The following is a 114069-nucleotide window of genomic DNA, read 5'->3' as shown; positions in this document are numbered from 1 at the left end:
GGGGGAGGAAGATAAAAGGAGATTGTGAGCCGCTCTGAGACTCTGAGTGGAGGGCGGAATATAAATCCAGTGTCGTCTTCTTCCCACACCAAGACTTGGAACAAATCCACCCCTACACAATAATGTCACTTTGTTCATAACAAACAATGAAGTGCAAACCAAATAGTAGGATATTTGAACAGCTTGTTCCATGTTGCCAAGGGTGGAATTCTAGCAGGAGCCCCTTTGCATATTAGGCCACATCCCCTGATGTAGCCAATCCTCCAAGAGCTTACAAGGCTCTTTTTTTGTAAGCTCTTGGAGGATTGGCTTCATCAGGGGTGTGGCCTAATATGCAAAGGAGCTCTTGCTAGAATTCCACCCCTGCATGTTGCTCTTGGGAAAAAGACAAGGAAGTATCTATCATTTGTGTGGTTCTGGTGTAACCTTCACGCTTTTCAAACTGGCAGTGATTCTCCATCACACCTAACCACTCCTGTTCCTGCAGGGGTGATGCCACAGGAAGAAGATTGTGGTCATCACACATAATGCCGTTTCAATCCACTTCAGCGACCGTTTGCAAGTGAATTGTGCCATTGCACACAGTAAATTCCAGTGGCAAAGTGCACCCTTCCTTTCCCCTCAACAGGCACCATGAGAGGTAAGCAGGGCTGAGAGTGCTCTTTCAAGAACTGTTCTTTCCAGAACAGCTCTAAGAGAATAGTGACTGACCCAGCAGCTGCATGTGCCAGAGTGGGGAATCAAACCCAGTTCTCCAGAGAAGAAGAAGAGAAGAAGAAGAAGAGAAGAAGAAGAAGAAGAAGAAGAAGAAGAAGAAGAAGAAGAAGAAGAAGAAGAAGAAGAAGAAGAAGAAGAAGAAGAAGAAGAAGAAGAAGAAGAAGAAGAAGAAGAAGAAGAAGAAGAAGAAGATGATGATATTGGATTTATATCCCGCCCTCCACTCCGAAGAATCTCAGAGCGGCTCACAATCTCCTTTCCCTTCCTCCCCCACAACAGACACCCTGTGAGGTAGATGAAGATATTGGATTTATATCCTGCCCTCCACTCCGAGAGTCTCAGAGCGGCTCACAATCTTTTCCTTCTTCCCCCACAACAGACACCCTGTGAGGTAGATGAAGATATTGGATTTATATCCCGCCCTCCACTCCGAAGAGTCTCAGAGCGGCTCACAATCTCCTTTCCTTCCTCCCCCACAACAGACACCCTGTGAGGTAGATGAAGATATTGGATTTATATACCCTCCACTCCGAAGAGTCTCAGCGGCTCACAATCTCTTCCTCCCCCACAACAGACGCCTCCCTCCTTCCTTCCCTCCCTCCCCCGGATATTTTCTGAATTAGACTTGGCAACCCTAATTAGGGTTCCTGAATATGTGCGAACACTCAGTAACTCTAAGCCCTTTGAATCTCTTGTGCGTAAAATGTACTCAAAATTAGTGTTGACAAATGTGCTAGAGTTCTTTAACATTCAGTGTATCTGTCAAAAGCCCTTGAAACTCTTGAACACACATGTACTCAGATTCTTCAGTGTGACCAGGCCTCATTTTGGTCAGGAGCTCACAGGAGCAGAGCTCTGGAACCTCTAAATCAGGGGCGTCAAACTCATTTGTTACGAGGGCTGGATCTGACATAAATGAGACCTTGTTGGCCCGGGCCATGTTGGGTTGGGCCAGGCCATGTTGGGCTAGGCCAAGTGTGTACCTATTTAAGGTTAGGTAGTAAAGATATAACCTTTATAAGGACACAAATGCAATTAAATATTTTTTTAAAAAAACTTAAAACATGCTTAAAATGTTAGCATTTGGACTTAAAAGTGCTTTCTTTGTATCTCTCTGATGGGATCCAGGGAACAGGGCAAAGGAAGTTCTGGCTCTTTCCTTCCTTTCCCAGGAAAATGGTAAGGGAGGAGCCTCAGTCAATAGAAGAAAGAGACGCTTGGCTCAGTAGCTGTGCTGTGTGATTGAGAGAGCCTGGAAAAACAAGCTCTGCCTTCCCCCCCTACCCTGTCCTCCCTAAGGGAGGACCCTCAGCCAATGGAGAAAATAGTGGTTTTGCTCTGTAGCTCCTGTGTGATTGAGCAAGCCTTGCAAAGCAAGCTGTGAAGCAGAAGGAAGGAAGAGAGAGGGAGAAGGAAGCAGACGACAGCCAGTTGCTTGGGGGCCTGATTCGGCCCCTGGGCCGCATGTTTGACACCCCTGTGCTAAATGTGATTGTGTGCTTTCTTTCTTAACCCCCTCCCGAAAAAAATATACTTGCTTCTGGGCTCCATTGTTCAAACCCCCTGTGAGAATTTTGCTGAACTCTAAGATTTGACAAACTTTCTAATATTCCGCCCGCCCCCCCCCCCCAAAAATAGGAAAATAACCAAAACACATAAAGGACTGGTGGAAATCTCACTCACGCCTCTGTGGCCGCATAGGAGAAAGTAATTTAAAAGTATGAAGGGAGTAAGGTTTTATGATGACAATTATAATTCAAGAAGAAGAAGATATTGGATTTATATCCCGCCCTCCACTCCGAAGAGTCTCAGAGCGGCTCACAATCTCCTTTACCTTCCTCCCCCCACAACAGACACCCTGTGAGGTAGATGAAGATATTGGATTTAAATCCTGCCCTCCACTCCGAAGAGTCTCAGAGCGGCTGAGAGGGCTCTCACAGCAGCTGCCCTTTCAAGGACAGAGAGCAGCCTACAATCTCCTTTCCCTTCCTCCCCCACAACAGACACCCTGTGAGGTGGGTGGGGCTGAGAGGGCTCTCACAGCAGCTGCCCTTTCAAGGACAGAGAGCGGCCTACAATCTCCTTTCCCTTCCTCCCCCACAACAGACACCCTGTGAGGTGGGTGGGGCTGAGAGGGCTCTCCCAGCAGCTGCCCTTTCAAGGACAGAGAGCGGCCTACAATCTCCTTTCCCTTCCTCCCCCACAACAGACACCCTGTGAGGTGGGTGGGGCTGAGAGGGCTCTCCCAGCAGCTGCCCTTTCAAGGACAGAGAGCGGCCTACAATCTCCTTTCCCCTCCCCCCCCCACAACAGACACCCTGTGAGGTGGGTGGGGCTGGAGGGGGCTCTCCCAGCAGCTGCCCTTTCAAGGACAACCTCTGCCAGAGCTATGGCTGACCCAAGGCCATTCCAGCAGGTGCGAGTGGAAGAGTGGGGAATCAAACCGGTTCTCCCAGTTAAGAGTCCGCACACTTCACCACTACACCAAACTGGCTCTCAGAAGCATTTGAAGGTAGATGCTGAGCTGATATAATTTAGTCTGCCTTCAGTGATGTCAGGGGTGTGTGGCATATGCAAATGAGTGATGCAAATGAACTCCGCCACCTCTTTTTCTACAAAACGACCCCTGAGTGCGACCCTAGCTTTAACGAGAGCAGCTTTCCATATGGCCAGCAAGACTCAAGTGCTGAGTGAGAGACTGCATGAGTGTCTTCAGGGTGAAGTTTCTTATTCAGGCGGGCAGAATTCTGGAAAGCATATTCGACCTCCATCTCCTCTACCCCAATAGCAGCATCTACAGACTGTCAATGACCACAAGCAGGGCCCTTTTTTTTTTTTGTAGTAGGAACTCCTTTGCCTATTAGGCCACACCAGGGGTGGAAATCTAGCAGGAGCTCTTTTGCATATTAGGCCACACACCCCTGATGTAGCCAATCCTCCAAGAGCTTTCAAGGCTCTTTTTTGTAAGCTCTTGGAGGATTGGCTACATCGGGGGAGGAGATGTGGCATAAGATGCAAAGGAGCTCCTGCTAGAATTCTACCCCTGGGCCACACACCCCTGATGTAGCCAATCCTACTGGAGCTTGCAGTAGGCCCTGTACGAAGAGCCCTGGAAGCTCAAGGAGGATTGGCTACATCAGGGGTGTGTGGCCTAATATGCAAAGGAGCTCCTGCTAGAATTCTACCCCTGGACCACACACCCTGATGTAGCTAATCCTCCTGGAGCTTGCAGTAGGCCCTGTACGAAGAGCCCTGGAAGCTCAAGGAGGATTGGCTACATCAGGGGTGTGTGGCCTAATATGCAAAGGAGCTCCTGCTAGAATTCTACCCCTGGACCACACACCCCTGATGTAGCCAATCCTCCTGGAGCTTGCAGTAGGCCCTGTACGAAGAGCCCTGGAAGCTCAAGGAGGATTGGCTACATCAGGGGTGTGTGGCCTAATATGCAAAGGAATTCCAGCTACAAAAAAGCCCTGATCCACAAGGAAGCTTTCTTTTCCTTCTCTCTCTCTCACTTTTTAAAGCGTGGAATTATGAGCAACACAGCTAGGAAAGTTAGATGGAAAAGATGACTGCTGGAGCAGGGATCCCCAACTTCTGGTCCATGGATAGGTATCGGTCCGTGGCCTGTTAGCAACTGGGCTGTGAGTTATATAATTATTTCATTATATATTACAATGTAGTAGTGGCAAATAATAATAATAATAATACATTGGATTTACATTCTGCCCTCCACTCCGAATGTCAGAGTCTCAGAGCGGCTCACAATCTCCTTTTCCTTCCTCCTCCACAACAGACACCCTGCGAGGTGGGTGGGGCTGAGAGAGCTCTCCCAGAAGCTGCCCTTTCAACGACAACTCTGCAACAGCTATGGCTGACCCAAGGCCATTCCAGCAGCTGCAAGTGGAGGAGTTGGAAATCAAACCTAGTTCTCCCAGATAAGAGTCTGCACACGTCACCATGCCAAATAGAAATAAAGTGCACAGTTGTATCATCCCAAAACCATCACAACTTGCCCCCCCCCCCCCCCGGTCCCTGGAAAAATTGTCTTCCACAAAACTGATCCCTGGTGCCAAAAAGGTTGGGGACCACTGTTTTAAAGCATGGAATTATGAGCTCTACAGCTAGGAAAGTTAGATGGAAAAGGTGCCTTCCCAGAGAACTGCTGCAGAGAACAGAGAAGGAGATAGGGATTTTCAATGAATCACATGGCAATGTTGCCTGATAGCTGGAGGCAGGTCAACTTTGCCCATGATCACAGCCAAGCTGGGGTAGCCGACACTTCCGCTGCAGCTCTCTGTCCTTTCTCTCAGTCCCAGCTGACAAATCGCCACCCACTGTTCCTTGGTCACAACTGTACATCAGGGGTCAAAGGAGAGAAGAAGAAGAATTGCAGATTTATACCCCGCCCTTCTCTCTGAATCAGAGATTCAAAGCAGCTTACAATCTCCTATATCTTCCTCCCCCACAACAAACACCCTGTGAGGTGGGTGGGGCTGAGAGAGCTCTTGCAGCACCTGCCCTTTCAAGGACAGCTCTGTTAGAGTTATGGCGGACCCAAGGCCATTCCAGCAGCTGCAAGTGGTGGAGTGGGGAATCAAACCCGGTTCTCCCAGATAAGAGTCCACGCACTTCACCACTACGCCAGACTGGCTCTCTACCAGAGGATAAAAGCCCTTTTGTTTGCAGATGTTTACAATGTTTGAATGACAGAGGAAGAGGCCTCAAATCCCCAGAGTCGACAGCATCCAAACTAGGGCCATATTAAAACAACGCAGGATGGATTGTAGCACCACAGTTTATTTTTAAAAATAAAAAGCACCTCAAAATAGCGAGAGCACCATAAGTCAAATTCAAGCACCGGATCTTGTCTTTTCTAATCAGAGCTTCAGAGCGGGTGCAATAAATACAGACGACAGATACGCTGCATCGCTTGGCACTTCAAATACAAGCCTGTGGAATGACCTCAGGTAGGGGTGGAATTCTAGCAGGGGCTCCTTTGCATATTAGGCCACACACCCCTGATTTAGCCAATCCTCCAAGAGCTTACAAGGCTCTTTTTTGTAAGCTCTTGGAGGATTGGCTACATCAGGGTTGTGTGGCCTAATATGCAAAGGAGATCCTGCTAAAATTCCACCCCTGATCTTGGGGCTCACTAGGGTAATGCACGTCCGACCTTTTAAACGACATCTGTACTACAGACACAACACAAAACAAGTTTAATGAACATGGCTTCATGTCCATTACGGCAAAACTCCAAAGTTTCCAGGGCATAAGCGCTGACTCTCGAACGCTTAGATCCTGGAAATTTTATCTGAGATCAGATCCTCAGAAGTGATTTTCTTACACAGTGCTTCACAGAGGTCTGAGCTGTGCGCTTTCTGTGCGTCGTGTTATTAAGAATGTCGTGTTATTAAGAATGACGTTGATACGGCTGGACATTTCTTTGGAGGAAGGAGCAGAAGAAACTGGAGGGACCCGAGCAGAGGAGAAGCATGCTCATTATTTAGGGTCAGATAGCAAAATATAATACTGTCCGAGCAGGTGTGTTTATTTTGGGAGTTGCCAGAATCTTCTGAATGACTGACGAAGGGTAGCAGCCTAAGGGGAAATTCAGTCAACCTTCATTTTGGGGCGTCCCCCTCCCCTGCAACATAGGTGATTGCACATCGTGAACAGGAGACGTATTTTCCAAAAGACGGGTCCTTTCTTGTTCCTTGCCTTAGTCGTAGGCCTTGAGCTGCTGATTTTTTCCCAGGCCTGTTGAGGAGTCCCTGGTTTCAATTTCTCAACTGTCTGAAACTTTCTTAAAACACAGAGAACTCGGGGTTAGTCCTTCATCGGCTTCTGGAGAGATCACGTTTCAGCAGTGTCTTTGGAAGGCTGATCAGTCTAGATGTCCAGGAGATGTCCAGGCGGAAGAAGAAGTACTCATTTATGATTTATTCCAAAGCAATGTCCACATTCTTAATCTTGACGTTGTGGATGAAAAGGATCGTTCCAAAAGCAGATCGGGAAGGCCACAGTTGTCGTTTCCCAAAACCAGATGGTATAAAAGTTCATTCTAAGATTTCTGGATAGGGCATGGAGAACTAGGATCGAGGGTGCAGGGATGGGAGGAGTTGGTGGTCTATCAGTGTAATAGGCGAGGGATTCCGAGACGGACAGTTGACCTGAGGGCACGCCCAAGATTCAGTGGAGCCCAAGCAATGCGACTCTAGCTGTGGGCTCTCTTGGAGGAAAACAGGCTTTTCTGACAAAACAGCAAGCTGGCCATTGCTTGAAATAACCTAAGGAGGATGACACAAACAGAGAGACTGAAGTTAGGAAGGAGGATCGGTTATAGGGTTGCCAATCCCCAGGTGGGGGCAGGGGATCCCCCGGTTTGGAGGCCCTCCCCCCCGCTTCAGGGTCATCAGAAAGCGGGGGGAGGGGAGGGAAATGGCTGCTGGGCACCCCATTATTCCCTATGGAGATTTATTCCCGTAGAGAATAATGGAGAATTGATCCGCGGGTATCTGGGGCTCTGGGGGAGCTGTTTTTTGAGATAGAGGCATCAGATTTTCAGTTTAGCATCTAGTGCCTCTCCTCAATGTACCCGCCAAGTTTCAAAAAGGTTGGACCAGGGGGTCCAATTCTATGAGCCCCCAAAGAAGGTGCCCCTATCCTTCATGATTTCCTATGGAAGGAAGGCATTTCAAAGGTGCGCGGTCCCTTTCAATGTGATGGCCAGAACTCCCTTTGGAGTTCAATTGCGTTTGTCGCAACCTTGCTCCTGGCTCCACCCCCAAAGTCTCCTGGCTCCGCCCCCAAAGTCCCCAGATATTTCTTGAATTGGACTTGGCAACCCTAATCGGTTAATGGCATTTTGCTCTTCCACGCAGGTTGCAGCAAGTCAGGATGGCGAAAGGTGTCCATTTGTTATTATTATTAAATTATATTTTTTAAACCATGGCCTTCCCGACTCGCACTGGAATTCTAGCAGGAGCTCCTCTGCATATTAGGCCACAAACCCTGATGTAGCCAATCCTCCAAGAGCTTACAAGGTTCTTTTTTGTAAGCTCTTGGAGGATTGGCTACATCAGGGGTGTGTGGCCTAATATGCAAAGGAGCTTCTGCTAGAATTCCACCTCTGCCTACAACAGAAAGAGATGTAAGCCTAGCATTGCGGGAGCTCTTCTTTTTCCAAGGAGGTGGAGGTGTGGAGCAGAAAAATGGCAGGTAATTGTCTCCCTGACGAAAGAGCCCCGTGGCGCAGAGTGTTAAAGCTGCAGTACTGCAGTCCTAAGCTCTGCTCACGACCTGAGTTCGATCCCCGGTGGTAGCTGGGTTTTCAGATAGCCAGCTCTTGACTCAGCCTTCCATCCTTCCGAGGTCAGTAAAATGAGTACCCAGCTTGCTGGGGGGAAAGTGTAGATGACTGGGGAAGGCAATGGCAAACCACCCCGTAAAAAGTCTGCCGGGAAAACGTCGTGAAAGCAACGTCACCCCAGAGTCGGAAATGACTGGTGCTTGCCCAGGGGACCTTTCCTTTCTTGTCTTCCTGACCCATGTCACTAGCAGCTGGGAGTCAGGAGGAAGAAGAAGAAGAAATTGGATTTATATCCTGGCCTCCACTCTGAATCTCAGAGTCTCAGAGCAGCTCACAATCTCCTATATCTTCTCCCCCTACAACGGACACCCTGTGAGGTGGGTGGGGTTGAGAGAGCTCTCGCAGCAGCTGCCCTTTCAAGGACAACCTCTGCCAGAGCTAATGGCTGACCCAAGGCCATTCCAGCAGCTGCAAGTGGAGGAGTGGGGAATCAAACCTGGTTCTCCCAGTTAAGAGTCCGCGCACTTAACCACTACACCAAACTGGCTCTCAGGAAGGCAGGCCCCATAAACCCTGCCAGTGCTGATGGGCCTCACCTTCTTCCTGGGAGGAGTATTAATGGGGCACATCTGGGATGGGACATAGGGCACAAGATATACTTGTCGCCTTCTACCGTGCAATTGCTTGCCTCAGATTCTGGTGCCCTAAGTCAGTGGTGTCGAAGTCATTTGCTATGAGGGCCGGATCTTCACCTTGTCGGGCCGGGCCATGTGCGTCATAAAATACAATGCCAGGTAGGGGAGATATAGACTTTATAAAGGACACAGACAAACACACACACTCAGCCTAATCCACCTCACCGGCTTGTTGAGCCTCAGCCAACGGAAGGAAGAGAGGCTTGGCTCAGTAGCTCTGCTGTGCAATTGAGAGAGCCTGGCAAAACTAGCTCTCCTTCCCCCATTTCCTCCCCAAGGAAAGAGCTTTGCTCTGTAGCTCCTGTGCTATTGAGCAAGCCTGTGATGCAGAAGGAAGCAAGAGAGAGGGAGAAGGAAGCAGTCAACAGTGAGTTGCTTGTGGGCCTGATAGGAGCCCTCCGGGGGCCTGATTCGGCCCTTGGGCCGCATGTGGTTGTTAGGGTGGGTTGTATTACTCACTGGCTCCATCAGGAGGATGTCTGGGGACAAATCTTTGCAAAATTTCTACAAAGGCTAATGATTGCAGTATAAACTTAGAGGGGCAATAGCATTAGGCATTGCACAAATTGAAGCAGTGCTCAGTTTAGGGCGCCCAACACAGCCTAGGTAAAAGCTGGGAGGCTTGTGGTTTAGTGACTAAGGGAAGGTGGAGTTGGGGAGGATGTGCTGACATTTCTGGGTGACGCTCTAGGAATTTCCCCTAATCGATAGTAAAGACCACAGAGAATGGGGAAATTCCTAGAGTGTCATTATGGAGGCCATTTTATTTCCTGATCCTCAGTTTCTTGAGGGCAGGAGACTGGGGCTTGGGGTGGGGAATTCCCCACTGGATCTAGGCAACGGGGAACCCCAGCTCAGTCCTGCAATTTTGTTGCAGAAAGCACCAAGGGCAATGGAGTCGCAGTGGAGATTGCAAGTCCCATTAAGCAGCAAGTCTCCGTAAAGATAATCTCCAACCCTTTTGAGCCTGCAGGCACCTTTGGAATTCTGAAACAGTTTGGTGGGTGGAGCTACAAAATGGCTGCCACAGGAGTTGGAGCTAGCCACTGCACTGGTTGAGAGCCATTGTGGTGTAGTGGTTAAGAGCAGCAGACTCTAATCTGGAGAACTGAGTTTGATTCCCCACTCCTCCACATGAAGCCTGCTGGATGACCTTGGGCCAATCACCGTTCTCTCTGAACTCTCTCAGCCCCACCTGCCTCAGAAGGTGGCTATTGTGGGGAGAGGAAGGTGACTGTAAGCTGCTCTGAGGCTCCTTAGGGTAGAAAAAAGTGGGGTATAATACTTCACTCTTCTACTTTTCTTCCAGTGGTTGCCACCTTCACTCACACAGTGAAAATCCTCGAGTTGTGGCGGCAGATCCTGCTAAACCAATATTTTTAAAATCAGCACAGTCAATCAAAAGTCCAATGGCCAATCTGAAGCCATAGTAGCCAAAGGCCCCACCTGACCCCTGCCATTTCCTGAAAATACTTGGTGGGCCCTAGGGAAGTTGTCCGTGAGCATCATGGTACTCAAAAGCACCATGTTGGGGACCCCTGATCTAGAGTGGTCAGCCGTGCAAAGCTCTGTAGAGTCCCGGTAGGATCTGGGAAACTTATCAAGAGAATTTCTAGTTCTCATGAGGTGATTGGATAAACATATGGAGCAGAGGTCCGTCAGTGGCTGTTAGCCACAAGGTATAGATGGAACTTGGTGGGGGGGACAGTGGGAGGGCTTCTAGTGACTTGGCCCCACTGATGAGCCTTCTGATGGCACCTGGGTTTTATCTGGCCACTGTGACACAGCGTGTTGGATTGGATGGGCCATAGACCTGATCCAGAATGGCTTCTCTTATGTCTGAGGCAGTGGTGCTCTGTCTTCTTGGTGCTTGGGGGAGGGCTTCTGGAGTTCTAGGCCCACTGGTGGACCTCCTGATGGCACCTGGGTTTTGGCCACTGTGTGACACAGAGTGTTGGACTGGGTGGGCCACTGGCCTGATCCAGCACGGCTTCTCTTATGTTTTTATGTTTGAGGCAGTGATGCTCTGTCTCCTTGGTGCTTGGGAGGGCAAGAATGGGAGGGCTTTTAGTGTCCTGGCCCCACTGGTGGACCTCCTGATGGCACCTGGGTTTTGGCCACTGTGTGACACAGAGTGTTGGACTGGGTGGGCCACTGGCCTGATCCAGCACGGCTTCTCTTATGTTTTTATGTTTGAGGCAGCGATGCTCTGTCTCCTTGGTGCTTGGGAGGGCAAGAATGGGAGGGCTTTTAGTGTCCTGGCCCCACTGATGGGACCTCCTGATGGCACCTGGTTTTTGGCCCCTGTGTGTCACAGAGTGCTGGATTAGCTGGGCCATTGGCCTGATTCAACATGGCTTCTCTTATGTTCTTATGAAAGCACCAGGAGTATATAGACATAATCAGTACAAGACACCAGAAAGAGCCTCTCATTTTTGTCTGCATTTCCCCCCCCCCTTGTAGATTTCCAGACTCCTAATCCCGTCTCTTTATTTCAAAGGGCAGACGGGTGATGCGGGGCAGGACACGTTTGCGTGACAGAGGTGCCTACCACAGTCAGAGAAGTTATGCTAACAATGCGCAGACATCTCAGCAAACGAGCTAATTCCCGATTCATTTCCAAGCGGCTGTCAGGAGCCTAGACAGTGCCAGCGCTTGGGTGGCCTCACAGCTCTGCCCAGGTAATAGGGCGAAGACAGATTATTCATGGAGTTGGCAGGTCTTAGGTCCTGTCAATCCCTTGTTCTCAGGATGTCAAGCTGGAAGCTTCGGGACCCCACGCTCCTGAGACTTTCACACCTGTCTGGCTCGCTGTCACGGCCACGCAAGCGAATGGGTAGATGAGAGGCAATCATCTGACACTAGTCTGCTAGCACTTCTAATTCGGGTGGATCACGAGCCTCCTTTTTGAAAAACGGTTGTGCGTTGTGAATCTGTTCAAACCCACAGGCGGAAGGCGGTTGCGTAAGCCGGCGGTGGACTGTGAAACCGTCTGCCGCATCGTGGCTGGAATACAACGAAGCAAACGAGACAAGCATCTCCGTAGGAGAAGGCGCTGGGATCCACACCTACGGACTTGGCCACAACCAAGTCTTCGAGCTTGGGGGTAGGGTTTGGATGCAGAACGACATGGGAAGAAACACAGTGACGGAAAGCCTAGAGCAGGGGTGGCAAATGGTAGCTCTCCAGATGTTTTTTTTTTTGCCTACAACTCTCATCAGCCCCAGCCAGCATGGCCAATGGCTGGGGCTGATGGGAGTTGTAGGCAAAAAAACATCTGGAGAGCTACTGTTGGCCACCTCTGGCCTAGAGGAACTCACAGCCACCCTCCCCCTGATTTCCAGCTGGATTTGGGGAAATCCATCTACTGCCCTGTTCCCGGCACTAAAGAGGGGGGGGGGGGCAAAATGGGAGGGGGTCATGCTGTAAATGTGGCAAGGACCCTGCCATGCACTACTATGGATGCCAACTTTGGCTGGGGAACTTCCTGGAGATTTGAGAGGGGTGGCGTCTGTGGAGGGCAGAGTTTAGAGAGGGGAGGGGGTCCAGCGGGGATGTGATATCACTAGGGTTGCCAAGCTCCCCCGTGGCCTCCATAGAGTTCTCCTCCCAAACTGCTACAGCGTCCGGGAAAACCATAGAGTTTTCCTGGAAGCTCCTAAGACAGCCGGCACATGATGTCACGATTATGTCACTTGTGAGTGACATCACCGCGCTGGCAACATTGGCTGGGGATTCTCAGTGGGTTGACGGGTTGCGGACCTCCAGGGCGCTTTTCTCAGCCAGGCGTGCTTGGCCATTGGAAATCTGATTGGCTGCTCAGATTGTTTAAAACAGGGATGTTAAACACACAGCCTGGGGGCCGAACGAGGCCCCCGGACGGCTCCTATCACGCCCCCGAGCAACTGGCTGTCATCTGCTTCCTCCTCCCTCTCTCTAGCTGCCTTCTGCATCACAGCTTGCTTTGCCAGGCTTGCTCAATCGCACAGGAGCTACAGAGCAAAACCTCTGTTTTCTGCATTGGCTGAGGCTCCTCCCTTGGGGAGGAAGGGGGGGAAGGTGGAGCTCAGTAATCAGCAGATTACTGAGCCAAGCCTCTCTCCCTTCTATTGGCTGAGGCTCCTCTCCCTCTTGGTTCCCTGGGGAAGGAGATAAAGAGCCAGAGCTTCCTTTGCCAGTTCCCTGGATCCCATGGGAGAAAACAAGACAGGAAAAATTTCTGTAGATCATTTGTAATTCCACAAGAAATCCTAGCTGATAATCTGATAAACTGATAAAATGATAATCCTATGCAGTATTAGAGACGCCAGATCTGCACCTGGGAATTCTGGGAGCTTCTGGGGGTGGGGGATAGGCAAGGGCAACGCAGTGAGGACACTTCTGGGTGAAAGTTCAGAAATGATGACACCATGTCGAGCAGTGTTCTAGGAATTCCTCACATCTCTATGGGGCAGGGGATCCCCCAGTTTGGAGGCCCTCCCCCCGCTTCAGGGTCGTCAGAAAGCGGGGGAGGGGAGGGAAATGTCTGCTGGGAACTCTGTTATTCCCTATGGAGATTTATTCCCATAGAAAATCATGGAGAATTGATCCGCGGTGTCTGGGGCTCTGGGGGGCCTGCTTTTTGGGGTAGAGGCACCGAATTTTCAGTATAGCATCTAGTGCCTCTCCCCAAAATACCTCCCAAGTTTCAAAAAGATTGGACCACGGGGTTCAATTCTATGAGCCCCAAGAGAAGGTGCCCCTATCCTTCATTATTTCCTATGGAAGGAAGGCATAAGGAAAAGGTGTGCTGAGGTGTCCTAAGGAAAAGGTGTGCTGTCCCTTTTAATGTGATGGCCAGGACTCCCTTTGGAGTTCCATGATGCTTGTCACAGCCTTGATCTTGGCTCCACCCCTAATATCTCTCCTGACTCCACCCCAAAGCCCCCAGATATTTCTGAATTGGACTTGGCAACCCTACTATGGTCTCTACCATATGGGGGAATTCTTAGTCACTTGACACGGTGATGTCACTGGATTGTGTGATGTGATTTCCCTCCAATTTCTCCCACCATTCCAGTAAGCAAACATGGGGGAATGGAGAGAGGGGGTGGGAGTTTTTCCCATGTAGGCCACGCAAATGGTAAGGTTATGCACAACCGATGCCTACGTGCAAAGCTATGTGGCTGTGATTACACATATTCACAGGTGCCACGTGGTACAATTCCTAGTAGAGCACAGAAGCAGCGCCATTAGTATTGCCGTTCAGTGCTATGTTGTTGGGCTCTGTGCACGAGTGTAAGGCTTTGGGATACTGGAGACCAGCAATGCTAGGACAAAAAGCTTCTTCGGAGCCTTGTCCCTGAACGGACAAGCATATGCACCAGCAAACTGAGTACAGTTTTTGCCCCTCCTGCCTGCCTTTGAGGGGCTAGATCAGGGGTGGCCAAACTGTGGCTTGGGAGCCACATGTGGTGTGGCTCTTGAAGCCCCCACCACCCCATTGGTTGGCTTAGAGAAGGCATTTGTCTCTTTATATCACTTCTCCAAACCAAGCCAGCTGGCAGCTTGGAGAATGCTTTTAAAGTTAAAGTTGCTTTCTTTCCACCTCTCCTTCTCCCATCCCTCCCTCATGTATTTTCCTTCCTTCCTTCCTTCCTTCCTTCCTTCCTTCCTTCCTTCTTGCGGCTCTCAAACATCTAACATTCATGTCTTGTGCTTTCAAACATCTGATGTCTATTCTATGTGGCTCTGATGTTAGGCAAGTCTGGCCACCCCCTGGCTAGATTGTCCTGGACGTGCTCATTTGGCTGCTACTGGGGCTATCTTGTTCTCCAGCTGCAGACAAAAAAAAAGAGGGGATAACCCCCCACCCCCAAAATAGAGCACACCAGGGTAGTTTTGATGAGCCTCCCCTTTGCACTCAGTCCAATAGTACGCATATTTATTTACTGCATTTTTACCACACCTTATTTTATTTACTGCATTTATACCCACACCTCTTCAGGACACCAAACAGCTGACATTATTCACCTCACCCTCCATTTTAGCCTCACAACCACCCTGTGAGGTGAGCTAGGCTGAAAGTGTGTGACTGGCCCAAGGTCATCTAGCCAGCTTCCCTGGCAGAGTAGGGATTTGAACCTGGGTTTCCCAGATCTTAGTGTGATGCTCTGACCCTACACCTCACTGGCTATCACTCCAGAGAGGAGAAACCTGATGTAGGCGTCTTTTTCTATTCAGTACAAACCTACTGCTTCAGGAAGTCTCCTTGAACAGCTTCAAGAGGGGACTGGATAAACATATGGAGCAGAGGTCCATCAGTGGCTATTAGTCACAGGGTATAGATGTCTGGGGCAGTGATGCTCTATATTCTTGGTGCTTGGGGGGGCAACAGGGTGAGGGCTTCTGGTGTCCCTGGCCCCACTGGTGGACCTCCTGATGGCACCTGGGTTTTTTGGCCACTGTGTGACACCGAGTGTTGGACTGGATGGGCCATTGGCCTGATCCAACATGGCTCCTCTTATGTCCGTATGAAGGTCTCTTCAGGGAGCCCTCCAATGATATCCAACAGAAGCCTAATTCCTATTGGTTTTGGCAAAGGTCATCCTGAAAGATCCACATTTGCACTTGAACAACCCACAGCCTCTCCTGCTTTTGGGATGGACGCTCCCCTCACATTAGAAGAAGAAGAAGAAGAGAGAAGAAGAAGGAGGAGGAGGAGGAGGAGATTTATATCCGCCCTTCTCTCTGAATCAGAGTCTCAGGGGGCTTACACTCTGCTTTATCTCCTTTCCCCACAACAGACACCTTGTGAGGTGGGTGGGCTGAGAGAGCTCTCCCAGAAGCTGCCCTTTCAAGTACAATTCCTACAAGAGCTATGGCTAACCCAAGGCCATTCCAGCACCTGCAAGCGGAGGAGTGGGGAATCAAACCCAGTTCTCCCAGATAAGAGTCCACACACTCAACTCTACACCAAACTGGCTCTCACCAAGGAAGGGCTGGTCATCTCATCCTCCATTTGGCTCTGGTCTTCTGCTGCTGGCTGTATGTGCCCGGTCTTCTTTTATGTTGCTTCAGTTGGCCCTCCAAGGAACTGACCTGTTAGGGAAGGCAAAGAAGGTCCCATAAATATGAGAACTCAGGTTATTTTGGATTAGGGGCTGTAGTTATTAGCAAGTCTGGTTTCTGTTGACGCACGGTACCCCATTCTGTGTCTAGAGGTCCTGCCCTCCACCTAGGTGTACTCTACCCTGTTTCCGAAGAGCGGAGACTGTTCTTTCAAGTTCATTTACTAAAGACTCAAGATCTTCCTCCAGTGAGTGAGTTGGAGAAGGTGCTTCCGTTCTACAAGAAAACTCAGGTGGTTTCAGATGGGTAGCTGCGTTGGTCTGCAGTAGGAGAACATGACTCAAGTCCAGTTGTGCCTTGAAGCCTAAGAAGATCTCCAGGGTATAAGCTTTTGGAATTCAAAATCTCCTTTTGCTGGATAATACCTCACAGTCCACCTTTGTATCAAATGGAGCTTTGACTCTTCTACCTTGGGCTTGGAGAATGCATTTAAAGTTGCTTCCACCTCTCCCTCCCTCCGCTCCATCTATTTTCCTTCCTTCCTTCCTTCCCTCCCTCCTTCCTTCCCTCCTTCTTCCTTCCCTCCTTCCTTCCTCCTTCCTTCCCTCCCTCCTATCCTTCCCTCCTTCCTTCTTTCCTCCCTTCCTTCCCTCCTTCCTTCCTCCCTCCTTCCTTCCTTCCCTCCCTCCTTCCTTCCCTCCTCCCTTCCTTCCCTCCCTCCTTCCTTCCCTCCTTCCTTCCCTCCTTCCCTTCCTTCCCTCCTTCCTTCCTTCCCTCCCTCCTTCCTTCCTTCCCTCCTTCCTTCCCTCCTTCCTTCCCTCCTTCCTTCCTTCCCTCCTTCCTTCCTTCCCTCCTTCCTTCCTTCCCTCCTTCCTTCCCTCCCTCCTTCCTTCCTCCTTCCTTCTTTCCTCCCTTCCTTCCCTCCTTCCTTCCTCCCTCCTTCCTTCCTCCCTCCTTCCTTCCCTCCCTCCTTCCTTCCCTCCTTCCTCCTTCCCTCCTCCTCCTCTCCCTTCCTTCCCTTCCCTCCTTCCTTCCTTCCTTCCTTCCTTCCTTCCTTCCTTCCTTCCTTCCTTCCTTCCTTCCTTCCTTCCTTCCTTCCTTCCTTCCTTCCTTCCTTCCTTCCTTCCTTCCTTCCTTCCCCCCTCCCTCCCTTCCTGTCTTGCAGCTCTCAAACATTTGACGTTCATGTCTTGAAGCTCTCAAACCATCTGATGTTTATTCTATGTAGCTTTTATGTTAACCAAGTTTGGCCGGCCCTGCCGTAGACATTGATGGCTAATTTCACACACATTGGAAAATCCAGCTGTAAAGGATTGCTAAAGCATGTTGAAAGTGCATGATCCAATGTGTGTCAAATTAGCCATCCATCCTTAACCCACACATGAGAAATAATGCAGTTTTGGTTCACTCCAGTGACTATTTGCAGGTGGATTTTGCCATTTCACACAGTAAAATCCAGTGGCAAAGTGCATTATTTAGTGTGCGTGGACGCACTCTAGGGCTTTTTTTTTGAGCAGGAACGCATAGGAATGCAGTTCTGGCTGGCTGGTGTTAGGGGGTGTGGCCTAATATGCTGGGCTTTCCTACAAAAAGCCCTGTGTGAAACAATGGTGATGCCACTGGGTGTGGTCTAATATGCAAATGAGTTCCTGCTGGGCTTTTTCTACCCCCCCCCCCCCAAATCCTGGAAGCACTTATTAGAACATCTGTCGCAATAGCTTTTCCCTGTTAGCATTATGAGTGGCCTGGCTAGGGCCCAGCGAGAGGTCCCAAACCCAACTTCAATATCAGCCTGTGTAGCAAAAGATATGCCCAACAGTTTTGACGCATGTGGCACACAGTGTTCCTCTAAGCTGAGTTCATGTGAGCTAGCTCACAGTCTTCTTTAGCCTCCAGCTCGCACATTTTTGTCTTACCTCAGGAAATTGGCCCGGAGCACACTCATTTATGCAGTAGCCCACAACCTTCATGCCAGTAGCTCACAAAGTAGAATTTTTGCTCACAAGACCCTGCAGCTTAGATAGGGTTGCCAATCCCCAGGTGGGGGCAGGGGATCCCCCGGTTTGGAGACCTCCCCCCGCTTCAGGGTCGTCAGAAAGCGGGGGGGGGAGAGGGGGAGGGAAATGTCTGCTGGGAACTCTGTTATTCCCTATGGAGATTTATTCCATAGAAAATCATGGAGAATTGAGCCGCGGGTATCTGGGGCTCTGGAGGGGCTGTTTTTTGGGGTGGAGGCACCAAATTTTCAGTATAGCATTTAGTGCCTCTCCCCAAAATACCCCCCAAGTTTCAAAAAGATTGGACCAGGGGTCCAATTCTATGACCCCAAAAGAAGGTGACCCTGTCCATTATTTCCTATGGAAGGAAGGCATTGAAAAAGGTGTGCTGTCCCTTTAAATGTGATGGCCAGTTCAGTGATGCTTGTCACAGCCTTGATCTTGGCTCACCCCCAAAGTCTTCTGGCTCCACCCCCAAAAGTCCCCAGATATTTCTTGAATTGGACTTGGCAAGCCTAAGCTTAGAGGAACATCGGTGGCTGGGGAAACATACTTCTACCTCTTAATGCAATAGCAACGGTCATAAAGAGCGCGTCACACCTTGGGATTCCAGGCTTGGCGTTAGAAGGGTTTTCTTCTGGGTAGCTGAAGCCGGAAGCTCTCTTGCGTCGGAACTGTTGTGACAGGGCCCTGAACTGACCCCTCGTCCTGCAGTCTGGGAGGAAGAGAAAGGAGCGCAGTGTTGTTCTCTGAAACTGTTCTCTGAAATGCTCGGTCCTTGCATACCTGTGGAGTCCCATGGATGTGCAAAACCCTCTCTTGTCTACGGATAGCCCTGTTTTGCTGATTTCCGAGGCACTCGGCCATCCATTCTCCTCGTAGACGCAGAGATTAGGAGTGCGTTGCCAACTCTGGGTTAGGAAACGCCTGGAGGTTTGGGGGGTGGAGCCTAAGAAGGGCAGGTTAAAACGCTTGGGGCTCTTTAGTTTGGAGAAATGTCAACTGCGGGGTGACATGATCGAGGTTTACAAGGTTATGCACGGGATAGAGAAGGCAGAAAAAGACGTACTTATCTCCCTTTCTCACAATATGAGAACTCGGGAACATTCAATGAAATTGCTGAGCAGTCAGGTTAGAATGGATAAAAGGAAGTCCTTCTTCACCCAAAGGGTGATTAACATGTGGAATTCACTGCCGCAGGAGGTGGTGGCGGCTGCAAACATAGCCTGCTTCAAGAGGGGATTGGATAAGCATAAGGAGCAGAGGTCCATCAGTGGCTATTAGCCACAGTGGATTGTTGGAACTCTCTGTCTGGGACAGTGATGCTCTGTCTTTCCGGTGCTGGGGGGCCACAGTGGGAGGGCTTCTAGTGTCCTGGCCCCACTGATGGACCTCCTGATGGTGCCTGGTTTTTTTGGCCACTGTGTGACACAGGGTGTTGGACTGGATGGGCCACTGGCCTGATCCAACATGGCTAATCTTATGTTCATTTAAGGAATAATGAACACACATGAACACGTTAATCTGTCTTACATTCAGGGCTTTTTTTGTAGCAGGAACTCCTTTGCATACTGGGCAATTCTCCTGGAGCTCACAGTAGGCCCTGTAAGAAGAGCCCTGTAAGCTCTTGGAGGATTGGCTACATCAGGGGTGTGTGGCCTAATATGCAGAGGAGTTCCTGTTACAAAAAAAAGCCCTGCTTACGTTGAATCAGACCCTGGGTCCATCAGTGTTTTTAGACTGTTATATTGCTTTTAGATTGTATATTGCTTTATTATACATATCTGATTTTAACCTTGTATTATTGACTGTCGTCACCCGCTCAGAGCCCATTTGGGAAAGGGCGGGCTACAAGTTGAAAATAATAAATAAAATAATATATAACTAAATGTCAGTATTGTCTACTCTGACTAGCAGCAGCTCTCAATGCTTTTAGGCAGAGAGAGGTTTTTCACATCACCTTCCAGAGGGGAGGGGCTGTGGCTCAGTGGTAGAACATCTGCTTGGCATGCAGAAGGTCCCAGGTTCAATCCCTGGCATCTCCATTTAAAAAGACCAGGCAGTACGTGATGTGAAAGACCTCAGCCTGAGACCCTGGAGAGCCAGGAGGAGGAGCAATGGCTCAGTGGAAGAGTCTCTGCTTAGCATGCAGAAGGTCCCAGGTTCAATCCCCGGCATCTCCAGTTAGAAGGACCAGGCAGTAGGTGATGTGAAAGACCTCTGCCTGAGACACTGAAGAGCCACTGCCAGTCTGAGTAGACAGTACTGACCTTGGAGGGGCCAATGGTTTGATAAGACTGCTTCATACGTGTTCAAGTGTATGTGAGACTTCTAACTGGAGATGCCGGGGATTGAACCTGGGATCTTCTGCATGTGAAGCAGAGGTCGTACCGCTGAGTCATGGTTTCTCCCAGGGCCGGCCCTCCCACTAGGAAAACTAGTCAATTTTATTAAACTTCCGGGGCAAAAACAAAAATGAATAATATGAGTAAAAAAATGGGTTGAGATTTTATTATTGTGGGGCTAAAACAGTGTTAGCAAGAAGTTGGGGGGGGGGGAAAGACTGTGCCAACGGTTCCTTGTTGGATAAGTATAATGTGGGATTTGTTTATATCTCCATTATACAAGGCGGATTTTGAAGAGAAATGTTCTTCCTTTTTAAGTTATATTACATTTAAGGATAATAAGGAATGTCATTTATCAAAGAGCTATGTGGAGCTTATAAACTTACTGATTTAATACGTCTAAAATGGCACATCTGATTTTTCTTTGAACTATTTTGCTTATGATAATACTGTTCAAATTGGTTTTTTAAATTTGTTTGTAATTTTGCTTTGTCGTAACTACTGTTATTTTGCATATTTTTACTTGTATCCCTTGATCATTTAAAAAATGAAATTATTTGAAAACTGATTTTTTTTTTAAAAAAAGGAAAACTAGACAATTGCCCAGGTTGCCGGCTTTCTGGGGGGTACCCCCATGTGACTCCAGCGATGTCGTCAGTGCAGGAGAAGACACCAGACGTTAGCCTTGGCTAGTGTGCCAGAAAGTCTAGGGCCAGCTGTGGCCCCCTCCCCAGATGTTCACACACCTCAGGCGCCTGCAGCCATCTCACAACCTTCTCTGTTGCAAACTGCCCCCCCTGGAGGAAGGATATTCTTCCTTCTGCAGGAAGGAAGGAAGTGATCAGCCACTGCTGTCCAATATCAATGGAAAGTCCCTTTCTCTTGGCTCTCTTGTTGTGGTTCAGGACCCCTGTTTGTTTGGCTAGAGCCAGTTTGGTGTAGTGGTTAAGTGTGCGGACTCTTATCTGGGAGAAATGGGTTTGATTCCCCACTCCTCCACTTGCACCTGCTGGCATGGCCTTGGGTCAGCCATAGCTCTGGCAGAGGTTGTCCTTGAAAGGGCAGCTGCTGGGAGAGCCCTCTCCAGCCCCACCCACCTCAGGAGGAAGGTAAAGGAGATTGTGAGCTGCTGTGAGGCTCTGAGAGTCAGAGTGGAGGGCAGGGATACAAATCCAATGTCTTTTTCTTCTTCTTCTAACCCCCCCCCCCTCCCAAACAGCTGGCAAGGAGGGAACTTCACTAGCTGAAATCCTTCCTTCCCTCCTCTCCTTTCCGAAATGCAGATCACTTCTTCTTTTAGGACACCTGGCAGCAGAGAAAAGGGTCAAGTTGAGGAAGCTCGTCCCTCATAAGAACATAAGAGAAGCCCATGCTGGATCAGGCCAACGGCCCATCACAGTCCAACACTCTGTGTCACACAGTGGCCAAAAAACCCAAAACAAAACATATATATACACACACTGTGGCTAATAGCCACTGATGGACCTCTGCTCCGTATTTTTATCGGCCCCTCTTGAAGCTGGCTATGCTTGTAGCCTCCGGCAAAAAACTAGTCACAGCCCCTTACCCTGATGGTAGGATGTGACTCACGAGGCAGGTATTTGTCGGTCCTCTCCCCCCCCCGCCCCCCCCACACCCCATGTGCAGTGCCTCAAGGGATTGCATAACAGAACTTCGCTTGGTTCTCAGCCCTCCTGCTTTTCAAAATCAGATGAATAACATGATCTTCCTGCACACATCGAAGGCAATATCTTTCCAGGGAGGCACGGGATACTGACAGGGGCTGACAGAGGGTGGAGAACTTTGGAATCTGCACGAATGCCCCCCGGCAAGGGAGAGGGAAAGGCACCCTCCTTCTCCCAAGGCACTCCTGGTGTTCCGAGATTGACGGAGGTCAGAGCTTTATTTGTAGCAGGAACTCCTTTGCATATTAGACCCCCCCCCCCCAATGTAGCCAATCCTCCTGGAGCTAGAATGATTTAAGGGTTGGAACACTTTCCCTATGAAGAAAGGTTAAAACGCTTGGGGCTCTTTAGCTTGGAGAAATGTTGACTGAGGGGTAACATGATAGAGGTGTACAAGATTATACACTGGATAGAGAAGGTAAAGAAGTCCTTTTCTCCCTTTCTCACAATACGAGAACTCGTGGGCACTTGATGAAATTGCTGAGCAGTCGGGTTAGAACAGATAAAAGGAAGTCCTTCTTCACCCAAAGGGTGATTAACACGTGGAATTCACTGCCACGGTGAGGGTGGGCGGCGGCTGCAAGCATAGACAGCTTTCAAGAGGGGATTGGATAAGCATATGGAGCAGAGGTCCATCAGTGGCTATTAGCCACAGTGTATTGTTGGAACTCTCTGTCTGGGGCAAGTGATGCTCTGTATTCTTGGTGCCTGTGGGGGGAGCACAGTTGATATCCAGAAAGAGACTCCTGGCATGATACCCAAACAATGCATCCCTGGAATGTGATATTGCAATGTAACCCTAGAATATTAATATGACACAGCAATGCCCATGTGAGCTGGGATGGTCTCTCTTGCGCATAAGGGAGGCAAACCCGGTTCAATCTAGGGCCCCAGGCAGGCTGGAATGATGTCAAGCCAGGTTCACAGGCCGGGCAGGCGTGTGGCTGTGCTGAAAGGCTAAATAAATCGATTATTTTCTGATCCAGGAAATGAAGCATTCCAGGCCCAGAGAGGGACACGTAGTGGGCAGAGCTGATAAAAATTCCTTCACTCCTCTTGGCAGCCTTTCAAGTCCTGTTCTCAAAACATAAAAACAATATGAGGGACACAAGAGCCCCCTGCAACACAAACAAATGGTTTGTATATATGTTCTGTTATTCCTCTGGAAAAGACAGCAGAAAAACACAAAGTCTAGGCCAAGGGTCTTGTTGTATGAATGTGTGCTATATCTGTAATCTGGTCTCACATTTCTGCCAGGGAATCTGAGCTCTATAGATTTCCGTTTTCTTTAATTACTGCTAAAGGCTATCAGAGTTAACCCAATCTCCTGAACACTTGATGGATGGCTATCCATTTTGACATTTAGGAAGAAATCTAACACTTTTGGTGAGCTTCAAAGGAACCAGCGTTGGCCACAACAGAGCCATAAAGTCATCTGGCCAGTGTAATTAAAATTCCTCTTTTGGGGGTATGGGTGCATGACACTATGATCTCTGAATGGATACTCAGCATATGACACCCCGACTTTCCATTGGGCATTTGGGTTCTGACACTCTGTTATCTTATTGGACAATTGAACCTCTTGATGTGATGTAACTGACCCTAGAAAACAGGCAGCCCTACCTGTCAAGATTAGATTTCTCCACCCTCCTCTCCCTCCAGGAATTTTTCCTATCCTCCCATTCTCCCTGGCATCCTTCCTTCCTTCCCTCCCTCCATCCCTTCCTGCCTTCATTCACCCCCCCCCCCCCCTTTCTTCTCAAGAGGAAATCTCTCTCCAGAGGCCTCGTGTTTCCCCTGACTGAGCCTATTCTGTAAGATCTAGGTATTGTATCACCTCTCCCCCATCCACACCTATTCAGCTAACCTCTGTGTTTTCCTCTTGTATGCCTTGAATAATAAAATCCATTAATTAACCAAAGGATTTTTAGTGGTCTATCTCCGTAAAACATTGACAGAGATCCTGCTTTACCCTCACCTCTCGTAGCCTGCCATTTTGAGCTAAGTAATATTAATATTCCCCAATAAAAGGCTGGCTGAGGGTGTAACACAGTGGGAGGACTTCTAGCATCCTGGCCCCACTGATGGACCTCTTGATGGCTTCTGGGGTTTTTTTGGCCACTGTGTGACACAGAGTGTTGGATCGGATGGGCCATTGGCCTGATCCAACATGGCTTCTCTTAGGTTCTTATGTGACTCAGAGTGTTGGACTGGATGGGCCATTGGCCTGATCCAACATGGCTTCTCTTATGTTCTTATGTGACACAGAGTGTTGGATCGGATGGGCCATTGGCCTGATCCAACATGGCTTCTCTTATGTTCTTATGTGACACAGAGTGTTGGACTGGAGGGGCCACTGGTCTGATCCAACAGGGCTTCTCTTATGTTCTTATGTGGGACACAGGAGTGTTGGACTGGAGGGGCCACTGGCCTGATCCAACAATGGCTTCTCTAATGTTCTTATGTGACACAGAGTGTTGGACTGGAGGGGCCACTGGTCTGATCCAACAGGGCTTCTCTTATGTTTCTTATGTGGGACACAGAGTGTTGGACTGGAGGGGCCACTGGTCCTGATCCAACAGGGCTTCTCTTATGTTCTTATGTGGGACACAGAGTGTTGGACTGGAGGGGCCACTGGCCTGATCCAACATGGCTTCTCTAATGTTCTTATGTGACACAGAGTGTTGGACTGGAGGGGCCACTGGCCTGATCCAACATGGCTTCTCTTATGTTCTTATCTTACAGTAGGCCCTGTACAAAAAGCTCTGTAAGTTCTTGAAGGATTGGCTTACAGAAGAGGGGCATGGCCTAATATGCAAATAAAGCCCTGACAGAAGGTATTCTCATGTGGCCCTTCTGGGATCAAAAACCAGCGACTGACCTTCGCAGCAGTCCTGCCACATGCGTAGATCCATTTCCGGGATCTCTTCACAGCTGACCATGCCCTGCGGGTACGACGCACCCGGAACACGTCCCTCTGGAGCTGCCTGATGTGGTCGCTGTTGTCACAGATGATGCGGGCGAGTGACGTCTGCCTGATCTGCGTGAGCTGGGCCGGAGTGAACACCCCTGGATTCTCCGTACCAAAACCTTAGGAGGAAATGTAAACTTAGACATTTGCAATCTGACCTGCTATGGGATGGCAAGAGGGGAAGGACAAGTCGAGATGGGCAAAGTTTGGTGTAGTGGTTAAGTGTGAGGACTCTAATCTGGGAGAGCTTGGTTTGAAGAAGAAGAAGATATTGGATTTATATCCCACCCTCCACTCCGAAGAGTCTCACGAAGAGTCTCAGAGTGGCTCACAATCTCCTTTACCTTCCTCCCCAACAAACACCCTGTGAGGTGGGTGGGGCTGGAGAGGGCTCTCACAACAGCTGCTCTTTCAAGGACAACCTCTGCCAGAGCTATGGCTGACCCAAGGCCATTCCAGCAGCTGCAAGTGGAGGAGTGGGGAAATCAAACCCGGTTCTCCCAGATAAGAGTCCACGCACTTAACCACTACACCAAACTGGCTCTCCCCACTCCACGCTTGCAGCTGCTGGAATGGCCTTGGGGGTTAGCCATAGCTATCGCAGGAGTTTGTCCTTGAAAGGGCAGCTGCTGTGAGAGCTCTCTCAGCCCCATCTACTTCACAGGCAATGTTCCCTCTAAGCTGTGGAGTCTGGTGAGCAAAAATTCTACTTTGTGAGCTACTGGTATTAAAGTTGTGAGCTACTGCATAAATTAGTGTGCTCTGGGGCCATTTTTCCTGAGCTAAGACAAAAATGTGTGAGCTGGAGGCAAAAAATCTGTGAGCTAGGTCACGCTAACTCAGCTTAGAGGGAACACTGCTCGCAGGGTGTCTGTTGTGGGGGTGGGGAGGAAGATAAAAGAGATTGTGAGTCGCTCTGAGACTCTGAGATTCAGAGTGGAGGGCGGGATATAAATCCAATATCATCATCATCATCATCATCATCATCATCATCATCATCATCATCATCATCATCATCATCATCATCATCATCATCATCATCAAATACACTATGAGTCCACGTCTTTTTGCCTATGGCCTTAAGGAAACATCTCTGAACAGGAAACAATGCAAATAAGTAAAATTCACCCTTCTGCCCCTTTCACTGCGGCCCCAATCCATTCTGGTTCCCCTAGCCCTGTAGTCGTTTTTTTTGCAGATAATTACATTTCAGTGTGCCTACCTAGGTCCTGAGAATCCACTTCTAATCCCCCTAACCAGCAGGAATTCATTTGCATATTAGGCCATACCCCCTGACATCACCATTGCTTTCTACAAAAAAGCCCAGCAGGAACTGATTTGCATATTAGGCCACACCCCCTGACACCAAGCCAACCAGAACTGCGTTCCTGTGCATTCCTGCTCAAAAAAAAAAGAAAGAAAGCCCTGCCCCTAACCATCAGTTTTCAGGGACAGAGACCATCTCAGTTTTGGGTCCGTGCTTTTTCCAATTGACCTCCAAGATTTCAGGCATGGGTACCCCCCTGCCCCCGCCTTCCAATTTGCTCATGGTTATGGTGATGCCAGAACATACACTTTGCCATTGATTTATGCCGTCCTCTTTTGAAAAAGTATACAGCAAGGAACCTGCGAGATGGAGACCACTTTTGAGGTCCTCATCATCAAAAAAACCCACTTTACTGGATGGAATGGCAAAAACGTATTCTTTTTGAGTCCGCATTCTGAGTACCTGTCTCCATCCCGGAGTCTTCTGAACTGTGTTGCAAATAAGCACATCAGTGTGGGTCCAACCCTGGTACCGGGGACCAGATCTTCCACCATCAGTGCAGGAAACAGGTCAATATTCTTAGTAATCCCATATAAACTGCAGAAAAGGGGGGGAAAGAGAGATAGACAAGAGTGACATTTCCTTGGTTCAACCTATTTGAAAGCGTATCGGCGATATAGACTTAAAATCAAATTCTCCGTCCCTCACCCCACTCTGAGAAGTTGAAGTTTTGTGAAGGTTGTATGGGATCTTGCCCTGACTGGGACAGCCCAGAAGCTAAGGAAGGTCAACCCTGGTTAGTATTTGGATGGGAGACCTCCAAGGAATACCAGGGTTGTGATGTGGAAGTTAAAAAAAAGAGGTAAAGGTAAGTCCCCTGTGCAAGCACCAGTCGTTTCTGACTCTGGGGTGATGTCGTATCATGATGTTTTCACGGCAGACTTTTTACGGGGTGGTTTGCCGTTGCCTTCCCCAGTCATCTACACTGGTGGACCTCCTGATGGCACTTGGGTTTTTTTAGTCACTGTGTGACACAGAGTGTTGGACTGGATGGGCCATTGGCCTGATCCAACATGGCTTCTCTCATGTTCTTATGTCCCCCCAGCAAGCTGGGCACTCATTTTACCGACCTCAGAAGGATGGAAGGCTGAGTCAACCTTGAGCCGGCTACCTGAACCGAGCTTCCTCTGGGATCAAACTCAGGTAGTAAGCAAAGAGCTTGGACTGCAATACTGCAGCTTTACCACTCTGCACCACGGGGCTCCTCAAAATGGACTACCAGCCATGAAAAAAAAAGGAAGCCATCTTGGCTGCTTTTAGGGATTCCTTTACAGGAATATGCTCTAATATTGTGGACGGATGTGAACGGTTTTTGCTGAATCAAGCGTAAGACATTGTTGATTTTATTGTTCCCATTTTGTTCCCTGTATTTTCTCCAGATAAGATAGCCATGGCCTTCCCTTCCCCCAGTCATCAACACTCCCCCCCCCCCCAGCAAGCTGGGTACTCCTTCGACCGACCTTGGAAGAATGGAAGGCTGAGTCAACCTTGAGCCGGCTACCTGAAACTAGCTTCTGGTGGGATCAAATTCAGGTCATGAGCACAGAGTTTGACTGTAGTACTGCAGCTTTACCACTCTATGCCACGGGGTAATGTAGAAGTCGGTAATGGCAAAACATCTCTTGCCTTAATACCCCTATGCTATAGATTAGCTATGTCTTGATGGCAACTAGTAGTAAGAAGAAACATGAGAAGCCATGCTGGATCAGGCCAATGGCCCATCCAGTCCAATACTCAATGTCACACAGTGGTCAAAAACCCTGGTGCCGTCAGGAAGTCCACCAGCAGGGCCAAAACTCCAGAAGTTCTCTCACTGTCCCAACCAGGCCCGTAGCTAACCAAGGGCCCACGAGGCCTGGCCCCCTGACAGTTTGGAGGGCCCCCTCACCCCCAGGCTGCCCCTCTCTTCTGTGCAATTTAAATTGGGTGGGAGGGGCACCTAGGAGAAGCCGCTGCCCCTCCCTGTCATTTAAAGGGCCCACAAATCAGCTGATTGGTGGGGTTCAAATAGCATGGGATTTGGCAGGAGCAGTCACCTGCCTCCTGAATTATTTATTTATTTATTTATTTATTTATTTAATTATTTTTTCGCATTTATATCTCGCCCTCCCCGCCGAAGCAGGCTCAGGGCGGCTAACAACAACATTAAATCCACAATAAAAACAATAAAACCATACAATAAAAACAATTAACAATTTCACTTTAAATATTGAACAAATTTTTAAAACAGTTTAAATGGCCCCCTCCCCCTGCAGCCCCCTCATAGCCCCTCCCCTCATGGCTCCTAGCTACGGGGCTGGTCCCAACTACTAAGAATATAGACAGGTTCCTTGCCCCAGACATAAGAACATAAGAGAAGCCATGTTGGATCAGGCCAATGGCCCATCCAGTCCAATACTCTGTGTCACATAAGAACATAAGAGAAGCCCTGTTGGATCAGGCCAGTGGCCCATCCAGTCCAACACTCTGTGTCACATAAGAACATAAGAGAAGCCATGTTGGATCAAGCCAATGGCCCATCCAGTCCAACACTCTGTGTCACATAAGAACATAAGAGAAGCCATGTTGGATCAGGCAATGGCCCATCCAGTCCAATACTCATTGTCACACAGTGGCCAAAACCCAAGTGCCATCAAGAGGTCACCAGTGGGGCCAGATTCCCCCCTCTTCCTACTGCAAGAGATCTACAAAGGTTGTACACAAAGTATATTCTTTAAAATGTTTATACATGAAAGTCCATTTTCTCCAGCTTCCTGACTACCAATCTCAAGACCTGCTCTCTGTGGCCCTGCCCATGAAGCAAGGCAGGTGGTGACGATGCATGATCTTCGTAGTGGTGGCACCCTCTCTGTGCAATGCCTGCCATTTGAAGCTTACCTAGCACCTACTTCCTAAGCATTTAGGCACCAAGCTTTTAAGCTAATGCTTTAAATTCCATTGCACTGATTTTGGGCTATTTTTACTGCCTGCCGGTACTTTTATACCCTGCTTTTACGTTCATGATTATTTCTATGCAGCCGGTTTCATCTCTTTGCTGATTTCAGCATATAGATTAGGACGACTTTACAGACAGGGCCAGCTCTGCTGCTAGACAAACTAGGTGACTGCCTAGGGAGCTGCCTTCTGGGGGCACCAAATTGGACGCCCCCCCCCCAATGTGACTCAGTGATGTTATCAGTGCAGAGGGGGGGGGGGCAGAAGTTAGCCGTGCCTAGGATGCCAGATAGTCCAGGGCTGGCCCTGTTTACAGTTTAGAGAGGAGTTTTACTGAGTTGTTTTGGAACTGTTTTATGCATGCATTGCTTCAAATTCATGTTGTCGTATTCTCTTTTGCTAAGTGCTTCAAGCAGGTATTTGAAGACGCAAGGTACAAATGACCTAAAATAATAATAATAATAATAATAATAATAATAATAATAATAATAATAATAATATAATAATAATAATGTAGATCAGGGTGGCCAACGGTAGCTCTGCAGATGTTTTTTGCCTACAACTCCCATCAACCCCCAGCCATTGGCCATGCTGGCTGGGGCTGGTGGGAGTTGTAGGCAAAAAACATCTGCAGAGCTACCGTTGGCCACCCCTGCCGTAGATTTTTACCTTCCCTCTGAATCAGAGACTCAGAGCAGCTTACCATCTCCTTTATCTCCTTCTCCTCCAACAGACACCCTGTGAGGTGGGTGGGGCTGAGAGAGCTCTCCCAGAAGCTGCCCTTTCAAGGACAACTCTGTGAGAGCTGTGGCTGATCCAAGCCCATTCCAGCAGGTGCAAGTAGAGGAGTGGGGAATCAGGGGTGGCCAACGGTAGCTCTCCAGATGTTTTTTGCCTACAACTCCCATCAACCCCAGCCATTGGCCATGCTGGCTGGGACTGATGGAGTTGTAGGCAAAAAACATCTGGAGAGCTATCGTTGGCCACCTCTGCCGTAGATTTATACCCCGCCCTTCCCTCTGAATCAGAGACTCAGAGCAGCTTACCATCTCCTTTATCTTCTTCTCCGCAACAGACACCCTGTGAGGTGGGTGGGGCTGAGAGAGCTCTCCCAGAAGCTGCCCTTTCAAGGGCAACTCTGTGAGAGCTGTGGCTGATCCAAGCCCATTCCAGCAGGTGCAAGTGGAGGAGTGGGGAATCAAACCCGGTTCTCCCAGATAAGAGTCCGCACACTTCACCACTACACCAAACTGGCTCTCTAAATAATAAATTAATTACGGCGAGCATCTCTGCTATCCTTTGGTGAAAACATCCTACCTCCTGAGCTTTTCCCTGATCTCCAGGTTCTTAATCTCATTCCTGAGGTCTTCAAATTCCTGAGCAGATGTGAGGTTGCAGAAGACCCGGAAATCGTTGTAAGGAGGAATCCGTGATCCCGCCCCCTCTGGATGTTGATGGCTGCCAGGTCCAGAGAGACTGTGTGGACCATAGAGAAGAGCTTCTCGGTCAGCTCCATGTTCAAGAGTTCTGTAGGGACCCGCATTTTCCCAGGGATTCTGAAGAGTCCACGGAGAAGAGGATCAATGCCTCCTTCCTGGATGATCCGAAAAGGGGAGAAGAAGGCCTTATGAAGTGGGATGTGGCCTTGTTGGATGGGTTGGAAAGTTTCGTTGAGCCGGTAGAGAAGGGGGTTGATCAGGGTATGGCCAAAGCGGAAGGCGGCTGTGGCGAATGCATTCAAGATGCCTGCATTGACGTTGGGGTCGTAGCCTTTGTACTCTCCTAAGACCTTCATCCCAGCTTCTCCGAGGATCTTGGGGAGCCAGTGGGAGTACGTGATATGCTGCATTTGGGGCGCCTACGATCTTGCGAGCCTCGTGATAGATGGTGTCCCCATCCCAGTGGGGGTTCAGGGCCAGAAGTTCAGTGGCCACCCGGTTGTGCTCCCGGAACCACACGGTGTGCATGGAGGTCAGGGCCAGCTGCTCATTGGCTCGGTGATCCCCCGCCAAGAAACACGGGTACGGGGCTCTCGCTCTCATCCCGCATGCACTCGGTGGGAGGCCCCACTGCAAACGGGAGGAGGGGCTTCCCAGAGCTGGGGACCACTTGACCTTGCTTCATCAGCCCTTTCTGGCTGCTGAAGTCCCTCAGTTCCAGGGACTCGTGTTCTGTGCTGCCGTAGACATTGGAAGCATCAATGAAAGAGGTGAGGTGGTTGATCTGCTCCCGGGCGTAGACGGAGTTCATCAGGAGGGAGGTCATCCCACTGCCGCACACGGGGCTGGAGCGGACAAAGAACATGCAGCGGCCATTCCTCACCTGGGGGTCGTTCTCGGGGATCATGACGGAGAAGCAAGGAGGGTCATTGGTGCACACCTGGCTGCAGGGTGCACCATCTGAGAAACGTGCCATGCTGATGGCGGCCACCGTCTGGTCCAGGTCATGGTCAAGGAACTGTCCCCACTGCATCAGCATGTGTGTGAACTGGTCGTCCGGAGTAATGGTCTCTGTGCCGATCATGGCGGTTGGAAACCAAACGGGGGAGGGGGAGAGGGAGCTCTCTGGCCTCTTCCACCAATGAAAAGCCTCGAGGTAGGTTGAAAACCATTTTGGTAAGCAGGCTTGAGCAGCCGCTGGAAAGCAGTGAGAGACGCTCCCCACATGGGGTGCTGGAGGTTGTTGCACGAGCCATCGTGAGTCCGGTACTTCTTGTGAAACAGATATCTGAGCAGTTGGGAGTGCGCCGGTGTGCAGAGCAGCCAGAGAGGTTGGCAATCATGTTCAGATAGCGAGGGAGACCAGATCGTTGTAGCGGTAGCCTGAAAGGCAAATCTCCAAAGCATTATCCAAATGATTTCTACAGAAGTAAAAACTCAGGACAAAACAAAATCTTTCTCGAACCCTCATTATCAGATGTACATCTAAACCAGGGGTGGCCAAACTGTGGCTCGGGAGCCACATGTGGCTCTTTCATACATATTGTGTGGCTCTTGAAGCTCCCGCTGCCCCACTTGGAGAAGGCATCTGTCTCTTTAAATCACTCCAAGCCAAGCCAGCTGGCATCTTGGGAAATGCATTTAAAGCTGTCTTTCTACCTCTCCATCTTCCTTCCTTCCTTCCTTCCTTCCTTCCTTCCTTCCTTCCTTCCTTCCTTCCTTCCTTCCTTCCTTCCTTCCTTCCTTCCTTCCTTCCTTCCTTCCTTCTCGTGGCTCTCAATCATCTGACGTTCATGTCTTGCAGCTCTCAATCATCTGATGAGCATGTCTTGCAGCTCTCAAAACACCTGATGTTTATTCTATGTGGCTCTTACGTTAAGCAAGTTTGGCCACCCCTGATCTAAACTCTGGTGTTTTTCCATAGACTCTCCCAGGAAATTTCTGGAGCTTCTAGCTCTTATGAAAGAAAGTCTGTATACATATAAACAATTCCTTTTAAAGTTTAGTTTATTAGATTTATATCCTGCCCTCCCCACCGAAGCAGGCTTTTCAATGCATACTTAGTCTCCATAGGATATGCAAAGTTAGGACCCGGACATCTGAAGTTGCCTTCTACCGAATTAGACAATTGGTTTACGTAGTTCTGCATTTGTACAAATATGCTCTATACATATGCTTACATCCAGCAGAATTTGGTGCATATAGAGAAACAAAATTCGCCCTCTTGAAAGGCACCATTAGTGCCAAAAAGGCTTGATTTGGTTAGTTCCTCCATCAGAAAGGCTACCTGTTAATGATTTAATGGCAGATATCCCCGTAGTTCTGCATTTGTTCAAATATGCTCTATCCATATGCTTACATTCAGCAGAATTTGGTGCATATAGAGAAACAACATTTGTCATCTTGGAAGGCACTATTAGTGCCAAAAAGGATTGCTTTGGTTAGTTCCTCCACCAGAAGGGCTACCTGTTAATGATTTAATGACAGATATCCCCGTGGTTTGGCATTCGTGCAAATATGCTCTATCATATGCTTACATTTGGCAGAATTGCAAAATTCGGTGCATTTAGAGAAACAAAATTCGCCCTCTTGAAAGGCACTATTAATGCCAAAAGGGCTTGCTTTGGCTAATCCTTCCATTAGAAGGGTCACCCGTTCATGATTTAATGCCAGATATTGCCCGGTGTCGCATTATACCTGTTCCATTCATGTCCACAACTAATCCTTGCTGCACATGTTCCTGGATCAATTGTAGGGTCCTTTCAAAGATCTCACCAGCCCGGGCTGTCTCAAGGGTGTACGGATCCCGTGGATAACGGAAAAGGGCAAGCAGCTCGTTAGGAGTTTTGGGCCTTCTATTCAGAGATAATTTTTAGTAAGTAAAGGTTTTAACTGGCAGGAAGTCATTCAAAATTTTCCCTGCATTATTTCATTCACTTCTATTCAGGGCTCTTTTTCTAGCAGGAGCTCCTCTGAATATTAGGCCATGCCCCCCTGATGTAGCCAATCCTCGTGGAGCTTACAATAGGCCCTGTACTAAAAGCCCTCTAAGCCGGGGTTGGCCAACGGTAGCTCTCCAGATGTTTTTTTGCCTACAACTCCCATCAGCCCCAGCCATTGGCCATGCTGGCTGGGGCTGATGGGAGTTGTAGGCAAAAAAACATCTAGAGAGCTACCGTTGGCCACCCCTGATCTAACCTCTTGGAGGAGTGGCTACATCAGGGGGGCGTGTCCTAATACGCAGAGGAGCTCCTGCTAGAAAAAGAGCCCTGCTTCTATTTAAGATCCAGGAGGGTGGATGGGAGGGAAAGAATCAGTTCAAGGGATTCTTTTTGTTAACCCAAGCAAGGTATACCCTTTTGCCTTTTCCCACCAACCAGGCCCCTGAAGCTCAGATCAAGGTGGCTGCAGCACAGATCCAGGATTCAACCTCTGTTGCCTCCTACACAACTGGTGGCTGACAGTGAGCCAAGTCCCTGTGGCGTATCAGCACCCTCCTGATGGTTCCCTTCCCAGGAACCACAAACTTTCCCACCTAACAACACAAGCTTCTCACACCCACACAGAAGTTGCTGGAGTGAGTGACTCAGCATGCCTAGATGCTGGGGGATGCTACATCACTCTAAGCAGGTATAGGTGTTCACAGGGGAGGAATTCTAGAAGGAGCTCCGTTGCATGTTAGGCCACACTCCCCTTGATGTAGCTAATCCTCAAAGAGCTTACAAGGGAGAGCCAGTTTGGTGTAGTGGTTAAGTGCATGGACTCTTATTTGGGAGAACCGGGTTTGATTCCCTCCTCCTCCACTTGCACCTGTTGGAATGGCCTTGGGTCAGCCATAGCTCTGGCAGAGGTTGTCCTTGAAAGGGCAGCTGCTGTGAGAGCCCTCTCCAGCCCCACCCACCTCATAGGGTGTCTGTTGTGGGGGAGGAAGGGAAAGGAGATTGTGAGCCGCTCTGAGACTCTTTGGAGTGGAGGGCGGGATATAAATCCAATATCTTCATCTACCTCACAGGGTGTCTGTTGTGGGGGGGGGGGGAAGGGAAAGGAGATTGTGAGCTGCTCTGAGACTCTTTGGAGTGGAGGGCGGGATATAAATCCAATATCTTCATCTACCTCACAGGGTGTCTGTTGTGGGGGGGGGAGGGAAAGGAGATTGTGAGCCGCTTTGAGACTCTTTGGAGTGGAGGGCGGGATATAAATCCAATATCTTCATCTACCTCACAGGGTGTCTGTTGTGGGGGAGGAAGGGAAAGGAGCTTGTGAGCCGCTCTGAGACTCTTTGGAGTGGAGGGCGGGATATAAATCCAATATCTTCATCTACCTCACAGGGTGTCTGTTGTGGGGGAGGAAGGGAAAGGAGATTGTGAGCCTCTCTGAGACTCTTTGGAGTGGAGGGTGGGATATAAATCCAATATCTTCTTCTATCTTCTTCTTCTTCTTCTTTTGTAAGCTTTTGGAGGATTGGCTACATCAGGGGTGTGTGTGGCCTAATATGCAAAGGTGCTGCTGCTAGAATTCCACCCCTGGGTGTTCATAGAATCAAAGAGTTGGAAGAGATCTCCAGGGTCATCTAGTCCAACCCCTTGCACAATGCAGGAAACTGTTATCTTCTTGAATGGGATGCCTCTCTTCATCTTAACCTGGGAACTTCCCCCCCTCCCTCTTCCTTCACATGGCCTTCCATGGAGACACATGTTTCTGGAGGTCTCTTCTGTATACACAGTGCCCTCATACTTCTGCACACATGGGGCTGGACAAGGTGACTATTTAGGTTTGCCAAGTCCAATTCAAGAAATATCTGGGGACTTTGGGGGCGGAGCCAGGAGACATTGGGGGTGGAGCCAGGAGCAAAGTTGGGACAAGCATAATTGAACTCCAAAGGGAGTTCTGGCCATCACCTTTAAAACACACACGTTTTAAATGCCTTCCCTCCATTGGAAATAATGAAGGATAGGGGCACCTTTTTGGGGGGCTCATAGAATTGGACCCCCTGGTCTAATCCTTTTGAAACTTGGAGGGTATTTTTGGGAGAGGCACTGGATGCTATGCTGAAAATTTGGTGCCTCTATATCAAAAAAGAGCCCCCTCAGAGCCCCAGATACCCACAGATCAATTCTCCATTAGACCCTATGGGAATCGGTCTCCATAGGGAATAATGGAGTGTCCAGCAGACATTCTCCCCCCCCCCTTCTAATGACCGTGAAGCAGGGGGAGGGCCCCCAAACCGGGGGATCCTCTGCCTTAACATGACAGAGAAAGGCTGATATGTGGAGCAGGGTTAAGGTACAAAAACCTCCACGAAAACCAGCTTTAACAGTAAAGAAATTTAAGTGTAATTTACAAAAATACTTCTAACGAAACTAAACATATCAAAAGTGAAGCAAATCACACTAAAGTGACAGAACACTGACCACACCTGTACTCATAGTACTTAAGTCTTTAAGCATGACATTTCTCGAACTGAAAATCCGGGCTGTGGTGAAAAAAGGTCAATATTCAAACGGAGTGCGGCGCTCCAATCTTTTTTTGGTGAACAGATGAGTAGATTGATGTAATGCAGCAAGGCATCAGAACGTGACAGAGTTGCGCTATTCTCTCTGTTTCACATAGTGCTTCAACGAGCTTCAAGAGTACATTACTAAAATTCTTTCCTAGGAGAGCAACGCTTCAATATTCTTAGAGATCTAAGTTGCACTTAAATTTCTTTACTGTTCGTTTTAACACTTTATTAATAACATATGGTTACAATATTTAATTGTCTCTTTTCTATACTAACCCATATGATATTTCAACTCCCCCTCCCTCCAATATTTGACTTCCCCGAAGTTATAAATTTAAATTCAATTATAAAGGTACCGCTAACCAATCAAAGTTCAATACTATTCTTTTCTCATTAATACTAAAAAATTGTCCAATCTCTTTTTATATTCCACTCTTTCTCCATATATCCTTTAAATTTCTTCCACTCCTTTTTGAATATATCTAAATCGTAGTCTCTTAACGTTTTAGTTAATTTGTCCATCCCACTCCATGATAAAACTTTCACAATCCAATCTCATTTCTCTGGTATTTTTCCCTGTTTCCACAACTGCGCATACAATGTCCTAGCAGCTGAGAGCAAATACCAAATTAAAGTCCTGTCTTCCTTTGGAAATTTTTCTAATTGTAATCCAAGCAAAAAAGTCTCTGCAGTTTTCTTAAAGTCATAACCCAAAATTTTGGAGATTTCTTGTTGTATTTCACAAGTCCACCGCATGTGAAAGAAAGAACCTTCGTGTTTTCTATATTTCCAACATCTATTAAATTTCTTTACTGTTGAAGCTGGTTTTCGCGGAGGTTTTTGTACCTTTACCCTGCCCCACCTGGGGATTGGCAACCCCAGGGGTGGAATTCTAGCCGGAGCCCCTTTGCATATTAGGCCACACTCTCCTGATGTAGCCAATCCTCCAAGAGATTAGAAAAAAATAGCCTTGTAAGGTCTTGGAGGATTGGCTACATCAGAGGTGTGCGGTCTAATATGCAAAGGAGCTCCTGCTAGAATTCCACCCCTGGGCAACCCTATGACCATTTGTGATAGGGAAAGCACTCTAGATTAGGCTTCTTTCTCCTCTTTTGGCAGCAAACTGAATGTAAACTAAATAAATGTCAGTTTACCTTTTTTTGCAGTTCCCTTCTTGGAAGATTTATTTACTGCACAAAGCATCAGGCTTCTATGAGAGGGTAAAACTCCGCTATATTAGCCAAAAATCCCAATAGAAGGACCCGTCGCCCGTACGTCTACCTGGGATGTGAATTAGTCTCCAAGGCAATCTTACTTGCTGAACAGTTCAGTTCGGGTGGAATTGATCGCGTGGTCCACACTGCTGATGGCCTCCTGGATCGAGGTGGCGACAAAAGTGTCACCGCTACGGACAACGTTGGTTGCTTTTTAGAAACAGGGAAAGACAACCATGATAGTTAATGATGCAGTCCTTAGAGATGTTCGCGGTCTGTTCTTCAGACCAACATATTTCAAACACACGAGCTCTTTATCAGTTTGCTAGAAGAAGAGTGCAGATTTATACCCCGCCCTTCCCTCTGAATCAGAAACTCAGAGCGGCTTACAATCTCCTATATCTTCTTCCACCACAACAGACACCCTGTGAGGTGGATGGGGCTGGGAGGGCTGTCACAGCAGCTGCCCTTTCAAGGACACCAATCTCCTATATCTTCTCCCTCCATGACACCCTGTGAGGTGGGTGGGGCTGAGAGGGCTCTTCCAGAAGCTGCCCTTTCAAGGACAACAATCTCCTATGTCTTCTCCCCCCACAACAGACACCCTGTGAAGTGGGTGAAGCTGAGAGGGCTCTCACAGCAGCTGCCCTTTCAAGGACAACAATCTCCTATGTTTTCTCCCCCCACAACAGACACCCTGTGAGGTGGGTGGGGCTGAGAGGGCTCTCCCAGAAGCTGCCCATTCAAGGACAACAATCTCCTGTATCTTCTCCCTCCACAACAGACACCCTGTGAGGTGGGTGGGGCTGAGAGGGCTCTCCCAGAAGCTGCCCATTCAAGGACAACAATCTCCTGTATCTTCTCCCTCCACAACAGACACCCTGTGAGGTGGGTGGGGCTGAGAGGGCTCTCACAGCAGCTGCCCTTTCAAGGACACCAATCTCTTATATCTTCTCCCTCCATTACAGCCTGTGAGGTGGGTGGGGCTGAGAGGGCTCTCCCAGAAGCTGCCCTTTCAAGGACAACAATCTCCTGTATCTTCTCCCCCCACAACAGACACCCTGTGAGGTGGGTGGGGCTGGAGAGGGCTCTCACAGCAGCTGCCCTTTCAAGGACAACCTCTGCCAGGGCTATGGCTGACCCAAGGCCATTCCAGCAGCTGTAAGTGGAGGAGTGGGGAATCAAACCCGGTTCTCCCAGATAAGAGTCCGCACACTTCACCACTACACCAAACTGGCTATCTAGCTTACAACATGTACTTGTCACAGTACTTAAGCATGAAAGACCGTGCTTTGTTCACACCCTACACTTTAAGATCTGTTTTCCCTTCTGTATGATTGCTAGGTGCTGCTGTTTCGTTTGCACCACACATATTTCCCACATAGCCTACACACACACACACACACACACACACACACACACACACCAGGGAAGGCTACACTGATTTTTAAAGTCTCAGAGCAAAAGTCCATGCATTTTAATCACAGCAAATGGCTGTAGAAGAGGAGGAGGAGGAGGAACAGAAGAAAGAAGGAAGGAGGAGAAGGAAGGAGGAGGAGGAGGAGGAGAAGGAAGGAGGAGGAGGAGGAGGAGAAGAAGACGAGGAGGAGGAGGAGATTGGGTTTATATCCTGCCCTTCACTACCCAAAAGAGTCTCAGAGTGGCTTACAATCTCCTTTCCCTTCCTTTCCCCACAGCAGATACCTTGCGAGCTAGGTGGGGCTGAGAGAACTCTTCCATAACTGCTCTTGAGCAGAACGGCTCTGACAGAGTTATGACGGCCCAAGGCCACTCCAGCAGTTGCATGTAGAGGAGTGGGGAATTAAACCTGGTTCTCCCAGATAAGAGTCCAGGCACTTGACCACTACACCAAACTGGCTGTCTGTGTAAGGATGGGAAAAGCCACACGTCAACTCGCTCATAGAAACCAACAAGCGAAGAACAAGATTTGTCGTACCGATGACGGTCAGCTGCATAGTGCTGGAGGTGAACCCAAAGGTATTTCTGGCGATGCACTCGTATCTCCCTTGATCCGCCTTCCCCAGATCTCGGATGGACAGCGTCCCTTCTCGGCTGATCCGGAACTTCCCACTCTCTGTGATCTGAATGCCTTCCTGTTATGCAGGGAAAGATTTTTCTGAAGCTCGCGTGGAATTTGACTTAAGACGCAGGGGTGACTCAGAAGAACAATTTTTGCTCAAATTAGCGTGAGAATAAAAGAGTTGTCTGTTTTAGCAGATTACCACAGGTCAAGCCAGTCTTGTGTGCTGGGCTTTTTTTGTAGCAGGAACTCCTTTGCATATTATGCCACGCCCCACCCCCCATGTAGCCAATCCTCCTGGAGCTTACAGGAGCCCTGGACGAAGAGCTCTGTGAGGATTGGCTACATCGGGGTGTGTGGCCTAATGTGCAAAAGAGTTCCTGCTACGAAAAAAGCCGTGCTTGTGTGAATGATTTAACTATGTTTTGTGTCTCAGAAAGTCAGGACAAAACCAAATGTCTGTTAATGGGGCGTCTGTCAAGCCACGCACAAGGTCAGTCAGCACATCCAACTCCCCTGAAAAATCAGCAAGCGTATTCTGAGCATTTAAGGCAGGGGTGTCAAACATGCGGCCCGGGCACTGAATTAGGCCCCCAGAGGGCTCCCATCAGGCCCCTGAGCAACTGTCATCTACTTCCTTCTCTCTCTCTCTCTTGCTTCCTTCTGCATCACAGCTCACTTTGCCAGGCTTCCTCAATCGCACAGGAGCTACAGAGCAAAACTTCAATTGTCTCCATTGGCTGAGGCTCCTCCCCCTCCTGGTCCCCTGGGGAAGGAAGGAAAGAGCCAGAGCTTCCTTTGCCCAGTTCCCTGGATCCCATGGGAGAAATACAAAGAAAGCACCTTTAAGACCAACAAGTGCTAATGTTTTAAACATGTTTTAAGTTAAAAAAAAATAAAACATTTTAGTAGTGTTTGTTTCCTTTAAAAAGTTTATGTCTCTGGTACCTAATCTTAAATAGGTACACATGGCCCGGCCCAATACGACCCAGCCCAGCCCAGCAAGGTCTCATATATGTCAGATCCGGCCTTCGTAAGAAATGAGTTCGACACCCCGAATTTAAGGGCTAGTTCACACAGACATTGTTCTTGGATCAGTTTCAAACAAGCACAGCAAGCCATTGTATTTAACTTATGCGGCCACCAGATGGCACTAGAGGTATGTGCATGAAAGTTTGCATTGTGAAGTAAACCCTTTATCTCATTATATATCCTAACCCATCTTCCACGATATTTCAATGTGTTCTTTTTTTTTTCCTAATGACAAACTCAAATGATGTTTATATTTGGGTTACATGTTTAAATTAAACCTCTGAGAAACTAATGCCCTCGTTTAAAACCCAGAGCTAACATGACAACAGGTTCAGTCTGCTATTCTGACTTATATTGTCCCTTGTTGTTGCAGCCGAGTTAACATAAACTAACCATCACCAGACCCCAAATTGTGATTCGTTTAATCTGCTAACAAACATTTCCATGATTTTGCATACTAATTCACTGCCCACTTTCTCTATATTTAGGACTGCTTGCCATTCCATCCTATTGTGTGATGAAGTGTGCTTCCAGCAGACGAAAGCTTACATTCTGAATAAAACTTTGTTGGTCTTAAAGGGGCTGAGGGCTACGACTCCATTCAGAAAGAAGCAAGAGGGGAAAAAATCGGCCCTTTATTGGACGCATATTGGTCATAAGAACATAAGAAAAGCCATGTTGGATCAAGCCAATGGGCCATCCAGTCCAACACACTGTGTCACACAGTGGCCAAAAACCCCAAGTGCCATCAGGAGGTCTGCCAGTGAGGCTAGAAGCCCTCCCACTGCGCCCCCCTCCAAGCACCCAGAACATAGAGCATCACTGCCCCAGACAGAGTTCCAACAATATGCTGTGGCTCATAGCCACTGATGGACCTCTACTCCATATGTTTATCCAATCCCCTCTTGAAGCTGTCTATGCTTATAGCTGCCACCACCTCCTGTGGCAGTGAATTCCGGGTGTTAATCCCCCTTTGGGTGAAGAAGTATTTCCTTTTATCCGTTCTAACCCGACTGCTCAGCAATTTCATTGAATGTCCACGTGTTCTCATATTGTGAGAAAGGGAGAAAAGTCCTTCTTTCTCTACCTTCTCTATCCTGTGCATAATCTTGTAAACCTCTATCATGTCACCTCAGTCGATGTTTCTCCAAGCCAAAGAGCCCCAAGCGTTTCAACCTTTCTTCGAAGGGAAAGTGTTCCGACCCTTTAATCATTCCAGTTGCCCTTTTCTGCACAAATGACACGATGCTTCCACATGGAAGTTTGGCAGCTCTTAAACAGCCAACACAGGGCTTATTCCGCATGAGGGTCCTTCCTTTTTCACGTTGCAGAACTGGCACTTGCAACAGGGATGCCGCATGGCATCGGGTACTCTGTTTCTTCTGTATTGTGAGATGAGGTTTCCCCAGGGCTTTTTTGGTACCAGGAATGCCTTTGCATATTAGGCCACACCTCCTGATGTAGCCAATCCTCCAAGAGCTTACAAAAAAAGAGCCTTCTAAGCTCTTGGAGGATTGGCTACATCAGGAGGGTGTGGCCTAATATGCACAGGAGTTCCTGCTATTTAAAATGCCTTGGGTTTTTCCATTTCGCAGCAGATGTAGATGGCACTGAGCCTCCAGTGCTGTTATGATGCCATGGTCACGATCAGAGTGGCCAAACTGTGGCTCGAGATCCACTTGTGGCTCTTTCACGCGTATTGCGTGGCTCTTCAAGTCCCCCTGCCCCATTGGCTGGCTAGGAGAAACCATTTATCTCTTTAAATCACTTCTTGAAATCATCTGATGACTTGGAGAGAATGCATTTAAAGGTGCTCTCTTTTCACCTCCACCTCCCTCTGCCCCATCTATTTTCCTCCCTCCCTCCCTCCCTTCTTTGTCTTGCAGCTCCAAAACATCTGATGTTCCTGTCTTTCAGCTCTCAAACATCTGACATTCATTCTATGTAGCTCTTATGTTAAGCAAGTATGGCCACCCCCCCGGTCACGATCCTGCACTCAGTTTTAGAAAGAAACTCTGGCACACACCTAGTGCTGCTCAAAAATAACACGAGGCCCCGTGTTTGCATAGCACCGCTCAGGGGTCATTTTGTAGAAAAAGAGGTGGTGGAGCTCATCAGCACAACGCATTTGCATATGCCGTACACCCCTGACATCATCGAAAGGTGGACCAAATTATATCAGCTCAGCATCTACCTTAAAATGCTTTCAGAACTATACTTGTCATAATAAACCTTTTCCCCATCACACTTTTTAAATTAAGAACACAAGAGAAGCCATGTTGAATCAGGCCAGTGACCCATCCAGTCCAACACTCTGTGGCACATAAGAACATAAGAGAAGCCATGTTGGATCAGGCCAGTGGCCCATCCAGTCCAACACTCTGTGGCACATAAGAACATAAGAGAAGCCATGTTGAATCAGGCCAGTGGCCCATCCAGTCCAACACTCTGTGGCACATAAGAACATAAGAGAAGCCATGTTGGATCAGGCCAGTGGCCCATCCAGTCCAACACTCTGTGGCACATAAGAACATAAGAGAAGCCCTGTTGGATCAGGCCAGTGGCCCATCCACTTCAACACTCTGTGGCACATAAGAGAAGCCATGTTGGATCAGGCCAGTGGCTCATCCAGTCCAACACTCTGTGTCACATAAGAATATAAGAGAAGCCATGTTGGATCAGGCCAGTGGCCCATCCAGTCCAACACTCTGTGTCACATAAGAACATAAGAGAAGCCATGTTGAATCAGGCCAGTGACCCATCCAGTCCAACACTCTGTGGCACATAAGAACATAAGAGAAGCCACGTCGGATCAGGCCAGTGACCCATCCAGTCCAACACTCTGTGGCACATAAGAACATAAGAGAAGCCATGTTGGATCAGGCCAGTGGCTCATCCAGTCCAACACTCTGTGTCACATAAGAATATAAGAGAAGCCATGTTGGATCAGGCCAGTGGCCCATCCAGTCCAACACTCTGTGTCACACAATGGCCAAAGAAAAAAACAAGGTGCCATCAGGAGGTCCATCAGTGGGGCCAGGATTTTAGAAGTCCTCCCAATGTGGCCCTCCAAGCACCCAGAATACAGAGCATCACTGCCCCAGACAGAGAGTTCCAACAATACACTGTGGCTAATAGCCACTGATGGACCTCTGTGCCATATGTTTATCCAGTTACTTTCTCCTATGTGGCCACAGTGGCATGATGAAGATTTCCATCAGTCTGCTTTCTATGTTTTGGTTATTCTCCCATTTTTTGTGGGGAAGAATATTAGAAAGTTTGTCAAATCTTAGCATTCAGCAAAATTCTTACAGGAGGGTTGAACAATAGAGCCCAGAAGCAAGTCTTTTGGGGAGAGGGATAAGAAAGAAAGAGCAAAATAAAATTTAGAGGTTCTGGAGCGCCACTCCTGTGAGATCCTGCCCCAAATGAGGCCTGCATAACTCCAGTGCCCCAATAACACCAGTGCCCCCAACATTGCCAGGTAACAGCCAAGAATGTTGTTTTAAGTGTCCCCCATCTTCATACTAGCATGCAGTTGGTGCAGCCAAAGCGAGCTCTTAGGTGACCTTAAAGATTGTATAAGAACACAAGAGACCAGGAGATCCCAACGATATGTAGGCCTCAAGCCTTTGGGTCTTCAAAGTGAAACTTCCGGGTGATCACTGCCCTTACCTTGGCCCACGTTATGGTGGGCTGTGGGTCCCCTTGGGTGGCACAGATAATGTCTATGTCCTGCCCAGTCTCTGCCACCATATCTTGTGGTGGGTGAAGGAACACTGGAATCACTGTTAGAATGTAAGAATATAAGAACATAAGAGAAGCCATGTTGGATCAGGCCAATGGCCCATCCAGTCCAACACTCTGTGTCACACAGTGGCCAAAAAACCCAGGTGCCATCAGGAGGTCCACCAGTGGGGCTAGGATACTAGAAGCCCTCCAACTGTTGCCCCCTCCCAAACACCAAGAATACAGAGCATCCCTGCCCCACACAGAGAGTTCCAACAATCCACTGTGACTAATAGCCACTGATGGACCTCTGCTCCATATGCTTATCCAATCCCCTCTTGAAGCTGGCTATGCTTGTAGCCACCACCACCTCCTGTGGCAGTGAATTCTGGGTGTTAATCAGCCATTGGGTGAAGAAGGACTTCCTTTTATCCATTCTAACCCAACTGTTCAGCAATTTCATTAACATAAGAACGTAAGAGAAGCCATGTTGGATCAGGCCAATGGCCCATTCAGTCCAACACTGTGTCACAAAGTGGCCAAAAACCCCAAGTGCCATCAGGGGGTCCACCAGTGGGGTTAGAAGCCCTCCCACTGTGCCCCCCCCCCCACAAGCACCAAGAATACAGAGCATCACTGCCCCAGACAGAGAGTTCCAACAACAGGCTGTGGCTAATAGCCACTGATGGGCCTCTGCTCCATATGCTTATCCAATCCCCTCTTGAAGCTGGCTATGCTTGTAGCCGCCACCACCTCCTGTGGCAGTGAATTCCACACGTTAATCACCCTTTGAGTGAAGAAGGACTTCCTTTTATTCGTTCTAACCCGACTGCTCAGCAATTTCATTGAATGCCCACGAGTTCTCGTATTGTGAGAAAGGGAGAAGAGTCCTTCTTTCTCTGCCTTCTCCATCCCATGCATAATCTTGTAAACCTCTATCATGTCACCCCGCAGTTGACGTTTCTCCATGCTAAAGAGTCCCAAGCGTTTTAATCTTTCTTCATAGGGAAAGTGTTCCAACCCTTTAATCATTGTAGTGGCCCTTTTCTGGACTTTTCCTGCCCTGTTAGAAGAAGAAGAAGACGACTGCAGATTTATACTCCACCCTTCTCTCTGATTTAGAGACTCAGAGAGGCTTACAATCTCCTATATCTTCTCCCCCCACAACAGACACCCTATGAGGTGGGTGAGACTGAGAGGACTCTCACAGCAGCTGCTCTTTCAAGGACAACCTCTGAAATAGCTATGGTTCACCCAAGGCCATTCCAGTAGGTGCAAGTGGAGGAGTGGGGATTCAAACCCGGTTCTCCCCGTTTCACCTTTAGGGAAGAAAGGGTGGAACTTATATGAGAAACATCTTGAGAACAGCCAATCAGGGGGTTTGGCTGTTCCCAAGACGTTTCTCATATAAGTTCCAGAGGAAACATGAAGCTGGAAACCCCCAGGAAGTAGAATGTCACATGCAAACATACCTCGTGGTGTCACCCAGAGCTGCACCGGAAAGTTCCGGACACCAATAGCGCTGATGGCGTGGCACTCGTACTGGCCTTGGTCATGAAGGGCCACTCGGACCACCCTCAGGGTGCCGGTGGAGAGGATGCTGTGTCTCCGGTCGCTTGGCAACGGCCCACCTAATAGCAACAGTCACATGTTGGGGAGGGGCTATGGCTTAGAGATGAAGCACATGTTTTGCAAGCAGAAAGTCCCATATTGCTGCGACCCCCTAGCTTGTAATGGGATGAGCCGGAAGGGGTGGAGCCTCTAGATACAGAAGGGTGCGGTAGGGAGCTCTCCCACCAAGCTTTGGTCTACTAAATGTGTTATCGCTGCCTGGTCATATTGAGCTGGTATCTCGTCTAGATAAAATTGAATTGATCTCCATACAGCCTGGCCTTTTTTTATGTAGCAAGAACCCTTTGCATATTAGGCCACACCCCCTGATATAGCCAATCCTTCAAGAGCTTACAGTAGGCCCTGGAATAAGAGCCCTGTAAGCTCTTGGAAGATTGGCTACATCAGAGGGGTGTGGCCTAATATGCAAAGGAGTTGCTACTACAAAAAAAGCCCTGGATTCAAATCACATCTGGAGAGAACTGCTACAGTGCCACCACAAATATAGTCCAAATACAGCATTTAATATATTGGCTGTTTTAAATAGTTTTAATGCAGTAATTGTAATTGTTTTTAATGTATTTCATTTTGCCTATTGGCTTTGTTTGCTACCCTGAGTCTGCTTCAGTGAGGAAGGCAGTTTATAAATAGGAATGAATGAATGAATGTTTGGAAAGCAGAGGAGGGAAACGAGACTGCCTCTCCTGGGAAACTAAAATCTTAATCATTGGCTCTTTGTCGCCTCTTGTTTCAGGTAAGGTAACTATGCTTTCACACGCAGTAAACAATACACTTTTGATCACACTTTCAATCCACTTCCAATGAACTTTGCATAGGGTTTTTGCTGCGTGAAATGGCCACATCTACTTGCAAGCAGTCGCTGAAATGGATTGAAATAGCATCATTCAGCTTGTGTGATTTGCGTATGCTAACTGGTAAGGGAGGAAGACTTAAGCTGTTAATTGTAATTTTAGAATTATTGATTCAGGGCTGCAGAATCAATTAGGAAGTTCACCTGGGGCCCTTATTTTGGAAGCCGGAGGGTTCGGCCGGTGACTTCTTTGCCCGCCCCCAAGAGGAAAGAGATGGACTTTGGGGGCGGCACGCTGCGAAGGAGTTAATTCTTTGGCCTTTAAAAGATCACTGTGCTGTTGTGTTACTGAGGCCTACGTTTTTGTTACACGATACGGCGCTAAGTGAAAAGGAAAAAGGTTTTATTCTGTTGGAATTATTCACTCCAAGTTCTGATGGCCAAAGGCACAGACAGCTTTAAAAAGGGGTTTCGATAGATCCACGGAGGATACATCCAGGCCTCAGATTCAGCAGGCGTTCGCAGCAGCGCAGCACCTGAACCTTCCTCTCCCTCCCCTCACCTTGTCCTCTGAATATTAGGTGCAGCTGCATAACAATCCCTGCAGAGCAGGCAGCCAGCCAGCCACCAGGGGTTTTGCCACGCCCCTAGCAGCCCTCATTAACCCCTGGAGAAGACCACACCACCCTTTCTCTGCTTCTTATGTGATTTTGGGTGGCGGGTGGCTTCCTGGCCTTTTGACTGTGGGATAGGGTTGCCAAGTCCAATTCAAGAAATATCTGGGGACTTTGGGGGTGGAGCCAGGAGACATTGGGGTGGAGCCAAGATCAAGGGTGTGACAAGCATAATTGAACTCCAAAGGGAGTTCTGGCCATCACATTTAAAGGGACGGCACACCTTTTCAATGCCTTCCTTCCATAGGAAGTCATGAAGGATAGGGGCACCTTCTTTTGGGGCTCATAGAATTGGACCCCCTGGTCCAATCTTTTTGAAACTTGGAGGGTATTTTGGGGAGAGGTACTAGATGCTATGCTGAAAATTTGGTGCCCCTACCCCAAAAACAGCCCCTCCAGAGCCCCAGATACCCGCGGATCAATTTTCCATGATTTTCTATGGGAATAAATCTCCATAGGGAATAATAGAGTTCCCAGCAGACATTTCCCTCCCCTCCCCCCGCTTTCTGATGACCCTGAAGCGGGGGGAGGGTCTCCAAACCGGGGGATCCCCTGCCCCCACCTGGGGATTGCCGCCCTGAGCCACTTGTGGGAAGGGCGGGATATAAATCCCAAATAAATAAATAAAATAAATAAAAAAATTGGCAACCCTACTGTGGGAGGTGGACTCAGGAGAGCCCCTGGAGAGCGAGGCCTGCTTGGGCTGGCTGGATCTCCAGCCAACCCAAACAGGCCTCGCTCACCTGGGGCTCTCCTTTCTTGCATCAGGTTGCTTTTGGCTGGGGGAGGGGCATATGCCAATGAGTTGTGCTGGCGAGTTGCACCACCTGTTTTTCTACAAAACAACCCCTGGATTCATCTATCGATGGCTACTAGCCCTGGTGAATGAAAGGAGCCTCCGCGCTTAGAGGCGATCAGCCTCTGACTCCCAGAGCCAGCAGGCAACACGAGGGGAAGGCTTTGGTTGTGCCAGGCCCCCCCTACAGCCCCTTGCTGTCTATGCACATATAGACAGAAGCAGACACTGAATGATTCCGTAACTGCCTTTTAATTTCATCTTGCCTTTTAAAACTTGGAGGCAGCTCAGCTGCTTTTCAGGGAGTGGAATGAGGGCCCCGGAGCCAAAACCTAATCCCTCAAAAGCAGCCGAAAACCAATTAAGCTTCAGTTAGAAGTTTGGTATTTGTGCTCTGCACAGCCAGCTGATCTTTCTGGACTTCTAACGGAGTATTCATTTGGACAAACGGAGCCCCGTGGCGCAGCGTGGTAAAGCTGCAGTGCTGTCTTCTGCTCACGACCTGAGTTCGATTCCAGCGGAAGCTGGGTTCAGGTAGCCGGCTCCAGGTCGACTCAACCTTCCATCCTTCCGAGGTCGGTCAAATGAGTCCCCAGCTTGATGGGGGGAAAGTGTAGAAGACTGGGGAAGGCAATGGCAAACCACCCTGTCAAAAGTCTGCCGTGAAAACGTTGTGAAAGCAACGTCACCCCAGAGTCGGAAGTGACTGGTGCTTGTACAAGGGACCTTTCCTTTCATTTGGACAACGGAGCTGACTTCAAGCTCCTACTTCTCTTGTGCAGTGTTTTCCTTTCCAATGGGACCTGCTTGAACAGGTTTCCAGCCCCTCTCCTTGCAATGTCTACTTAGGATGATGGTGGAATGCAGGGCTTTTTTGGTGGCAGCAGCTCCTTTGCATATTAGGCCACACCTCCCTGATGTAGCCAGTCCTCCAAGAGCTTAAAGGCTCTTCGTACAGGGCCTACTGTAAGCTCCAGGGGGATTGGCTACATCAGGGGTGTGTGGCCCAAAATGTAAAGGAGTTTCTGCTACGAAAGCCCTGGTGGAATGCTGGAAAATAAATGGGGGGAAGATAGAGTTCTGACCTGGGAGATTCCTGGAGACCAGCGGCCCTGTGGAGGGGGGAATTTTTAAATTCTAATTTTGATGTAATGATGTGTTGAAATGTTATTGTGATTTTATTGATTGTGAGCCGCCCTGAACATGCTTTGGTGGGGAGGGCGGGATATAAATCTAAGAAACCATTAAACCAATTTGGGGAGAGAGTTCGCCTGTATTCTATGGTTCACCATAGAACAGGGGTGGCTAAACGCGCTTAATGTAAGAGCCACATGGAATAAACATCAGATGTTTGAGAGGCACAAGACAAGAATGTCAGATGTTTGGGAACTAGGGTTGCCAATCCCCAGGTGGGGGCAGGGGATCCCCCGGTTTGGAGGCCCTCCCTTCGCTTCAGAGTTGTCAGAAAGTGGGGGGAGGGGAGGGAAATGTCTGCTGGGAACTCTATTATTCCCTATGGAGATTTATTCCCATAGAAAATCATGGAGAATTGATCCGCGGGTATCTGGGGCTCTGGGGGGGCTGTTTTTTTGGGGTAGAGGCACCAAATTTTCAGTATAGCATCTAGTGCCTCTCCCAAAAATACCCCCCACGTTTCAAAAAGATTGGACCAGGGGGTCCAATTCTATGAGCCCCAAAAGAAGGTGCCCCTATCCATTATTTCCTATGGAAGGAAGGCATTGAAAAGGTGTGCCGTCCCTTTAAATGTGATGGCCAGAACTTCCTTTGGAGTTCAATTATGCTTGTCACAGCCTTGATCTTGGCTCCACCCCTAATGTCTCCTGGCTCCACCCCCCAAAGTCTCCTGGCTCCACCTTCAAAGTCCCCAGATATTTCTTGAATTGGACTTGGCAACCCTATTGGGAACTGCAAGACAGGGAGGGAGGGAAGCAAATACATAGCGGGGAGGCAGGAGAGGAAAGGAAGCAACTAACTATTAGTACTTTCTTCAAGCCACTGGCTGGCTGGGCTTGGAAAAGTGGTTTAAAGAGACACATGCCTTCTCCAAGCCAGCCAATGGGGCAGTAGGGGCTTCGAGAGCCACACAATATGTGTGAAAGAGCAGGGCTTTTTTTGTAGCAGGAACTCCTTTGCATTTTAGGCTCTGCCCTCATGATGTAGCCACTCCCCCAAGGGCTTACAGTAGGCCCTGGAATAAGGGCCACTGTTTGATACGCATGCCGAGGGTCGCCTGCACCAGCAGCACTTTGTTTAACCTCCACTTTGGGGTTGGGGGAGCACAAAACCTTTGCACCGTCCACCCTTCAAATTTGCAAAGCGTGACAGAAGATAGCAGGGAAATACCTGCCCGTGTCCAGGCGATAACAGGCAAAGGATGCCCCTCAGCGGAGCAGAAGAAGTCCACGGTTTGACCTTCGGTCACAGTCTGGTCAGTTGGAACCACCACAAACCTTGGGGTATCTGCAGGGGGGGTGGGGTGAAGCCAAATGGAAGAGGAAGGGATGGATTTCAGAAGGAAATACTGCTTTACACAGGGACATCCTCCAAAAAGCCCTCTGGAAAAAAAAGCTTCATGAGTCTTCAGAATGCCAAGACCAAAGAGGAAATATCCAGGTGAGTGGGCAGCTCCAGTTATCAGGGCCACCACTGAAACAGCCCTGTCTCCTGTGCTCACCCAACCTCATAATAAAGCCATGAAAAATTCTGTAAGGGGTGCAAAAGCAGGGTTCTCAGGCCAGCATGAAGTCTTGAGGAAGAGGGGCTGCCACGCTGTGTTCACTATCATGTCATTTCTGGGAAGTGACATAGGGTACCTCTAGGAATTGCCAAAACCTCTATGGTAAAATCATAGAGTTTCCAGTGAATCATAGAGCTCCCTTGCATCACTTCCAGGGATTCTCCAGAATGGCTATAAGGGCACATGCTACGCTGCTGGTTTTAAAGGATTTTCTTCTGTGGCCATTTGTAGAGATGGCAGGCAATAAGACAAGGGGTAAGGGATTCTCCACCCCAACCGGGGGACTGTCAAGCCAATGCCGAAGTAATCCCTAAATGCTAAAAAAAACTTGGGGAAGGACGGTGGCTCAGTGGTAGAGCATCTGCTTGGAAAGCAGAAGGTCCCAGGTTCAATCCCTGGCATCTCCAAAAAAGGGTCCAGGCAAATAGGTGTGAAAAACCTCAGCTTGAGACCCTGGAGAGCCGCTGCCAGTCTGAGAAGACAATACTGACTTTGATGGACCAAAGGTCTGATTCAGTATAAGGCAGCTTCATATGTTCATATGTTCTCCTTACTGGATCTTCCTGAAGCTGGCATTACTTAAAAAAAAAACCCTATAAATTTTATTTCAGGTTTATAGATGATACAATGATAAAGTATTATCCGTTTGCTCAAATACAGCTGCAATAAACTATACCTAAATTAAATGCCTAAAGAAAGACAAATTAAAATACAAAGTCTATATCCTATCCTTGTACTGGAAACATATGACATCAAGGCATAGTTTAACAAAGTCTGTTGTACCTAAAATAGTAACTTTTAGCCTACATCAGGCCTCAGATTCAGCAGGAGCTCACAGGAGCACAGCTCCTGAACCTTTCTGAGGGTTCCCCCTCCTTCTCCCCACCTACCTTGTCCATTGAATAGGAGGTGCGGCTGCATAACAATCCCTGAATTAGGAGAGCGGGCAGCCAGCCAGCCACCAGGGGCTTTGCCACGCCTCCAGCAGCCCTCATTAACCCCTGGAGAAGACCACACCACCCTTTCTCCACTTCTTATGTGGTTTTGGGGGGTGGGTAGCTTGCTGGCCTTTTGACTGGTGTGTGTGTGGGGGGGGCAGCCCACGAGAGCCCCAGGCAAGTGAGGCCTGCTTGGGCTGGCTGGATCTCTAGCCGGTCCAAGCAGGACTCATTTGTCCGGTGCTCTCCTTTCTTGCATCGGGTTGCTTTTGGCTGGGGGGGGGGGGGGCGGCAGCATATGCTAATGAGTTATGCGAATGAGCTCCACCACCTATTTTTCTACAAAACAACCCCTGGCCTACATCATCAAATCAGTGCAAAGCCAAAGATTCCAAAAAGACACTACCCGTAATCCCCCCCAGTCTGAGTGTATCAGATGCAAAATAAATTAAGAAAGGAGACCACTTAGCTAACAGTTTTGACCTTGAGGACAGCTGCCTCTTACAGGAAATTTTGTCTGTTACCCCAGAGGTCCCCAACCTTTTTGGCACCAGGGACCGGTTTTGTGGAAGACATTTTTTTCCACGAACCGGGAAGGAGAGGGGAGAGGTGGAATGGTTTCTGGATGATACAATTCTGCACTTTTATCTTATTGCAGTGTAGCATGTGCCCTGCACTTTTTATTAGTTTGGTGTGGTGGTTAATTGTGTGGACTCTTATCTGGGTATGATTCCCCACTTCTCCACTTGCAGCTGCTGGAATGGCCTTGGGTCAGCCATAGCTCTGGCAGGAGTTGTCCTTGAAAGGGCAGCTGCTGTGAGAGCCCTCTCAGCCCCACCCACCTCACAGGGTGTCTGTTGTGGGGGAGGAAGGGAAAGGAGATTGTTGGCTGCTCTCTGTCCTTGAAAGGGCAGCTGCTGTGAGAGCCCTCTCCAGCCCCACCCACCTCACAGGGTTTCTGTTGTGGGGGAGGAAGGGAAAGGTGATTGTAGGCCGATCTCTGTCCTTGAAAGGGCAGCTGCTGTAAGAGCCCTCTCCAGCCCCACCCACCTCACAGGGTGTCTGTTGTGGGGGAGGAAGGGAAAGGAGATTGTAGGCCGCTCTCTGTCCTTGAAAGGGCAGCTGCTGTGAGAGCCCTCTCAGCCCCACCCACCTCACAGGGTGTCTGTTGTGGGGGAGGAAGGGAAAGGAGACTGTAAGCTGCTCGGAGACTCTGAGATTCGAAATGGAGGGCGGGATATTAATTCAATGTCTTCTGCTTGTTATTATCATTATTACTGCATTGTAATATATATTGAAATAATTATACAGCTCATGCCATGGTTGTATAATATGTTGCTAACAGGCCACAGACCAGTACTGGTCCATTGTCCAGGGGTTGAGGATCCCTGTGTTCCCCAACAGTCAATCTACAAACAACTATCAATGCCTTAGAGAGTCACCTTGTACAATGACATTTGCCGTCGCCTGGATGGAGCCTTCACTGTTGCTGGCGTTGCAGCTGTACTGTCCCTGGTCGGAGAAGGTGACGTTTTGGATGTAGAGGCCCCCTGAGCTGGTGATGGTGAATCGGGAGTCCTGGGGTAGCGGGGACCCCGAGCTCAGCTTCCAGACCACGTGAGGCTGGGGGTGGCCCGACACTCCACATTCCAAGGTGACGCTTTGCCCAACCAACACTTCTGTGTTCTGGGGCTGGATCACAAAGCTGGGCTTGGCTGTAAGCAAAACCAAAAGCGGCAGAAAGGTCAGTCAAACTGTAATACTAAGTATTTCTACGCACCTCTTCAGAGACAAGCCGGACAAGGAGCCGGGAGATACATTAATCAATTTCCCAAGTGCATTTTAAAAAAAAAATTAGTAGATAGTAAAGGTAGTCCTGCTAGAATACTTGAACAACGCCTGCTAGAATATTTGAACAGCTTGTTCCATGTTGCCAGGGGTGGAATTCTAGCAGGAGCCCCTTTGCATATTAGGCCACATCCCCTGATGTAGCCAATCCTTCAAGAGCTTACAAGGCTCTTTTTTTGTAAGCTCTGGGAGGATTGGTTCCATCAGGGGTGTGTGGCCTAATTTGCAAATGAGCGCCTGCTAGAATTCCACCCCTGCTCATTTGACCGACCTCGGAAGGATGGAAGGCTGAGAGTCAACCTTGAGCCAGCTACCTGAACCCAGTTTCCACCGGGATTGAACTCAGGTCATGAGCAGAGAGTTTGGACTGCAGTACTGCAGCTTTACCGCTCTGTGCCATGGGGCAATAGTAGTACCTCTCAATTTGGGTCATGGCCATAATGTGGAGCAAGGGGGCATAATCCAGTCCCACTGTGCGCTCCCCCAAATTCAAAAAGCTCTCTGCAGCCGACTTTTGAGAGCTACAAGAAGTCAGGATCAGGCCTCACCGTCCTTTCTGATGGGGCAAATACAGGGCTTATTTTTGTAGCTAAAACTCCTTTGCATATTAGGCTGCCACACACCCCCGCCCGATGTAGCCGATCCTCCAAGAACATGATGATGATATTGGATTTCTATCTGGCCCTCCACTCCGAATTTCAGAGTCTCAGAGCAGCTCACAATCTCCTTTATCTTCCTCCCCCACAACAGACACCCTGTGAGGTGGGTGGGGCTGAGAGGGCTCTCCCAGCAGCTGCCCTTTCAAGGACAGAGAGCGGCCTACAATCTGCTTTCCCTTCCTCCCCCACAACAGACACCCTGTGAGGTGGGTGGGGCTGAGAGGGCTCTCACAGCAGCTGCCCTTTCAAGGACAGAGAGCGGCCTACAATCTCCTTTCTCTTCCTCCCCCACAACAGACACCCTGTGAGGTGGGTGGGGCTGAGAGGGCTCTCCCAGCAGCTGCCCTTTCAAGGACAGAGAGCGGCCTACAATCTCCTTTCCCTTCCTCCCCCACAACAGACACCCTGTGAGGTGGATGGGGCTGGAGAGGGCTCTCACAGCAACTGCCCTTTCAAGGACAACCTCTGCCAGAGCTATGGCTGACCCAAGGCCATTCCAGCAGGTGCAAGTGGAGGAGTGGGGAATCAAACCAGATAAGAGTCTGCAGATAAGGGAATCAGATAAGAGTCTGCACACTTAACCACTACACCAAACTGGCTCTCTTAAGAACTTAGAAGAGCTTAAAGGGCTTTTAGTACAGGGCCTAATGTAAGCTCCAGGAGGACTGGCTACATCAGGGGTGTGTGGCCTAATATGCAAAGGAGTTCCTGCTGCAAAAAAAGCCCTGAACATTTGTATGCCACTTTCCACGTACTCACTCAAGGTCAGATTTGAACAGCCACCTAATCGTATATGGTCCTCCGGACATGAGAAACTCTGCAATCGGAAAGGCATAACTGCAAACTCTGAACCTTGGAAGGACAGAGAAAAGCCAATTACATGGGCTGCCAAAGTAACGCAGCACAACTTCTTGAGTCTTCGCCTCGCCCGCGACGTTCTTGGCCATGCACTGGTAGACGCCTTTGTCGGATTCTCGAGTGTCTTGAATCATCAGCGTTCCGTCTTGCAGCAAGTTCAGGCGCCCGTCGTCTTTCATGTCGATCTCATTGCTGAGAAACGGGGACATAAAGAAACTCAGAGGACGACATTGCCAAAAGAAGGCAGACATGGCGGCTGCTTGCCCTGGCCCTGGACTCAGTCAGGGACGCAACAGGACGACTCACACAAACAAAAGAGGCCCAAGTTAGACAGAAAACAAGGAAGAGGAGCTGCCGTTTCACAATTCCTGGATGATGCTTGGAAGCCAATGAAAACTTGTAAGTGAATGAGACTTTGTTGAGTCAGGCCAGGCCATGTGTGTAACTATTTAAGATTAGGTAGCAGAGATAAATTTTATAAAGAACCCAGACAAACACACACACATATATATAAAACTTAAAATATGCTTAAAATGTCAGCACTCATTGGTCTTAAAGATGCTTTCTCTGTATTTCTCCCATGGGATCCAGGGAACTGGGCAAAGGAAGCTCTGGCTTTTTCCTTCCATTCCCAGGGGACTCGGGGGGGGGGAGGAGCCTGAGCCAATAGAAGGAAGAGAGGCTGGCTCAGTAGCTCTGCTGTGCAATTGAGAGAGCCTGGCAGAGCAAGCCATCCCTCCCCCATTTCCTCCCCAAGGGAGGAGCCTCAGCCAATGGAGAAAGGAGAGGCTTTGTACTGTAGCTCCTGTGCGAGTGAGCAAGCCTGGCAAAGCGAGCTGTGATGCAGAAGGAAGCAAGAGAGAGGGAGAAGGAAGCAAATGACAGCCAGTTGCTCGGGGGGTCTGATAGGAGCCCTCCGGGGGCCTGATTAGGCCCTCGGACTGCATGTTTGACACCCCTGGTGTGGATGTAACCAGCAGTGTGGCCTGTTGAGGCTCCTGCTAGAGACTTACTTGTTGTGGAGCCAGATGATGCTGGGCTTCGGGTTCCCTTCCGCCCTGCAGGTGAAATAAACGGTGTTGCCGAGGGCGACGTCGACATCCTGCGGCTCGGTGGTGATGCGAGGCCTCTCTGAAACAATGCCGTTGAACATGTGAGCGTATGCCAGATGCTGAGTCAGCCCACGGGCCGATGAAAGTCAGTATTGTCTACTCTGGCTGGCAGTTCCCCTGGAGACAGTGGCTGCTTTGGAGGGTGCCCTCTATGGCCCTTCCCGTATCCAAACTTCACCCTCCCCAAGCTCCGCCCCCTAAATCTCCAGGTGTTTCCCAAGCAGGAGTCGGCTACTCTAGCCACTGAAGGAGGGACAAGCGGCAACAGATTCGAATTGTGGCAAAGAGGACGGAGGCAGGATCAGCACGGAAGGTGTTTTTGATTGTCAGCACAGCTGAATAATAGAAGCAGATCTTGCCAGGGCCCAGCTGCGCCCTGCACAACACACCCTGAACGGCAAGACAGGAGGGTGCAGTGGTTCGTGTGGGAGTCCCGAGTTCGAATCCTCACACCTTGTTATGACACTCCCTGGGTGACCTTGGGCTAGCCACTCTCTCTGGGTCTCACCTCCCTCCCTGGGTGGCTGTTTGGTGTAGTGGTTAAATGAGTGGACTCTTATCCGGGAGAACCAGGTTTGATTCCCCACTCCTCCACTTGCAGCTGCTGGCATGGCCTTGGGTCAGCCATAGCTCTCGCAGGAGTTGTCCTTGAAAGGGCAGCTGCTGTAAAAGCTCCCTCAGCCCCACCCACCTCACAGGGTGTCTGTTGTCGGGGAAGAAGATAAAAGAGATTGTAAGCCACTTTGAGATTCTGATTCAGAGAGGAAAGTGGGGTATAAATCTGTGGTCATCTTCTTCTGTGAGGATGGAATGAGACAACCTCACCGTTTAGTGCAGTCTATGGGAGGGCACTCACCACAGTTAAATTCTTGGGTGGTCAGACTGACGACGGAGCGGCCTTGGAGCTCCCTGGGGTTTTCGCACGTGGCGGCGGTCTGGGCATTGCCTTGGGAGGTGTATTTCTTCAGCAGTTCGGCCAACCACATCAGGTCGCAGTTGCACAGCAAAGCGTTGGAGTCCAGCCGCCTGGGCGGAAGTACCAAGCCAAGAAAAGGCATCAGTCCAAGGGCTGCTACCAGAGACGACAACGTTTGAGAAAGCGCCTTGGCACGCCTGGGCATTAGGGGGCACTACATCACACTAAGGGTGTATAGGAGTTATCTCCTCGAACGGGATGCCTCTCTTTGTCAATTTGGTGTAGTGGTGAAGTGCACGAACTCTTATCTGGGAGAAACAGGTTTGATTCCCCACTCCTCTACTTGCAACTGCCGGGATGGCCTTGAGTCAGTCACACATTCTCTCAAGGCTGTTCTGCTCAAAAGCAGTTCTGGTAGAGCTCTCTCAGCCCCACCTACCTCACAGTTGTGGGGAGGGGAAGGGAAAGGAGATTTGTAAGCCGCTCTGAGACTCATTTGACTAGCGAAGGGCAAGGTATAAATCCAATCCCTTCTTCTTAACCTGAGACAGTTCTAATTCTCTCTCTCTCTCTCCGCCCTGTGTCCTCTCACTTTCTCACATGGCTGTTCCTGGAGTTGTGTGTTTCTACATGTTTCTCCCAGAGGAACCATGCCCCATTACACTTCAACACACACGAAGCTGGATTTAGCTGACCACTTTGATAGGAAATGTTGGCAGCCTTACTTATCTGCTGCTACTGAGACGGACTACAGGGAAGTCGAGACCAGTAATAATGCATGGGGGCATGTTGCAGAACTCAGATGCACCCAGCGTCCCCTCTAAGCTGAGTTAGGGTGAGCAACTTCGCAGTTTTTTAACCTCTGGCTTTGTCTTAACCTTTGTCTTAGCTCAGGAAAGATGGCCCCAGAGCAAACTAATTTAAGCTGTAGCTCAAACTTTAATGCCGGTCACTCACAAAAAAAATACTTTTTGCTCATAAGACTCCACAGCTTAGAGCAGGGGTGGCCAAACTGTGGCTCAGAAGCCACATGTGGCTCTTTCACACATATTTTGTGTGGCTCTCAAAGTCCCCACTGCCCCATCAGCTGGCTTGGAGAAGGCATTTGTCTCCTTAAATCACTCCTGCAAGCCAAGTCAGTGGGTGGCTTGGAGAAAGCATTTAATGTTGCTTTCTGTCCAACTCTCCTCCCTCCACCCATTTATTTTCCTCCCTCCCTCCTTTCCTCCCTTCCTTCCTGTCTTGTGGCTCTCAAACATCTGATGTTTATTCTATGTGGCTCTTACATTAAGCAAGTTCGGTCACCCCTGGATGCATCTTGAATATCTGCTTCTGGATCTCTGGCTGATTCCGCACGAGACCTTGCTCCGCGCCAGGCTTCCGTTTCTCCCCGGAGCAAGCTGGCGATTTTGCACCGGTTGCTCCGCGCCGCCATTTTGCGGGGGAAAGCCCGCGATTTGCCACGCTGCAGTGTAAACCTGAAAAAACAGGTTTACGCTGCGGCGTGGCAAATCACGGGTTTTCCCCACGCAAAATGGCGGCGCGGAGCAACCGGTGCAAAATCGCCAGCTTGCTCCGGGGAGAAACGGAAGCCTGGCGTGGAGAAAGGTCTAGTGTGGAATCAGCCTCTCTCTCTCTCTGTACAGCTTGACCAACAAGGTTGTGACCTCTGTTATTCACTTACAGCCGTTTAAGGGATCCCAGCTGGGCAAAGGCTCCTGGCTGGATTCTGGAAATGCGGTTATTATGCAAGAAGCTGCAACGAGAAGAACAAGATCCATCGAGGCCTTCTTGTGCTGCTTTTCCACGGTAGCTTGAGATAGTTTGAAGCTGCAATTCCCCCCCCTCTTTGCCAGTACTAGGGTTGCCAGCCTCCAGGTGGGGCCTGGAGATCTCCCACTTTGACAACTAATCTCCAGCTGGCAGAGATCAGCTCCCCTGGAGAAAATGGCCGCTTTGAAGGGTAGACTCTAAGGCCCCTCCCCTCCCCAAACCCCGCCCTCTCTTGGATCCAATCCACCCCCAATGTCTCCAGGTATTTTCCAACAAAGACTTGGAAACCCAATACCAGCCCCCTGTCCCACCTCCTGCCCCTAAGGAACACCCCCCCCCCCTTTGCTGAAATCTCATTACTTACAGTCTTTCAAGTTTGGGTAGGTCACTGAACGTCTCCGACTCCACGGTTTCAAGGTTATTGAAATGCAGGTAACTGAGAATGGAAAAGCAAATAAGTCCAGATAAAACATCAGTTCCCAAAGTCTGGGCTATAGATTCAACCATTTAAATTCTCCCATGAGTTCAGAGTCTCCTTCCACAGAAGAGGCTTCCCGGCGCATCTCTTCATGAGTCACTGTTCTGGCCAACTATCCTCTGCAGCGTTGAGTTGCTCCCAGTCCTGACACACGCAGCAGCAAAATTATCTGCCCTTGATCATCAAGGCTTTTCATGAGTCCCGGTTCCAGGCTCGCCTCTTTCCAAAACAGAGTCACATTTACAGCACTGACTCGTGCAGGGACACACCGAGTGGGCTCCTCTGAGCACAGTTCATTTGACTTTTGAGAAGGATAAGTCTTTACTTTTGCAAAGAGCTAAATGTGCCTCTCATTTTGTCTTTTACAAAGTATCAAGGATTTAGGGGGAACATTTCTTAAAAAGCTGTAAAAAAATGGGAGAAGTGATTTAAAGAGAGAAATGGTGGGCGCTTTGAGACCCACACAGCATGTGTGAAGGAGCCACAGTTTGGCCACCCTTGATCTAAGAACATTAAAGGAATAGAACTCTCTATTTTATTATTATCCAGAACCTGTGGGCACAGATATAAGAGCTTGGGTAAATGATAAGAGCTATTCAGAAGGGAAATGCCGATTTGTAGTTTCAAAAGTTTTGACTTTATGTTTGTACTGCGTATTTACATGTATGGATTCTTGGCGTTCCCAGCATTGTTTTGAAGGTACGTTTGAATACACTTGAAATTTTTTAGTGGTTTAAATTTTTTAAAAAATGAAAAAAAGTGCATTCCTGTTGTCCAGAAAAGGGCAACTGGAATGATTAAAGGGTTGGAACACTTTCCCTATTAAGAAAGGTTAAAACGCTTGGGGCTCTTTAGCTTGGAGAAATGTCGACTGCGGGGTGACATAGAGGTTTACGAGATTATGCGTGGGATAGAGAAGGTAAAGAAAGAAGTACTTTTCTCCCTTTCTCACAATACAAGAACTCGTGGGCACTCAATGAAATTGCTGAGCAGTCAGGTTAAAACGGATAAAAGGAAGTACTTCTTCACCCAAAGGGTGATTAACACGTGGAATTCACTGCCACAGGAGGTGGCGGCGGCTGCAAGCATAGCCAGCTTCAAGAGGGGATTGGATAAACATATGGAGCTGAGGTCCATCAGTGGCTATTAGCCACAGTGTATTGTTGGAACTCTGTCTGGGGCAAGTGATGCTCTGCTTCACTGAGGGGAAACAGTGGGAGGGCTTCTAGTGTCCTGGTCCCACTGATGGACCTCCTGATGGCCACTGTGTGACACAGAGGGCGTTTTCGCACTTACCTTTTACTGGCGCGACCACCCTCCTCACGCCGGCGGATCTGCAGGGATTTCGCACCAGAAGCGCCGGCACAGCCAAAAGAGCCGGCAACTTCCGTCGCGGAGCCAGCTCAAACGTTTTCCTGCTTCTTGGCGGTTTCCGTTTGAGCTGGCTCCGCGACGGAAGTTGCCGGCTCTTTTGGCTGCGCCGGCGCTTCTGGTGCGAAATCCCTGCAGATCCGCCGGCGTGAGGAGGGTGGTCGCGCCAGTAAAAGGTAAGTGCGAAAACGCCCAGAGTGTTGGACTGGATGGACTATTGGCCTGATCCAACATGGCTTCTCTTATGTTCTTATGTGACACAGAGTGTTGGACTGGATGGGCCATTGGCCTGATCCAACATGGCTTCTCTTATATTCTTATGTCCCAAACAGGAACCAAACGCATCTGACACCGTCCCTCAGTCAACGCTTGCTTTCATGAGAAAGTTTTGAGGGAGAGAGCAGGGCAACTCGAGAAAGGAAAATATGGCTTGAATGGAAAACCGCGTCCAACGATTCAAAATAGAGGGGCTCTCCGCTTCCTCTGACAACGGATCCTTTATGGTCACTGCTGTAAGGCGGTTTGCAGCCAGGGGAAGTGGGTTTTGCTCCAAACAGTACCTTGTGAAGCTAATTGCCTGGCCCCTCGAGTGTATTTTTGAGAAAATGACTGACGCTCACAAAGGAAAGTTTGCTGGATCACTGCCGTACCAAAACATCATGCACCAAGCTGCTTGATTATATATGCTAGCAAGAGATTAATTCTTGGCTTGGATGCCGTATGAGGTCATCTTAGAGCTGCATACTTTCCCTATGTCCTCTTCTTACCGGATGGGGGACTCGTCTCGTGTTTATCTTGGGAGGAATGTGTTGGGGGGTCCCATCAAAAATACGGGAGAGAGGACAACTGTTTTGAAATCCCACCTCCCTAAAAACCACCTTCCTGGGATTCTATCATCTCTCCCAGGTTTGCACAGTTTTATTTCCTCTTCCCTCAGTTTGGTGTAGTGGTTAAGTGCACGCAGGGGTTTTTTTTGTCGGAGGAACTCCTTTGTTTATTAGGCCATTCTCCCCTGATGTAGCCAATCCTCCTGGAGTTTACAGTAGGCCCTGTACTAAGAGCCCTGTAAGCTCTTGGAGGATCGGCTCTGTCAGGGGTGTGTGCCTAACATGCAAAGGAGGTCCTGCTACAAAACAAATCCCTGAGTGCGCGGACTCTTATTTGGGAGAACTAGGTTTGATACCCCAGCTCCTCCACTTGCAGCTGCTGGAATGGCTTTGGGTCGGCCAAAGCTCTTGCAGAGCTGTCCTTGAAAGGGCAGCTTCTGTCAGACCTCTCTCAGCCCCACCTACCTCACAGGGTGTCTGTTGTGGGGGAGGGGAGGAAGGTAAAGGAAACTGTAAGCCGCTCTGAGACTCTGAGATTCAGAGTGTAGGGTGGGGTATAAATCCAATATCATTATCTTCTTCAAGAAGGCACAGTCCTTCCCCCCCCCCCCCCACACACACATTGTGGTCAGCCCCAGCAGGGCTTTTTTTGTAGCAGGAACTCGTTTGCATATTAAGCCCTGATGTAGCCAATCCTCCAAGAGCTGACAGGGCTCTTAGTACAGGGCCTACTGTAAGATCCAGGAGGTTTAGCTACATCGGGGGTGTGGCCTAATATGCAAATGAGTTCCTGCTACAAAAGAAGCCCTGGGCTCCAGTGTGTTGCTTTTGTTGCCCACACTAAGGGCAGCCAGTTTTCTCTCAGATCTAAAAATGGTCAAACTTTTCTTGCTCAGGATTCCTGGACTTTGAAGGATTTCTCTTTACCAGCAACATTCTGAGGTAGTTATCTGATATGGGTTTTTAAAGACAGTGGATGTCATCCAGATGTTACTCTAATTTCTACCAGAACAAGGAATCCCAGGGTTTCCCCTCGCCTGATGCATTCAAGATAGCTGCGGTAGATTTTTTTTTAAACAGGAAGTCCTAGGTCAAGGGTGGCCAAACTGCCGCATGGGAGCCACATGTGGTTCTTTCACACATAGTCTGTGGTTCTTGAAGCCCCGACTGCCCTGTTGGCCAGCTTGGAGAAGGCAATGCTCTCTTTAAATCACTTTTTCAAGCCAAACCAGCTGACAGCTTGGAAAATGCATTTAAAGTTGCTTGCTTTCCAACTCTTCTCCTTCCTTCCTTCCTTCCTTCCTTCCTTCCTTCCTTCCTTCCTTCCTTCCTTCCTTCCTTCCTTCCTTCCTTCCTTCCTTCCTTCCTTCCTTCCTTCCTTCCTTCCTCCCTTCCCTCCTTCCTTCCCTCCCTACCTATCTTCCTCCTGCTCTTCCTCAGTCTCTCCCTCCCTCCCTCCCTTCCTCCCTCCCTTCCTCTCTCCCACCCTCTCCTCCTTCCTTCCTTCCTCTCTCCCTCCCTTCCTCCCTCCTTCCTCCCTCCCTTTCTCCCTCCCTCGCTCCCTTCCTCCCTCCCTTCCTTCCTCCCTCGCTCCCTCCCTTCCTTCCTTGGAGAATGATCTAAAGAGACAAATGCCTTCTTCAACCTGACCAATGGTGTGTGTGTGTGTTTGGGGGGGGCTTCAAGAACCACACAATATGTGTGAAAGAGCCATATGTGGCTCCCGAGCCACAGTTCGGCCATCCGTGAAATCGTTCAAAGCCATTAGCGTCCCTCTCTCTCATTCACAGATTTCCCAAAACATGGCTCCAGCTCCAGATCAGTGGGAACAGCGGAGTGCTTTTTAAACAAAATGAAAATTTAAAAACCAGCAACAACGTGTGGAGGGTTTCTCAGGGGGTGGATAAAAGCTGGCGATTAAATCCCATCCAGTTTCCCACACAAAACGTTGCCAACTTACAGCTGTTCCAGGGAATGGAGGCCTTTGAACGCATGTTGCTGGATGGTTTGGATTTCGTTCTTGTAAAGGTAGCTGGACAAAGAGAAAGGAGAAAAAGGAAAATCAACACAGACTTCTGACTGGCGACGGGATGACAGAATAAGAAGGACTCGCCTAAAACAAAGATCATGATTATGAGAAATCCGTTTGCAACAAAAAGGAAATCAACACAGAGTTCTGGCTGGCGATGGGATGACGGAATAGGAAGCACTCGCCTAAAACAAAGAACATTATTATGAGAAATTCATTCGCAACCTTGGTGTCTAGACCTCTCCAGGGTGCGGCGGGGGTGGGGGGGAGGGGGAGGGGAAGTCCTCTGTTAGTTTATGGTAGAATATTCAAGCCTAGTCAGTCAGTGACAACAATCCTCTTTATTACATGAGTTGGAAATACAATGAATTTAGGGTGCCTTTCCTTCCTCCCCCCATTTGCCTCTCTAATCTGAGAAAAGCTCTGTAGAACAGGTGTTTCCAGAAAACAGTGTGGGTGATAGGCCAAAACAAGAACCAATAACATAAAAAGAGCCCTGCTGGATCAGACCAGTGGTCCATCTAGTCCAGCATCCCATCTCATGCAGTAGACCAGTTCCTCTGGAGGGCCAGCAACAGGGCACAGAGGCCAACGTCTTCACAAGAAGATAAGAAAAGCCCTGCTGCTTCAGACTGGTGGTCCATCTAGTTCAGCATCCTGTCTCACACAGTGGACAACCAGTTCTTCTGGATGGCCAACAACAAGACACAGAGGCCAAGACCTTCATAAGAACATCAGAAGAGCTCTGCTGGATCAGACCAGTGAGGGTCCATCTAGTCCAGCCTCCTGTCTCACACAGTGGCCAGCCAGTTCCTCTGGAGGGCCATCAACAGGGCAGAGAGGCTGAGGCCTTCATAAGAACATCAGAAGAGCTCTGCTGGATCAGACCAGTGAGGGTCCATCTAGTCCAGCCTCCTGTCTCACACAGTGGCCAACCAGTTCCTCAGGAGGGCCAACAACAGGGCAGAGAGGCCGAGGCCTTCATAAGAACATCAGAAGAGCTCTGCTGGATCAGACCAGTGAGGGTCTATCTAGTCCAGCCTCCTGTCTCACACAGTGGCCAACCAGTTCCTCTGGAGGGCTAACAACAGGGCAGAGAGGCCGAGGCCTTCATAAGAACATCAGAAGAGCCCTGTTGGATCAGAACAGTGGTCCATCTAATCCAGCCTCCTGTCTCACACAGTGGCCAACCAGTTCCTCTGGAGGGCTAACAACAGGGCAGAGAGGCCGAGGCCTTCATAAGAACATCAGAAGAGCTCTGCTGGATCAGACCAGTGAGGGTCCATCTAGTCCAGCATTCTGCCTCACACAGAGGCCAACCAGTTCCTCTGGAGGGCTAACAACAGGGCAGAGAGGCCGAGGCCTTCATAAGAACATCAGAAGAGCTCTGTTGGATCAGACCAGTGAGGGTCCATCTAGTCCAGCATCCTGTCTCTCACAGAGGCCAACCAGTTCCTCCGGAGGGCCAACAACAGGGCAGAGAGGATGAGGCCTTCATAAGAACACCAGAAGAGCCCTGCATTAAGGCATGCACAAATGTTTACAGAGATATTACTCTCTATGTTTAGTATTACAAACAGCCATGAAGACATTCCCCTCATACCCCAGCTTCTCACTCCTGGTAAGAAGAGAACGAGGGAACATACTCACAGGTATTTCAAGTTCTTGAGCTCTTCAAATGATTTCCGCACGATCTGCTTTATCAGGTTGTTGTTCAGGAGCCTGTGGAAAGCCCAAAGGTAGAAAGGAACACATCTGACACAGAGTTTGACCCAAAGGGCTGAAGCACTTATGCTTCTGCTGTTATCTTCTCAGGCTTCATTGTTACTGTAATGTACTGAGCTGCGAGACGGGTTGAAGGCAACATGCTTTATTCGGTGGTACATTACAAGAGAGCGAGCATGCGGGCCGGGCCCCGCTTATATACATTTCCTGGAACTGCCCCCCAGTCTGACCAGTCCAATCCTGGCCAGTTAAACTTCCCGCCACAGATCTTGATGGGTGGGGCGTCTGGCGAGCTACATCCGGGGACCCGTGGGTTTCCCCTGGTCTCCTCTGTAGCGCTCGCCATGCGGTACCTTAGTTAATGTTTCAAGACATAACACTCCTCCCCCCCTAATTCAGGACACATAGTCCTGCAAGTAAGCGGGGGCCTTGCGTTCCCTGGTCGACCTCCTTGGAGTTACTTGGGGAGTGGGAACGGTCATCGGGGCGGCTGGGGCCGCGGCTGTTGCGGCGGACGGGGCGGCGGTTTCCCCGCGTGGGGGTAGCGCCGGCATATGGCTGTCCGCCCCCTGTTGCCCTTCTGGTACCACTACTCCTGGGGGGTCGCCCCCGGCCCGGTGCTGCTCTTCTGCCCGATCAGTCGGAGCGGTCGGCAGGGGCGGGGTCGCTCTCCGTGTGGGTGCGGTTGTTGGGTCATCCTCTTTCCAGCTGAAGAGCTGAATAATAAATATGATTGGTTTCAAATGCAACAAATAAAGAGCTTGGTGGAGAATGACATTAAAACTGAAGGAATAAGAAAAGAGCAAATAGAAAAAGTTCTGCTCGGAGATAACGAAAAATTAATTTCAAAATTATATAAATTACTTTTAAAATGGTCCACGGAAGATGAAGTAGTGAAATCTCAAATGATTAAGTGGGCAATTAATGTAAATAAAGAAATACAGATGGAAACTTGGGAATATTTGTGGAAGAACTCTATGAAGCTTTCGACGTGTCATAGTATTAAAGAGAACTGTTTTAAAATGATGTATAGATGGCATATGACTCCTAAGAAATTGGCAAAGATGAATGATAAGATGCCAGACAGATGTTGGCAATGTAAAAAACATGAAGGTTCTTTCTACCATAAGTGGTGGACTTGTGAAAGAGCAAAAAAGTATTGGCAGATGATTCAACAAGAAATTTCTAGGATCTTGGGATATGAATTTAAGAAAGTTGCAGAGACTTTTCTGTTAGGATTACAAATGGAAAAATTTCCAAAAGAAGAAAGAACTATAATTTGGTACTTGCTTTCAGCTGCTAGGACATTATATGAGCAGTTATGGAAGCAAGAAAAAATACCAGAGAAATGGGATTGGATTGTAAAAGTTATGACATGGAGTGAAATGGACAAATTAACAAGAATTTTAAGAGACTATGATTTAGAAGTTTTTAAGATGGAGTGGAAAAAGTTCAGAAGATATGTAGAAAAAGAGTGGAAAATAAAAGGACATTGGACAATTTTTGATAATGATTAAGTCTTATAAAAAAGACTCAGCGGGGAGGGCGGGATATAAATAAAATTTTATTATTATTATTATTATTAAAAAGAAGAATATTAATTTTTGTTTTTATTAGTTAAGGGTACCTTTAAACATTAGTACTTTAAGTAAATAACACAAGGGGGGGGGTCAAGTAACAGGGGGAGGGGTGGTTAGAAAGTAATATATGGGATAGATAAAAGAAGTTATTAATGATGCAAGAAATATAATTTGTTACCATATGTTACCAAATAAAATTGTTTTAACCAAGAGGGGATGGGAGAAACATATGGAGCAGAGGTCCTTCAGTGGCTATTGTGGACACGAGGTGCAGATGGAACTCTCTGTCTGATGTAGGGTTGCCAAGTCCAATTAAAGAAAAATCTGGGGACTTTGGGGGCGGAGCCAGGAGACTTTGGGGGTGGAGCCAGGAGACACTGGGGGTGGAGCCAGGAACAAGGGTGTGACAAGCATAATTGAACTCCAAGGGAGTTCTGGCCATCACATTTAAAGGGGCAGCACACCTTTTCAAATGCCTTTCTTCCATAGGAAATAATTAAGGATAGGGGCACCATCTTTTGGGGCTCATAGAATTGGACCCTCTGGTCCAATCATTTTGAAACTTGGGGGGTATTTTGGGGAGAGGCACTAGATGCTATACAAAAAATCTGGTGCCTCTACCTCAAAAAATAGCCCCCCCAGAGCCCCCAATACCCACGGATCAATTCCCTATTATTCCCTATGGGAATCATTCTCCATAGGGAATAATAGAGTGCCCAGTAGACATTTCCCTCCCCCCCACACACTTTCTAAAGGGAGGGAGGGCCTCCATACCAGGGAATCCCCCTCCCTCTCTTTCACACACACAAATACTTACTTGGTCTTCTTCCGGAGAACTGTGCCTGCTGAGAAAACGAAACCAAAGAAGGGAGGGGCCGTTCTCCGAAGCCCTTCCTGTTTCCTCCTTCCTGCCCAGCCTTAAAGGGACAGGGATTTTACAAACTGCTCAGGAGCTCTACAACAGGAGCTCTATAGGTATGTTCTCCCCCCCCCCCCCCGCTTCTCAATTTTTGAAGACCGGGAGATTAAGCTGGGAACCCAGAAGTCTCCCGCTAAAGCGGGGGGATTGGGAACCCTAGTCTGATGATGCCCTGTATTCTCCGTATTCTTGGTGCTTGGGGGGGCAACACTGGGAGGGCTTCTGGAGTTCTGGCTCTGCTGATAGACCTTCTTATGGGAGCTGCGCTTTGCCAGCTGTGTGACAGAGTGTTGGACTGGATGGGCCATTGGCCTGATCCAACATGACTTCTCTTATGTTCTTAGAAACCCAATGGAAGGGAGCTGAAACTTGTAAACTCTAGCAATTCATCCCTAACATTTCCCCTAAGGCATCCCTAAAAGAAAAAATTGGAATTGCAGGGGTTTTTTGTAGCAGGAGCTCCTTTGCATATTAGGCCACACACCCCTGATGTAGCCAATCCTCCTGGAGTTTACAGAAGGCCCTGTGCTAAGAGCCCTGTAAGCTCTTGGAGGATTGGCTACATTAGGGGTGTGTGGCCTAATATACAAAGGAGTTCCTGCTACAAAAAAAGGCCTGGCGATTGAACAAGAAAGGGTTACAAACTTTTTTTTTTTAAATTTAACCAGGGGTGGAATTCTAGCAGGAGCTCCTTTGCTTATTAGGCCACAGACCCCTGATGTAGCCAGTCCTCCAAGAGCTTAAGCTGTTGGTGGATTAGCTACATCAGAGGTGTGTGGCCTAAAATGCAAAGAAGCTCCTACTAGAATTCCACCGCTGAATTTAACACAGATCAGGGTTTGACCCTGGAAGAAAGAAATGGAGCTGAGATTCCCTCTAGGTTGCCACCTGGTGGTAAACCATGCACTGTCACTGGAGAGAGACTCTTGTTTGAAAGGGGCTGATTATTCCGCATCCTGCCAAGAGCCATCTATCTGCTGCAGAACGTTTTAGAGATTTCAGTTGGCCCGTGTTCCCGTCTCTAAGTGCGGCAGTTCTCGGACTGAAAATTCAGCCAGCTTCAGGGGTCCAAGTGACTGTACACTGGAGGGACGGTGCAAAGAGAGGTCGGAATGGTTGTGATGGAAACCTGCCCAGATCTTTGATGCTGTTTACCTCCCTTAGCCCCACTTCCACAGTCGTTGTCATAGCACCCCTTTCGCGTTCCTTCAGTTCCTGAGAAAAGCTGCCTTGCGGGGGGAGTCCCACTCAAACCTTTTGGCATGGCTCCCGGTTCCTTGGCAGACAGCTTCGAAACACGAGTGCCAAATATTCCTCGTTCCTCAGGTTGCCTCCGCAAAAGATCACCTAAGGCGATTTGGCAGCCCGGAGAAAAACCCAGCATTGCCTCAAAGATGCCTGTTTAATAGGCCTATTTTGTCATTGCAGAAACATCTGGATTCTGGATCCTTGCACAGCTGGAGAAAGGGCAGAGGAGGGAAACCAAGATGATGAGGGGGTTGGAGCACCTTCCCTATAAGGGGAGGGACGGTGGCTCAGTGGTAGAGCATCTGCTTGGGAAGCAGAAGGTCCCAGGTTCAATCCCCGGCATCTCCAGCTAAAAAGGGGCCAGTCAAATAGGCATGAAAAACCTCAGCTTGAGACCCTGGAGAGCAGGGGGAGGGATGGTGGCTCAGTGGTAGAGCATCTGCTTGGGAAGCAGAAGGTCCCAGGTTCAATCCCCGGCAACTCCAACTCAAAAGGGTCCAGGCAAGTAGGCGTGAAAAACCTCAGCTTGAGACCCTGGAGAGCAGGGGAGGGACGGTGGCTCAGTGGTAGAGCATCTGCTTGGGAAGCAGAAGGTCCCAGGTTCAATCCCCGGCTTCTCCAACTACAAAGGCTCCAGGCAAACAGACGTGAATCCTCAGCTTGGGGCCCTGGAGAGCCGCTGCCAGTCTGAGTAGACAATACTGACTTTGATGGATCGAGGGTCTGATTCAGTAGAAGGCAGCTTCGTATGTTCATATAAGAGTCTGGGGCTTTTCAGTTTTAAAAAGAGATGACTAAGGGGGTGGACATGATAGAGCAGAGGTGACGAACTCATTTGTTATGAGGACCGGATCTGACATAAATTAGACTTTTTCGGGCCAGGCTGAGCCGTGTTGGGCCGGGTCATGTGTGTACCTATTTAGGATTATGTAGCAGAGATGCAAACTTTTAAAAGGACACAGACCAACACTAAAGACTAAAGATTTTTTTAAAACTTAAAATAAAACATGCTTAAAACATTAGCACTCGTTGGTCTTAAAAACATTAAAACATTAGCACTCGTTGGGCCAGTTTGGTGTAGTGGTTAAGTGTGCGGACTCTTATCTGGGAGAACCGGGTTTGATTTGCACCTGCTGGAATGGCCTTGGGTCAGCCATAGCTCTGGCAGAGGTTGTCCTTGAAAGGGCAGCTGCTGTGAGAGCCCTCTCCAGACCCACCCACCTCACAGGGTGTCTGTCGTGGGGGAGGAAGGGAAAGGAGATTGTGAGCCGCTCTGAGACTCTTCGGAGCGGAGGGCGGTATATAAATCCAATATCATCTTCTTCTTCTTAAAGGTGCTTTCTTTGTATTTCTCCCATGGAATCCAGGAAACTGGGCAAAGGAAGCTTTGGCTCTTTCCTTCCTTCCCCAGGGGACCAGGAGGGGGAGGAGCCTCAACCAATGGAGAAAATCGAGGTTTTGCTCTGTAGCTCCCATGTGATTCAGCAAGCCTTGCAAAACAAGCTGAGATGCAAGAGAGAGGGAGAAGGAAGGGGTGACAGCCAGTTGCTTGGGGGCTTGATAGGAACCCTCCAGGGGCCTGATCCGGCACTCATAAGAACATAAGAGAAGCCATGTTGGATCAGGACAATGGCCCATCCAGTCCAACACTCTGTGTCACACAGTGGCCAATATGTGTGAGTGTGTGTGTGTGTGTGTATATATATATATATATATATATATGCACACACACACACACATACATATATATACTGTGGCTAATAGTCACTGATGGACCTCTGCTCCATTTTTTTATCCAATCCCCGCTTGAAGCTGGCTATGCTTGTAGCCACCACCTCCTGTGGCAGTGAATTCCACATGTTAATCACCCTTTGGGTGAAGAAGTACTTCCTTTTATCCGTTTTAACCTGACTGCTCAGCAATTTCAATGAATGCCCACGAGTTCTTGTATTGTGAGAAAGGGAGAAAAGGATTTCTTTCTCGACTTTCTCCATCCAATGCATAATCTTGTAAACCTCTATCAGGTCACCCCGCAGTCGACGTTTCTACAAGCTAAAGAGCTCCAGGCGTTTTAACCTTTCTTCATAGGGAAAGTGTTCCAAACCTTGAATCATTCTAGTTGCCCTTTTCTGGACTTTTTCCGGTGCTATAATATCCTTTTTGAGGTGCGGTGACCAGAATAGTACACAGTATTCCAAATGAGACCGCACCATCAATTTATACAGGGGCATTATGATACTGGCTGATTTGTTTTCAATTCCCTTCCTAATAATTCCCAGCATGGCATTGGCCTTTTTTATTGCCGCCCTGAGCCTGCCTTGGCGGGGAGGGCGGGGTATAAATAAAAAAAAAAAATTATTTATTTTATTGCAATCGCACACTGCCTTGACATTTTCAGTGAGTTATCTACCACAACCCCAAGATCTCTCTGCCAGTTCACACCCCATCAACTTGTATTTGTAGCTGGGATTCTTGGCCCCAATGTGCATTACTTTGCACTTGGCCACATTGAACCGCATCTGCCACGTTGACGCCCACTCACCCAGCCTCAACAGATCCCTTTGGAGTTCCTCACAATCCTCTCTGGTTCTCACCACCCTGAACAATTTAGTGTCATCTGCAAACTTGGCCACTTCACTGCTTACTTCCACTCAGGCCCCATGTTTGACACCCCAGTGATAGAGGCTTATAAAATGATGCATGGGGTGGAGAGAGTTGACCAAGAGAACCCTCTCCCAAAATATTAGAACCAAAGGGCATATGATGGGCAGTAAGTTCAGGATGGGAAAGGAAAGGACTTCAACAGGGTACAATGCAGCCATTTTCTCCAGGCTAACTCATCTCTGTTGCCTGGAGATGAGCTATAATCCCAAGAGATTTCCAGCCACTACCTGAAAATAGTGTTGTAATGGACTCTGAATCAAAGTCATGTAAGTATGATATCAAGGTCTTTGGAGCTACAATTATGGTATCATGATAACATACAGTAAGATGCTATAACCTTGCCTTTTTATTGTAGTTTTGTAAATATGTAATGGAGCATCCCATGCTAGAAGAGTGATCAAAGCTGGAGTATTCAAGTCAACTTCTTGTACATTGGAATGGACTCCTTCACTGGAATTCATATTTATTGGGACATGAGCCTTTCAGTTTTCTGTACTGAATATACACTTTTTTTGGATGTTTCATGAATGGTATCTAAGTAATTTGGTCACTATAACGTAAGAACATAAGAGAAGCCCTGTTGGATCAGACCAATGGCCCATCCAGTCCAACACTCTGAGTCACATAAGAACATAAGAGAAGCCTTGTTGCATCAGGCCAATGGCCCATCAAGTCCAACACTCTGTGTCACATAAGAACATAAGAGAAGCCCTGTTGGCTCAGGCCAGTGGCCCATCCAGTCCAACACTCTATGTCACATAAGAACATAAGAGAAGCCCTGTTGGATCAGGCCAATGGCGTATTCAGTCCAACACACTGTGTCATATAAGAACATAAGAGAAGCCCTGTTGGATCAGGCCAATGGCCCATCCAGTCCAACACTCTGTGTCACATAAGAACATAAGAGAAGCCATGGTGGATCAGGCCAATGGCCCATCCAGTCCAACACTCTGTGTCACATAAGAACATAAGAGAAGCCATGTTGGATCAGGCCAGTGGCCCATCCAGTCCAACACTCTATGTCACATAAGAACATAAGAGAAGCCCTGTTGGATCAGGCCAATGGCCCATCCAGTCCAACACTCTATGTCACATAAGAACATAAGAGAAGCCCTGTTGGATCAGGCCAATGGCCCCTCCAGTCCAACACTCTATGTCACATAAGAACATAAGAGAAGCCCTGTTGGATCAGGCCAGTGGCCCATCCAGTCCAACACTCTGTGTCACATAAGAACATAAGAGATACCATGTTGGATCAGGCCAGTGGCCCATCCAGTCCAATATATCACATAAGAACATAAGAGAAGCCCTGTTGGATCAGGCCAATGGCCCATCCAGTCCAACACTCTGTGTCACATAAGAGAAGCCCTGTTGGATCAGGCCAGTGGCCCATCCAGTCCAACACTCTGTGTCACATAAGAACATAAGAGAAGCCCTGTTGGATCAGGCCAATGGCCCATCCAGTCCAACACTCTGTGTCACATAAGAACATAAGATCAGGCCAGTGGCCCACCCTTTTGGATCAGGCCAGTGGCCCATCCAGTCCAACACTCTGTGTCACATAAGAACATAAGAGAAGCCATGTTGGATCAGGCCAGTAGCCCATTCAGTCCAACATTCTGTGTCACATAAGAGAAGCCATGTTGGATCAGGCCAGTGGCCCATTCAGTCCAACATTCGGTGTCACATAAGAGAAGCCCTGTTGGATCAGGCCAATGGTCCATCCAGTCCAACACTCTGTGTCACATAAGAACATAAGAGAAGGCCTGTTGGATCAGGCCAGTGGCCCTTCCAGTCCAACACTCTGTGTCACATAATGGGCAAAACCCAGGTGTCATCAGGAAGTCCACTAGCAGGGCCAGAACTCCAGTAGCCCTCCCAGTGTGGTCCCCCAAGCACAAAGAAGGCAGAGCATCACTGCGCCAGACATAAGAGAAGCCATGTTGGATCAGGCCAATGGCCCATCCAGTCCAATACTCTGTGTCACACAGTGGCCAAAAACCCAGGCGTCATCAGGAGGTCTATCAGTGGAACCAGGGCACTAGAAGCCCCCCAACAGACACCAAGAATACAGAGTATCACTGCCCCAGACAGGGAGTCCCAATGATACGCTGTGACTAATAGCCATTGAGGAACCTCTGCTCCATATAAAAACATAAGAGAAGGCATGTTGGATCAGGCCAATGGCCCATCCAGTCCAACACTCTGTGTCACATAAGAAAAGAGAAGCCATGCTGAATCAGGCCAGTGGCCCATCCAGTCCAACACTCTGTGTCACACAGTGGCCAAAAACCCAGGCGCCATCAGGAGGTCCATCAATGGGGCCAGGACACTAGAAGCCCTCCCACTGTTGCCCCCCCCCAAGCACCAAGAATATAGAGCATCACTGCCCCAGACAGAGAGTTTCATCATGCTGTGGCTAATAGCCACTGATGGACCTCTGCTCCAGATTTCTACCCAGTCCCCTCTACCTTGAAGCTGTCTATGCATGCAGCCACCACCACCTCCTGTGACAGTGAATTCCACATGTTAACCACCCTTTGGGTGAAGAAGTACTTCCTTTTATCCGTTCTAACCCGACTGCTAAGCAATTTCATTGAATGCCCACGAGTTCTCATATTGTGCGAAAGGGAGAAGAGTATTTCTTTCTCTTCTTTCTCTGTCCCATGCATAATCTTGTAAAACCTTTTGGTTGTTTTGTATACACCACGTGAAAAACAGCCTATGGGGGCCCATTTTTTCAGAGGCCCACAGTCTCATCAGCCTGCTTTTTCCTTGCCAAAAATAGGAAGGTCTGTTTCCAAATGGCATGTGCCCAGCCGCGTTATTTTCCCCCAGGGTAAAGGCTGACGCTGCCAGATCTCTTGCTAGTGTCGGAGTTTGTGTTGGCTCACACAGAACGCCACCCTGGGTCTGGGAATGTGGTGAGGACTGGGATTGCCAGCCTCCAAGTGGGGGCTGAAGATCTCCCAGAGTTACTGACCACCAGTCTACACAGCTCGCTCATTTATTTAAAATATTTATTCCACTTCTCCTGGAGAAAATGGTTGCTTTGGAAGACGGACTGCATGGCATTACACCCTACTGAGGTCTCTCTCTTCTAGGGTTGCCAAGTCCAAGTCAAGAAATATCTGGGGACGTTGGGGATGGAGCCAAGAGCAAGGTTGAGACAAGCATAATTGAACTCCAAAGGGAGTTCTGGCCATCACATTTAAAGGGACCGCACACCTTTTAAATGCCTTCCCTCCATTCGGAAATAATGAAAGATAGGGGCACCTTCTGTAGGGGCTCATAGAATTGGACCCCCCTAATCCAATCTTTTTGAAACTTGGAAGGTATTTTGGGGAGAGGCACTGGATGCTATGCTGAAAATTAGGTGCCTCTACCTAAAAAAACAGCCCCCCCTCAGAGCCCCAAATGCCCATGGATCAATTCCCCATTATACCCTATGGAAATTGGTCTCCATAGGGAATAATGGGGTTCCCAGCAGACATTCCCCCCCCCTTTCTGATGACCCTGAAGTGGAGGGAGGGCCTCCAAACCTGGGAATCCCCTGCCCTACTTCCTTCCCCAATTACCCCTGCCCCCCCCCAGCTCCACTCTTAAATCTGGATATTTCTGTATTGGAATCTTTATTGGGATCTTTACGAGTTCTCGTATTGTGAGAAAGGGGAGAAAAGGACTTCTTTCTCTACCTTCTCTATCCCATGGATAATCTTGTAAACCTCTATCGTGTCACCCCCGCAGTCGACATTTCTTCAAGCCAAAGAGCCTCAAGCGTTTTAACAAGGCGAATATAGCAGGAGTTTGTAGGAGTGCAGCTCCTAAACCTTTCTGAGGGTTCCCCCTCTTCCTCCCCACCTACCTTGTCCATTGAATAGTAGGTGCAGCTGCATAACAATCCTTGGATGAGCTCCCACCTATTTTTCTACAAAACGACCCCTGGTTTTAACCTTTCTTCATAGGGAAAGCGTTCCAACCCTTTAATCGTTCCAGCGGCTCCCAACCTTTTCGGCACCAGGGACCGGTTTTGTGGAAGACGCCCCGTCCCTGCCCCTCACATGGGGGGCCTTTAAATAAGGAGTAGGTAAAGATCTCTGCCTCACTCTGCGGCCCGGTTGCTAACAGGCCACGGACCGGTACTGGTCCATGGCCCGGGGGTTGGGGACGCCTGCCCTTGAGGCTGATGTCCCGCCATAGCCTTAAGTATACAGCTATGATGGCTCTGCCCCTTTAAAAGGCGGAACTTTATACAGTGTTGCAGAATTTCTTTCGGGGTTGGTTCTCTTATGAAAATGGCCATCAAGGGTTCAAGCATCCACACTGCTTACAGCTTAGGCTGAGAATGTAGGTCAGTCGAAAGTAGGTGAAAAGTAAAAGTTCTCTGAGGGCAACCTTAGCCTTATATGGTATGGGAGGAACCGGACAGAGTAAAGATACGGCAGATGTGAGAGGCTAGCTGTTGATGCCACTGGTGGTTCTGGAATGTAGATGACACATATTATCAGATAAGATATAGATTGTGATACCAGTTTCCGGGGGGAAACTCTTTATAAACCCTGAAATTTTGAGCAGAACTCACTGATTTGCACTAGAGACAGGAGACTATCTCTATGCTTGTCATGCCAAAAAAAGAATGGGGCTTAGACTCTGACCTAGAAAATGCAGACTAACAGGGTATAGTCCCTGTTGGGACTTAGACTTTTTATAGAACAATGCTTTATCCTTGACTGTAGAACTATGCTTGACTATAGAACTGTATTCTGAAATTGTACTGTTATCTAATCGCTTTGCCTTTCTGCCTTCTGTCTGGAGAAGAAACTTGGAGTCTAACAAAGTTTATCTGTATGGTCTTGAAACGTATTAGTTTGTATGTATTAGCCTTCTGAAAACTGCAGGCTGTTTGGGTAACGGAGGGTACAAAAGTACCGAGTTTTACCGCAAGTAAATCCCACCTCATAAAGGATCCCCTAGCTTGGAAGGGGCCCAACCCACCAGCACAGAGCAAGCTGCTGGGGCGATCCCCACCCCCAACAGCCCTGTTGCTGCGCAACATGCCCCACATGATGACATCACCCGGAAGTGACATCATTGCACTGGGCACGTCTCACCACGGATGCTCTAGAATTTCTGGGAAACTCTATGGTACCATCGAGATTATTTTTTTACTGTGAATCCTAGATTGTCACTATAGGGACGCTCTAGGATTTGTGGTAAATGTATAGTATAATAGAGTTTTACCATGAATCCTACATGGCGTGACATACCCGGCGCGATGATGTCACTTCTGGGTGACGTTATTGCGCTGCGTATGTAAAGCGTGTGCAAGAAAAGAGTCCCCCGCCAGAGCAGCAGAGGGACTTGGCAACCCTACATCCCTCACCTGTCCCAGATTGAAAACATTATGAAGAAATAGCCTGAAGATGAAGGGTACCCAGATTCAAGCCATAGCCTGAAAGGACCTGGATTCAGGCGGGATTCAGTAAGTTCCTGGAGCCAAGTGCATGAGCTATCAAACTCTCAAAGATCCAAGACAAGTTCAAATCGGTCCAAGAGCAATAAAGCAAGCAATACGGTTTACACAACCCAGAGCCAAAAAGAAAGCTGACTCGAGGCCTGAAAATTCATCCCGTAGGCCATTTATTAACCCAGACCTCTTCCATTTGCCAAATCAATCAGAAATATTCTCCAATGAGCCCTTTTGTGCTCTCTAAACAGACTGTAGTGCAAATCTAAACAGTGCTCCCCCCACCCGGTTCTTTCCAAACCTGCATTTGGGAAGAAGACATAGAAACAGCAAGGATCTCGAACGCTTACAGTGTGTTGAGGTTCTTCAAATTCCTGAAGGCGCCAGGCCGGATGTCTTTGATGTGGTTGAAGCGCAGGTCTCTGGAGAGAAGAAACAGATCTCGGTCAGTTGGCAAGATGGCGGTGTTCGTTCACCAGTGTGTCTTTGTGGGAGATCCAAACGCTTTCCCTAAATGCTCTCCAGATAGCACTGGAACTAAAAGGAGCCGGCAGCCAACCCAGAGTGGTCCTCTCTCCCACTTTGCAGTTCTTAAACACTCTTATTGGCCTTAGGCCCTGTCAATGTTTAATGATTTTTGAAAACATCTGCCCATTTGTTTATGCTGAAGTCTGGCGGGTGGATGCACCAACAAAGTAAGCATCTTGAGGGCCGGATGTGGTTCGCAGACCATAATTTCCCCACCTCTGAATTAGGGATTCTTTCTTGTAGGGTTTGCTTGGGTAGAGAGGGAATTATTCTCTCGTAAATACATACCTAACACTGAGAAGTGGGGAGGAGACCTTGCTATAACCACTGGAGGGCGGTCAAGAGATGGGGAGGCTATAAAACACCTGTACAGAGAATTTTCACATCCCACAAAGCTTAGTGAAAACTTAGGTTCATGCCAAGACCATCCACAAGAGCAGGAATGTCAAACATGTAGTCCGGGGGCCAAATCAGGCCCCTGGAGGGCTCCTATCAGGCTCCCGAGGAACTGGCTGTCATCTGCTTCCTTCTCCCTCTCTCTTGCTTCCTTCTGCATCACAGCTTGCTTTGCGAGGCTTGCTCAATCGCACAGGAGCTACAGAGCAAATCCTCTGTTTTCTCCATTGGCTGAGGCTCCTCCCTTGGGGAGGACTGGGGGGAGGGAGAGCTTGTTTTGCCAGGCTCTCTCAATCACTCAGCAGAGCTACTGAGCCAATCCTCTCTTCCTTCTATTGGCTGAGACCCCTCCCTCTCCTGGTCCCCTGGGGGAGGAAGGAAAGAGCCAGAGCTTCCTTTGCCCAGTTCGCTGGATCCCATGGGAGAGATACAAAGAAAGCACCTTTAAGACCAATGAGTACTAATGTTTTAAGCATGTTTTGTGTTTGTCTGTGTCCTTTATAAAGTTTATATCTCTGCTACCTGGCGTTACATTTTATGACACACATGGCCCGGCCCGACAAGGTCTCATTTATGTCAGATCCAGCCCTCAAAACAAATGAGTTCGGCAACTCTGCACTACAGCACTGTATCCCTGGACCAAAGGAGGCCAAAACTCCAAAACACCCTGTGACGGAACCGGCCCGATTCTGCCTTCAGACCCGGTCCCGTCAACTCCCTATTGAGTCGCCCACTCCTGGAGGAAGCTATTTCTCCTCCTGCCACTTGGGCTCGCTGCCACCACCTGCTCAGTCTAGGGGTTCAGATTGAGAGGAACAGGACTCCCAATCCCCCTCTCTAGCTATGAGGCCAGGCCTCAAGGCCCTCTGCCACCCAGTACTTGGGTATCACAGAGACCACAGCATTTCTTTGGGGAGCCCCTGGAGGATTGGCACCTTATCCAACTGCATGCCTTCCCCCTTCCCCGGGGCCCGCTTCTTAAAGCAGCGTGGTCTAAGGCGGTTGGGGATCTATGTGGTACAGAGTTTGACTGCCAGCATTCAAAACAGTAAAAATATTTAATTAAAAGAGAAAAAGAAAAGAAAAGAAGAACAAAACAAAAACAGTTGCATGTAAAAGGTTAACACAGCACAGCACCCGCACAGCAAACAGCATGACAAAATAAAGGTCGTTTTAAACGCATCCTACTGTCCCTGTCATCCTACTGTCCCTGTCCCTGTCATCTCCTCAGATGCTAAGATCGACAAGGAGATTGACAACAGGCTGGCAAAGGCAAACCGTACCTTTGGCCGACTGCACAAAAGAGTGTGGAGCAACAAGCATCTGAAAAAAGGCACAAAGATCAATGTTTACAAAGCGGTTGTGATGACAACCCTCATCTACGGCTCCGAATCGTGGGTTTTATACCGTCATCACCTGCGACTCCTTGAGCGCTTTCATCAGCGCTGCCTTCGCACCATCCTCAACATCCACTGGAGTGACTTTGTGACCAACACTGAAGTTCTCAAGCGGGCAGAGGTTACCAGCATCGAGGCACTGCTGTTGAAGACGCAGCTGCGCTGGGCAGGGCATATTTCTAGGATGGAAAACCACCGCCTTCCCAAAATTGCCCTGTATGGCGAACTCTCCACCGGCCATCGAAATAGAGGGGCACCAAAGAAGAGGTAGAAGGACTCCTTGAAGAAATCCCTTGGCACCTGTCACATCAACCATCACCAGTGGTCTGACCTAGCCTCAGATCGCAAAGCATGGAGGCACACCATCCACCAGGTTGTCTCTTCCTTTGAGAACGCACGCATAGCTGGTCTTGAGGACAAAAGGAGATTGAGGAAGAATCGCACTGCTACAGCACCAACCCTAAATCAGACTTTTCCCTGCAGCCACTGTGGCCGGACCTGCCTGTCCCTCATTGGTCTTGTCAGCTACCAGCGAGCCTGCAGCAGACGTGGACTATTGCACCCTTCTTGAATCTTCGTTCGCGAAGCCAAGCCGAGAGAGAGACTGTCCCTGGTCTAAACTTGCCCTGCCTTCTGGATGACTTACTTGGTCTGGCTACCTGGGGGCCTTTTCCTCTTGAATAGGCCTCTTCCACAGGCAGGAGCCCCCACACTGGCAACCTCCTCCTTTGAGCGCCAGCTGAGAACTGCTTCTCTTCCTGCCTAACTCACATACCAAGAACAAAAGAACTTCCTGCCGCTCTAGGAGGCTTTCCCCCTAGAGTTGTTGGTTTGGCTCTGGAAGGGAGGGGGGGTTGGAGAGAGGCTAGGCCAAAGCCTGCTTAGCAGTTTCATGTTCCCTCCCAACTAAGATGGAGTTTCTCCACACACCCGTACGCGGGCCTTCTCCATCGCAGCTCCACAATTATGGAACCAGCTCCCGGAAGAAGTGCGAGCCCTGCGGTGCCTTGACCAGTTCCGCAGGGCCTGCAAAACCACCCTTTTCAGGATGGCCTTTGCTGGCTGAGAGACCACTGTTGGGTGACTTTCGCTATTATCATTTATAAATGGAATTAGCACCTGGAAACTTGTATAATACTTGATTAATTGGAATGTTTTAAAGCTAAGGTGATTTTAAACTCTGTATAATTTTTACAAAATGTTGTTAGCCGCCCTGAGCCCACCTCGGCGGGGAGGGCGGGATACAAATAACATTTTTATTATTATTATTATTATTATTATTATTAGCACTGTAGCTATTAGTTCTTCCTACAGCTGTAGTGACGGCCAAATAGCAGCACACACACCGCTTGTGGGTTGTAAGCAGGTTACAACCACCGAACATGACATTTCTGTGGCTACAAGGAAGTCGGAAGAGCCAATGCAGATTTTTTTCTGTTACAAAATGATCCATTGGATTTTCTGAGCCCTAGTATCTCCAGAAAGTAAAACATTCAGGGAGTTTCTAAATAGGGTTGCCAAGTCCAATTCAGGAAATATCTGGGGACTTTGGGGGTGGAGCCAGGAGACTTTGCAGGTGGAGCCAGGAGACACTGGGGGTGGAGCCAGGAGCAAGGCTGTGACAAGCATCATTGAACTCCAAAGAGAGTTCCGGCCATCACATTTAAAGGGACCGCACGCCTTTTTAAATGCCTTCTTTCCATAAGAAATAATTAAGGGTAGGGCACCTTCTTTTGGGGCTCATAGAATTGGACCCCCTGGTCCAATCTTTTTGAAACTTGGGGGGTATTTTGGGGAGAGGCACTGGATGCTATGCTGAAAATGTGGTGCTTCTACCTTAAACAACATCCCCCCCCCACAAGGCCCCAGATACCCGCGGATCAATTATCCATTATTTCCTACGGGAATAAGTCTCCATAGGGAATAATTGAGTTCCCAGCAGAAATTCCACACACACCCCACACACACTTTGTGATGACCATGAAGCGGGGAGGGGAGGGCCTCCAAACCAGGGGATCCCCTGCCCCCACCTGGGGATTGGCAACCCTAGTTCTAAATGACTGTGCTTATATCCTACAGCCAAGAGTATGCGTTTTGAGATGGGAAGGGGCGCAAGAGTTTTGTTTTGTTTGCCGTTTGTAACAAAAAGCAAAATGGCCAGTCGATATAGAATAAGAAAACTTTATTGAGCATGAAACTTTTTGGAATTCTGGAATGTGCGCTGAAGACCCTGCAATTAGATTTTTGGAGTCCAGAGGCCGAAGTCAGACCGGTGTTTTCAGAAGAATTAATGATCGTTAGGGTTTGTAGAATCTTTCAGGCTCAAGTGCCGTGTTCTATTGGAGAAAGTTTTCCTTCCAGACGTTTCATTCTCAGCTGCGGAGAACATCCTCAGTGGCGTTGCAGCCGGAGCAGGCGCTCTGACCTTCTTGGCTGCTGTGCGTTGAGTGGGGCCAGGGCTGCTGGAGAGCTATTTCTAGGCTGGAGGGGGTGTGGTGAAAGGGCAATTGGTTTGTGGATGTGCCCATTGTTTGGTGGGGCTTCCTGGAAGGGTAGTGATAAGGAAACTGGCTGTTGAATGTGACCATTGTTCTGTGTTAATTGCTGGGAGGGTTGGAAGGGGTGTGAAGATAAGGAAGATGGTTGTTGACTGTGCTGATTGTTCTGTGGAATGTGCTGGTTGTTCTGTGACTTTCTGCAATTTATAGTCTGTAGGGTGTTTTGCAGAGCTAGGTACCAAGATTGGTGGATGAAAATGCCTTCTTCCTTTCTTCCAGGAAGCCCCACCAAACAATGGGCACATCCACAAACCAACTGCTTTTTCACCACACCCCCTCCAGCCTAGAAATAGCAGCTCTCCAGCAGCCCTCGCCCCACTCAATGCACAGCAGCCAAGAAGGTCAGAGCGCCTGCTCCGGCTGCAACGCCACTGAGGATGTTCTCCGCAGCTGAGAACGAAACGTCTGGAAGGAAAACTTTCTCCAGTAGAACACGGCACTTGAGCCCGAAAGATTCTACAAACCCTAATGATGTTACCAGCCGTGAAAACCTGAAATCTTTGATAATTAATGATCGCTCAGGAACGTCTCCTGCTTCAATGAACGCAGCGTTGGCTTCACATGCAATGTTTGTTTCCCACTTCAAGGGCCTTCCTCACATCCACACCAATCCCACCCCTCAAGCGCCTTCCCACACCAGAATCCTGCTTTCCTTCAGAGGTTCTCAGGTCTAGGATAAAGGAGGAGTCCAGTAGCACCTTTAAGACCAACAAAGTTTTATTCAGAATGTAAGCTTTCATGCGCACACACACGTCATCGGACAACGGAATGGGGGACAGCGAGCAGAGCTACATTTATTTTCTTAGGACACTCTCACCATCATTCTCCCATTCTGTTACTGCTTTATTGCAGGGGTGGCCAACGGTAGCTCTCCAGATGTTTTTTTTGCCTACAACTCCCATCAGCCCCAGCCAGCATGGTCAATGGCTGGGGCTGATGGGAGTTGTAGGCAAAAAAAAAAACTTCTGGAGAGCTACCGTTGGCCACCCCTGCTTTATCGGTTTCCCACGCAAATGCTATCCAGACCAAATGTTCTTTCAGTTTTTAATTTCACCATTTTGCCACTGGATTCTAACTTTGTACCACTTTGCATTCTTTGCCTCCCAGCTATATGGAGCTCTGCCCACTGTCCCCCATTCCATTGTCTGAAGAAGTATGCATACATACGAAAGCTTACATTCTGAATAAAACTTTGTTGGTCTTAAACAGGGGCGGCCAAACTTGCTCAATGCAAGAGCCACATAGAATAAATGCCAGACGTTTGAGAGCCACATGAATGCCAGATGTTTGAGAGCCGGAAGGAAGGAAGGAAGGAAGGAAGGAAGGAAGGAAGGAAGGAAGGAAGGAAGGAAGGAAGGAAGGAAGGAAGGAAGGAAGGAAGGAAGGAAGGAAATAAATAGATGTGGGAGGGAGAGGTTGAAAGAAAGCAACTTTAAATGCATTCTCCAAGCTGCCGTCTGACTTGGCTTGGAGGAGTGATGTAAAGAGAGAAATACCTTCTCCGAGTCGCCCAGTGGGATGGTGGGGGCCTCACACAATGCGTGTGAAAGAGCCACATGTGGCTCCCGAGTCTAGTTTGGCCACCCTTGGTCTTAAAGGTGCTACTTGACTCCTACTTTGTTCTACTGCTTCAGACCAACGGTCTATGATGAAATTGACAACGTCTTGAAAAAGCCTGATCAGTTTCACTGGGGTAGATTTCCCACCTCTTTTGGGTGAAACTTACAAGAAGAAGAGATCCTTCCCAGTGTTCCACACAAATAGGGGCACAAATAGAGTTTCCCCGGTTTCTTTTCAGAGAGTACAAACTTGGATCAGTGCACTGCCTAAGCCCTTCTTTGCCAGCTGATCGCAGCTTTCTTGTGTGAGCCAAGGATACGGCCAATGCTTTCCGTGTCTTGTACTAATTTGTTCCTTTGTTACAAACTTTGAGCAACCTCCCCCCCCCCGCCCCATCCCTTACCGGGGTCTTTGCACAGAGGCAGACAAAAGCAACCCCTCGCCCTCCCGAACGACTTTTGCCTTAAAAAAAACCCTACGGGGATCGCAATAAATCGGCTGTGATTTGAGGGCAAATGAAATAACGTGGAACGCAGATTAAAAACCTCTCCGATCCGGGATATGTAGAACGCAACGCAGCTGCAGGACCAGAGGTGGGCTGAAGAGGGCGCACGATCGCGCACCGTCACCCGGCCCCAGGTTGCAACGCAGGGTGTAGGGTGGGCGGTGGGGCAGGAGCCCAAGGCACGCCAACCCTGCCGGAATTGCAGCTCCTTGGACTTCACGCCGGCTGAAGAGGTGCATCGCGAGGAAACGGGCGCTAAGCTTGCAAGCGCGTAAAATAACCAGAGCATTCTGCCTAGGGTTGCCATGTCCAGTTCAAGAAATATCTGGGGACTTTGGGGGTGGAGCCAGGAGACACTGGGGGGTGGGACCAGGAGCAAGGTTGTGACAAGCGGAATTGAACTCCAAAGGGAGTTCTGGCGGTCACATGGAAAGAGACCGCGCACCTTTTAAATGCCTCCCTTCCGCTGGAAATAATGGATAGGGGCACCTTCTCTGGGGGCTCATAGAATTGGACCCCCTGATCCAACCTTTTTGAGACTTGGAGGGTGTTTTGGGGAGAGGCACTGGATGCTATGCTGAAAATATGGTGCCCCTATCTCAAAAAGCAGTCCCCCCAGAGCCTCAGATACCCGCGGATCAATTCTCCATAATACCCTTTCTGATAACCCTGGAGGACCTCTTGATGGCACCTGGGGTTTTTGGCTACTGTGTGACACAGAGTGTTGGAATGGATGGACATTGGCCTGATCCAACAGGGCTTCTCTTACGTTCTTATGAGGGCCTCCAAATTGGGGGATGCCCTGCCCACACCTGGGGATTGGCAACCCTAATTCTGGCCCTTCGATGGCCTCGTGCAGCAATAAAGTCTTCAGGAGGCCAGCGGAACGCCCGGCTACTGGGCAGCAAGAAAGTCCGGCTCCTTGCCTGCATTCGCCTGCAGAGGTGGGAAACCACTCGAGGGGGAATCGTTGCTCGGCGAAGAGCCCTAAAGTTTGAGCTGTGCGCCACCCTCGCTTTGTCCTTCCTCTTTGCGCGCTGCTCCCACCGTCCCGCCCACCGTCCCTTGACGTCATCTTCGAACGGGCGGGGCTGAGCCACGGGCCGAGCCAGGGCAGGCGGATTTGCATTTCGCGGCACCCATGATGCATCGCGCAGAGGCAAAGGCAGGTTTCCCCCCAAACTGTGGCCGGTTTTGATGCAGGAATTTTAGTTTTGGGGGTAGGGAAAGAAAAGAGGGAAGAGCCGGAGTCGCCGTCTATTCCGGGAGAAGGGAAAAGGTCCGGAACAAAAGGGCAACCGTAACCTAAGTGCCTGCCGGGACTCTTGTGCTGGTGCATGGTTGCACTGCGGAAGCATACTCTGGTTTCTCTTCAGATCGCATAAATCTTTCGCCTTTTACTAAAGATTTCCGTGGAGAGGAACATTTATGAGTGTTTCGTGAATTTTTTGAGGCTCCGCTTCGGCGGAGCTACCTTGATTTGGTTCAAAAACAGAATTTATACTACAAAGCAATAAAAATAGGTTGTGCCTTTAAGACCTACTAAGTTTTATCTTTGCTCTAAGTTTTATTAGTGGCACAGATTGTTTTGAAAAATAGTGTATTAATGCATTTCTACTGTACTTTGCTTTACCATAGAGAGGCTCTGTGGTGCAGAGTGATAAAACTGCAGTCGGAGCCCTCTGCTCACGACCTGTGTTCAATCCAAGTGTAGATGACTGGGGAAGGCAATAGCAAACCACCCCGAGAGTCGAAAACGACTGGTGCTTGCACAGGGGACCTTTCCTTTACCTTTTTTTTTTTTACTTTGTAAAGCCAGTTTGGTGTAGTGGTCAAGTGTGCGGACTCTTATCTGGGAGAACTGGGTTTGATTTCCCACTTCTCCACTTGCGCCTGCTGGAATGGCCTTGGGTCAGCCATAGGTTTCACAGAGGTTGTCCTTGAGAGGGCAGCTGCTGTGAGAGCCCTCTCGGCCCCACCCACCTCACAGGGTGTCTGTTGTCGGGGGAGAAGATGTAGGAGATTGTAAGCAGCACTAGTCGTTTCCAATTCTGGGGTGACCTTGCTTTCCCAATGTTTTCACGGCAGGCTTTTTTAACCGGGTGGTTTTGCCATTGCCAGAGCCCCGTGGCGCAGTGTTAAAGCTGCAGTACTGCAGTCCTAAACTCTGCTCACGACATGAGTTCGATCCCAGCGAAAGCTGGTTCAGGTAGCCGGCTTGAGATTGACTCAGCCTTCCATCCTTCCGAGGTCAGTAAAATGAGTACCCAGCTTGCTGGGGGGAAAGTGTAAAAAGACTGGGGAAAGCAATGGCAAACCATTGTCCTTATCTTGCCTAGACTTCTATAGCCCGGGCTAACCTGCCCTCGTCGCTTCTTGGGATGGAAAGAGACAGGGGAGGCAGATCCAAGTGTGCAGCTGTGTTGGTTTGAAGTGGTAGAACAAAGTAGGAGTCAAGTGGCACCTTTAAGACCAACAAAGTTTTATTCAGAATGTCAGCTTTCATGTGCTCTAAGCACACTTCATCAGACGAGGAATCCGGTACAGTGAGCAAAGCCACACATAGCTGGTAGGCAGTGGCTCAGAATGCAAAGTGGTACAAATTTAATATTCAAGGACAGTTAAATTATCTTGTAGGCAGTGGTTTAACAGTAAGTCTCTGTTTGCAATGTAAAGAAAAAGATGGGGGGGGGAACCCAGATGGGAGCAGAGCAGTATTAACTCACAGCCCACTTATATTAAGAATTGCTGCTTGCCGTTCCAATTTTGTCTGCTGAAGTCTGCTTAGAGCATACGAAAGCTTACATTCTCAATAAAACTTAAAAAGGTAAAAGTAGTCCCCTGTACAAACACCAGTCGTTTTTGACTCTGCTTTCATGTCTTCACTGCAGACTTTTTGCGGGGTAGTTTGGCCATTGTCTTGGCCAGTCATCTAAGCTTTCCCCCCAGCAAGCTGGGTACTCACTTGACCAACCTGGAGCCGGCTACCTGAACCCAGCTCCCGCTGGGATCGAACTCAGGTCCTGAGCAGAGGGCTCCGACTGCAGTACTGCAGCTTTACCTCTCTGTGCCGCTAATAAAACTTAGAGCAAAGATAAAACTCAGTAGGCCTTAAAGGTGCGACATGTTTTTATTGCTTCGTAGCATAAATTCTGTTTTTAAACCAAATCAAGGTAGCTCCGCCGAAGCGGAGCCTCAAAAAATTCACGAAACACTCATAAATGTTCCTCTCCACGGAAATCTTTAGTAAAAGGCGAAAGATTTATGCGATCTGAAGAGAAACCAGAGTATGCTGTTGCATCGCAACCATGCACCAGCACAAGAGCCCAAGCAGACAGTAAGGTTACGGTTGCCCTTTTGCTCCCGACCTTTTCCCGTCTCCCGGAATACCGGCGACTTCGGCTCTTTCCTCTTTTCTTCCCTGCCCCCAAAGGTACAATTCCAATGTCCCAAGCGACCGCAGTTTGGGGGGATCCGGCCTTTTCCTCTGCGCAATGCATCACGGTCGCCGCGAAATGCAAATCAGCCTTGCCCGGGCTCGCGCATGGCCGATGTCAAGGGAGGGAGCGGCGTGCATAGAGGAAGGGCAAAGCGGGAGTCGCGCGCAGCTCCAACTTCCGGGATCCGCACGCAGCCTGCCGATCCCCGGTCCCCAAGGAGCGGTTGTCTTCCTCGGCGTCCGATCTCCGCAGGCGGACAGAGTTTTAAGAAGAAGTGTGCTTTGCAAAGGAAAGTTTACACCTTGACTAAAACTTTGGTCGGTCTTCAAGTTCCCCCTGGATATGAACTTTGCTCCTCTGCTTCAGACGGCTGCCCCCCTGGATTTTACGCCTGGCTTTCCGCTGGCACTTAAAATACTTTCTTATCGCATGAGGTCACTGAAGTGCCGAAATGCTCCGTTGCTTTAGGCCACGGGTGGCCAAACTGTGGCTCGGGAGCCACATGTGGCTCTTTCATACATATTGTGTGGCTCTCAAAGCCCCCACCGTCCCATTGGCTGCCTCGGAGAAGGTATTTGTCTCTTTAGCTCACTTCTCCGAGCAAAACCGACCAGAGACTTGGAGAATGCATTTCAAGTTGCTTTCTTTCCACCTCTCTCTCCCCTCCCTCATCTTCCTTCCTTTCTTCCTGTATTGTGATTCTCAAAGATCTGACGTTCATGTCTTGCAGCTCTCAAACATCTGACACTTACTCTTTGTGCCTCTTACATTAAGCAAGTTTGGCCAGCTCTGCTTTAGGCTGTTCACTGCCACGGGAGGTGGTGGCAGCTACAAACATAGACCGCTTCAAGAGGGGATTGGATAAACATACGGAGCAGAGGTCCATCAGTGGCTATTAGCCACAGCGTATTGTTGGAACTCTCTCCCTGGGGCAGTGATGCTTTGTATTCTTGGTGTTTGGGGGGGGGGGGCACAGTGTGAGGGCTTCTAGTGTCCTGGCCCCACCGATGGACCTGATGGCACCTGATGTTTGACACCCCTGTTCTAGATGCTCACATGTGAAAGGCTGCATCAAAGGAAAGTGCCACCTCTAGGCAGAGCACCCATATTGGAGTCCAGGTACACCTCAACATAAGAAAATAAGCACGTAAGAAGAGCCCCGCTGGATCAGACCAGTGGTCCATCTATTCCAGTATCCTGTCTCACACACGAAGACTCGGAGACTCAAGAGAGGTGCGCAGGGTTGGGGGAGATCTTTTCCTGCTTTTGCACCCCAGGGTGCAAAAGCAGGAAGAAAGCTCCACCACCCACACCTCTCGGAAGGGACGGCCCTCGATTGTCTGGCACCCTAAGCAAGGCTAAATTCTGGTGCCCCCCCCCTCCTGCACTCGTAACATCACTGAGTCACATGCCCCCCCCAATTTGGTGCTGGCGCTCTAGGCAGTCACCTAGTTTGGCTGACCCTGACTCTTGGAGATTCCAAGAGGTAGTGGTAGGGAATCTTTTCCCTGCTTTTGCAGTCTATTTGGCCGTGGCCAGGGGGTAAGTTGGCATCTGTTCTCCCTTCTGGCCCAAGGAGCAAAACTGGATCCAAGTTTTCATCCTATGTAACTGAGCGCTTTTTAGGCATCTTAGAAGACTGTAGAGGCATACCCCGCCCTTCTCTCTGAATCAGTCTCAGAGCGGCTTAGAATCTCCTTTGTTCTCTTTCCCCATAACAGACACCCTGGGAGGTAGGTGGGGCTGAGAGAACTCTCCCAGAAGCTGCCTTTTAAGGACAACTCTGTGAGAGCTATGGCTGACCCAAGGTCATTCCAGTAGGTGCAAGTGGAGGTGTGGGGAATCAAACCCAGGTCTCCCAGATAAGAGTCCGTGCACTCAGGCCTCCGATTCAGCAGGAATCTGAACCTTACCTGAGGGTTCCCCCCTCTTCCTCCCCACCTACCTTGTCCATCGAATAGTAGGTGCAGCTGCATAACAATCCCTGGATTAGGAGAGGGGGCAGCCAGCCAGCCACCAGGGGCTTTGCCACACCCTCAGCAGCCCTCATTAACCCTTGGAAAAGCCCATACCACCCTTTCTCCACTTCTTATGTGATTTTGGGCGGCGGGTGGCTTGCTGGCCTTTTGACTGGGGGGGGGGGGCAGCCCAGGAGAGCCCCAGGGGAGCAAGGCCTGCTTGGGCTGGCTGGATCTATAGCCAGCCCAAGCCCACCTCATTTGCCTGGGGGTCTCCTTTCTTGCATCGGGTTGCTTTTGGCTAGTGGGGGGTGCGGCATATGTTATTGAGTTATGCTGATGAGCTCCACCACCTATTTTTCTACAAAACAACCCCTGTGTGCACTTCACCACCACACCAAACTGGCTTTCATAATGTAATCTGCTGTGGAGAAAAGCATGCTCGTTCAACCCTAAAGCTTTGCCCCTTTTGGCATGTAGAGCCCCAAGGAACAAAACGAAGGATCATCAGGTTAGGATCTCTTCGCTGCTACTCAGACCGTTCCAGAAGGATTGTCTTTTCCCATTTTCCATAAAGCCAAACTTTTTTTCCCCTTTAAGTCACACTCCGGAACAAATGAACTGAAAGCTGTTACAGACCGATTTGATTTGAAAAATTTCACCGAACAAATTGTTTCCATCTGTTGCTCTTTTTTTCCGGGCCTGTAGCTCTGTCCCACTAGATCACATCTGGGCTGTTATGTTCCCAAGGAGCCGGGCCTCAGCCAGAACTACAATCGCTCCCATCCATCACGACTTTCCAGACCTGACTTCTCTGTCTGTTTGCCCTCTCGGGGCTTGGGATAAAGGGCAGGAGCTTTCATGACTGGGGGATAAAAGGGATAATGGAGAAAGTCTTATATGAAACTCGAGACCTCAGCTGTTTCCAGGTCGTGATGGGGTGGAAAGGAGAATAGATGTTATAGATGTGATCTGAATTGTGTTTAATATATGCAGGCCTCGGATTCAGCAGGAGCTCATAGGAACACAGCTCCCGACCCTTTCTGAGGGTTCCCCCTCCTCCTCCCCATCTTGTCCATTGAATAGTAGGTGCAGCTGCATAACAATCCCTGGATGAGCTCCACCACCTGTTTTTCTACAAAGCGACCCCAGGCTTATGGCTGACCCAAGGCCATTCCAGCAGCTGTAAGTGGAGGAGTGGGGAATCAAACCCGGTTCTCCCAGATAAGAGAGCTATGGCTGACCCAAGCCCATTCCAGCAGCTGTAAGTGGAGGAGTGAGGAATCAAACCCGGTTTTCCCAGATAAGAGAGCGATGGCTGACCCAAGGCTATTCCAGCAGCTGCAAGTGGAGGAGGGGGGAATCAAACCCGGTTCTCCCAGATAAGAGAGCGATGGCTGACCCAAGGCCATTCCAGCAGCTGTAAGTGGAGGAGTGGGGAATCAAACCCGGTTCTCCCAGATAAGAGAGCTATGGCTGACCCAAGACCATTCCAGCAGCTGCAAGGGGAGGAGTGGGGAATCAAACCCGGTTCTCCCAGATAAGAGAGCTCTGGCTGACCCAAGGCCATTCCAGCAGCTGTAAGTGGAGGAGTGGGGAATCAAACCCGGTTCTCCCAGATAAGAGAGCTCTGACTGACCCAAGGCCATTCCAGCAGCTGCAAGTGGAGGAGTGGGGAATCAAACCCGGTTCTCCCAGATAAGAGAGCTCTGGCTGACCCAAGGCCATTCCAGCAGCTGTAAGTGGAGGAGTGGGGAATCAAACCCGGTTCTCCCAGATAAGAGAGCGATGGCTGACCCAAGACCATTCCAGCAGCTGCAAGGGGAGGAGTGGGGAATCAAACCCGGTTCTCCCAGATAAGAGAGCTCTGGCTGACCCAAGGCCATTCCAGCAGCTGCAAGGGGAGGAGTGGGGAATCAAACCCGGTTCTCCCAGATAGGAGAGCTATGGCTGACCCAAGGCCATTCCAGCAGCTGCAAGTGGAGGAGGGGGGAATCAAACCCGGTTCTCCCAGATAAGAGAGCGATGGCTGACCCAAGGCCATTCCAGCAGCTGTAAGTGGAGGAGTGGGGAATCAAACCCGGTTCTCCCAGATAAGAGAGCTATGGCTGACCCAAGACCATTCCAGCAGCTGCAAGGGGAGGAGTGGGGAATCAAACCCGGTTCTCCCAGATAAGAGAGCTCTGGCTGACCCAAGGCCATTCCAGCAGCTGCAAGGGGAGGAGTGGGGAATCAAACCCGGTTCTCCCAGATAGGAGAGCTATGGCTGACCCAAGGCCATTCCAGCAGCTGCAAGTGGAGGAGGGGGGAATCAAACCCGGTTCTCCCAGATAAGAGAGCGATGGCTGACCCAAGGCCATTCCAGCAGCTGTAAGTGGAGGAGTGGGGAATCAAACCCGGTTCTCCCAGATAGGAGAGCTATGGCTGACCCAAGGCCATTCCAGCAGCTGCAAGTGGAGGAGGGGGGAATCAAACCCGGTTCTCCCAGATAAGAGAGCGATGGCTGACCCAAGGCCATTCCAGCAGCTGCAAGGGGAGGAGTGGGGAATCAAACCCGGTTCTCCCAGATAAGAGAGCTATGGCTGACCCAAGGCCATTCCAGCAGCTGCAAGTGGAGGAGGGGGGAATCAAACCCGGTTCTCCCAGATAAGAGAGCGATGGCTGACCCAAGGCCATTCCAGCAGCTGTAAGTGGAGGAGTGGGGAATCAAACCCGGTTCTCCCAGATAAGAGAGCTATGGCTGACCCAAGACCATTCCAGCAGCTGCAAGGGGAGGAGTGGGGAATCAAACCCGGTTCTCCCAGATAAGAGAGCTATGGCTGACCCAAGACCATTCCAGCAGCTGCAAGGGGAGGAGTGGGGAATCAAACCCGGTTCTCCCAGATAAGAGAGCTCTGGCTGACCCAAGGCCATTCCAGCAGCTGTAAGTGGAGGAGTGGGGAATCAAACCCGGTTCTCCCAGATAAAAGTCCACACACTTAATCACTCCACCAAACTGGCTTTTGTTCCAGGATGCTAATTTTGAAGGAAATGAAGAGGTTGCAGAGTACATTTTGCCAGCCAAACTCTGAAGGCTTTTGCATCTGTTTAGAGAAGCAGTTAAGGACTGGCTTACTCCCAGTACAAACAGTGAATTGTGCAAGAGGCTGGTAACTTTGAAATATATAAGAATACTCCTGAGGAAGACTTGGACAAAATGAGCCAACATCCGGGTGCTCATTGGGATGGACTTTTCTTTGTAATATTGTACGGTTTTAAAGGTAAAAAAGTAAAGGTAGTTCCCTGTGCAAGCACCAGTTGTTACGGTCTCTGGGGTGACGTCACATCACAACGTTTTCATGGCAGACTTTTTATGGGATGGTTTGCCATTGCCTTCCCCAGTCATCTACACTTCCCCCCCAGCAAGCTGGGTACTCATTTGACCGACCTCAGAAGGATGGAAGGCGGAGTCAACCTCGAGCTGGCTACCTGAATCCGAAAGAACAGGAACTTGTGCCTTTTGGAAACTGAATATGTCTTAGTTTGACGTCATTGTTGTGAGTTTACAGGATGGCTCTTGGATGAAGCTTGTTTGCGAAACGGGGTGTATCAAGTTGACAAACCCGTAAAAGGAAGGAACTTTGTACCTTTATTTTGGGAGACTGGATCGACCACATCTTGTGAAATTGACTGTGATTGAATTTCCAGGGGAAGCCTTTTGAATGGACCTTTTGCATTCTCCCTGGAATCTTCTCGAAAATTATTGTGGAATCCATCCCCTTATGAAATGTACTTCCTGTGTATTTGGGGTATGTTTATAAATCATTTGGACACTTTATTCTATTATTGTTGATTCATTTTGTGTTTGCACAGTGGTTTTGCTTTGGGCTACCTGAACCCAGCTTCCGCCGGGATTGAATTCAGGTCGTGAGCAGAGCTTGCTTGGACTGCAGTACTGCAGCTTTACCACTCTGCACCACAGAGCTCCTCTAGGCAATGGCAAACCACCCCGTCAAAAATCTGCCAAAAACACTTCATGATGTGACCACACCCCGTGGGTCGGTAATGACTCGGTGCTTGCATAGGAGACTACCTTTACCTTTTTTACTGGGAAAAACTCAGCACGATCCAACCCTCAGTTTGGGGAAACATGGATTTGAATTCGTATTGACCTATTTGGGTTGATCTAGGGCTGCCGGGTCCAACTCAAGAAATATCTGGGGACTTTGGGGGTGGAGCCAGGAGCAAGGGTGTGACAAGCACAATTGAACTTTGAAGGGAGTTCTGACAATCACACTTAAAGGGACCGCACACCTTTTAAATGCCTTCCCTCCACTGGAAATAATGAAGGATAGGGGCACCTTCTTTTGGGGATCATAGAATTGGACCCCCTGAACCATTCTTTTTGAAACTTGGAGGGTGTTTTGAGGAGACGCTCTGAATGCTATGCTGAACATTTGGTGCCTCTACCTCAAAAAACAGCCCCCGAGCCCCAAATACCCACAGATCAATTTTCCATTATGCCCTATTGGAATTGGTCTCCATTGGGTATAATGGAGTGCCCAGCAGCCATTTCCCTCCCCTCCCCTGCTTTCTGATCATCCTGAAGTGGGGGGAGGGCCTCCAAGCCAGGGGGTCCCCTCCCCCCCCCCGGGGATTAACAATCCAAGAGTACCACAAGAAGTATAGGAGAATGACCAAAAAAATTGTGGAAAATAACGAAAAATATATCTCAAACAACAATTATACAATATGAATACATGTATATAGTTTTTTAACAATCAACCTTCAGTGTGCAATTAATAACATGCAAATATCCAGTCGTCACAAAACTGAATAAGGGAGTTCAGAGTCTCAGTATTATACCAAAATTTAAAGTTCCACGTGTGCATGTTGAAGTCCGACTTCAGACGCTTAAATAATAATATTGATACTTAAATAATATTGAGACTGTGAACCCCCTTATTCAGAAGAAGAAGATGAAGAAGATATTGGATTTATATCCCGCCCTCCACTCCGAAGAGTCTCAGAGCGGCTCACAATCTCCTTTCCCTTCCTCCCCCACAACAGACACCCTGTGAGGTAGATGAAGATATTGGATTTATATCCCGCCCTCCACTCCGAAGAGTCTCAGAGCGGCTCACAATCTCCTTTCCCTTCCTCCCCCACAACAGACACCCTGTGAGGTGGGTGGGGCTGGAGAGGGCTCTCACAGCAGCTGCCCTTTCAAGGACAACTTCTGCCAGAGCTATGGCTGACCCAAGGCCATGCCAGCAGGTGCAAGTGGAGGAGTGGGGAATCAAACCTGGTTCTCCCAGATAAGAGTCCGCACACTTAACCACTACACCAAACTGGCTCTCAGTTTTGTGAAGACTGGATATTGTTATGTATATTTTTCGTTATTTTTTCCACAATTTTTTGGTTATTCTGCTCTCACCTGGGGATTGCCAAACCTATTTGCGCAGCATATTTTTCTTTCCTTATAAAAACCCCACAAAACCAAACCCACAGTAACACGCCTGCCGTGTGGCTTGACGGGTGTGTATAGGAACGTGCAACTTACAGCTAATGTTTTGGAGCGTGTTTGGCATTCCCTGGGGGCAGGCGCCGTAGCTCTGCTCCTTGCTGTAACTGTGAATCTTGTGTTCGTTCAGCTGAAAACAAGCGTGCCTAACTTCCCCCTTTGTCGGATGTGGGAAGGCCCTGCCCTACACGTTTCCTTTTCCCCTCCCTCTGCTTTCATCCTTTGCCTTTACGATTCTCTCTCAGCGCCACAGCTTGCTTTAGGAAACTTTCTCTCTGGCTGTTTTAATTTAGTCGCTCCATCAAAACCAGACCTAAGCAGATCCACCCCCACCCTCCCGCTTTCTGGTGGTTGTTCCCTCTTATGACGCTTCTGCTGGAAGCACACCCAAACCAGCAGAGATTTAGGAATGTTGTAAATCTCAACAGGTACATGTTTGACGTTTGGTTACCGTTCTGCAATGTGGGATTCTTTCCCTCGCTGTCTCCCCACAGCCCCTCCCTCGGGGTAGGCTGCAGAAATACAAGAAACTGAAGTGCCAAATGCAAACTTGAAGTTGAGCCAGTGAGCATGTTTGTTTTTACCAAGTGCCAAGACGAAATATTTTCTAGATGCTCACATGCGAAAGGCAGCACCAAACGGAAGTGCCACCTCTAGCAGAACAGCTATATTGGAGTCCTGTAGCATCTTAACGTAGGAAAATAAGCACACCAGAAGAGCCCTGCTGGATCAGACCAGAGGTTCATCTAGTCCAGCATCCTCTCTCACACAGTGGCCAGCTTGTTCCTCTGGAGGGCTAACAACAGGCCAGAGAGAGTGAGGCCTTCAAAAGAATATAAGAAGAACCCTGCTGGATCAGACCAGAGGTCCATCTAGTCCAGCATCCTGTCTCACACAGTGGCCGACTGGTTCCTCTGGAGGGCTGAAAACAGGGCATAGAGGCTGAGGCCTTCCCCTGATTTTGCCTCCTATCTGTGAGATTCAGAGATTAGTGCCTCTGAAGGTGGAGCTTCTCTTCCATCACCATGGCTAGCAGCCATTGCTAGACTTATCCTCCGTGAAGCTATCTAATCCCTTTTTTTAAGCTGTTTGTTCCTGTGGCCATTACTACATCCTCTGGGAGCAAATTCCACATTTTAATTACTCCCTGAGTAAAGTAATATTTCCTTTTGTCCATCCGGAGCGTACTGCCCATCAGCTTCAAGGGAGGCCCTGGAGTTCTAGTGTTTTGGGAGCGGGAGAAAAAAGGTCTTTTGGTCAACTCTCTCCACCTTGTGCGTACTTTTATGACCCTCTTGTGCCCGCTCTGTCATCTCTTTTCTAAAATGAAATGTCTTCAGCCTTTCCTCCCCGGAAAGGTGCTCCAGCTCCCCAGTCATCTTATTTGTCCTCCTCTGTGCTTTTTCACCTTAGAGTAGCGGTGTCGAACTCATTAGTTATGAGGGCCGAATCTGACATAAGTGAGAGCTTCTCAGGCCGGGCCATGTATGCACCTATTTATGATTAGGTAGCCGAGATACAAACTTTATAAAGGACACCGACAAACACAAAGATTTTTTTTAAAACCTTAAAACATTAGCACTCGGTCTTAAAGGTGCTTTCATCATATTTCTCCCATGGGCAAAGGAAGCTCTGGCTCTTTTCTTCCTTCCGCAGGGAACTAGGAGGGGGAGGAGCCTCAGCCAATAGAAGGAAGAGAGGCTTGGCTCCGTAGCTCTGCTGTGTGATTGAGAGGGCCTGGCAAAGCAAGCTATCCCTCACTCCCTTCCTCCCCGAGGAGCCTCAGCCAATAGAGGAGAAAATAGAGGTTTTGCTCTGTAGCTCCTGTGCGATTGATCGAGCCTGGCAAAGCAAGCTCTGACGCAGAAGGAAGCAAGAGAGAGGGAGAAGGAAGCAAATGACAGCCAGTTGCTTGGGGGGCCTGATAGGTGCCCTCCGGGGGCCTGATTGAGCCCCTGGGCCACATGTTTGACACTCCTGCCTTAGAGGCCAACCAGCTTTTGTGTGTATGAGCTTTCGCAAATCAAAGCACCCCCCATTAGACTCTGAAAAGGTTACACATCAATAATCTTGCTGGTTTCTAAGACGCCCACATCTAATATGGATCTAGCTGTCCCACTGCAATTCAAGACGGCTACTTGCTGAAACTATCCCTAGCAGAATGTATACAAAGAACCCAACTACATGAGCTGTAACGGGTTCAGAGAAGGGTGACGAAGATGGTGAGGAGTCCGGAGACCAAGTCCTATGAGGAAAGGTTGAAGGAGCTGGGGATGTTTAGCCTGTAGAGGAGATGTCTGATAGGTGATATGATCACCATCTTCAAGTACATGAAGGGCTGTCATATAGAGGATGGTGTGGAATTGTTTTCTGTGGCCCCGGAAGGTAGGACCAGAACCAACAGGTTGAAATTAAATTTAAAAAGTTTCCGGCTCAACATTAGGAAGAACTTCATGACCATTAGAGTGATTCCTCAGTGGAACAGGCTTCCTCGGGAGGTGGTGGGCTCTCCTTCCTTGGAGGTTTTTCAACAAAGGCTAGATGGCCATCTGACAGCAATGAAGATTCTGTGAATTTGGGGTAGGTGTTTGTGCGGTTCCTGCCTTGTGCAGGGGGTTGGACTAGATGACCCTAGAGGTCCCTTCCAACTCTATGATTCTAATCCACCAAGTTCTAATTCAAGCAAAGATTGCATGGCATTATTTTGTGGGGGGGGGCAGGGGAGAATGTCTAACTTAAAACAAATTTAAAACTCCACAAAGCAGGGCTGTAGCCAGGATTTTACAAGTCGGGGGGGCTTTTTTAAAAGTCAGGGGGGCCCCTTTTCCATCCCCTGTGGGGCTCAATGCTTCTCAGAAGCTTTCTGGGGTAGGGGCGAAAGCTGGAGGCTCTGACCGTGGCCAAACTGAGGCAGCCAACCCCTAAAACTTTGGAGTGAAGAAGGGACTGCAGCTTGCGTGCCAGCAGGGTGGGTTTCCTTCCACCTCCCTCTCTCCCACCCTGGCGCTTTGCAGCCCGGAGGTCCATCCGGCGCCCCCCCCCCCAGCCCATTCCACATGGCTTCCTCCGCCTCCCTCCTTTCCATCTGTTGCTTTTGCTGCTGCGCTGCACTGCTCTGGCTGCCACTGACGATGCTTCACAGGCTCTGCCATGGCAAAAAGAAAATGAAAAGGAGAAGACCGCACATTGGAGGCCCCCCGGAAGTTAAGGGGCCCTGTCTGGAAGTCAGGGGCAGTGTCCCCACAGCCCCCCCCCCCCCCCGTGGCTACAGGCCTGCCGCAAAGCAAAATGCAAATAGTCCTGGGCTGAAATCTCATTTCAGGTTATTTATAGGAGGAAGGCAGAGTAAGAGAGTCAGCGTGGCATAGTGGTTAAGAGGAAGGGACTTGAATCCGGAGAATCAGGTTCGATTCCCCGCTCCTCCTCCTCATGAAGTCTGCTGGGTGGCCAATGGGCCAGTCCCAGTTCTCTCTGAACTCTCTCAGCCCCACCGACCTCACAGGGTGCTTGTTATGGGGAGAAGACAAGAGACACTATTGTAAATTGCTTTGCAACTCTTTTAAGCAGGGCTTTTTTTTGAGCAGGGACACAGTTCCGGCTGGCTTGGCATCAGGGGTGTGGCCTAATATGCAAATGGATTCCTGTTAGGTTTTTCCACAAAAAAGCCCTGTGTGAAACAATGGTGATGTCAGGGGATGTGGTCTAATATGCAAAGGAGTTCCTGCAGGGCTTTTCTTACAAAAAAAGCTCTGTGTGGAACAATAGCGACATCAGGGGTGTGGCCTAATAGGCAAATGAGTTCCTGCCGGGCTTTTTCCTAAAAAGCAAAACCAAAAAACCCACACAAACAATGGTGATGTCAGGGGGTGTGGCCTAATATGCAAATGAGTTCCGGCTGGGCCTTTTCTCCCTCAAAAAAGCCCTGCTTTTAAGGTAGAGAAAAGAGGGACATAGAGATCTGGTCTTTCCTCCTTCTCCTTCTCCACTTCACTCTTGCCTGCCCTGCAATGTTCAGGGGGTTGTCGGCAGAGTTCACAGCCTGCACACGTTAATGGGGGGAGATGCCTTGAAGAAACCAGCTGCATCTTCCGTTGCGAGTCTCTCTCCCCGCCCCCCCCCCCCGTTCAGTGCACAATCCACAGGCATGTGCATAAGATGAACAATAGCTGGGTTGTCTCCCACCCCCTGAGGAAAGCCCTCCTCCATCCTCAGGACAAGAGCCTTCTGTTGAAGCCGTGATCTCGAGAAGCTGCCTTTTATACTGAATCAGGCCCTCGGCCCATCAAAGTCAGTGCTGTCTACTCACACTGCCGGTGGCTCTCCAAGGTCTCAGCAGCAGGACTTTTTTCGTAGCGGGAACTCCTTTGCATATTAAGCCGCACCCCCCCTGATGTAGCCAATCCTCCTGGAGCTTGCAGGGCTCTTAGTACAGGGCCTACCGTAAACTCCAGGAGGATTGGCTACATCAGGGGGGTGCGACCTAATATGCAAAGGGCAGGGCTTTTTTGTAGCAGGGGCTCCTTTGCATATTAGGCCACGCCCCTCTTATGTAGGCAATCCTCCAAGAGCTTACACGGCTCCTCTCACAGGGCCTACTGTAAGCTCCAGGCGGACTGGCTACGTCAGGGGTGTGTGGCCTAATATGCAAAGAAGCTCTTGCTACAAAAAAAGCCCTCGTCTCAGGTATTTCCCATGCCTGGCACCAGAGCACCAGCCTTCTGGGGATGCCAAATTGGGTGCCCCCATGTGACTCTGTGACATTATCAGTGTGTGTGTGTGGGGGGTGTGTGTGTGCCAAAAGTTAGCATTGCCAAGGTGCCAGACGGTCTAGGGCTGGCACTTCTAACTGGAATGCTGGAGATTGAACCTGGGACCTTCTGCATGCCAAGCAGAGGCTCTTCCACTGAGCTACAGCTCCTCCTCCTGGCTCTCCAGGGTCTCAGGTAGAGGTCTTTCGCATCCTCTCCTGCCTGATCCTTTTAACTGGAGATGCCGGGGATTGAGCTTGGGACCTTCTGCATACCAAGCAGGAGCTCTTCTTCCAAGCCAGGCCAGATCCCCTCTCTTCCCAGAGGAATGTGTCACTTTTAGCTGGCAAGATAACGTTCTCCACTTTCAGGACTGAGCCTTGAAAAGCCACTTGTTCCGTGCAATCCTGGCTGGATTGTAATCACACCTAGCACTCCCAAATGGCTCACGTACATCATCTAATTCCTTTAAAGGAGGTCAGTGGCAGAGACCATAAACTCTCGGGAATCAGGGGGCCTTCTGTCTTTTTTTTCTGTTTCCGCTCTAAAGTGCTTGCATGTGTGCAAATGGCACTAAGAGAACATAAGAGAAGCCACGTTGGATCAGGCCAATGGCCCATCCAGTCCAACACTCTGTGTCACATAAGAACATAAGAGAAGCCCTGTTGGATCAGGCCAATGGCCCATCCAGTCCAACACTCTGTGTCACATAAGAACATAAGAGAAGCCCTGTTGGATCAGGCCAATGGCCCCTCCAGTCCAACACTCTGTGTCACATAAGAACATAAGAGAAGCCCTGTTGGATCAGGCCAATGGCCCATCCAGTCCAACACTCTGTGTCACATAAGAACATAAGAGAAGCCCTGTTGGATCAGGCCAATGGCCCCTCCAGTCCAACACTCTGTGTCACATAAGAACATAAGAGAAGCCCTGTTGGATCAGGCCAATGGCCCATCCAGTCCAACACTCTGTGTCACATAAGAACATAAGAGAAGCCCTGTTGGATCAGGCCAGTGGCCCATCCAGTCCAACACTCTGTGTCACATAAGAACATAAGAGAAGCCCTGTTGGATCAGGCCAATGGCCCATCCAGTCCAACACTCTGTGTCACATAAGAACATAAGAGAAGCCCTGTTGGATCAGGCCAGTGGCCCATCCAGTCCAACACTCTGTGTCACATAAGAACATAAGAGAAGTCCTGTTGGATCAGGCCAGTGGCCCCTCCAGTCCAACACTCTGTGTCACATAAGAACATAAGAGAAGCCCTGTTGGATCAGGCCAGTGGCCCCTCCAGTCCAACACTCTGTGTCACATAAGAACATAAGAGAAGCCATGTTGGATCAGGCCAATGGCCCATCCAGTCCAACACTCTGTGTCACATAAGAACATAAGAGAAGCCATGTTGGATCAGGCCAATGGCCCATCCAGTCCAGCACTCTGTGTCACACAGTGGCCAAAAAACCCAGGTGCCACCAGGAGGTCCACCAGTGGGGCCAGGACACTAGAAGCCCTCCCACTGTGCCACCCCCCCAAAAACACACCAAAAATACAGAGCATCGCTGCCCCAGACAGAAAGTTCCAACTATACACTGTGGCTAATAGCCACTGATGGACCTCTGCTGCATATGCTTATCCAATCTCCTCTTGAAGCTGTCCATGCTTGTAGCCGCTGCCACCTCCTGCGGCAGTGAATTCCACATGTTAATCACCCATTGGGTGAAGAAGTACTTCCTTTTATCAGTTCTAACCCAACTGCTCAGCAATTTCATTGAATGTCCATGAGTTCTTGTATTGTGAGAAAGGGAGAAAAGGACTTCTTTCTCTACCTTCTCTATCCCATGCATAAACTAGAAAAATAATGTGGATCGGGTCCTCTAGCGCACAAACGCATCAAGCTGCTGTAAAGTGAATCAAACAACCGGTCCACCAAGGTCGGTATTGTCTGCTCAGAGTGGCTGCAGCTCTCCAGGGTCTCTGACAGAGGGCCTTTCCTATCACCTGCTACTTGAGCCCTTTTACTGGAGATGCCGGGGATTGAACCTGGGACCTTCTGCATGCAAAGAGCCAAAGATCCACCCCTTTTAAAATGAAGCTGCCTTTTACTGAATCAGACCCTTGGCCCATCAGGGTCAGCTATCGTTAACTCAGACAGGCAGCTGCTTTCCAAAGTAGAGGTCTTTGACACCATCTCCTTCCTGATCCGTTTAACTGGAGATGCTGGGGATTGAACCTGGGACCTTCTGCATGCCAAGCAGAGGCTCTTCCACTGAGCCACAGCTCCTCCTCCTGGCTCTCCAGGGTCTCGGGCTGAGGTCTTTCACATCACCTACTGCCTGGTCCTTTTAATGGGAGATGCCGGGGATTGAACCTGGGACCTTCTGCATGCCAAGCAGAGGCTCTTCCACTGAGCCATGGCTCCTCCTCCTGGCTCTTCAGGGTCTCAGGCTGAGGTCTTTCCATCACCTACTGCCTGGCCCTTTTAATGGGAGATGCTGGGGATTGAACCTGGGACCTTCTGCATGCCAAGCAGAGGCTCTTCCACTGAGCCATGGCTCCTCCTCCTAGCTCTCCAGGGTCTCAGGGGAAGGTCTTTCCCATCACCTCCTGCCTGGTCCTTTTAATGGGAGATGCTGGGGATTGAACCTGGGACCTTCTGCATGCCAAGCAGAGGCTCTTCCACTGAGCCATGGCTCCTCCTCCTGGCTCTCCAGGGTCTCAGGGGAAGGTCTTTCCCATCACCTCCTGCCTGGTCCTTTTAATGGGAGATGCTGGGGATTGAACCTGGGACCTTCTGCATGCCAAGCAGATGCTCTACCACTGAGCCATGGCCCTTCCCTTAGCATTGGTGGCTTCTTCCATCGAAAGCAGCCTTCCCTGGATGCAAGCAGATATGTGCACTGGAGGAAAACATCACCACTTGTGAGACAGAGCCACGCAATCCAGATTCATGTCCGTTTATTTCTAGTATATATATATATATATATATTGGCCACTGCTTCGAGTGCTTTACAGGAAAGCAGCTTCTATAAATTGCTTTGCTGTAAAACACTCAAAGCAATGGCCAAAAGCCGTATTAAAGCAGAGGGACATAAATGCAGTGCGTTCAGGCTGTGATTACACACACTAAAGAATGCACTTTCAATCAATGCACTTTCCAACTGGATTTGACTGTGTGAACTGGCAAAACCCAGTTGGAAAGAGCATTGAAAGGGGCTTGAAAGTGCATGATTTAGTGTGTTGCGACACAGCCTCAGATTGTGCTTCTGAACGTCGACTGGGCTTGGCATTTGGATGAAGAAGAAGATATTGAAGAAGATATTGGATTTATATCCCGCCCTATACTTTGAATCTAAGAGTCTCAGAGTGGTCACAATCTCCTTTACCTTCTCCCCAACAACAGTCCCTATGAGGTAGGTGGGGCTGAGAGAGCTCTTATAGCAGCTGTCCTTTCGAGGACAACTCCCGTGAGAGCTATGGCTAACCCAAGGCCGTTCCAGCAGGTGCAAGTGGAGGAGTGGGGAATCAAACCCGGTTCTCCCAGATAAGAGTCCGCACACTTAACTATTACACCAAACTGGCTCTTGCAAGGCACAAGTCGCTCTGTTCCTCTGGCCCCAGAGAAGGAACAAAGGCCAAGAAACTTCCCCAAGTGATTCCATGGCAGAGATGGGTCTCAAATTCCTCTTGGCATTCCAAAGCTAACTTCCCGGGCGCTTGGATACCTCGGCCCCCATAGTTTTCAATTGCCTGTCATTTGATCCGACGCAGCTTCTCAAAACCCACAAACGAAATTGCTACTTACAGTACATTTGTCTGAGGTGGGACTTCAGGGACGGCTTCCAGCATCAGATGCATGCATCTCACGGTCGTCCTGAAGCACAAGCACCGGCTGGGGCAGGGCCTGGCCGCGACAGGTAAGAGGAGCAGAAGGTAGACGCCCGGAAGGCCCACGATCTGGCCCAGCATGGTGTTGGCCGGAATGCTCAAGTCCTGCGATTCCAAGCTGCAGAGAAGCAGACAAACATTTCCCAGCCCGGAGGGCCGGGGAGGGGAGAGGAGGAGGGGATACACAGACATGTGTTTCCAATTAAGCCAAGGCAGCCTGGCGGGCCAGCTCCCACCCTCCCCTGCTCGCAGTCCGCACACACAACATCGGAGAATCAAACCATGACCCCCGTTTGGGTTGAGCCGATTTCTAGGGAGTTTTGCCTGGGTTCTCAACCTGCTGCGCTCTCCATCATCTCACACAGGGGCTGGGGTTGTCAGGACGCTCGGCCACTTGGGAGGAATTCCTTCCTTCCTTCTGCCTTTAGGTAGGAAAAATCCAATGCATGGCTATAGGATGGGGGAGACTTGTCTTAGCAGTAGTCTGTGCGGAAAGGATCTCGGGGTCTTAGTGGACCGTATGTTGAACACGAGTCGGCAGTGTGATGCGGTGGCTAAAAAGGCAAATGCAATTTGGGGCTGTATCCACAGAAGAAGGGGAGGGATGGTGGCTCAGTGGTAGAGCATCTGCTTGGGAAGCAGAAGGTCCCAGGTTCAATCCCTGGCATCTCCAAAAAAGGGTCCAGGCAAATAGGTGTGAAAAACCTCAGCTTGAGACCCTGGAGAGCCGCTGCCAGTCTGAGAAGACAATACTGACTTTGATGGACCCAGGGTCTGATTCAGTATAAGGCAGCTTCATATGTTCATATGTTCAAGTCTAGTGTCCAGATCATGTGAAGTATTGCTTGACTCTGCTTGACTCTGCTCTGGTAACGCCTCACCTGGAGTATTGCGTTCAGTTTGGGGCACCACATTTGAAGAAGGGTATAGACAAGCTGGGACGGGTCCAGAGGAGGGCGACGAAGATGGTGAGGGGTCTGGAGACAAAGTCCTATGAGGAAAGGTTGATGGAGGTGGGCATGTTTAGCCTGGAGAGGAGGCGGCTGAGAGGTGACAGGATCCCCATCTTCAAGTACTTGAAAGCCTGTGATCTAGAGGATGGTGCAGAATTGTTTTCTGTGGCTCCAGAAGGTAAGACCAGAACCAACAAGTCGAAATTAAATCAAAAGAGTTTCCGGCTCAACATTAGGAAGAACTTCCTGACCATTAGAGTGGTTCCTCAGTGGAACAGGCTTCCTCCTTGGGAGGTGGTGGGCTCTCCTTTCTTGGAGGTTTTTAAACAAAGGCTGGATGGCCATCTGACAGCAATGACGATTCTGTGAATCTAGGGGTAGGTGTTTGTGAGTTTCCTGCCTTGTGCAGGGGGTTGGACTAGATGACCCTGGAGGTCCCTTCCAATTCTATGATTCGTGGAGAGGGGCCGTGGCTCAGGTGGCCAAACTTGCTTAATGTAAGAGCCACATAGACTAAACCTCAGATGTTTGAGAGAGGAAGGAAGGAAGGAAGGAAGGAAGGAAGGAAGGAAGGAAGGAAGGAAGGAAGGAAGGAAGGAAGGAAGGAAGGAAGGAAGGAAGGAAGGAAGAGAGAGAGATGGGGAAGGGGAGGTCCCAGGTTCAATCCCTCACCATCTCCAGTTAAGGATTGGGCAGTGGGAAAGGACATAAGAATGTAAGAAAAGCCATGCTGGATCAGGCCAACGGCTCATCCAGTCCAACAATCTGTGTCACACAGTATGGCCAACCCCACACCCCCAGTACCATCAGGAGGTCCATCAGGGGGGCCAGGACACCAGAACCCCTCCCACTGTTGCCCTCCCATGGTTGATGAGAAAGACCTCCACCTGAGTCCTTGGAGAGCCACTTCCAGTCTGAGTGGACAAGACTGACCTTGATGGCACGAGGGCTTGATTCAGGAGAAGGCAGTTTCCTATGTTCATATTTGGTTGTAGTTAAAAGCAGGGGTGGAATTCTAGCAGGAGCTCCTTTACATATTAGGCCACACCCCCTGATGTAGCCAATCCTCCAAGAGCTTACTAAGGGCTCTTAGTACAGGGCCTACTGTAAGCTCGTGGAGGATTGGCTACATCAGGAGTGTGTGGCCTAATATGCAAAGGAGCTTCTGCTAGAATTCCACCCCCGCAGCTGAAAGTGAAGTGACAGAGGCACTGCTGTTGTGCCTGCTTTGTTGCTAATCTAACAGGTCTGGCAGGCTTTTGAAACGCAACCCAAAACCTCCAAGACCCATTCGCCAAACTGCTATAATACTGGAACGGTAGCAATGCGTTATTATACCACTTTCAACCTTTTTTTTCCTGGGAGCGGGTGGGTGGGATCATAGTGGTTAGAGTCAGACTAGAATCTGGATCCAAAGGAGTTAGCCGTGTTAGGCTGTTGCTGCGAAATAGTAGAGTCCGATAGCACTTATAAGACAAATGTTATTGTAGCAGATTTTCCGAAACACAGCTCTCTTCGTCAGGTGCATGGAGGGTATGTAGAAACTGGCCAGAGATATATAGGTGGTAAGAGGAGGGGGGAGCGGATGCAGGAAGTTTGTGCCAGGTAAATGTAAAGCATTTGCAAAAGAAGAACTGCAGATTTATACCCCGCCCTTCTCTCTGAATCAGAAACTCAGAGCGACTTACAATCTCCTATATCTTCTTCCCCCACAACAGACACTCTGTGAGGTGGGTGGGGCTGAGAGAGCTTTCACAGAAGCTGCCCTTTCAAGGAAAATTCCTACGAGAGCTATGGCTGACCCAAGACCATTCCAGCAGCTGCAAGTGGAGGAGGGGGGAATCAATCCCGGTTCTCCCAGATAAGAGAGTCCGTGCACTTAACCACTACATCAAACTGGCTCTTAGTTGTTGTAGATTTTCTGGGCTGTATGGCCGAGGTCTTGGCATAGTACCTGACGTTTCGCCAGCTGCTGTGACCAGCATCCTCAGAGGTATAACACAGAAAGATAGCGTTCTCTCTGAGTTAAAGTGAGAGAAAATGGTAGGGATTTATCCATATGCAAAGAACCTCCTCAGGAAAGCTCCATATACAAAAGAACCTCCTCAGGAAAGCTTCTCCATTAACATGCCACAGCCTGGGAAATTCCTACAAGATAATGACTTGGCCCTACCCCACCTTTCTGAGTAGATATAAATTCCTACAATTTTCTCTCGCTCTGACACAGAGAGAACGCTGTCTTTCTGTGTTATACCTCTGAGGATGCTGGTCACAACTGCCGGCGAAACGACAGGTACTACTATGCCAAGACCTTGACTGTACAGTCTGAAAAATCTACAACAATTAATGAACTCCAGCTGTGAAAGCCTTTGCCAACATAGTTACGAAAGTCATGAATAAGAAAAGGTCTATCCTACCTCATAGGGTTGTTGTGAGGACAGAGTGGACAAAAGGGGAATGATGCAAGTCCCTTTGGGGTGTCACGGGGAGAAAGAAGGGATATAGATGAATCGAGTAATTCATTAATTATTGTTCCCAGAAGAGAATACTTATCTCACAGAGGCATGCAAGTCACAACGATGCATGTCAAAGCCAAACTGAAGCTCGGGAGCCACATGTGACTCTTGCACACATATTGTGTGGCTCTTAAAGTCACCAATGCCCCATTGGCCAACTTGGAGAAGGCATTTCTGTCTTTAAATCACTTCTTCAAGTTAAATGCATTTAAAGTTAAGTTGCTTCCTTTCCACTTCTCCCTCCCCGCTCCCTCCCCATATATCTTCCTTCCTTCCTTGTGGTTAAGTGCGTGGACTCTTATCTGGGAGAACCAGATTTGATTCCCCACTCCTCCACCTGCAGCTGCTGGGACGGCCTTGTGTTAGCCATAGCTCTCGTGGGAGTTGTCCTTGAAAGGGCAGCTGCTGTGAGAGCCCTCTCAGCCCCACCCACCTCACAGAGTGTCTGTTGTAGGGGGAAGAAGATATAGATTGTAAGCCTTTCTGAGTCTCTGATTCAGAGAGAAGGGCAGGGTATAAATCTGCAATTCTTCTCCTTCCTTCCTTTCTCTCCCCCCCCCCCCCCCAAATCTGATGTTCATGTCTTGTGGCTCTCAAACATTTTACATTTATTTCATGTGGCTCTTAAGTTAAGCCAGTTTGGCCACTCCTCGTCATGAGCCCTGACGAGGAGGAGCTGGAAGGGTTAACAGACCTTGAAGAGTTGCCAGCCAGTTCCTCAGCTGAACAAACAGCAGCTGGCCCATCAATCACTCTCCAGGCACCAGTGTCAGCTGTTGACAATCAATCTCCTCCAAGCTCTCCTCCTTCCATCTCAAGAGTTCGAAGCAGGCTCCGGAAAGAACTTTCAGAGTGAAGACATGAGGCACGCCGATGCTTCAGATCTCTCGGCCCTGAGTTCTAGCAGAGTCACTGCCACCCAGGAAGCAGGCTGATGAGACTCCCACATAGCTCCCACCCAGGACCTGGTAACCTTGTGGAAGCAAACAAGTCTGTTCTCTGGTTTGCATCCACGCTCCTTCCTGATCCTGACCTGCTTGATTTCCTTGGCACCCTGACCTTTTGGATTTTGGACATTGACTTCTGATTCCGGTTTATGATTCTGCATTGGTGACTTGGCTCCTGCTTGACTTCCTGGACTTTGACTTTGGACTGGCTTTGGACTCCTGCCTGCCTGCACCCTGAGAACGTGACACTCCAGGGGTAGACAATCCTGACCTTGATGTACCAATGGTCTGATCTAAGGCAGTTACACTGGGGAGGGCTCAGTGTTAGAGCAACTGCTTGGCATGCAGAAGGTCCCAGGCTCAATCCTCACCATCTGAAAAAGACCCAAGTCCCTGGAGAGCTGCTGCCAGTCCGAGTAGACAATACTGACCTTGATGAACCAAGGATGTGATTCAACACAAGGCAGTTTTCTGTCTTCTCCTAATGCAGAAGGATTTGGTGTAGCGGTTAAGTGCGTGGACTCTTATCTGGGAGAACCGGGTTTGATTCCCCCACTCCTCCACTCGCACTTGCTGAGATGGCCTTTGGTCAGCTGTAGCTTTCTCAAGAGTTGTCCTTGAAAGGGCAGATGCTGTGAGAGGCCTCTCAGCCCCACTCACCTCACAGGATGTCTGTTGTGGAGGGAGAAGCTATAGGAGATTGTAAACCGCTCTGAGTCTCTGATTCAGAGAGAAGGATGGGGTATAAATTTGCAGTCATCTTTGGTGTAGTGGTTAAGTGTGTGGACTCTTATCTGGGAGAACCGGGTTTGATTCCCCACTCCTCCACTTGCACCTGCTGGAATGGCCTTGGGTCAGCCATAGCTCTGGCAGAAGTTGTCCTTGAAAGGGCAGCTGCTGGGAGAGCCCTCTCCAGCCCCACCCACCTCACAGGGTGTTTGTTGTGGGGGAGGAAGGGAAAGGAGATTGTGAGCCGCTCTGAGACTCTTCGGAGTGGAGGGCGGGATATAAATCCAGTATCTTCTATCTTATCTTCTATCTTCTTCTTCTTTTTTTGAGGCTTTTGTGTCATGGAAAGGTGCATTGTACCAGAGGAAAGGGCTACTGCTAGTGCTATGGACCCACAGGGGCCTAACCCATGGGAATTTGCTGCCCCATCCTTTCTGGAACACCCAGGGAGGGGAGGGACGGTGGCTCAGTGGTAGAGCATCTGCTTGGGAAGCAGAAGGTCCCAGGTTCAATCCCTGGCATCTCCAAAAAAGGGTCCAGGCAAACAGGTGTGAAAAACCTCAGCTTGAGACCCTGGAGAGCCGGTGCCAGTCTGAGAAGACAATACTGACTTCGATGGACCAAAGGTCTGATTCAGTATAAGGCAGCTTCATATGTTCATATGTTCAAATTCAAGCTAGCCGTTCCATCCAGCATTTCCTCCCATGTTCCAAGCCCTCGGCGGCTTTTGCTTGCGCTCCTTCGTTTCTGCCTTCGAGTCGCCTTAGAACACGGTGATCCAAACCAGATGAATCACTCCAGCGGAGGGTCTTGCCCTCTGCCAAACAGGGCAGCCGTCATGGGTTGCAGGGATTATTCACACTTGGCCGGCCTCTGAGCATTAACGAACGTCAATTAACTTTTTAGTTGTTTGGAGCAGAGGACTGCATTTGGGGTTCAGGGCAGAATTGGAGACACGTTACGGTTTTATAAACTGAAAATTATATTAGCCGTATAACGAGATGCGCTTTCTGGAGCAAGGCAAACGACAAAAAAAGGCATTCCCTTGTCTGGAGAAGCATGCGATTTTAACGCAGGCTGCGTTGGAGAGACAGATGAGGAAACAGAGGCAAAGGCAGGGCTTTTTTGCAGCAGGAACTACTTTGCATATTAGGCCACACCTCCCAGATGTAGCCAGGGCCAGCCCTCCCACTAGGCAAATTAGGCAAATTAGGCATTTGCCTAGGGCGCCGGGCTGGGGAGAGCACTGAATTGGGCCTGCCCGGCCCAGCCCCATTGGCAAATGCCAAAATTTTGCCACCCACACTGGTCTGGTGCTGTCCCTGCCCGCTGACGACTCCGATCATCAGAGAGCGGGTGGGGAGTGTGGCTGGCAGATGAGCAGTCTCTGTAGAGCTCTCTGAGCGTCCTCAGAGAGTGCTACAGAGACTGTGTGCTGGTCAGGTGCCCTCCGATGACTCCGATCATCAGAGAGCGGGCAGGGAGGGCGCCTGGCCAGCACACAATCTCTATGGTGCTCTCTAAGCATCCTCTGTTCTTTTGCTCCACTGGGGAGGGTGCTGGGGCAGGGGCATGGGAGGGGGCCCGGCAAGTCTGCCTGGGGCACCCTGAGCCCTAGGGCCAGCCCTGGATGTAGCCAATCCTCCACGAGCTTACAGGAGGTCCTGTCAGAAGAGCCCTGTAAAGTCTTGGAGGATTGGCTACATAAGAGGGGTGTGGCCTAATATGCAAAGGAGTTCCTGCTACAAAAAAGCCCTGGTTATTGTTAATTATTTTATCCCACCTTTCTCCTCAGCAGGGACTCAAAATGGCTTAAAGGGTTCTCTTCTCCTCCATTTTATCCTCATGGCAACCCTGTGAGGGAGATTAGGCTGACAGCGTGTGAATGGCCCGAGGTCACCCAGCGGACTTCTATGGCACGAGCAGGGATTTGAACCTGGGGTTTCTCAATTCCTAGCACAACACTTTAACTACTACGCCATGCCTGGGGTGGAATTCTAGGAGCTCCTTTTGCATATTAGGCCACACCCCCTGCTGTAGCCAATCCTTCAAGAGCTTACAAGGCTCTTTTTTCTAACCTCTCGGAGGACTGGCTACATCGGGAGGGTGCGGCCTAATATGCAAAGGAGCTTCTGCTAGAATTCCATCGCTGGCCGTGCCGATTATTAACCCCAGAGCTTCGTTTCGGAAGAGGACTCGAAGTTCGGCTTCAAGTCTTCTGCAGAGAAAAGGAGGAATGCTCGACAAGCCGTTCCCTCCCTCTTCAGACCCCTCCGCTCCAACTGCCAGGATTGAAGGAGGCTGCTCTCTGCTCTGGCAAAGCCCCTTCAGGGACTCCCACAGCTGCGGACAAGATGAGGAGTAAATAAAATATCATTTGGTTGACTCAGTGGATGGGTTTGCTCACCCTCTGACTCATCAGCCCAGCTGGAGATGGGGAGAGGAACTTCTCCCTTGGACGATTGAAAGAGGAGGGGAAGGAGGTGGAGAAGAGCTATTTGCCTCTTGTGTACTGCACAGCTTGGCTTACTTGCACGAGCAAACTGGAACTCCTGCTGTAAAGGGAAGGGGGCCATAGCATGGTTCAGGGGTTAGGTCACACCTGCAGGGGCTTTATTACTTGGCCTTCAGGCAACTTAACTATCGTTGAGAGCTCTAATTGGCCAGTTTGGTGTAGTGGTTAAGTGAACGGACTCTTATGTGGGAGAACTGGGTTTGATTCCCCACGCCTCCACTTGCAGCTGCTGGAATGACCAGGAGTCAGCCATAGCTCTCGTAAGAGTTGTTCTTGAAAGGGCAGCTTCTGTGAGAGCCCTCTCAGTCCCATCTACCTCACAGGGTGTCTGTTGTGGAGGGTGGGAAGGTAAAGGAGATTGTGAGCCGCTCTGAGACTCTTCGGAGTGGAGGGCGGGATATAAATCCAATATCTTCATCTACCTCACAGGGTGTCTGTTGGGGAGGGGGGAAGGGAAAGGAGATTGTGAGCCGCTCTGAGACTCTTCGGAGTGGAGGGCGGGATATAAATCCAATATCTTCATCTACCTCACAGGGTGTCTGTTGGGGAGGGGGGAAGGAAGGGAAAGGAGATAGTGAGCTGCTCTGAGACTCTTCTGAGTGGAGGGCGGGATATAAATCCAATATCTTCATCTACGTCACAGGGTGTCTGTTGTGGGGGAGGATGGTAAAGGAGATTGTGAGCCGCTCCGAGACTCTTTGGAGTGGAGGGCGGGATATAAATCCAATATCTTCATCTACCTCACAGGGTGTCTGTTGGGGAGGGGGGAAGGAAGGGAAAGGAGATTGTGAGCCGCTCTGAGTCCTTGATTCAGAGAGAAGGGTGGAGTATAAATCTGCAATTCTTCTTCCAGGTCCTATTGACCAGCCAGCCAATGCAGGCCGAGTGATATTACAAGTGGTCCACATCTAGGGTTGCCAAGTCCACTTCAAGAAATATCTGGGGACTTTGGGGGTGGAGCCAGGAGCAAGGTTGTGACAAGCATGACTGGCCATTACATTTAAAGGGAGCGCACACCTTTTAAATGCCTTCCCTCCATTGGAAATAATGACGGATAGGGGCACCTTCTTTTAGGGCTCACAGAACTGTACCCCCTGGTCCAATCTCTTTTAAACACGGGGAGTCTTCTGAAGAGAGGCACTGGATGCTATGCTGCAAATCTGGTGCTTCTATTTCAAAATACACCTCCCCCCAGTCCTGGATATCCACAGATCAATTCACCATTATATCCTATGGGAATTAGTCCCCGTAGGTCACAATGGAGTGCCCAGCAGACATCCCCCCCCCTTCCTGATGACCCGGAAGTGGGGGAAGGAAGAAGAAGATGATATTGGATTTATATCCCGCCCTCCACTCCGAAGAGTCTCAGAGCGGCTCACAATCTCCTTTCCCTTCCTCCCCCATAACAGTCACCCTGTGAGGTGGGTGGGGCTGGAGAGGGCTCTCACAGCAGCTGCCCTTTCAAGGACAGAGAGCGGCCTACAATCGCCTTTCCCTTCCTCCCCCACAACAGACACCCTGTGAGGTGGGTGGGGCTGGAGAGGGCTCTCACAGCAGCTGCCCTTTCCAGGACAACCTCTGCCAGAGCTCTGGCTGACCCAAGGCCATTCCAGCAGGTGCGAGTGGAGGAGTGGGGAATCAAACCCGGTTCTCCCAGATAAGAGTCCTCACACTTAACCACTACACCAAACTGGCTCTCCAAACCTGGGGATCCCCTGCCCCCACCTGGGGATTGGCAACCCTAGCCACATCAGCGCCTCCTCCTCCTGCTGAGCCAACGTCTCCTGTTCGGAGCTCAGCTTCAGCGACACCTGAAGACGCAGGATCCGCACCTTTCTTCGGGGACGGCCGACTGTAATGTCGAGTGGACGGCGCTGTTTCAAGAGCAGCAGCCGCAGTCAATGGGGAAGATCATTTGTTCTCCAGCCAGACGCTTAAGTGACCTCAGGACTCAGAGTTCCGTGTTTCAGCTCTCAAACAATCCGCTGTTTGTTTCCCTTGGTTCAGATTCAAGCACCGAGGTCGAAGTCTGCCAGGTTCCATCTCTGGAGGAGAACCATTAATGCCTTGGAAAAGTGCGACCTCTAGTGGCAAAAAGGAGCTCTGCGGCTTTCTGATCGTTTTGTCACAAAAGGCTGAAAGCATCCATGCGGCTGTCTCTTTATTTACTTCATCTGTACCCCTGCCTTTCTCCCCGATGTGGAGTGTAATGGTCCCCTCTTCATTTTTATCCTCACAACCCTGTGAGGTGGCTTGAGCTGAGTGTCAAGGACTGGAACCCAAGACTGTGGCAGAGTGGGGATTCGAACTGGGCTCTTTGAGAGCCTACTCTGATACTCTATAACCACCAGGGCTTTTTTGTACCCCAAACTCCTTTGCATATTAGGCCACACCCCTCTGATGTAGCCAATCCTCCTGGAGCTTACAGCAGGCCCTGTACTAAGAGCCCTGTAAGCTCCAGGAGGATTGGCTACATCAGAGAGGTGTGGCCCTGGGGTGGAATTCTAGCAGAAGCGCCTTTGCATATTAGGCCACGCCCCCCTGATGTAGCCAATCCTCCTGGAGCTTACAGTAGGCCCTGTATGAAGTGCCCTGTAAGCTCCGGGAGGATTGGCTACATCAGAGAGGTGTGGCCCAGGGGTGGAATTCCAGCAGAAGGGCCTTTGCATATTAGGCCACACACCCCTGTTGTAGCCAATCCTCCTGGAGCTTACAGCAAGCCCTGTACTAAGAGCCCTGTAAGCTCCAGGAGGATTGGCTACATCAGAGAGGTGTGGCCCACGGGTGGAATTCTAGCAGAAGCACCTTTGCATATTAGGCCACGCCCCCCGATGTAGCCAATCCTCCTGGTGCTTACAGTAGGCCCTGTACAAAGAGCCCT

At 49.3% G+C, this 114069-nt stretch overlaps 3 non-coding genes and 1 pseudogene across 3 annotated transcripts; 2 read left to right on the top strand and 2 right to left on the bottom strand.

The window, feature by feature from the left end:
- Window positions 1–11602: 11602 nt before the first annotated feature.
- Window positions 11603–103676, bottom strand: LOC132567215 (peroxidasin homolog; annotated as a pseudogene).
- TRNAS-GGA (transfer RNA serine (anticodon GGA)) lies at window positions 50979–51045 on the top strand. Its single transcript has one exon. It is a non-coding gene; the product is annotated as a tRNA-Ser (tRNA).
- On the top strand, window positions 85351–85466 carry LOC132567852 (U5 spliceosomal RNA). Its single transcript, XR_009555125.1, has one exon. It is a non-coding gene; the product is annotated as a U5 spliceosomal RNA (small nuclear RNA).
- Window positions 87170–87285, bottom strand: LOC132567851 (U5 spliceosomal RNA). Its single transcript, XR_009555124.1, has one exon. It is a non-coding gene; the product is annotated as a U5 spliceosomal RNA (small nuclear RNA).
- Window positions 103677–114069: the final 10393 nt, after the last annotated feature.

Source organism: Heteronotia binoei, chromosome 2 (assembly GCF_032191835.1).
Source record: "Heteronotia binoei isolate CCM8104 ecotype False Entrance Well chromosome 2, APGP_CSIRO_Hbin_v1, whole genome shotgun sequence".
Lineage (NCBI taxonomy): Eukaryota > Metazoa > Chordata > Lepidosauria > Squamata > Gekkonidae > Heteronotia > Heteronotia binoei.
The sequence above is the reverse complement of the archived record's forward strand: the minus strand, read 5'-3'. Positions and strand labels throughout refer to the sequence as shown.